Here is a 113,177-nt window from a genome sequence, read left to right on the forward strand (position 1 = left end):
TCTCTCCATTCAGTCTGTCGTTCTGTTCTTCTGACATATGAGCTTCCAGGTGTGTGTGTGTTTATGTGACTGTTAGATATGTGACAAAGAAGATGTGAACTCCATCTTTGTGCCCTAGATAGGGCCTTATCCCCCATGCAGGCAACTCCCCATGGAGCGTGTGTGTGTGTGTGAGTGTGTGCGTGTGTGTGTTTGTGTGTGTGTGTCACACACCGGTAATGGAGAGAAATGATACCGTCATAGCAGTATTTCACCCCCCCTCGTCATTGTCTTAGTAGGGCAAGACTTAAAGTGTGTGTGTGGGCAAAATGGCGTGTGTCTGTGTGTGTATGGGAGTGTGTGCGTGTATGTGTGTTGTGTGTGTATATGTGTGCCAGTCAGGTATGTGTGTCTCTCAATGCCGCGTCATCACTCTCGCCAGCGACCTACAGAGAGAACAGAGACGGCACAATCAACCATGGTCACACACGTAAACACACTCACAAACTGTATCTTGCTCTCTCTCTCTCTCTCTCTCTCGCTCTCTCTCTCTCACGCACACACGCCATATTGTCACATTACACAATTAACAAGCCCAAATTATCACTCTCCAGTTTTCATACAGAGATTTTTACTTCCAGGCAGCCCACCCAGCGATCTAAACCAACTATATGCAGTGGAGGTCTCTCTCTCTCTCTCTCTCTGTCTGTCTCTCTCTCGCACGCACACACACACACACACACACACACACACACACACACACACACACACACACACACACACACACACACACACACACACACACACACACACACACACACACACACACACACACACACACACACACACACACACTCGGGCTCCCATCATGCCGCAGGAGATTTTAATAAGGTGGCATACCTGCGACTGCCTTAATATCACAAAGCATATATATATATATATTTACTTTTAGAAACGCGGTATTGGTTGCCTCAGACCTCGATGACCGTCCTCTGTGTCTCACTTCATTATTTCTACAGTTTTGTTAATGAATAAATAGCGGCAGTGTGGAGGTTTCCATCACAAAGAGCGGCGGCAGCAGCAGAGTCCTGTGCGCTGCGGCGGATGACTCAAACCGCCTCGCTTTATCGAATTAACAGCTTCACAGCTCGATTCAAACAGTCGGGCACATTTCACAACACAACACACACTGCCTGCAAATGTACACACTCCTCTGGGCTCCACGTAGTTTCTCCTCCAAGTCTTTGAAAGGACGAAAAGCGGCGACATCACAGTTATTGATAGACGGGGTGAATGAATGCGGTTGAAATATCGATTGTCGATTTGCGGCCATACCTCCTCTCCATCTTTCCCCTCCTAGTCACCCGTTACTTGTCGACACCGGAGGGCTGAGTCTCATCACCATAAGCACACTTAGTGTTAACTACCGGTAACACGGTAATTACTTTTCTCAATTTACCTTTTATAAAACACGCTTTGCACAGAAAAAAATGCTTTAACCCATTACGCACTGGATCAATACGCGCGCTATTATTAAGCCAGTACCATGCCGTCATTTAATAAACCTTTTTTTTTTTCTGATTATGCATCGAGATCTGCGGGTGAGAAAAAAAAAAAACGTGAGTTTCGGCAACGCAAGACGCGTCCAGGTCTGAAGCAAAAAAGCGCGCAAGGCGCCAGAAATGGATGCGCGTAAAATGTCGCCCCAGGTCCTGGTGGGTTAATTGGCATTACACCTGTAACGGTTATGTGGCAACCTCGCCCTAATGCGCGAAAAGAAAACAGCCCGACCGTGTGTTTTTCCTCGACGTAGGCACATATGAGGCGAGAAAACCAAACGTACCTCACGCACATCCCGTGGTTCCGTGGCAACAGTGCCGTGCGCGCCTCATCGATTTGTCTTCCCATTTGAGGAGAATCTCAAATCCGCGAAAGAAGAGAGCGCAGCCGATAGAGGCAGATAGAGCCGGTCTACCGGGCAGGGACAAAACTATCACAGGCTGGTGCCTCTGTCTGACTCAATGTCTCTCTCTCTCTCTCTCTTCTCTCTCTCTCCGCTCTCCTGAGGAGGAAAGGTGCAGTCTGATTCTCTCTGCGAGACTCGGCAGAGGGAGCGTCACGTGGTCTTGGAGAGAGAAAGAGTGTGAATGTGTGTGAGAGAGAAATGGAGAGAAAGAGAGGAGAGAGAGAGAGAGGGAGGGAAGAGTGGAGAGCTCGAGAGCTCGGATGGGCGGGGCCGAGCGCTGCTGCAGCAGCACCTTGGACAGCGCACAGTCGCCGCCAGCACGAAACACAAAACGCTATTACCGGAGGCAGAAAATGAGGCGAGAACCGGGGTAGATCCGACTGATTAAATCCGTGAGTGACAGTGACGGTGGCCTTTACTTCTCTGGCGCTACAGGAGCGAGTGTAAGCAAGACGGTGGTCCAGTGAACAGTAGGGTGGGGGGAGATGGAGGATGAAAAGGAAACAGGCCGTCTCAATTTACAAATTTCTCCCAGTCTGTTTGTTTCTCTTCTTGCAAGAAGAACACATCAACCATCTGAACATAAAGGTTTTTGCAAATGCATGCCACTGCACATCACAGCAGCAAATAGACTACGTATTAGTAGGCTCATTAAATCAACAGTGTGGCTATCCATGGATATATTATGGTGATAAGAATGCCATCCCAAACTGGTGAGATATTATCTACGAGGTTCAACGTAAAAGGAATAACTGGTTTATGTGTTGGTGTGCAAAAATGTGGTAACTGGACAAGCTTCATATGCTGGTGACTTGCAGAAACAGAAACACAGAATTAGCTTCTTTGGGACATCAAAGGTGGTTTCAAATGTTGACAGAGGATATCTTCAACACCATTGTACAAAAATGGCTTGTACCATCCATCCAGGATCTTTCGTTCAAGCTTTATCCGATTCAATGTTGCAGGGGACCTGGTCCCAGCAGACTGCAGGCAAATACAGGGTACACCCTGGATAATTCGCTGGTCCATCGCAGACCTAACACAGAGAGACAGACAGTCACACACAGTGACATTCACACCAGCAGGGAATTTAGGGTCCCCAATCAACTTCAAATGATTTGGAATTGGGAAAGAAAACTAGGAAAACATCGGGAGAGACTGCACATTCCAAACAGAAAGGCCCCACCTTGTACTGAATCAACCACCTGGCTTTTTGGATTCTCTTCTCTCTTTTCAAAGATCAAAATTAACTCATTTTGGTATGAAAGCTATCAGTACCACCAAAGTACTTAAAAAAATGCTCCTCACATTGGCAACTGTGGATCCATTCCTGCTTCCACAGATTACTGTACAATACAATAATGTATAACACCCAACTCTGTGGTGTGAGGTAGCCATTAACGCCCTATATTAAATTTGCTTGATCGCTCACAGTAGGAGAGGTATAGAAAACTGTAACTACTTGACATCATCCAACTTCCACTATTCCACTGACAGTCCTCTGTAGAGCTAATGTGTTTCAGGGATGTGCTTTCACAACGGGTCAAACCACCATTGGGCACATGTGGGCATATACATCTATTATTAGCAGAAATGCTTTTAGGGCATTTCATTTTTTTTTATTTAAAGTTATACGGTATCTGTTGTAGAGCTATGCTTTCTGCTGACTGCTGTGTGTACACAAGAGCTCTGTGTATTTTAACCATGAGCTGATGTGGCTAATGAAGCATTTCAAAAAGCATTTTCATTTGGTTCATATTCATAGATTTGGAATGAGAGAATGAGAGTTGCTGACTGTCTACATATATTTGGTGATCCTCCGTGAGATTTCCTGCAGGTTTACATGTGATTTCTATATGTGCAGAGAGCAATTTATATGGTAATGTATGCTGATTGGTCCAACCATATTTAATTCCCGTGAGGAACACTGAATGAATACATCCATACTCAAAATATTAATTTTGATTCACGTTCACATATACACTTGCTCAGTCGTAAGCACACATGCCCATACACATACACACAGTTTTGCTTTCCGGCATGTCCCAGGGAGAGACTCCAGCTGCGTTGAGCCAGCTCTGAGGTGCTCTCCCTGGGCTCCCTGGGCCAGCTGCTGCTTCTGCTCGTTTTCTATCCCTTTCACTAGAATGGTATGTGTCAGTCTCTGACTAGCTAGAACATCTGCCTTGCTTTTTTTCTTTCTTTTTTTTTATATTAAGCTTTCTCCTACTTTATCAAACCAACACTATGACTACAGGAGAGTTGTAAGAGCTGGGAAACTGATAGCTGCCTGTGAAAAGAACAATCCTGACCTTACGAGCTGCTGATTCAAGACACACTTTAAAGAAACAACGAACGAAGCCCATCTACCGACACACTTGCGTGTTCTTAATCTCAGCTTTTGTCCCCGAATCTATCATCTGTTTGAGGAGGATTGCATATATTGTAGAAAAACAGCTGTTTGGGTCTATGAGATATTTGCTTATGTACATATTTACAGCGGCGAGGCAGCTTCATGGCTGAGCCACAGTATATCAGTGACCACACAACTGGAAAATGGAAGCTTGAATTGATTTGAAAGACAGATCTTAAAGCAAAAGGGCTTGGCCACAGAAACCAGCCCTCTGATAAAGAGGGTCGGTCTGAGCATTCGGTTGTGCACATGTTTTTGTGTGTCTTCTCATGTGTGATGGGAGTGTTAGCAGAGAAGAGGAGAGAACGAGACAGGAAGGAGGAGGAGGAGGAGTTACTATGGAAACTATCTCAACATCAGCACCTGGTTTCCCATTGGACTGACCAACCACCAACACCACCCCGCCACAACTCTCTCATACTCCACCCCCCCCACCCCCCACCCCCACCCCCCCTCCCCCATGCCTGTGCCAAACTGACCTTTTGGACCAAATGACATTATCAAATAATAACATTCTTGCATGTCTTTCTGGTGCAATGAGAAACACCTCAGCAAATCCAAGGAGGAGAACATTTTCCGTGCAGAAAAGGGATGCACAAAGAAATATGAAATTTGCATGCAGTCTGTGATTGCTTTGGCAAAATCAAAGTGGATATGAAACAGAATATTGATCAAACTTTCCACGTCTCATATAGTGAGGTGTTTATTCTGCACTGACATATCTGTTTCTATTGAATCAGTAATGTGTTGTTTACTTGAGACACAAGGGTGAGGCTACAAATCAATTTTTAAGAATTTTATGTCAGACTGAAGCTTATTAGCACACCAGAATCGAGGCATGATTCTGGAAAATAAATAAAACAAACATTTATTTGAGATCAGTTTGACTTGAGATATCATATTAAGATAAGTGTAAAAGCAAACATGCAGTCAGATATTCAAAGTCCATCTATCTCCTATGCTGCATTATCCACCACAGGGTCATGGTGGTCAGGAACCAATCCCAGCTGACGATGTTCACCCTGGACAGGTCACCAGTCTGTTGAATTAGAAATTTTGAGTCAGAGGCGGAACATGCAAACTGCCCACAGGATCTGAACTATCGTGATTTCAGCACTCTGAAGCAAGAGTATTAACCACCACACAACTGTGCAGCCTAATATAGTAGAAATCCATTCTGTGGGTACCAAAGGGCAGCTCAGTGACAGATAGCCATTACTTTTGCTCGACGAAGTCGCAACAGAGGATATAATTATCTGCTATGTTTTCCGGGAGGTTAAACAGTGAACTTTCGGTAACTTTTGTTTTCATAAATGAATTTTGGATTTGAACTCTTCTTCTGGCCGATTGAGATAAAAGGAACAAAATGCTCAGACATAATGGAGGCTCGACTCAACATACTGCAGATCAGGTTATCTGTTTCTACAAGAGCCATCAAGGCGTGATGCGATGCATCATCAGTCTGTAAGAGGCACAGGGAAATGCATTATACCATGAGCATTTTAAATTGCTGCGACTCTATCAGCCAACATTAACCGTGACAGATACGGGCGGCCTGTGATTGCATTAGTCTTTATTGAATGATGAGGTGGAGGAGCGCCATTCTGTACGTTCCTCCGATCATATTTTCTCTTCCTCTTCCTCTTCCCACTTCCCCTCTCGCTTCCTCCCTCTGACAGGCTGACAGCAGGCAGTGACCCCTGACTCTTTGCCTACTCAGCAGAGAGAAGGTCACAGTATATATGTGTGAGCGTGCGCGCGCGTGTGTGTGTATACATATTTTCTGTATATATGTGTGCGTGTGTGCAGGAGCACTTGTGCACGGGTAATATGTGTCTGAACTGCCAGCAGTGAGGATATACAGCCAAAAATAAAAACTCATCTGTCAGCATCCAGTGTGTGTGTGTGTGTGTGTGTGTGTGTGTGTGTGTGTGTGTGTGTGTGTGTGTGTGTGTGTGTGTGTGTGTGTGTGTGTGTGTGTGTGTGTGCGCGCAGTCATATTTTGTGCTTCCGTTTATGTCAGTTTGTGCTACAAACTGTCTGGAGCTCAGCTTGAAATGAATGGTGAGGTTTACCTTGTCTGTGGAAACAAACAGCATGTTTAGAACTATTATTTTTTTAATGGTGATATTCTTTAGAATACTTTTGTGCCATTTAAACACTCACCATCACACTGGTGAGAGAATGTGATTCCAAAGGGTATCATTTCAAAAAGACATATTGCTGTTGTGCTTAAAGGGCGGTCTTTGTGTAAGTACAAGTGTGTTCCTGTGCATGCACAGAAGTGAGTTTGTGTGTGTGTGAGAGTGTGTTTGACAGGCAACCACCCTTTTCTAAATGAGATTAAATGGGAGGTTTGTCTCTAATCGCGTTGTAATGAGTTTCTGTGTAGCTCATACATTTACTAATTCCACTTGCCAATAGTGCAAACAGCCACGTGTGTGCATGTGTGTGTGTATGCGATGTGTCTCAGTGTGTGAGGTAGGAGAGGTCACCTCCCTGCAATCTTACTCTCATTTATAACAATAGTACTGACTTGTCCTCATCAAAGGATTGCAATTTCTAAACACAAATAACATTAGCTCATGTGCGCAAACATGCACGCATGGGCGCCCACACTCTCGGCACAAGCACGCACGCACGCACGCATGCACGCACACACAAGCGCAAACGTGCAGTCCATCTGTGTATGGATCGGTGTGTCATTAGAACTCTCAGCAGGCATTAGCATTGATCATCTGACCAGCAGATGGAGAGTGACCGACAAGGAGCAAATAAAGCTAGTCTGACGCGGTGTATAGTCTGTATGTGTCGAAATGGACGAAGAGGTTGAATGAGAAGAGTGTATGTGTGTGTGTATATGTATATATATACTCTTCTTATTCATATTTGTGTGTGTGTGTGTGTGTGTGTGTGTGTGTGTGTGTGTGTGTGTGTGTGTGTGTGTGTGTGTGTGTGTGTGTGTGTGTGTGTGTGTGTGTGTGTGTGTGTGTGTGTGGTCAACGTGTAGACATTCATGTGTGTCTGTGAGCGTCAAAATGACCATAAATCTTGACCCGAGTGCTGCTCCCGGTTGTCATGGCGATGTAGTTCCTGTCTGCCTGCGGCGCTTCATGCCCTACAGTTAGGGGTCAAGGGTCAGAGCAGTGTTGTGCAGTGGAGCAGACTCTCAGAGTGGATAATGAACAGGGGGGACCAGTAACAAGGAACACATTGTCACCTTTAACATTTGCTTCTTTACCTTTTACTTTGTGGCCTCTAAAATATCCTACGAGCTGCACTGCGCTCATGATGGACACTCATAGTTGAAGCGAAATGATACACGCACACACATGCAAGCAAACATGGACATACGCAATTAGTGGCTCAATTTCCATTTCTTCTGTGTGGACTGAATAAATCTCAATGGCCATCACACTGGTGTGTAATTATGTTTGTAAATGGGTGAATGTGATTAATCATGTAAAGCATCTAGAGACTGCTGAAGTGGTAAGTATGACCTATTTTGACCCTATATAATGACTTTTTTACACAAGGTATTGGATGGAAAAACATTACAGAAAATTTAAACATGAATTCTGTTTGAACTCATCTTTATCTGCTTTGTGATTGACAGCCACTCTTTCCTGGTGCATTGACATACTTGAATGGAAGTATTGAATATTGAAAGTGGTGCTAGTGTAGCCATAAGTAGCATTAGCCTCAAGGGAACCTGTTGGGTTAAAACACTATTTTACATTTCACATCATTACCAAAACAGTGTGAAAAAGGTAATATTATTGCTTTACACAAAATTAGTTAGTGGCAAGAAAAGATTGCCTTTACGAAGCACCACTCCGATTTCTGATTTCTCCAAAACATTACAAGGAATGGCAAATCCTGGTCAACACACAAACACAACTTCTGTTTCACAGTTCTGCTCTAGTTTCTCACAACCGTTTTATTATGGTTTTCTTTGACATGTGAAAATTTGATTTAGACAATGTCAGAGCAGGCCAAGCAGCCCACGAGTCGTTCATAGTTCTCCAGTTGGGAACCAGTGAAACTGAAGTTAGACGAATGCCTCTGAAACGTACCCAAACTAAAAATTACCCATTTAAAGAACAATTCTACTATCGGATCACGACAAGCGTCCGCCACATGGCCAATCATACACATTTGTGAATGTAATCTATGTAAATGATTTTATTCAGACTCTGTGTTGAGCAATATCCAAGATCAAGTTTTTCTCTTATTTTTTTAATCCTTTTTTTTTTACTAATTTGACTTCTCTCATACATGACGTTCACTCAGGGAGACTCAAAGGGATCATGTTTTCTGTGCGGCTGACTTCAGTCTTAATGATGGTAGAAAACTCAATCATGTGCAAAAATCAACAATTATCCGAGAAATGCTTGTGGTAATAGTCCTCAGAAAATGTGCATTCATGCAACTACAAGAGTGTTATACAGTAGAAGCAGTGTGTGAGCTGTGTGTGGTGAAATATGGTTCACAGTTGATGTTTCAGTTGTTAGACCTGGCAGACATCATCCGGTGCAAACCTGCCAAGTTCCTTCACACCAGTATTCCAAACAGGGCATTTTTGATTTTGACTTGTTAGTGATTACTTCCACCTGTTTTAGCAAAAAGGAAAAAAAAAGAAAAAGCCTTCAGGAAACTTGCCACTGAGCCGGAATGACTCGTCACATCATTCAACATCATTGCATGCTGTAGCACTAACCAGAGGTCCGCAACCTTTAGGATCAAGAGAGCCTGTTTTTACTGTCCTCCCACCAGAAGTAATGAGTCCCAGCGGGTGCAAAGCAAATGTAACCTTCAAAACAAATGCAACACAGATTATAACACCTATATCACTCCCTCGGTGGCTCATTGGGTTACATCTTGAGTGCGAGGGCCACAAGTTTGAATCCCCGGTTATGACAGGAATGGCATCCAGTTTAAAAATGGTCTACGTTTATGTTGCAAGTGTGAACAATCTTTTAAAAAACAGCCAATTAAACTGTCTCTCCTATAAAGTTTTACATCTGCCAAAAGTGTTGTTTCCATTTGTGAAATTAAAGACAAAAAGTGCATGTTCTGTGACTGTCGTTTGGAAACCAGTCCACATAGAGCAAATCCTTGCATGTACAGGGAAAACATGCTGACTTTGCACAAAACGGTCCCAAAGCCTGGATTGTAACTGTCCCATTTGTCACCTGAAACTGCAAGGTAAGAGTCTTGCAAAGATCTCTGACACAAAATTAAGAATAAAAATAAAAATAACTGTTTATTTACATGTAATTTTGTAAAAGCCAGATGACGCGAGGACAGCAAGGCTGAGACACTGCATACGTCTCCACAGCTTTGGGCTGCATGAGGCTTTACCTTCGTGAAAGAAAAAAGAAAAGAAAAACAAAACTGTCCAAACCAGAGGCACGCAAAATTTACTTTGTATTGATTATACACATGAATTGGCCCACTGGGGGTCTCTGTGCACAGAAGCGTGCAGGTGCGAGAGGGAACACTGGGGACTCAGCAGAGAGGGGTAGCATGAATTGGGAAGTGAGAGGAGGGAGAAGAGGGTTACTATGACAACAGGGGAGAATGTTCCAGGTGACAGTGAGATCGTTGAGATGCTAATTGTCCATTTTCAATCCTCCATAAAGTTTAACAGCCACTCTGCCTCCACATGTTATTCTAACTCAGTCACAGAGTATACCTCTGGGATGTACAGCTATTTCTCCCTCCCGCCCTCTCTCCTTCCCTCCCTCCTTCCTTCCCTCCTTCCTTCCCTCCCTTCCTCCCCTCCCTTCCTCCCTCCTTTCTTCCTTCTTTTTTCATTCCTAATTACATCCCATCCTTCCTTTCACACCCCTTCAAACCTTCCCCCTTTCCCCTGCCATTACAAGCAGAGAGAGAGATGGAGAGAGAGAGAGAGAGAAAGAGAGAGAGAGAGAGAGAGAGAGAGAGAGAGAGAGAGAGCGAGAGAGAGAGAGAGAGAGAGAGAGAGAGAGAGAGAGAGACGCTATGGAAACATCATGGAAGATCCGGAGCATATGTGTGCATCCCTCATGAGGCCAACCAACACCTGATCATCAGACTCTCTCTCATCCATCTCTGTTTCGCTCTTGTTTCGTTCTCTTCGTCCTTGCTCTTCCTCCTTTCCCTCATTTCCTACTGTCCAAATTCATCTCCCTCCAAATTTCAAGGTTTCAGGGTTCATTTTGCCCATTAGTACACAAAGCTGCAACTATTCTTCCTGGTTCCTCAGACATCACTCCTACATGATTGGTCATCACACCAAATCCACAAAACTGCTTTTTTAATCTGTATTAAAATATTCTTTTTTCCTTTAAGTTTCTTTTGAAAGCTCAAACTGACACTAAATGTTCATTTTGTACCAATGCATACATCTTCAAATGACTGAGATCACCATTGTGTGTTGGCACACACCTTTAATAACCATATAAATGTCTTTAAAGACAAGAGATCCACATCAAGACCAGTACGACAGGCAGGCCCAGGCAGGGCCAGGCACATGGAGCTCATCAGAACTGCACCCCAGCCCCTGACTAATGCATCCAGCACCATACACACTTATTCGTACACATGGATGGAAAGTCAAATACTAACATTCACAACCCAGCAAATTTGTCTCTCCACCCCCAACCCCCCCCCCCCCCTCCCCGCGCCTCCTCCTCACGCTGTTTATCTCTACCACCGCTCTTCCCCAACGCACTGCGTTTAACCACTTTGTTCCCCTTTAAGATAAAGATAATTAAATCAGCAGCTAAATGAGAAAGACTGTGCTGCTGGCGTCACCATGCTAGCACTTTGATGTTCTATTCCAGCGCGATAGTATCAACATCAACTCCTCAGTCCCAAACTCTTGTTGCACACGTGTGCACACAATCACGCACATGTGTGCAATTCATACATTCACACCTCGCGTTCCACTTCCATGCAAACCACATCCTCCCACTCTTACTGTACGCACAAAGATGGATTTGACATGCTAAGCTCCACTGTCTTAGGTCTTATTTCTTGTCATCCAACCACAGCATTCTTTACTGTTGATCTCACCCACTTCTCTTCCTTCTTTCCTTCCCTCTCCAGACCTCTCCATGTCTCTCATTTCTAATCTTGTGCCGCTCTTGCTCTCTTTCTCTTTCTCCCTCTCTCCCGCCTCCTTCCTCCTGATCAGCAGGTTGCTAGGCAACTGTGCTCCATTGATCTAGGAGAGCACGATGACAAGCTCCCATAACTGTCATGAAAACACACACACACACACACACACACACACACACACACACACACACACACACACACACACACACACACACACACACACACACACACACACACACACACACACACACACACACACACACACACACAGTTACTAGAGATGTCTAGTAGCACCTTCAGAATGAAGGTGTCCGTTTATCTGATAAGGACAAGGAACAGGAGGAGAAAAGGAGGGACAGAATGATACAAATGACGGAAGAGGAGGAAGAGGAGGAGAAAATGGCTCTTTCCTTTGCTTACCTACTATCCCTTCGCTGTTCTCATTCTCATTCCTCCTTTCTTCCTTTAGCTTTCCCCATGTAACCCTTGCCATTCCTGGAAAACAATTACCTTCTGCGGTGGCCCGGCTAAATTCCCAATCTGACCCATCACACAGCCCAAGGCCACCTCATCATAGCCAGCTACAAACTGGCTTCATTCCATTTGTGCCTCCACTTCAGCACTCATTACTCGTACTGTCACAATAAAATGAAAAGGAGGGGAAGATCTCAGTGTAAAGAAAGCCAAGCAGCAGCAGCAGCAGCAGCTGCTGCATCTGGTGCTGTGGTTGAAGTATGTGTTGGAGAGAAATGGATGGTTTTCCATTAACACCAATTCAAATGTCAATATGAGCCAAAAACACTGGACACGAGGCTGAAAGCATGCATGAAAATGTTTCTACAGCAATGCATACTGAAAACCAACATTTAGTTATAGAATGAAAATACTCAATGGAACACTTGGAATTCACGCAGTATTTGTTTTTTCCTGACAAATCAATAAATTAATGCAACGACCAGCTGTGCCTGTGTTTTCCTGTAAAGCAATGTTTGTCTTGCCGCCTCACTGAAAATAATCTAACTGTAATGTGTTAATTAGTAAACATTACAGGTGCTAAAAGGCTGTTTTGATAACTTTTGAAACTCAGCTTTTATTTTAAATTTGTATTGTTATTTAACCTTATTTTCTGCTAAACCAATCATGCTCAGCAACATGATAAACATTTACAAATAAGACTTTTGGTAACCGCTCTTTCTCAGATATAGAAATGAATACGCTTCAGAATGCCAAACCTTTTTTTAATGGTCTTTTATTAATAATTAGTCATCTGTTGTCAATAGAACACAATCATTAAACAGTATTAAACAAGATCAGTGAAAGAGGAATTTGTTAATCTCTATCACTTGATTTCTTTTAGAAAGATCATACATCAGACACACTCATTTAAAACGTAGGCAGACTCTCTCTCTCAGGGAATCAAGGATCTGTATGAAATACAAACTGTGAGTGTCATTCTATGTGGACTTTGCATTCATTTTTTTTTTTCTTCTGATTTCCTCCCACTGTAAAATCTTGTGTGTAAGATTGTTTATCTCTCAGCTGGGATTGGCACCAGCTCATTCTGGAATGGAATTGTGGTATAAAGCATAGATAAATGATGTAGATCATCTTAAAAAAACAATTTTAAGCTGCACGATGACAAATCCTACCAACACTATTCACAAAATAATGCTTTTGTAAAGCTATAACACTATAGGAAACAAGACTGCAGCAGCCTTTATAGTGAACTATTGGTGTCCCCAATGGCTGTTGAGAATTGGGGAAATAACAAAATTTCCACCCTTGATGTTGTTTTCTTCAATAACTCATGTTAGGGAAAACAGCTGACTGTTAGAGCATTATATCATAACTGGTTTTAAAAATTTTTTTGGCTACATCGTCACAAATATTGGTACAGATCTGCAAAGAAGCAATTTACTATTGCAGTTTTATATCACAGAAGGCAAGCATGAATACGGCTGTCAAGCTTGATGTCACATAGTAAATAAGGCACAGTCGCCAATGGCAATCTTTTCTGGACTTGTAAGATATACAAGCAGAATGCAGAGTGCTGGGCTCATCAAAGCTGTCTAGTTATCAATCAATCCTACAGTCTGATCATAGAAAGAAAGAACTTTGAATGAGATTCCTTACAAGGCAACAGCAGAAAGAGCTCACGAAAGTAAAGACCTTGAGATAAATCTGTGAGAAAACTGAGAGCAGACTGAAGATAAATGGAAAAAACACCTTGTTGCTATGAACTAAAATGAAGTCAGACGTAAATGACGTGAATGTCCTTCTCAGACTATCAATAAGCACCGCTAAGACAGGTGAATCAGCAAGGCCAAGCTGAAAAGAAGTCGCTGTTGTACCGAGTGAATGTAAAAGGTAAATTTGTACTCCACAGCTCAAAAAAGAAGTCAAGCCACTGGGATCCATCCCCTGGGAATGATTTCAAAGTTTTATGGTGATCCCTCCATTTGTCCTCTGGAGGATCACAGGGGGCTGGAGCCGATCCCAGGGCACATGGACAGATTGCCACTACATCACAGGGCAAACAAAAGGAGCCTGGCCGTCGCACACACCCATGACTCCATACCAACGTGCAATTTAGAGTTGCCAGTTAAAGCTCGAACCAGTTTCCGGTCAGTTTTACTCACTGTGAAAGATAAACCAGAGAAAACTCGTCCATACCAAGGGAGAACATGCAAAACTCTACAACGTCCCCCAAGCTTAGAATCAAACCCCTCACCGTGGTATCTAAACTAAGAATAATTGTAACTGGATTGGTAAACTTTCAAATTTGCCTTTTGTGAGATGAATAAATGTTAAATAAAGTCCAAAATGTGGATTCTTGTCTGGAGGTGGGAGAAAAACCACCGAGGAGTGTTTTTAAAAAAAAACGTTGTTCTGGTCACTTTGTGGATTAACAGCTGAGGAAAATATCAATGAGAGAGCTGAGAAATTGATGTTTTTTAAATCAGCTACAGAGGAAAGGAACATTTTAATTAAAAAGTGGGGGGAAGGGAAAAGGATGTACTTTGAAGAGGGCAAGAAACAAATCTGCCATTCTGTCTTCGAGTGACTGATTTAATTTGCAAATGATTTCATTTGCTCTAATGAATAATTTGGTTCTGAGAAACCTATACAGATTTTCTGGGCAAAAAAATATTGAATAAATGGCTGATTTGATTTCTAGCTTCCCTAATGCTTTAATCGTCTAAGGTCATGATATAAGCCTCCTGATAACAGTATTCACATGAAAATCAGACAATGTCTTTTTTTGTATGCGGCTGCCAGCCGCGAGTCTGTCAAATGTCCAGAGCAAAACATTCTGTCTCCAGCCAGAGTGACAGACTCCCTTTCATCATATCAAGTCAGTCCTCTTCACCTGCCAAGCTCAACATATTCATTGACAGGGCAATTTTTCTTTGTCAGCTTCACACTGTTATACGCCTCTGAAATCAACACATAGTTAAGATCAGAAAAGGGATGAAATAAGAGGAGAAAAACGCTTCACAAGTCCTTCGTTTCTTACACCTCTTTGTCAGTTCTCCTCCCCCACTCCAGTTCTTTCTCTGACTTCAGTAAAGACTCCGGCAGCTTTATGCTGGCTCTCCTCCAGCAATTATCTGGTTGGTTCCACTCTGACGCAACTCAGACTCTACTCATCTTCCTCTTCGTCATCAGCTCCTGCTTCCTCAGTAAACGCGAGACTCCCTCTCTGACATCAACTCCCACTCATCTCCAAAATGGGCATCAGCTCTATCTTTGCTCTTTTTTCTTTTTTTTCCCCTCCTTCTTTTCTTTTCTGGTGTGCACTAAATCTCATCTCCATCTCCTCTGTGGCTCTTCAGCCAGATTGACACCGGCACTGCCTCTATTCTGATGTGGCTATAACTCCACTCCGGCCCTCTCGCCAGGCCAGCCGTCTGCCAGCTCTGGTTTCGACTCATCTCTGCTCTTAAACCTCAGACCCTCTTGCCAATCGTAAAATGTTGCCAGCACAGTCGTAATACTCTTTTGCTTTCCCCACCCAAAGTTCCTCCTGAGCAGCCAATTTGAAGCCCTGTTGCTTTTTCAATGGAGAAAATTATGTCTATAATTATATAATGGGTAGTCATATTTCGAAAACATTTTTGGCCAATTTTGACTGATTTCCTATAATTTCACACACCGCTTGTCCCCGATGTAATAACGACTGTTTTAAAATTTGGCATTAATATCCACAATATCTTAATATTGCACCAGAAGAGTGATTAACGTCACATCCACTGCACAAACTGGAGCACTGATGTATGACGAGGATGGCGGGGTTATGCAGTGGTTGGCCCTGCTTCCTCACTGCAGAAATACCATGGTTGATGAACAGTTTGTATTTACGCCAAGCTCTCTCTCAGAATACGCCTGCAGGAAATATTTGTATTGCTGTTTGAACTGCTCCAAATACAGTTTTATGATGTGGATATCACGCTTTTTAGGAAAATAGACATGGATTGATTTTAGAACAATAACCTTTAAATGCTTACATATTTTCCCTCTTCCAAAATGTTTTTCACCTCGAATCAGTTTTTCCCAGTCATCATTTCCCATAAGATCTATATTATACGTTATACCTCACCCATGCAGTTTATTATAACTTTTTTTTTTAATGAATACATTTATATATTTGTATCCCACACATCCCACGGGTCACTACAAACTGTCTGGCACATAGTTTGGTGTTCCCAAGATGAAGTTAATTTTAAACTGGACAATCTGGCACCCGGAGAAATCCAAAGAGTATCCCTTCTGATCAGCCTCCTCTAATACTTCACGGTTCTCATGCAAATATAGTGTTGATAAGGTTGTAGCTTTGAGAGGAGAAGCGCTCAAGGAAGCTTTAGAGTATTAGTTCCCAATGCTTTGACTGGACTTAAGCCTGATTTATTGGGGTAAATATCTAAAATCCCTGAAGCAATGTCAGTGGAGGGCATGGACTGTGTATTTTTGTAGAGTTGGGAATGTTTTCAGGTGAACATTTTTGACATTTTTATATTCTATAAGTCTAAGTTATTATTAAATGAAGCAAAACAGTTTTTTGGGGGGGGTTATGAGGCAATAATATACAGTAGCTTTTTTCAACAACATAAAATACACAGACATTGACAATAAGTTATACATTAACAAAAAAAACCCACAAAAACCCCAGAAAAGTGAGAAAGATTTGTGCCACAACTTTAGTGTTATATGACTTTTTAATGTATGGGCAAAAGCAACTTCAGTATTCACGTGGGCTCATATGTTTGGCTTTTGTTAGCGATAAGACAAATGAGAACACAGCATTGGCTATCTATAAAAGTCTTCTTGTTTTTATCTTTATTTTTATTCTAACGTCAACAGTGTTTGAAGGAGTAGGAAGAAAATCAGTCATGCCCATGTTAGCGCAACTCTCCCCCTTCATTATTCTAATTAGTCGATGCTTGTGCTGGGCCAACATTTTTCACAAATTAGGTTTTTGAGGTCTCACTTCAAACAGATAATATTGACTGGACCATAACGACTTTCTTATCTTACTGTCCTTCATATCGTTGTTAGTTGTCATATCCAGATTTTCTTTTTTCTTTTTTGCCATGTACAACAGTGCTGATAGACATGCCTGTGTTCAGCGAGCTTGTACTATATAAGCCTGCGAGGGAAATCTCGGGAGTCATATGAGCAGTTCAACATCAAATAGTTTGCGGCTTCACAGCCCAAAATGGTCCACTCAACTCTGCTCTCTACATATAGTGAACTTTTATGGCTCAACCAGCCAATTCTTCACTATGGCTGCTGCGATGGAGTCAGAGGTTCAAGAGCTCTTTACTTCTTCTTCTTCTTTTTTCTCTCAATGTGAAATCACTACAGCCAGAGTGAGTCAATATAGAGGAGACCTTTGAATGGGTTTTGTGGACCTCAATTGCCGCGAGAGAGCAACTAAATATTGGAAGTTAGTCAGATGACGCTGAAGGTGGATGGTGGAAAGAAAAAGTTCCAACTAGCTCCCTTCAATCCTGAGACGCAGTGGAAAGAGCTGTTTAAGGAGTATTATGACAGGGTAAAACGCAGCGGCAGCATTGCATGTTTGCTCACTACGAACAATAACAAGAAATATTGACTATAAATTGATTAGGCCGGCCTTTGTGAAACAGAGTTTCTCTCATAGCCTTCCACCTTTGGCTGGAAAACACAAACACAAAAGAAGCTTTGAATGCTGAAAGCTCCATTTAGCAAAGCACACAGTAACTGGGTTAAAGAGAATAAAGCCTTGGCACAGAACACAAAGAACTAAGAGGGGAACAGACACATTTTCCCAGATTTTTGCTCTCAACAAGGAAACCCACTCAGAGTAGGAGACAGTACAAGAAAACAGACGGTGGGGAGTGTGTAACTCTTTTTAAAGGAGCACTCCTGTGATTTAGTATTGTAGTTTTATGAAGCTGGGGGACTTGGAAGTCACACATTTTTCTTCTTTTTTTTTTTTTTTAAGATTGGTCGAATACAACAAAGCAGAGGCTTTTTCATCCTGGCTTTCAGTCCCAACTATGAGTCATGTTCTGAATATATTGAGATCTTACATTTCAAAAAAACACAATTGAATGTTGACTTTGGCCACACACTCACTGTGGCGGTAGGTTTCTCTTGCATTGTCAGGAGGGATAGGATTTACCTGCCAGTGACTAGGACTTTAATAAGGTTGCATAGAAGACGAATGGGTCACACACTCGGTGACTTCTAAATATTTAATGTGGCACTTTTGGGATGGCTCTGAATCCATTGGTGGGTCATCTTCCAATGGTTCCCATGGCTGATGTCTTGATCCTCCATGTCCCATTCTCCATGTGTTAAAGTGTCCTTGGGCTATGTGGACTTCCAACGCCTACTGCTCCCAATGGAGTCTGAGATGATATAATAAACCCGGAGGCAAGGTCAAGGGCAGCAGTGATTGTCAGTAGTCTGTTTTGCTCTTCCATTCGCCTGGATCCGTCCTCAGGTGGGTCTATAAAAGCCCAACCTGATGACTTCCTCTGGGTCCGCTGAATTAAATGTCCCCACCTTGTGACAATGTTTGATTTTTTCCCAGAAAAGAGAGAACTGTATTCACAGGGATTGAAGTGCTTGTCACAGAAACCAACTGTGACATGTGGAATTTGTGGAGCGACTCGAAATGCAAAAACACCACACAAAAAAACACGCATCAAATGACATGTAGTTGAGTCAAGTGCAACTTTCCTAGACAAAAGTGAGCTTGTAAAACTGAGCAAAAACACAGAGAAGAAGAAGGGAAAAAAAAGGAAAATCTATCTTGGCCACCTCCCTAATGAATAAACAGAAGACTGTGCAGGAGGAGAACAGGAGGGTTTAGGAGCAGCTCTGCATTTGGAGAAAGAACACAAAGAGAGGAGGAGCACAGGGGAAAGAGTCTGGAACTGAGAGGATATGCTTGTCAGGAAAGAAGAAGGCCTGTGAAAGCAAAGTGAAGTTAATTTAACATGACCAAAGAAAAGGAGAAAAACAGTCATGATGAGCGATACTTTAGCCACCTACATACCAGCCCTGGTGAACCGTTTCACAATAATGACTTATTTGATTTATTATGATTATCATGTTGACACAGTGATGCTTTTGATTAAATCTGGACTAAAAGATGGATTACATGAGATTTAATTGGGATTTTAGATGTTTTCCAATACTTATGGTTTGTGTCAGAACTGAAAGCTTCATCAGTGTGTTTGAAAGAAAAGAAATGGAAACAAGGGCATAGAAATTTTAAAATAAATTCCTTTTGAGTTGTCTTCACAGCTAAACCAACATCTTTGTTTACATCTGTCGAATGAGAGAGAACAAATCTGCCAAACTCACCTGCTGATGCCACATACAGCATGTTTTCTTCAGCAGAACAAATAAAACCTATCCCCGATAATGAAAAGTGCCTCTTCTCTTAGGAAACAAACATGATGCAGAACAGCCTGTTTAGATTTCCCTAAATGGTTGCGCTGTTTGTCATTATGTGACAACGCTCACAAACAAAAGGCAGGGAAACGCACAATTTAATATCTTCTAAGAAATGTGTCCCTGTCAAAGACAAAAATTGCAAAAAGACTCTCGTGGGAGAACTATTTGAGCTGATGGTAAAATTTAATGTAGCATGAGGAGGGTTTTTTTTTCCTGTGGAGGTTTAAATCATGGCGTATTGCAGATTACAGATATTTAAATTCCGCAGTGTTATAGATACTTTTACTCCAAGCAATCCACTTTGCTATTTCAAAAGTTCCTATGTTCTATAAGTTCACTGACAGTTTCATTGAATGTTTAAACATTTTTATCACTATTTTTGTAGCTTTTTATCTATATTTTTTTACAAAACAAATGTATATAATTGTGATAAGTGTGTCATCACTGAAACTATAGCTGCTGCAGTCATAAATAACCAGCTTTAAAGCACATAGGAAACACAAGAGGGTGATGTAAAGTCAATGACACATGTTCCCAGTGAAGCAAATATAATTCTTTTCATTTTCATGCATACTTAATCCTTCCAGATTTGAACAATTCCTGCCACCGAGCTGACCTTTGATGTGTCGCCATTAGCAGTGGCCAGCTTGACTGCAGCAGGTTTGGCTTTTGGTGCTTTCAAGAATGCACACTTGGCAGATGTTCTCATCTGGAACATTTCCCAGCTCTGCTGTGGATTCCAACCATGAATATACCTCTCTTAACTGGAGCCTGGTACATTACATAAAAGCTTGACTGACTAGCCTCTCTGAGGCAGAGGAATGAGCGTGGCTGCTGTTCATGCGGCTGACATTACAGGCCAGACTGTAGCTGTCTACTTTATTTGGTTCTGAATCAGTGCTCACATGCATACACGAAGAGCAATTTTATTTGGGAGAGTGCAGTACACTGATGGAAATAGAAACTCAGCACCCCCTGGTGTTGGGATGTAAATCTTGTAGCATCTGTAAACTCCATGATATCAATCCATCCATCCATCCATCCATCCATCCATCCATCCATCCATCCATCCATCCATCCATGTCAGGTTACACCTTAGACAGGTCCCCAGTCCATCACAGGGCCAACTGAGAGAGATAGAGAGATAGATAGTATCTCTCTCTCTCTCTCTCTATCGCGCACACACACACACACACACACACACACACACACACACACACACACACACACACACACACACACACACACACACACACACACACACACACACACACACACACACACACACACACACACACACACACACACACACACACACACACACACAAAGAACATACAAACTCCACACAGAAAGGCCTCAAAAGCATAGTGGAACACTGAAATAATACTCAAGCATGCACAGGGGAACATATAAACTCCACACAGAAGTGCCTCCCAGCCCATCCCAGACTCAATCCTGGGTAAATCTTGCTGTGAGGTGAGAGCGCCAACCTCTACACAATGTACAGGCCATATGCAACATTGATAGACAACAGATCAGGTAATACCCAAAATGGAGTAAAATACCTTTTGATGGGTGGTTATTTACAAATATACAGAATGTATGTCATGCTCTAAGTTTTCGAAATCAATTTTTCATTAGTTTTGTGCCAAATATAATTATGCGTGAAGTATCAGGGGTGTCAAATATAAGGCCTGAGGGCCAAAAGCAGCCCAGAAGAGGTTCCAATCCGGCTCAAGAAATCGTTTTTTTTTTTTTTTTTTTTTTAAGAATATATTTCTTAAGAGTAGCCACAGACAGACACAAGACAACACTGAGACCTCAGCTCTAGAAGTAATCTTTGTATTTTGCTACAGAAAGTGTAATTTTTTTGCTTCATGTTGAGCATTTGTGAAAATATAGACATTTTCATCACAAGAAAAAAAAAGGTTCAAATTTAAGTGTCATCATGCCAGTATTTTATGTTTCTGGCTGCTGTTCTATAGTTTCTCAACTCAATGGTGGAGGTGCTATGTGTAACTTTGAAATTATCATGTTACTGTATTTTACTTCCTGAAGATCCTGTTATGATTGCACACATGGAAGATCAGTCTATCAATGTTTTGCTCTCTGATTGCCTTTTGCCCCGAAATAAAACAATACGATGAAACTGCCACATACATCCGCTTTGCTTTTTCAGATTAAAAGAAACACGCCGTAGCGGAGCGAATTAAAATAGTCCACAGTGAATATTCGTGAAAACACCACGGGGATGTTATATAGTTTTATTTCATGACTTTCTGGTATTATTATTATGATTAATATTGTAAGAAATTAGAAACGTGTTTTAGCACAACATTTATCTTGAAAGGGATTAAGCGGACTTTGCGACGTTTGCTTGTGCATGGTTATGTAATAGAGTTTGACTTAACATGTGACTTATCAGATAATTTCCTTCACAGCGGCACTCTCGTAAAAATAAATATCACTTTATATGTTAGACATACTTTCATGAGCTCTTTGATGAGTCGTAGTTTGTAGAAACAACCTGTGTCCTGCTCGTCCAGCTCGAACCGTCCCAGCTGTCGTCTCGTCCGGTTAGCTTGGCCCGTCATCATGTGGGTTTTCGGTTACGGCTCCCTGATATGGAAAGTAGATTTTCCTTACGAGGAGAAGAGAGTTGGTTATATAAAAGGCTTCAGCCGGAGGTTTTGGCAAGGCAGCACCGACCACCGTGGAGTCCCTGGCAAGGTGAGTTTATCATACAGGCTGTGGCAGCCTCGTTAGACTTCACAAAAACCTTAACTGTCATAATAATGCGTCGTTTCTGTGTCGTTTCAAGCCAGGGCTGGCTTGAAACGACACTGAGGGCTGGCTTGACACCAGTTTTCTGTTTCTGTTGGTAAGGATTCTTATTATTATTATTTTTAAGCCAATTCGAGTCTCAGTGTCAATATAATATACCGTTTCCAAGAATATATTATCTCAAATATGTCTGATTTGACCAAAACAAGCAGGTCTGTCACAATCCATAATGCAATATCTCCCCAATAGTGTGAGCATATATTTGATCCATTATGTTAAATAAAGCTGTATTTCTTGAATAGCCATCTAAACTAATATTCAGTCATTGATACTCTTCAACACTCAATCCTTCACAATTGTATTACATTATTAGGAAGTTATTGGCTTCATTACATTCAGAATGACCAAAAATTGCTTAAATTATTTTGGATAATCAAACATTTTTGGTGTATTAATAATCATTGCAAAATTACATTATACTCATTGTCTTATTGGATTTTAATAGCTTCCATTAATTGGATGTGTTGAATTGTCTTTGACTGCTATAAAAAAAAAAAGTTTTGGATAACAGTTTTTATATTGGCCGTTTCAGACTGGTATTGTTCCACATTGTCAAATGATTCATACAACAGGTCATGAAGTCAAATAAAGAAGAGCTATTTAAACCACACATCCTCCAGTGATGGCCAAGCAGGAAACACTGACCTGGATTTGTGATTAAAAGCTTCTGACTTGCAGGACAGGATGTTGGGAAGCACCAGCTCCCTCCCACTGTGATGACAATATGTTGTTGTAGGGGTACTTTTGCCCACTTCACTTAAGTAACAAGACTTTTAGTAACTATGTGAATGTACCTGCAGTGCAGTGGCTCCACACTTGTCATGTTCATGCATTTTAAATGCATCGTTTACCTTTCCAAAGTGTCTAACCGTCGTCCTGTGCCCTTTCACAGCCTGGACGGGTCGTCACGTTGGTGGAGGATCCTGAGGTGAGTTTCACAGTTTTCTTTTCACGTTCGATTTTACTGGACAGAATTTCGTGTATCGAACCAAATAAATATGCTTGATTCATGCCATCAAGTCCATTGTTACTCTATAACAAGAACATTGTTTTATAACTTGGATAAAATGGTCAAGTTATTCTTTGGCCATTGTCATTTTCTGCCATGAAACTCTCGTTTATTCCAGCTGTAAATTTGCAGACACATTTTCTACAGTGGCAGATTTCAGCTCTTTGTGAAGGTTTTCAATTTGATTTAGGTCAGGGCTCATTTTGGGTCATTTTAAAACAGTCCATCTTTTTTTTTTTTTTTTTTTCCTTTTTCCAATTCTCTGTGCTGCTGGATGTGGGTTTTGGGTTATTATCCTGCTGAAAGACCCCCGGACCTTTCCCTGAAACCTCTTTTCCTGACACCGGATAACACATTTCTCTCTCAACGTTTCTCGGTAGTCTTCAGATTTCCTCGTTTCTTTGATTCAGTCAAAGCGTCCAGTACCAAAGGCAGTGAATGCAGCTGCAACAGCATTGTAGAATCTCTACTTTCCTTTAAAGGAAGTCGGCTGTACTTTTTCTTAATATGATTATTTCAACAACACAGAGCTCTGCTTTGTTTTGGAAACATCCGTTTGCCACTTGATCCAACTCAGCGTCATGAGGTGCGGCAGCCAATGCCAACCGACTGACGGTGAAGGGAGAGTCCACACCGGACAGAGGCAGATCAACACTCACAGATTTATTTTTGCTTGGAAAGTATTAATACCAGTATTTCTTTATTAATGGATTATCAAACTCGATGCTATGACATCTGACTTTTGATAATTGCACCAATCAAGCCAGCGACTTCTAATAATTTGACATAGATTCACAGTTTATTCAGTTTTCATAGCTAATTGCTAATACAATCCCGTTTTAATCACACAGTGGTAATATTTTAGGACTAGCTGAACAGTTCACCCACTGCTACATCATCTCTGATAATTAAGAGCTCGTGTGAGACGGGCCAACGACTAACAGTACCACCGAATGAGGCAAGAATGTGAAATCTATCTGAACAGAGAGTTCTCGTGTTATGTTCACCTTATATACTGACTCCACAAGCTGCCGGGAAAAAAAAGAAGTTTCTTGTAAACAGGCCGCGGTATCACATAAAGACGATTACAAGGTCAACAGGCGCTACTCGGAAGATGAGATGAGGCCTCCGCCGCTATAGTGAGGCGAGGCAGCTACACAAGTGTGTACTCAGAGGTGCATGGGAAGAATGCCTGCAAGTATTTATAACCGGTTTCGAGTAATTGCTTCAGCACGAGCGCCATACGTAATAGAGAAGAGTTCAGTAGTCCAGCTGAGAATACAGTTGATTGAGCCGTCTTCGATTAATGGAGCACGTTATTTATGAAAAGAGAAAATATTGAAATAAGTTTAATTTAAGATGATGTTGGCACTTTTTTTTTTTCTTTCTTTCATTTCATTGGAAAGAGAAGGAAAGCTTTATATCTTGGAGTGATTAAGAGCGACTGCATTTTGTGATTATTTATTAACTAAAGTGTGAAATTGATTTGCTTTCTTTTTTGTTTTTTTTTTAAATGTATGAAATGCCTCCATAAATTTCCCCAAATCCCGCAGTCTAAAGGGCGCAAGTTGTACTTCTGTACGAGCTCAATGCATCTGATTCATGTCGCATTTCATTCCGTTCCCGTCGTTGAAGCGAGTCAGGCTTCGCAGCTCTCAGACGAAACGTCTCTCCCTTCTCCGTCAGGGTTGTGTTTGGGGCGTGGCCTACAAGCTGCCGACCGGCCGAGAGCAGGAGGTCAAGCGCTACCTCGACTACAGAGAGAAGGGCGGCTACCAGGTCATCACGGTCACCTTTCACCCCCGTCCATTGCTCGGCCCCTCACCCAGCCAGACTCTGCTCTACATCGGCTCGCACGGCAATCCCGACTACCTCGGACCCGCCCCCCTGGAGGAGATCGCCAACCAGATCGTCAGCTCCACCGGGCCGAGCGGGGAAAACACGGAGTACCTGTTTGAGCTGGCCGATGCCGTGAGGACTATCCTGCCCGAGGACTCCGACTCGCACCTGTTCTCTCTGGAGACGTTAGTCAGAGAGCAGCTTCAGAACGGATTGAAACACTCGTACCGGGTCCATTCTGATGAATGAGTGCAAGCTGGTAGATTATTTATACAATAGGCTGATTTCTATCTCAGGGTTAGACGATGAAGACGATATGTTGACCTTGTGTCGCCAGAACAAACACGTCACGGATCAAATGCGTGTCTTTTTTTTGAGTCGTTCATAACAAGAAGAAACAACACGCCTGTGGAACACAAAGCGTGCTTTCAATAAAGCAACACAGACGGAGAAGGTTTTTAATGAATGTGTGTTTTTTTCTTTTAAATGTATCATTGAGGTCGCAATTTTTATCAATATACTCAAAAACTGCACTCACCTGCTTCATAAAAGTGAGATACACGTGATACAAAACAGCATTTAAATTCAACTGACCCTACTGTTTTATCTCCAACTTGCATTAACTGGTGAAGTTCAGTTTTGGACCAAATACTTGGACAAATAACGACTTTACCTCCACGGCTGTAATTTGTCTTAAAGACTAATTAGCAGGTGTTCGGCATGGTTAAGCATTAATGATGACGGACATTGTAAATATTTCAGCCGATAAACATCGGCGCGTCAACATCACCATTGTGAGCATGTCAGCATGTTAATGCTAGTGTTCAGCTCAGAGCACCGCTGTGACAAATTGCAGCCTTTCAGAGCAGCGAGCGTGGCAGGAGCTTTCACTCCCCTCCCTGTCTTACTTTGCTTGGCCTTATTTTTGCCACGCAATCTACCACGCAGTTAAAAAAAACAACACATTACCATTAACATAATGGTAGCTCCATTATATTGCCTTTTTGTGGGACTAATGTGCAATAGAATGATTAAAAAAAAAAAAAAAAAAAAGACAATGTTTCCAAGAAAGTTGTAATTCACTCTCTTAATCTCTCAAACTGAGCTGGAATATTAAGTTTGGAAACATAATGATTCACACTTAAGCACCTTTTGTCGAACATGTCCAAGGTTACTCATCGAAACTAATAATCCTAGTCCACTTAATACCGAGTGTAGTTCTCTCAAATATAAAGAGCAAAAAAAAATGCAGTTTTCACCATCGCACTCGCACGCAAACACACCTTGTTTAATCTTTTCTCCGTGTCCCCGTCTGTACCCAGCGGCCCAGCGGCAGCAGCAGCTACGAGCTTATTCTCATTCAGCCCGCACACCCCTCGGCACATATCAAACCATATCAAACGCCACCGCATCAGGAAGAAGCATGTACAATAGAAATGGTGACGGCTCTGTCTGTGATCGCGGCCCTCGTTCACACACCCAACAGTTACCACTGTTTATTGGCTCGTGTGGCATCTGTGCCACATTTTCTGGACACGGAACTAAAAAAAAAAAAAACACTCCCCCATGCAAGAAGAAGCCTTTAACGTTTGAAGCTCCGCACAGGGACTAATGTGCAGCAATGGTATGCAGATGCACACAGATAAAGATTTTTCTTTTTTCTTTTTTCCAAGGTCAGTCAGTTCTGCAGCACATCACACTCATTCAAAGGAAATGCACCTCGCTTTAAGAATGATGCAATGGATTTATTTAACAGGAAACGGTACATTTCCAGTGCTGAGCTATTAAACAATATATTTTGCTGTACAGCAAGGGTTCTCATCGGGTGGAAGAACGACCCCCCCCCCCCACACCCTTACAGAGCTTTGTCACACCAAGGAGGAGTTTCAATTGTTGAGATCCACAGGCAGCCCAGCGCATAATTCTTCTCATGTTTTTATTAAAATATCAAGTCGTCGTACAGCCATGATAACCGTTACAAGGTTTTGTGTTAAAGCAATTTTTTTTTTTTAACAATTTCAATCTATCTGTTAAAAGTATTATAAATTCAGTCTGAATATTGTTAATAATTTCTTCTCCAAGATGGATGGAAACAGCAATTAAACCTGCTCCCCCAGATTTATCCTGTCCCTGTAGCTCTTTAGCGCCCCCTGAGGGAGCGCCCTCCCACGTTTTGGAAACCCACTGCTGCGTAGGAATAATAACTTTTTACAACATATACACGTTAGTACCTATTGTAGGTATATATATTATCTTTAATATACAATTTATATCAATATTACATACTGTACAATGACGCCTTTCTTTCAAGATAATGATGAGATTACAATTTTGCTGTATCTAGTGCTATTGCTTTCAGTTTTTCTGTTTTAAATCTTCACGAGGTTCTTTTTTTGCATTTAATAAATGCATGGATTCTCAAAGGAACATAAATTATTCATTAAATGAAAATACAACAGAGTGAAATACTGCGAAACCAGCTGAATTGAGGTATGTGGCAGATGTGGGCAAATCAGTCGTTGAATGTGTTCCACAAGAACAACAGGGAACTAAACGCAGACCTTCATGTCTAAAGTGGCCACCTTTGGGGCTGCTGAGCTGCTTGGCGAGACAAAACAAACAAGCCAAGTTAGTTAAATATTTGAAACCATTTTGCCCAGATCTGCTTTCCCTGCAGGGTTTACCGAAGGCCAATAGTGGCACATTGAGGTTCCAGAGGGAGAGCTCCCGGCCAAGACTATCAGACATTATTTTAACGGGCTGCGCAGAGGCCTGGAGTCCCCAGCAACACTAAAAGGTGTAATTATTTTTCCTGTTGTAGTGGTCAGTCAGTCTGCGGAGGAACCTGGGAAGGCAGATGGCCATCTAGGCGTAGTAGCAGGGTGACACCAGCAGGTCTGTGAGCACGAGCAGCTGGTCATCGGTGAAACTCTGTCGGTGCTCCTGCCAGTTGTCGTGGTGGGTACGCCTGAACTCCGAGAGGGTCTTCTTCACAGTCTTCTGAGGGGGTAAAGTGGGAATTAGTATGCATGTGTCAGTCTCTCTCCCAGAAGGTAATGTCCGATAGAGAATGCAAGCGCGTATGTTCTCAAACGACGCTGACTACACCACAGCGGACATGTGCTCACATACTGCACCCGTCACATTATGGAGATATATTACCTATCTCAAAGATAAAAAAATAAAAAAAATAATGCTGCTCTAAATATTAAAGCATAAAGTAATTAGGATAAATACACATGTACAATACAAGCCAAGGTAGTGTCGTGCTAATGCCTCATTTCGGAATCGAGAACAGACCCCAAAAAAACACCCATTTCTTTTATTTTGAATGCTTTTGCCTTGACAATCTGTGGGGTGTAGCAGATGGGTGGTGATGTAAGTTTTCCAGGTGGCACAGAGGTGTCACCAAGACTAGTGGGTATTGTGAGAAGATCACGCTTTCAAATCTCAGCTGGATTGTTCTGTGTGGAGTTTGCATTTTCTCCCCATGGGGGAAATCTGGCTGCGTTTCCAGGGTTTGCAGTCTCCGGCCCACTGCCCCTCGTACTGTATGGGTACGTTAGTTGATGTTTACTATGAATAGGATGAGTTAAACACAGAGATTTCCCAAAGGCGATCAATAAAAAACACATTGTTTCGTCTTTCTTTTGCACAAGAAATCCGAACATCTCAGGCCATTAACGTTTAACAGGTAGTCACATTTTTAATAGTCCGTCTTTCATATTTCAGGGCTTTACGAAGTTTTAATAGTGCGTTAACACAATCTGGTAACCTCAATGCCAGAGGACCAATATTTGTCGAGCCAAAGGAATCTGGCTCATATATAAACAAGACGTAATGTGTTATTCAAAGCCAAACTTGTAGACTAATATACATCAGCCCAGAGGGATGTGCTTACTTCTTTGTATTAGAACATTCCCATTAAACTCTGTATTAAACTCCTGCCATAAAGAAGATGTTGATAGCAGCTCTTTCTCTTGCTTCATTTGTTTTGGGCATTGAAAAAAGTAAAAAACACTCACCCACTATTATCTATTCTTACGATAAAATCTACACTTAGGTTTTATAGAGGAAACTAGAACAATGCTGAATATGACTTGCAAAGTGAAGAGTCCCAGCATTTGAGTGGTAAACAAAGCCCCGCTCCCTCGTGATAATCCGGATATGCACAAAATACTGTAAAATGCAGAGCACAATCCAACAGCTTCAGACGGTCTTTGTCGCATTGGTCTAATTTGTTTACACAAATTAAAAACTAATGAGCAAACAGTTACTTATTAATGTTAAAATGCCGGATATAGCGGTTTAAATATGCAAAGAAGGAATTATTCAGAGTAAAACAAGCTTGGAGTGAGTGGTTCGATGGGGTAACAAGGACGGAAAAACAAGGAAAGAACTGATGATCACTATAACTAAAGATGTATTCATGACTTAAACATTGTGAACATTTGTGTTACACTAACATCTTGAAAACAACAATCATGTTAGATTTTAAATAAAGAAATAACCCAAAGTAATCATATAACAGATTATTTAGATCCCTTGAAGAAAACAAGATATGTTTCCTGTTACTATTCTGCATGAAATGTACTATTTTTATACACTGGAATTTGCACACATTATTCTTTATAAATCATCCAGTTACAAATATTTATGCACATGCATTTTTTTTCCAAACGTATGTTATTGTATTTTCTTTGTCATCCTTTTCACTTTGCAACAGTCGAAGCACTAAATTATCATCATTATTGGCGCCCCAACACGGTAATGCTTTATTCACACTCTGCTCTACGGATTACATTGTATGTCTTCTTCATGCCTCAAGTAAGGCCAAAGACACAATTTTCTCCTCAATTGGACAATGAAATTGTATTCTTTCGGCTCGCACTGTTTTCCGTGCTGAGTGTTTACACACGGCGCTGCGAGTGTGCCTCTGTGTGTGCGGACCTCTATAGGCTGGGGGTCGTTGAGATGGTCACCCAGGTCCATCAGTATCTGAGGCATCCAGTCTGGAACGTCGTAGGGGCTTGACAGGATGCATGCGCTGAGGCCGAGCACTCCGGCATGGCGCCGCACTAAATCTGCACACACACACACACACGCACACAAAAGAGAGAGTTTTAATGGCCCATGGAATTCCAAGGTTCACAATTCCCCTAGGATAAGAAAGGGTAATAGGGCAACTATTACTGTGATTGCCTCACTGTGTGACTGGGACGTGCACGGAAATGTGTGTTTGTGTACCTGTGGAGGCCAGCTCTCCCCTGGCCTTGGGGAGGCGGGTCTGACTCAGCGTCTGGAGCTGTGTCTGCAGACTGGAGTCCAGAGGGAAGAACTGGCACTGCAGTAAACCACTGAGGGTGGTGCATGCCATGTCCCTCACCTACAGGGATAGGGAGAATGGATGGAGGGGGGGAGGGAAGGACAGCGGAGGGATAAAAGAAGAAAAAAAAACATAAATCAGGAGAGATAAGGAATATCAGACGCTTGAAAAATCACAACTGACAAAAGAGGAAGGCAGCGGAGAGCACGGGGCGGCTTTTTGGGGAAGAAACGGATACACAATTCATTAAAAGAAACGAGTGCAAGAAGATCAGGGGCAAACGAGGCACACGGGACAGAGATGAGCAGAGAGGGAGGAGGAGGAGGAGGATGATGAGGAAGATGATGAGGAGGAGAAGGAGGAGGGATAGAGGCTGAGTTGAACTGAGGTAAAATTCACTTGCAGAACTGCCTTCCTGCATCACTTTGCATAAATTATGAATAAGTGCTGAGTGATGTCTGATGCATTGAAACAGACAATGATACAACGGCTGAACATTCACCTGCGGTACACTCACGCACAGTTAACAAAATATTATGGGAAGTAACTGTGTTTGTAATTTAGACAACATGGTTTAAGCACAGTGGTTATCGATTTCCACCTGTGCTGTGTATCCAGATCAATGGAGGCAGACAGTTTAAAGGCTTAAAAGCCAGACCAGTGGGACATGGATTGTACAAAAGCTGACGTAACTTAGTATGAGCACAGCCTATATATCCTGTACTGCAGCAGTAAAGTCCACTTTATTGCATTCAATGCATAGACATTGATACGTAATTTGGAGGATTAACAGTCTAAATAAATCAACACATTTTTGGGACTTCAGTTTGATTTACGATGCTATTTTTAGATCACTTAAATTACCGCCGACAAAGGAGTGCTCGACAGCCATGGTGCTCCATCAACATCCCTGTAACTACAGTGAGGAATGAGGTAGACCGTTATTTTTAAGCAACACCAGTGAACAGAGGAGAAGGATTAAGATTCAGAGAGGAAGAGACGAGGGAACAATAAGAGGCCCTTTATAATCTTCTGACAATTACACCTAACGGAGGTGCATTGGCTGCATAAAACCTGCATTTGCTGCTTTTTTCTTTTTGTAAGTGCATCACCTCGAGCTGTTCATCAAGCAGCAGCTGCATCACCAGCGTTTGGATGCGCAGGATCTCAGCAGGCACACTGAGCAACGTAAACAAGTTGTAGAAAACCATGATCTGGAGGTAGGTCAACACAGAGAAGCGTGCGTGCCATGATCTACTGCCCGCCATCTACAGAGAAGGGAAGAGATCACAGGAAGGACATAATGAGAGAAACGGAGACGCACACAGAGGATCAGAAGATGATATCTTCTGCAAACGAAATCTGCTGTGGACACAAGCTATTATGTGTGTGTACACAGGGTCTATATGTTATGTGCACAAGTTATTAGCTTCTGTGAGGATGTTCATTTTGTATCGGTTTGTGAGTCTCTGCCATGTAATTAAATTGCACTTTCATTTCCAGTGCAACAAGAAAACCCTTCAGATGCAACAATCCTTTAGAAAATGTGTGAATGTGTTGACACAATTGAAATATTTTAATCTGAACCTGCCTTTCACATAGCCGAGCATGACAGAAAACAGCCCTGTCGGTCAAGCTTGACGCACTTTAATTTTAATGGACAACAGGGAGAAGTGATGGGGAAAACTTCTCACATTTACATTGCATGTATTAGTACACAGGCCTGCAGACCATTAAGGACTCCCGGTGATTCACAGTATAGGCTTCAGAGCGCTCAGTACACAGATGGCAACGACTTCACAGCAGACAGGGTTTCTTGAAAACAGCAAATTACATCTGGCATGCCGGACTCACATGAAAACCTTTTGGTGTGGGCACCTATTGATGGCTTCTTACAGAAAATCATTTTCCTACTAAATAAGTAGACAGTTTCCAGGGGGGTGGGGTCTCTACAGAAAGAAAACCTCCAGGTAGCTGTTTCCAACTTCAGTGCAGGTTAGCACTGATAGTTAGGCACTTTTTTTGTAAACAAAATTCACCTGCTTGCAGAGGAAAAGACTGCACCAATGGCACTCTGAGGGCTTTAAAGCTTCCCTAAAAAACCAAGACTGGAGCCAGCAGATGGCTGAAAATGTCACGGTTAACTAATTTCTCTGTAGTCATTATGTGCATTCATTAAGATAACTTTGTTGTGTTTTTGCTCCACCATAAAGATGGGAGAGAAACTATATGATTTTTTTTTTCTTAAATTACATTAAATCTCTCCAGTTTCAGCTAAATCAACTCTATTGACTGAAACATTTTTGTTACTTTCTAAATTGTTAACTACTATATTTCCACCATGGACTTTAAACAAAACCACATTTTCATTCGATTCCTTTAAATTAAAAAAGAAGTGCAGCATGGAAACGGAACAACAGGTTGCAACCATATTCAAAACAATGAAGACATTTCACAATAATATGAAATCGAAAAATAAGAGGAGAGAAAAAAACGTTTTTAAAGTGGTTTGGTAGTGGTAAGGTGGCCACATTTTGTGGAAATCACTGATCTTGTTACGTGGTGAGTATGTTAACTTTCCTACCTCAAACAGGCAGCGTCTAATTTGGCAGCAGGACTTTAAAGCAGTCGACCTTTTTTCCCCATTAAGAGAATATTCTCTGTAACTTTAACAAGCTTCTAATCAGATTGGCCCTGGGAAGTTACCACACTTCAGGATCTGGTTTGTGTTTCCCTAATTTTCTTTTCTGAAGTTTCATGATTCCTTTATGCTTTTGGCCCAATTATTACATTTTTCATTTCTTTTTTGTTTGTTTTTCTAGTTTGCCAGGACTGTTTCCAGTTTGTTCCTCATGTCAGTTCCTTCAGGTTTTCTGTTCCAGTCTGATTTCTCTTGTCACCCCTGTCTCAGTGTGGGTATGTGGTTCTCCTTTTGATTTTCCCAGCCTCTGATTGTGCCTGCTGTGCATGATTTCCCTCCCCTTGTATGTGTGTATTAATACTCTGCTGTTGGTTTGTCTGTTTAACTCATGTGGTTCAGTTCCTGGGTTCTCTGCTGTAATCTTTTGAAGATGTAATTTGTTTTTCTCTGTGGGTGGGTTTTCTCCCACAGTCCTAAAAACATGTGTTTAAGGCTAATTGGTGATTGTGAAAATGCCTGTAGGAGTGGATGTAAGATTGATTGTTTTCCTTGTGATGGACTGGTGATCTGTCCAGGGTGTAGCCCGTCTTCACCCATCGTCAGCTGCCTTTAATATGCACAGACTGTATGAGAATTGCTTTCATTTAATTGTATGACTCACTACAGGAAAGTGAGCAATGAAACAATTTGATCAAAAGCATGCGCAGCATAATCTATCCTGCCTTACAGCCTGGGTGGAGGTAACCAAAACATGTCACCGCAATGCTTTTTCCATTTCATCTACCATCAAATATGAAACTTGAAACACGATGGGAAGTTTTTCGAAATGGATTTACGATTGAAATTTGCAACAGGGGTGCTATTCACATAGAAATCTACCTGCTAAAATACTGCAAGCAGTACAAAGAAAGCAAATTGAATTAGCGTAGGCTGTTTTAGTTGAACACAACACCTTGGGCAGCATTAGGGTTGGAAAGCTGACAGTAGGCAGGTGGGGCAGTGTGTGTGTGTGTGTGTGTGTGTGTGTGTGTGTGGGGGGGGGGGGGGGGGGTGGAATCTGTGAGTTGTTATAAGTATCTTTGTGTATATATGTGTGTGTGCATATTACCTCTTCGAGTGCTGCCAGAACCAGAGGGATGTGCTCAGGATACAGCAGGCCCTGGGACATGAGAGAGAGACACGTGCGCGCATCCTGCTTCATCTCATCATAGCTCTCATCAATCTCCACCGGGGCAATCTGCAGGGAGAGAGAAACAGCAAGAGAGAGAGAGAGAGAGAGAGAGAGAGAGAGAGGGAGGAAGATGGAGAGAGGTAGGAAGACACACAGCAACACACCATTTTGAGTAAATGAAGAGAGAAATTGAGTTTAATGGGCAAGTAAGATTGAGTGGGTAATAATGCTGTGCTGGGACCTGTGTGTGTGTGTGTGTGTGTGTGTGTGTGTGTGTGTGTGTGTGTGTGTGTGTGTGTGTGTGTGTGTGTGTGTGTGTGTGTGTGTGTGTGTGTGTGTGTGTGTGTGTGTGTGTGTGTGTGTGTGTGTGTGCTCTCTTACCTTGAAGAGTAGAGGCAGGAGTTGAAGCTGCTGCTGAACAGGAGTGGTGAAAGTTCGCCCTGCACTCGCCATCAACCATTTTAACACTGCAAACAGCACACACACACACAAAACACGTACATGCAGGAGTGATTCTGGGTTCCTGCCAAATAATAAGAAAGAGAGACTTGCTGCTGTGACCTTACTGCATTGCTCCGGTAATAAAACACAATCTATCATGATTTAGTATCTAATGACTTGTATAATTCCATAACCAGATATTTGTCCGTGTAATAGAGATTAGAGTAATGACAGAAACTGAAAGATCAACAATGTGAAAATATTAGCATGAAAAAATGAGATCTAAATTCAGTTGTTGGTGAACAAGAGCATGCATACATGAAAGCAGCTGTGAAATGTCCTCCAAGGGAATTAGGGAATAAAGAATTTCACATTTATGTTTTTGGGATTATATATGAGGAGGATAAAGCCTGGCTTTGGAAAAAAAAAACAGGACTGAAGGGATGAGAGTGGAGATAAAGTTCAAGAGTGCCAGAGTTCAGAGCTTGTGTGTATTGTTTTGTGTCAGGTAAAGTGAAAATACATTGCAGAGTCAACAATATATGTCAACACAAGTTGTATCGAGTTTCTTCTAAAGGCGATGATTTGTCTTTAATTTAGACAGTCTTGATTAGTCTTGTCCAGAATTGTGAACACAGTTGTATTATTATAGTATTGCTGCGACACATGAGCATTTCCTGAAAGAAAATAGATCTATGTGCTTCTGACAATGGTAACAAAACAGCTAAGATATAATAGCAACATGCAGACCTCAGCAAACAGCTCTTTTCAAAGGCAAGTTTACATTTACTTAGGGTCTTGAATGCATCACACGTACTGAGGTTAATGTTAATGTTGCTGGTTCGGGATTATTGAGCTGTGCCTATAAACTGCAGCTCTGTAGCTCTACAACTGTCTACAACCTTGCTTAAAGTTGCAGCTGAGTTGCTTATGACTGACAGTATATTTACTTTAATAATGATTAAGCACTAACTTATTACTTGTCTGTGTATGGTGAAGAATATCTGGTAAATTAGAGCAAATGTGGTGTTCAGGAGGAGAGTGATGATTGATGTGAGGCGTCCTGAGACACCACGGCAACAAGGAGTTGCTGTGGTCCTAATATGACATAACACAGGTGAAGGGACTATTTCAACAATAATCTCTCAATCTGGCTTTGTTGTTACAGTTAATAGTGAGTAAAATTACATTTTGAATGCGTACGAGCCAGTGGGTCATTTGAGTTCAGCCCATAACGATTGTAGCATTCTGTGTGTATCTAATGATCATGTGATATTGGAGAACCAGATTAATATACAACTAATTTGTCAAAGTGAGTAGTGTTTATTTTCAAAGAACCAACCCCTGAGCTGTGTATATCATCTTAGAAAGAATTAAACAAAACAGAGGAAAAAAGAAAACAAAGCGATAACAATGTGGAAAAACTGCTATCAGCCTGACCAGCCAGAAACTGAGAGAAAAGTGAAATCAATGATAAACTTTGGTTCAAAGCACCGACCTGTGGGGCCTGTACAAATTATATATTCTTTTAGAGGCAGCCTCCCAAATATTGAATTTAAACTCTTTTCCATAACTTCGTTTTGAAATGCTTAAACAGACATCCTCGAAGTTCGCCTTCGATCGACACGTCACTGCGCTTAGAAGTATACTTGAAAGGTGAGCTCAAGAGGGAGTCACATCATGTTTAAGCTGCCTTCGGTATTGTCGGTCTACTTCAACAAGCTGTCACGGTATATATGCGGGGTATATGTTCTCATCCCCGGCCTTCACCACATCCATCCAGCACACACTGCACATGCTCGCATCCACATTCTGACCCGTCTTGAGCAGTTTGACAGCCTGGGTGCGCTTGTCCGTCTCCTGGGTGTTCTCCTCGTGGACGTGGTTGTGGATTTCCGGCTCCGATGTGAGGGGCTTGAGCCGTTCAAGGACCCGGGTGACGAATTCTGCCACGTGGGGGGAGGAGGTGGGCCGAGTGTGGGGCAGGGCCACGTCGATCATGAAGATATAGGTCAGGACACTAGAGAGAGATGAAGAGAGAGCGAGAGAGAGAGAGAGAGGGAGAGAGTGGCAGAGGGAGAGCAGGCAAGGGTGGAGGGACAACAGAAACAATGGAAGGACTTATCAATAAAGAGAAGCAGACACACAGGTGGACTCGCACACAATTATATTTAAATCCGATCAAGTAATCCAAGGAAGATGAGGAGATTTGATACCTGCCGATGCGCTCCCGGACGTTTTTATACACCTGGGTGAGCTTGGGCTCCAGGTAAGCAAGTAGCCTGTGAAGCAGTTCAGAAACTCTCCACTGCTGCTGGGCCAGACCTCCCTGAAGCACATACAGAAAACTGACAGAGACAAAGAGGGAGGGAAGGGGGGGAAAAGGGTGGAGGGGGGGGCTGTTGTGTTACTGCGGCACATAGGCTCAGAGCTTGTCAGCTCGGGTTACCGCCGCAGCCTGAAATCAGAAACCTCAGAAATATTGGAGACGACGTAAACACATGCTGCGCACACATGAAGACGACCATGCACACGGACACACACCCGACGTACCTGGCATCTCTGAATGAGCCGCCCTCTCCGCTCAGGGGGCTCTCCATCAGCAGCTCCAACAGCCAGTGGAGCTTTCTGGGGTCCCTGCCCTCCTGTCGGATAACATCCAGCACAAAATACTTTAAGGAAAACTATTTCAGGAAGGCAATTTGCTCTTATATACTGAGGATATACGTGGATATACTTCCGCTCATCCCTTTACCCCTGAAGGAAGGAGAGGAGTCCCTGGTTCAAAATAACACTGGGAAAATATCCTCTTTAAAAATAAGAGAAAAGCTAAAAGTATTATGTGTTTTCTAGTTGAAAAAAGTATATATTCAAGATGAATGTGGGCTTGTATCTGTTTTAGACACAAATTAATTATAGAAAATGGATTGCAATATGTTTTGAAAAAGTAAATAACAATAATCCAGAGTGAACACAGCATTCTTGTTGAAAGTAGTTCTAAATGGTTACTAATATTGCCAACATGTATAGATTTAGTAGATGTACAAACTATGTACAAAGCTCAGCAGGAGAAATATAATTAGTTGAGCAAGTAATGGACAGTATAAATCAGGACTACCAACCTTTAACTTCAGCCTCAGAGGTGGATTTATTACTTCTTGTAATTGTACATTCATAAAAATCAAAGAATCCATGATTGAAATGTTATGTTGATCATTGAAAAGGGTACAGCCGTATAAAAGAATATTTTCCTTCCAATCTGTTCACCGGATTGATGAATTTAACATAAAAATATTACAATCTGTGAAAAACAAATGAAACAAGTGTATGTTCTCAAAAAAATGCCCAGTGCTTCTTGTAAGTCATATTTCGGGTTTCTTTCCAAATAATACATCATATAATAGAGCAGTGTATCCTTAACTATTTAAGCTATAATTAGTCAAATGTGTTATTTTTGAAGGCACAAAAATGTATTTTACACTGTAAATATCTTTAGATAACAATCCGGGATGTGGTATTTCAATGACTACTTTAAAAAGAGTTTCGTAAACATCAATTTTAGGGCTGTTTGCATGCGCCCTCAGGAAAAAGATGACGAGATGCTTCAAATAAATCACACACGTATAGGAGAAACATACTAATATTTCATAACGTGTCGTGCTTAATTTACTTTTGGGAAGAAATCAAATAGTAAATAAGTTTTAAATGCCGGATAGAAGTATTACAAAGTTTTTAATAAAGCAATAAATATCAGATCAATATCATTTCATGAACTGTTTCACTTCAGGATTAGCCTGAAATCAATGGTGTGGGAGTTTAGGGTTTAGGGTCTTTATGTATTAGAAATCATTATATTGGCGCTTTTTAAAAAAATTATTGTGTTTTTGCTTCTCACAATAAGAGATTTACTCAGACTTCCCTTTAATAAGCCCTAAGCTGTACTTTGTGTGGTGTATTTGTATGCGTATGAGCAACTCACACAAGCAGTCGCGATGCAGGTGCCCCAGTCTGTGTAGGTTTCCACTGTGATGTTGGTTAATGCTGTCCTGATCAAGGGGCACAAAAGCTGCCAGAGCCGGTCCACCTGAGCATGCACGCACACAAACACACGCACAATAATGAAAGTTGTGGTTTTTTTTTATTATTAATATTGACTTTTCTTATCGAAAAGCGGCACAGTGTGTATGTTTGCGGCTGTGTGAGTGTCTCCCGCACCTTGCTGAAACTCCAGAGTTTGCTGCCTCTGATTAGTCCGGCAGTAATCTCACACACGCAGCGCTGCGAGCTCTCATGGGGGTCACCGGCGAGCTGCTCGAGGTGAGGCCATAGTAACGGCAGGAACACGTCACCATAGTTACGAAATAGCCCCTGTCGATCAAACGTGAAATGCGGGTGTTTTCGGTGTGGAAGAAACAAAGACATTTTCTTTTGGCTGGCCAGAAAAAAAAAAAAAAAGGACAGATTACAGTCATTTGTTTGATGGAAGTAACCTGAAGCCATGAATCACAAACATTGATGACAGAAATTGCAGCTCTGCGGGGTTCAAATCAGCCCCGGCCACCGGTGTTACGTTGTATCACTCTGTTGTAAAAGGTCTGCCAGATCGATCTGGGATGAGAATTTAAATTGCACCTTGAAGAGACAGAAGCGTCGAGGGTTGAAGCTGTCTTTTCCTTTCCGGTCCTCAAGAGAGAGAAACTCCATCAGCTGGTCAATAAACTCTGGGTCCGAGAAATACTCAAAGATGATCTTTTCACTCTGAGTGATACAAACACAAAACGCATGCAAGAATATGCATTAGTAGTAGTAGTAGTAGTAGTAGTAGTAGTAACACTGAGGCATAATTGTGAGAACGCACCTCACTCATCTCCTCATATGGCAAGTCATCTTTTGGCTTTTCAGAAGCTGCATAGATCATCATTTCTCTGAAAGGAGAGGCAGACAAAGAGGAGGCTGCCGTGATTTATAGATAACAACACAAGGAAAAAAGAAAATCCAGATAGACACGTACTGTCATCAAATAAGCAGCAAGGATAAATGAATGATTATAAAGTCAGTTAGTCAGCAAGCCGTCCGCACACTGAGCCAGCCATCCAACCCTCCACCTATACATCAATTCTTCTATCTAGGCCAAGCACCGAGTTGTTCAGTCAGCCTTATCTGGGCCAGACCATGACAGGAAGTCAGTTCGACACTCTGCTAGCCATCCAGCCCCCTCAGATCAGTCAGACACAAAGCCACAAAGACGGCCATCAAATTAACCAGGCAGTTAAGTCAATCAGCTGCTCATTCCAAGCAAGCCGTTAATCAGCCTCCCAGTTTCTAAATCCACTTCCTCGACTCACAGTCGTTTTTTGTGTGTTTTTTTTTTTTTTTTTTACCTCGGCCATGAGTAGTAGCCCCAGTGTGTCTTCTCCACAAAGGGCTGCGTGTCCCACTGTTCGTCAGTCAGAGGCAGGTTGTTGCTGTCGTACTGCAGCCACTGGTTGCCCTCATGATCACCGACACACAGCCCCTCTGGATCTTCAACACCACCTACAAACACGACGCAAATGTATTAAACAGGGGGAGCACATCACGATTTAAGCACCTCTGGAAAGAGAAAATTCTGTTACATACAGTGTGGATCTACATCATCACGGTTACATTGCATCATACTTAAGTTATATATAAAGCGGCTTTTCTCTCACCTTTATAGATTTTTCTCAGCCCACCTTACTCTCTTCCTCGGCTCTCTTAGCATAAGTCTTGTAAAATCCCAGTCCTATGGCTAAACCCAAACAACTCCCACCAATGAGATCTGGCCAATTAGAGCCTGGTCAGATTTGCTGAGTACCAGTGCAGAAAGAAACACAGTCAGTTGTCAATGTGAAATTAATTTCTCAGCAAACTCAGTGATATATTGGTTCCAGCTGTGAGTCTGGAACTGTTCATGGCTGATAACATAAAACATCCAGGATACAGCTGAGCTGCTTAAATTGGTGATTAATTACTAGTTATAAGTCACCAGAAGTTAGTTTTTGACTTAGCATATAATTATACAATTACAGACCGCTGAAGTCTAAAATATGGAATGGGATGACTTCATAATGTGTAGACAGTTGCCTGTAGGGATTTTCTCATTGTATTTCATCCATTCTGCACATTTATGCTTCTTTATAGTTTTCTCACGTGCCTTTAGCAATTACATTAAATAACATGTTCTCAAAAGAGGAAGTTCACTGTTCAGATCAGGTGACGTCTCATCTGTTCATTCGCAGGAAGACACTTAGCCCTTGAGAGGTGGGTATTAATGAGAAGAAGCAGCAGCAACAACATCAAAACAACTGAGCGAAAGTGCAAACAATATGACAGCTCCTATAAAGGGAAGCCAACATTTATTTAATGCTGCTAACTCATTCCAGGTACAGCTGGATGTTCATGATGCTTACAGTCGAACATTAGTGAGTCTCTCCTCCTCTAATGCACATACGTAGTTTAACGTAAGAGTAACCCAAAAACAACAGCTTTGTAACATAAAATCTAGAGGAAATAGCTGACTGTCGTGAGACAGCGTAGCTGTAGAACTACATTAGTTTACAACAGTAACACATAATAAACTTACTAAGACTTCAGTGATTCTAACAGCATTACTAATGCCAATAATGTAATCAAAAACAGTAATGGTGATACTCAAACATGATAACATGTAATTCCCAGCACTGCAAATGGGTGTGTTTTTCACTTGAGTACACGCTTAACATTTCTGCATTCACTCAATTGACATTTTAACAGGCAAACTCAGATGTCATTATAGGCAGATGATTCATTGAGAACTAAATTCCCACGATTAGCCTGCGTATTATAATATATTGTTTCATGACAATTTGGAGTGAAATCTTCCCCCATCCTCCAAAAACTAAATGTGAGGACTTGTACGTCCTGTGCTTGTGTTGATGGTGTGCTGGAGTGTATAAACTCACTGATCTCTGACGGCTTCACAGCCACTTTCTTTGCTGGTCTTTTCAGCTGTTTCAGGATACCAGCCAGTGCTGAGATTGCAACCTAAAGCAGAGAGAAGGATTACACCGAACAATAGTAAAGCAGGGTATAGTGGTGGAGCAGTGTTGTTTGTGCTCAGCTCGCAGGGGGAGAAATGTGTGGCAACGGTTCACAGGAGCGGTGTCAGAGCCAGACTAATTGGCGCGGCACATAAACAAAAACTCCTCGAGATGTGGAGGCACACGCAGATGCGGACCTTGCGAATGCTGATGGAGTCGTGAACGAGGCCCTGGGTGAAGTAGAGGACGGCGTCGGGAGGAAGCGGGTGATCTTCTCTGAGCTGGAGAGACAACAAGTCTGTGGCCATATGCTCAAACTTCCAGGGCCTGAAACACGAGCAAACAACCAGGTGCTTTTAAAGACAAAAGAGTTTGAATCGGCGTGCGCTGTGAGTGTTTCCACACGCTATCATCAGCTTGCTGTTTGAAAAGACATGGAGGCGTGAGGCGGGCGGAGCAAACAATGATGTAATAATGGCCAATAACGTTGTAACTTGGCAATAATGTAGTAAATTAATAAAAGATTTTTTTGCAACTACAATTGAGAGTACTGCATAGAATGTATCCTCAATACATTAATATGACAACTGGGACATCCACTATACCTATTTTTTTTCAGTCTTATTTATGTATTATTCCATTTAAAAAAAAATTCTTTATTCAATGCTGTTTCAGTAGAGCTTTTTTATATACCGTTATGATAATGGATCAAATATCCTTTTGGCTGAAACCTCTTAATTCATCCATCATTTAGACTGTGTTTTGATCCAACTGAGGACAAGACAACATGCAAACTTACTACATCAGTCTGCAATCGATGAAATGTTTTGTATATCAATTGACCTTTCAATCTGCTCTAAAGGAAAACGAAATGATTAAAAAGACACTGGAGACTAAACATGATAGATTCCCTGCAGGCTCTTACTTCCCACTGTTAACTGTCAGCAAGTTATTTTTATTTATTTCCTTATCCAGTTTTGCATGTAGATTTTGTATTGAACATCTCCCTACTAGTTGTGAATACATAACATATATAGGTGCAAAAAAAAAACTTACAAGTCTCTGTCCTCAAGGCAGTCCAAGAGGTCATTGACAAGTTTCTCATATTTCCTGTGAAACAACAACAGCGGTCTGTGAGGGGTATTATTCCACCACTATTCCAATAAACAAATCAATACAAACTAAATTATTATAACTTTTTTCAAGTTATACTTTTTGAATGAAAAGTCTTTCTATTCCTACCGTGCAGCAACCACATTTCTGATTCGCTGACGTTGAACACTCTCCTTTAACTCCTCCACAGATGGCGCCCCGAAACACGGTGAGGGGTTTTCAGATTTTGCGATTTGATTGGCGACCTCCAAACATCCTTCAGACACCTGCAGGTTAAACACCATTACAAAGATGAAAGCTATAATGGAGTGTTGAACATTGGCCGGTTGATGGTCTTGAGCCTCACAATGAAGTAGATCCCGATGGTGTCGTGCTGGCGATGGATCCTGTCAGTGACGTCATCGAGCAGTCGACCAATGGACGGTTTCTCCAGTGTCATGGATTGGGACAAGCCGCAGCGGACCAGAGCGGGCCACACCTCCCCGACACAGTCCCAGTCCCGTGCACTGGCCAGACAGAAACCACTGTGCGCACCCAGGAGGCAGTACAAGGCTCCCTGACACATGCACGCGCGCACACACACACACACACACACACACACACACACACACACACACACACACACACACACACACACACACACACACGCATATTAGAAAAACCTGCAAATGAACACTTTTTATGCCTGGTTTCAGTTCGGAGGCGGTATTTCTTCCAGCCAGTGCGTCAGAAGGAGCTGGCAGGGTCCATCTCATTTTAAAGGGGCTTGTAAAAGTCTCAGAGAAATGTGGCCTTTTCGCTGACTCGAAAGGAGAGGAATCTTCAGAGCAAGAAAAATCTCAAAGTCAAGAAATGTCATGTGATCACACTTTATTGAGAAGATGTTCGTGTTCAGACTGTTGTCAGTCCCCTTCATCCATAACTTTTTTTTTTTTTTTTTTTGGCAAATAAAATGCCAGAGCAGGCTGGATAAAAGAAACCAGGTAGGCATGGACTTCATCCACCTTGATATATGTGTATTGTATTCTGGTCGAATGTTAAAGAAAAGATGACAGGTAAGTTCTTCATTTCTTCTAGACTTTTAGAACATTTGGGGTGACATGGTGGTGCAGTGGTGTAAGCTTGGCGGTCGTTCTGTGTTACATACATCTGGGAGTATGAGGGTTTTTTTTCTGTAGTATTTTGAAGCTCCTGCGACAAAATATTTTTCACAAATATAAGAAACTTGGATGTACCCTGAACAGGCCGCTAGTCCATCACAGGGCACGGGGTCACCAATTAACCTTGAATGTGTAATTTTAGACTGTGTAAGGAAACCAGAGGACCTGGAGAAAAGCCATATACTCACAGAGAGAACATGCAAACTGCACATAATTGCTGAAATATGCATGTTAATTTTTGCAAGTCAGATCCTGATTTATGGAAGTAAAATTAGTTTACACACATATTTACATTATACCAGGGCTGCACGGGCTCAGCCTGACACACAGAAACATTACCAGGTCATGTTTTCTGCTCACATTATGACTGCCAAGGCTTTTTGTGTGTGACTATTTAGTTCTCCTTTCAGCAGTTTTGCAGCAATGTTGCAGAGAGGTAATACGGCACTGTGTACCATATCAGTAATGACCCTTATGGTTTATAAACAATGCATTCAAAAGATGATGCAAAACATTGTACGTTATCCAAAGAAACTGATTTCTAATTAGGAGAAGGAAGAGAAGCCATTAAAAGAAAGAAAAAAAAAATTCAGTATCAGAGTTTGCCAGCATGTGTGCCCTGACACTAAAATGCCCTCTCACCCTCTGTCTGCCTTGCCCCGGGAGTAGTCAGCAAAAACTGGTCAGCAAACTTCAGGCTGCAAACGGCAGGCAAAGACGAGAAAGGAGAAAGTATGTAGGATAGGGCAAGACCTACTTGCTTATAGCATTAAAACTTGTGCTGAAGGCTGCATACAACCAGTGCAGGAAGCCAAAAAGTCATGAAATGCATAATGAAGACACAACCTTCGAGTTTCAGCACCACGGAGAGAGACCAGTGGGCGTGTGCTATATCTGCATGTGTGTTTATTTGTATGTCCGTGCATGTTCAGGTGTGATGCTAAACATGTGTTTATCTTAAATGTATGTTTATGTGTGCACGTGTGCATACCTTGAACTGCTGCTCTGTGCCGGTGGTGTGTTGTGGTGATATGAGTTGTGAGATTCGAGGAATCAGGTCTTTGTATGAGAAGCTGTAGGTGCCCATTGCAGTCATCAGCACATTCTGTGCCTTGCTGCGTACCTGCAAGGTCACAAACACACGCTCAGATGTGGGTTGATATTTTTGGAATTGATCTGAACGTCACCGGAGATGCTCATGTTTATGCCATCAGGTGTGCCGATTAAAATTTAGTGAACACACATAGGTTCTCAGTTTTTTTTTTCTTGTTTTGTTTTTTTTATTACCTGACTGTACGTGCTGGTCGAAAGCAGCAGCAGATCACAGAGCAGCTCTTGATGAACCACTTTATATTCACTGCCCTCCACCACCAGCTTCCTCATCTATTCACGCAAAAACACAATTTTCAACACATAACTTCAATATATTCGGGTGTGTGAGCCAGACAGTGAAAAGTGCCATTTTGGGTCAAATTAAGATTTATAGAAGATGTATTTAAAGTCAGAAAAAGTGGTGAAAGTGCTGACTAGTTTATCTCAGAGCCTGAAATAAAGCCTGAAATGCCTTTTTTTCCCCTTGATCAAGCATCCAAATACATATTAAAAATATATATATTCAAGAAAAGCTAGATATTTTTAGTGAGCTGATAAACGGTTACATCTCAAAACTAGAATGTAATACCTCTTATTATACCTTGTAATATCACTTAGTAGTTTTGAAACACATGAAATAACATTTGATGTGAATTTGCAGTCTGAAAGTGACATAAATAAACCTCATGTTGCAGCAAGACGCGGTCAATGAGCAGCGCTCTGATGTGCTGCTTCTTCCCGTGGAGCTGCGGAGAGAAAGGCGACATGTATAAAACCCGTCCCGTAAAAGACTCATTCAAAGTGACAACAAACGGCAGCCTGGTGCGCTTTTCCAACTCACCCTGTTTTCCATGGACTTCTTGACGAGAGTGAAGCTTTTCCAGCGCGAGTCGAAATCCTTCTTGTGAGTGCCACGGAAAAACATGAGGTCACTGATGATCTTTAGTCAAACAGACACACAAAGGGCGCAGTGAGACCTTCGTTGGCCTACCGCTCGACGGGAAAATCACATTTCAAACATGAATAATGGAAGCATCACAAGCGGAAGACACCTTAATGATGACAAACAGTGACTTTGTATCATCCTCTGAGTGCTCCAAAATGTGTTCTGGATTGGGAAAAGAGCACGCAGAAAGACTGTGCGTTACGATCGCATTTCAACAAGGGGAGAAAAAGTTAAGAGACGAGTGAAGGTAAAGTCTTTGCTCACTTAGCAGCAGTCTCATGATCTGGCAGATGGACTGTCTGTAGTTCTCTCTTGAATCATCTGGCGGGCAGGAGACACACAGACGTCCCGTATCATGGACACAGAATGCAGGATGAGCTTCATCAACCACTCACATGGACGACTTGCGCATCTTGTGCCTCTGTGGCTGTGTTTCTTACCGTAGCTTACACCCATGTGCACCTTCATCTCACCCAGGCTCACCGTGGAGTGCACCCTGAAAGGAAGCGAAATGTAAGGCGTGAGAAACGTGACAGGCCTGATTGAAAATGTGCATTTCAGTAAATGCATGTGGCCTCACAGGTCAGACACGTGCGGTCCATCCAGAGGGGGCAGCATGCTTCCAGCCCCGAGGAGGCAGTGCTGCACAATGGCAAGACTCTGCAATAACTCCTCCCTGGGAACCAAACATCAAATTACAGCCATTCTGTAAGAGTAGACGTGTGTTTATCTGTGATATAAATTTGCTTGGCAGGCCTGCGGTAACATTTCAACACTCTGAGTAGTTAAATTCACCCTTCCTCCCTCTGTGGTTCTTGATTAGACATGGTTAAAAAAACAAAAAAACACGGCGAAATCCAGATATTTGAAACAGATGTTCAGGTCAGTTCAGGATGCAGTCAAACCTCAGTTCAGTTTTATTTGTTTTGCGAGATTGCGCCTGATTACGTCTGAAAATGTAAACGAGCACACCTGCTCATTGGCTGATCTCCAGAGATGTGGCCCTTGATTCGCTGGAGCTCGGGTTGCAGGAGGCGGGACAACAGCTGGAAAACAAAATCCTCCTCCTCCTGGCCAGGTACGTGCCAACACACACCCAGAGCGGCCACATCTCCAGCTCTGCCCCAGTCCTGAATCAAGAAACAGAGGGTCTTCTCAGAAAAAAAGCTATTGGGGGGCTGGTGCCAGTTTTTCCACTGGAACAACTGGCAGGCAAAGCAGCGAGACCTCCAAACCGCAGATCTGTGTTGTCCACTGGTGCTTAAGTATGTCAAACACATTTAAACGATAAAAACACCACTCATCGGGAAGAGGGAAACAAATTGCGGAGCCAAAAGGACCGGCTATTAATTAATTGACTCGAAAGTAAATACACATGCAACTATGAATTTACTGTCTTACTCCCATCCAGTCACCAAACACAGGACTTGCACATGTACTTCTCATGAAACCTAAAAATGTCACAATCTGCATGACAGCAGAGAAATGCAGCATTGTGCCCATAAACTAAAGAACTTCGAGGTTCTTAGAGCTTAAAGTCACTGTGAAAGAAGGGCAGAAATGCACACTCATTTTACAAGTTTTGACAATTTAACGCCCATAAAATGAAAATGAATCAAGTCAATTTAATGGTAAACACTTAAATGAGGCATATGAATACATCTGCAACTATACGGCATCAACGTTGCTTGTATTCCTGGAATCATAAAGTACGACTCATTTAATCAAAAGTGTTGCATTTGAGCTCAATCGCACAGCCTTGAAGAGAAGCATTGGAATAAAAACATAATATCCAACTTCCAGGCAAAATAATGGATTTTTCTCCAGTATAATACTAGTTGTCGTTGCAGCCTCTCTTTATTATCTCTTAATTTTGGGCAACTTGTATCAAGTAAATTTAAGAAACAATAGTTGTTTTTTTTAACAGAGATATTTGGTGTCCAGCAGTGTGTTTGTATTGTACTGCAAAAACCAAAATCCTGAGCAGATAATTATAAAACAAACACCTGAGACTTTGAACTGCAGCTGAGTAGGTGTATCTCGGGAGGAACTCTCACTGAACTGCAGTGAACAGCACAAATATACCACCACGAGCAGTAGATCAAAATCCAATGCAATACTGCCACAAATGATTAAGCTGACTGTATTTAAGCTGTTTGTTTGTATCTTTTTGCTTGGTAAGAAACTGCTTCAAATGTATTAACAAGTCAATCAATAAGACTAAACATATTACAATAATGAATTCAGAAGGATTTTGATGGCCGTAATAGACTCTCTCCATCACTACATTATGAGTGCTCAATATTATTTGCAACAAAGTTACTCCAACCATTTTCTATATGGCTTTGTGAGCTGTGGGAGGACTTGGGAGAAAATATTTATGCAGTTCTTAGGAGAAGAACTGAAGAGTTTCCAAGCTCACATAATTCAATGTCAATGCTGGAAATCACTGTTTCATATGACTTAAAGACATTTTTACATCTTTACTCTGCAGTTACTGTCAAACATGTCAAGCCCTCATGAATATTTCTTTTTCCTATATTATACTGTACACCCCCGTTTACCTCTTTATGTGGTGACATGAATAAAGTTAAATCTAATGTAAAGAAATCAGCTTTACATGGTTGTTTAATCTGAATCTTACATTTACATTGCCACTTGCCAAACCTTGGATTTGTGATTTTTTTTTTCCCCATTGTAAATGAGAGGAAAAAGAGCCAGCTCATTTGTGAGAAAGTTGTCAAAAACTTTTCTCCACTTGCTCTTAAGGGATCGTGTACAATAATAAACAGTATTTGATGAATTTTAGCGCCGTTAGTCTGAGGCTAATTTCAAAGTTTGGTCTCCTGGCAGGTTGGAATGGAAACATCCGCTCAGCAACAGAGCAACTTTAAACAAACCAGACAAACAAAGTAGGAAACACAGCGCAAGGTGAGCTGAGCAAGTGAAAAAACAAAACAAGAATGATGAAGCACCAAAGGAAAGGAAAACAATGCAATGTCAAGGCTCGGGTAAAACTGTGCAGAGGAATGGGAATTCAGCTTTAGCAGCCACGAAACATGTTAAACTATTATGCTTATTGTTTTGTCACTTAACCTTTTATAAGGTCCTCATTAAACGACGTGGATGATACAATTTCAAAGTCTTCATGTTTTTGGTGACAAAGAAAAAACAAAAATAACAAAATAAAACAAACTATTGAAGTCATTTGTATGCAATAAAAGCTTCTGGAAAGTTTTGAAATCAGATGCCACACATATATTTCAATATGTTTTAAAAGAAAATAAATATCTCTGTGAATTTTTATAACAGGTAAGAAACACCTAAATTCTGAATATTGTTTCACATCAAATGCCCTGACTGGCAGTAGGACATGCTTTACCAAAACTGTGTTTATATTTTTATGAAATCCATGTGTTTTCATACATTTTACAGTATTTCACTATGTAATCATGTATTTCAGTGAAGGACTACAGATATCAATATGACCAAAGAACAAAATTTCCACTGATTTAAGAGAATTATAGCAACGAATGCCCGTGTCTGATATATTCAGATATCACAGCTGGTTTGGCTGAAAAGTGGAATTTATGAAATATTGTCACGATTAGGGTTCTTTCTCAATGTCATAGCAGTAGATTAAATGGCTGCGTTTGCGCACGGATGTGTTTACCCGTATGGGGAGGGCCGTATCGAAGCCCCCAGAGGTGCTGCGATACTCGGTGGGATAGATGAGGGACAGCGATCGGAGTGTGTGCTCCAGCAGACTGCAGGCCAGCGCGTACGCCCGCTTACACACCAGACGCACGCACACGCACAGGATCCGCTCCAGGTCCCCTCGGTATTTTAACAGCTGTTCACCATCCACACGTGTCACCTAAAAACAGCACACACACACACACACACAAAGTATGAACACACACAGGCGTTTCAGAGGAGAGATGCGTGTTAAATAATGAGGGTCTCCGGTAAATCACAGCGTCTGGCCCGCTCCCCCTCGCATTAGGCTCGCAGGAGTAATAAAACAAAACGGAAAGAGTATCAATATGTTCTGTTTGACGACAAAGCCCTGATATTTATGATGGCGCACGGTGCACGCTGCAAAAAGTGTCTTTTGCTCATAATATTTTCTTGTACACTGGCTTGACTGCAGGTTTCAAAAACAAATGAAAGTGTGTACCCGTTCATCAAATAGCAAGCGTTTCCACTGAAGAATGAAGCAGTAACAGTCAATTTGGATTTTACTTTAATACTGTAGACTTGGCTAGTTTTTGATGGAGGGATGCTTTTCCTGTGAGTGGGATTCAAACCCGGGTTCCTCCCACACCAACAGAGCTGCAACAGTACCAAGTAACCCGCTGACAGAGTTTAAGTTGAAGAGAGAGTGGAGGCAAAATAAGTTATAAGATTGATTTCATTTTTTTTTTTTTTAAAGAGTATGCTGAGTCCTCCGGGGGTCTTCACTCACCTCAGACAACAGCTGCAGATTCCACAGCAGCTCCTTATCCGGCTCGTCTTCACTCTGCTGCTCCTCATCTACACACACACGCACGCACGCACGCACGCACGCACGCACGCACACACGCACACACACACACACACACACACACACACACACACACACACACACACACACACACACACACACACACACACACACACACACACACAATAAAGCTGAATTACAAAATGTATTGCTCCCATGGAAGAGTGAGCTGTTTTTATTGAATTCTGAGGTCATATCAGGTTTTAGTTCACCTAGAAATACTTCTGTACCTTCAGTTTATAGGCTAATTGAGACAAATCTCAGTATTGAAACCTAAACTGGATTGTCCACGGTATAGAGCTATAGAAGTCATACAGGCAGCTCACTGATTCATATGCTAATGTTCTTCAACTCTACTTCATGTGGACTCTAATGTGTTAACCAACTGTGAAAATACCAGGAGGAAAAGATTACCAAATGCTTGATTTTTTTTGTTCTTCTTTTGTTCGACTGCTAATACTTCTCACTTGAGACTTCACACTGTGCCTTTTAAAACCTTGCATTTGTTCTAAGATTGCTGTGGCCGGTTAAACTGTGAAAGAACCTGAAAAATGAATCCCCCTTGTGCAAACTGCAGGGTTTCGCTCAGCAGTTAATAATGAATAACTGAATGAACTTGCTGAGAGCGTGTTGATATAGGAGGCCTTGGACGGCCTTTGTGTGCCTACTACATTTATATCTACTCTCACACTCACAAACAGGACTGCTCTACATACACACGGGCCGTTACTGACTGTCGGTAAAGTGGAGGATGACGCTGCAGCAGTGAGGAACGAACAGACGGAGAGACTCAGCGGGATGACACTGCAAACAAAGGCACACACACGCACACACACACACACACACACACACACACACACACACACACACACACACACACACACACACACACACACACACACACACACACACACACACACACACACACACACACACACACACAGCATGCACAAGCACAGAGCCAAACATGCAGAACATTAGCAAACCATCAAAATGAGTATATCATACTTTTTGTTTGAAGAGCTGGTGACCGAGTCACTAAAATACACATGATACTGGAGACAAAGCTGATGAAAAGCTGTATTATATACGGCTGTGCAGTTTTGTTTCATATTTACTTCCAGTATTGGAGTTCACTTGAGTCTCACAGAGAAGCCAAATACAACCAGTCAACCGTTCAGCTCATTTCCCCTGTTTGAAAAATGTCTGTATTCAATATAATCTGCACTGTAGAATAGTGGTTAGCTCGTTGCTGCACAGTTAGAAAATCTTGATTTCGATTCTGGGGCTTGGGGCCTTAATATGAGGCGTTTGCATCTTCTCCGTGGAGGTTTTTTTTCTCGGGGTACTTTTAATTCTTAAAATCAGTATGAAAGCAAGTGACAAAAGATTTCAAATGGTGATACGGAAGTGTTGATATTTTTATGACTCGTTTGTTGTGTTTCTTGGTATTAATGTCCAGAAAATGTTTTGATTAATGCAAAATGTCAATATATGGCTTAACAACAGCATCAAAAGCTACAATTTTCAATGTATTCTTACCAGAACTTTTTTTTAATCAAATCAAAAAAACAACTTGATAATCAACATGCCATTTCTCAACTTTCAGTGTGAACTGTACATCTTTATGACATTATCAACCTGACAAATGATTCATAGCAATTTCTCAAAGTATGCAATTCACTAGGATAGACACTTTTTTTTTTTAAATAGATCTTAAATCACAATATGGAAAAATTCAATATCACATAGACGAATTTTGAGGGGCACCACCAAAAAAATCACACGCACACGCACACACACCTTGGCAGCAGCTCTGCACATGTCAGCCACCATCCTGCCAGACACACACGTCTCAAAGATGTTGGAAGTGGCAAAGCTGAACACTTTCTGCAACGCAACCTGAAATGAATGCAACACAGAAAAAGCCCCATGAGAGCGCTGTTCATAATATAACTGAAGTGTATAACAACAGGTTTTCTTGATTGTGTTTCGCAGTTGATCAAAATTAGGTACACTTGATGCCGTCCTGTTCACAATCGAAAATCATGATCATTGTTTTGATAAGTAACATTATTGGAAAAGTGCTACTTAAAATGCTCACAGTGCATCATGGGAATGGTGCTGCTCCCTCCTTGAGTGCATTAATGTGTGAATGGAGGTATTCAGTCTACTGCAATCATCGCCACACTGCCTGTTTCAGACATTTTCCATTTGTGCTGAGAAAAGTAGTCGTTCTGCTTTACTATGTTGGCTTTTTCTGCACTGATCATGAATGAAAAATATTCAGTAACACAATTTAAATACTTTTAGTTTTTCTTTGTTGTTTGCATTGTATTGCATGTAGTCATCACACATGCTATGACAAATACAAAACATTTATGATATAGTGACTGAATGGGCTCAGGCAGATGCAGACATCTTACACCTATTCCTAACCTACCTCCTTATCAGAGCGATAGAAGTCAACACTCACTTCATATTAGTTTTATAAACTCAACCATTATAGCTTCAACTGAGCTGTGTTCCACATAAATCATTAACTTAGTGGCCAAAAGATCTTTCTTTTAAAATAAGATGTGATAACTGCTGTTTGATGTGGTTAATGTGAACAGTTCTGCGTTAAAATCAGCCTAATAATTGGTCTTGTAAACATTTATAACAGTAATCTAAATTACAAAACCAGGCAGTGTGGTTGCAAACCTTAAATAATCCAGCACTACAGCTTATGAATCAACAAATTAATTTACTGTACACATATACATGTGATGTGTTTCAATTATTTCATTTTATTCTGCCGTTTCAAATGTGCATTGGTCCATATTTTCAAACTATGATTGCATTTTAATTAATCCGATGAAGAGAGCAGATAAAACAATCACACAGAAGTCGTTTATTAAAAAGAGATAGCAATGTGAGCATGCGCTGAATCTGACTGCTTATAGTGAGACGCGTATTAAGAAAATTGTCATTTGGTCTTTTAAGATTATCAATCCGAATTAGGACTGATAAAGACATTAGAGGTTAACTAGGGTCAGAGTACAGAGAGAAGCTCAGGATTAGAGGATTAATGACTTCAACTACAGACTGAGTTGTTACCTTTAATCTATCTATCTATCTATCTATCTATCTATCTATCTATCTATCTATCTATCTATCTATCTATCTATCTGTCTGTCTGTCTGTCTGTCTGTCTGTCTGTCTGCCTGTCTGCCTGCATGTGCTGCATATCACATTTACATGTCTGTTTACAGAAATGTGCCAATAAATAAATAAAGGGCACACTTGTATCCAAATTTGTCAAGATAAGATCATTTGAAAAGCACAAAAGTGACCAGAATCAAGCAGATTGCACAATTTCCTGCTTAAAAGCCTATAATTTTGACAAAATCCTCCCTGGATTTCTGTAAAATATTGGTTACCTGCGGTTGATTTCCACTATAAAATCTGCTATTTCCACAAGAAAGTATTCTATACATGACTTACTGAATCCTGGCATATATAGTGTATGTGGTTGAACAGGACTGCAATAACAAATCAGCAGCAGAACTTATCTCAGTGTTTAGCTACAATTTGCTCATGTATATTTAAAGGGAACAAGAGGAAATGCAAATGTGATGACTTGAGGGTTTATGTACTACCTTGTATATTTGTATGGAGCACTGAGTCAGGATGGTGCTGACGGTGGAGGACAGGCCGAGCTCCACCAGGCTCTCTAAATGAGTCTGAGTATCCGTCTCCATCTCGCCTCGTGTCTGTTCCAGGGTGCTGCTGTCTATCAGAGCAAAACATCTGCACATAGGAACACAGCGACACACACACACACAAACAGTCAATCACACACTTGAAACACTTGTCACTCATGAAAATGTCAACAGAGTTACGGTAGGAAAGCAAGGAAAAACAACTACTAAAAACTAAACAAAAAGGCAGTTTTACGTGCGTTCTAGTGAGAGTGGTGCATTTCAAACTGAGAGACACATTCGTATTCAGACGCAGACAACAAAGCTTCACTAAGTGACAGTCTGACTTGCTAATTTATCTCTACCTGTCCAAGAACTGCAGAACGAAGTCTTCAAACTCAGCCGAAGCAAAGCACAGATCTTTTTCAATCTGCAAGGCAGACATCAACATAATTAGTCAGGCTGTTTGTATTACACTAATACGCTCCTCTGTATATGAGCTGCTATTGTTTGAAAACATACAGGTTGACATTTTGGGACACTTGCAGAGAAATGTCTCGCACAGAACTGGAAGCAGGCACAAAGAGACGGATAAAAACCGGATTCATCTGGTGCTGGTCGCCTCCAAGCTACGACAGGACTCCAGGAAAATTGGCAACATGTTGTTTTTACACTTTGATTTTCGCACACATTAAAAACAACCCAGAATGTGCACATTAGTGAGCTTTTGCCATTCTGGCAGGCAGATTTTGTTGTTGTTGCTAGGGTTACAGAGCCGGGCAAGCTGTTCCCAGTCTTTTATGCTTAACTAACATCTGCATATTTACTTTGCAGACATGAAAGGGACATCAGTCTTCTCATCGACTGGCAGGCAAGGAAGCAAATAAGTGCATTTCCCTCAATGTCAAATTATTCCTTTCAAGAAAAGAGGAAAGTTTTTCCACTTTCAGACTTTGCATAAAATTTCATGATTAGGGAGTTGAAATAAACTGGGACCTCTCAATTGTGTACAAGAATGGGAAAATCTTATTTAAATTCCTGTTTTAATTTGTATTAATGTGACAATGTATTTCCTAGGTTGAAAACAGCACAGCTTTATTCTGCATTACAACTAGTGCAAGTTGAATATTTACAAGTTACTTCATTAAACAATCGCACTGTGATTAAAAAATATGAGATACTTAGAAGTAAAAAGAGGTGACTCACCCCGGCCTTCAGTAACTAAAAGATGCCTAATAAAATTAGGATAATCAAAGTATGCCCCCTCCATATGGTTATGTAAGAAATAATAATATACATCTCTCAATAACAATGTAGGCTTCTCGCAGGTTACCCAACATGCTTTATTTATGCTTAAAATGATCTCAAAAATCCATGGAATGAATTCAAAATGGAAATGATGCCTCCTCTTTTTATAAAATTCAAATAAACAACAAAGTTACAATTATTTATTTTCAGATCTTACAGAATAAATAAATATAAAATCTGAAATCGTGGTTTGATGAACTGTTGAACAACTGAATACAGCTCACTATTGTGTGGACGTGTGCTGCTATGAAATGTGTAGTTCATCTTCTGTGTGACTCCACGGTGCGTTTGTGTGTCTGCGTACCTCTGTGAGATCGGCGTGTTGAGAAGGAGCAGACGAACAATCCACTAAAGGCACCAGAGTGGTGAACGTGGTGATGAACTGGAACGTTATCTGGACGGAGAGATCAGAGCACGGCTCCATTTACATGGTCTGACGTGATCACGGCTCTCCGAGCTCAGAAACTTACCAGATGTCAGCGGCATAACTTTCTCAAATGGTTTCATTTATTCAGGTGTGATGGATCAAGATAACCTCGCTATAATGAGCGCACAAGACCAAGTGCTCGATCCATTTTACAGTTCAGACAGAAACTAAAGACTGAGACACATTAATTGCAAGTTCTCCAAACTGAGATGTTCATTCCCCTTTCTGGGATTATTAATAGGATAGACCGGAGTATACAAGAAGGGAATTTAATCACCAAGGGCCGTATTGTCTACTTGTCAAGCAATTCCTCTTCATTACTCATCAACACATCCATTACTTTCCATTACTTACCATGCACTTGCTGAAGTCGTTGGGGTCCACCCCCGGCAGAGCACCCATAAGCAGAGGGAGCACGTGCGCACGGCCCTCTGGGTAATGGTTGTTAGGGGAAACCAGGCTGCGGGCCATGCCAATCATGCAAGTGAGGGTGGCGGTGAGCGTGTGCGGTTCAGTCAGAGTCTCCATCGCTGCATAGGTCCTGTGATACATAAGACATGTGACAGTAAATAATAAAACGAGATGGGACGTGTTTGTTCTCAGAACAACTGTTGTTTAAGTATTTAAGTCTGGTGGCTCAACAAAACTGTCAACATCTGCAGCACTCATGCGGTTCATGGAGGGAACTGATATCACAGAGGTTGTAGTGCTTATTGCTACGCCTTTGCATCAGAACCCAAACTTTTTCTCCGAGAAACAACTGCGTACACAGCCAAGATACACACTGAGTGTTTCTAAATTGCGAGGAGTCATCTCGGATAGGCAGCACTTTGAGGAGGCTTTGCTGTCACATTCCGGCTCAAATGTCGAGAATCTAAGAGTGTTTCCTCCAACAAAAGGAAAAATCAAAGCTGCATCAAGTGGATGCTCGACACCTTCAAAACATCCACAATCAACCACAAACCAATGTGAGACATTTCGAATGTGGAGTACAAGGAAAGAGCAGCAAAAGCAGTCATTTCTACAGATCATCTGAGAAATAGATGTGGACTACATCTGAACATTTGTTCCTTTTATTTTCTGTTCTCATAGCTTCACATATGAAATTTGGCTAATATTTCAGAACCGACTATTAATCATAGATTTCCATGTGAAAATAATAGGGTAATCCATTTTTCAGATGTCCGAATATTTACATTGTTTATTGATTTGCAAGTAGAATTTTAGTAGCTCATGTATTTCATTTTCAGATATCGTACCATGTTTTTAAAGGCTCGGGGCCTTTCATTGTCAGGTTTGAATGTTCTCCCTGTGGGCGCTTGATGCACCTCCAGGCACAAGTGGAAAATACAAACTCGACAGAGAATAGATATGGTTAAATCTGGTGTAGTGTGAAAATTGGTAAGAAATTAATAATGGTCACTCCCGTGTATTTATGTGTTGACCGAAAAGACTGTCGCATCATTTCAAAGACTTACTTCTCCAGTACGGGTGGTATGGCGAGCTCTGGTGTGAGGAGGGCAAGGTTCTGAAGCGCGTAGGCTGCATCTGTGGAGCCGGTTTTACTGGAAATCACCAGGAGAGGGCAAGTGATCACACAGCGACATGCAGCACAGTGTCAACCACAACAACAACACTCTTAGACGGCTAATCTGGTATGACCCGTCTTTGTCCAGATTAGGCTCATCATGACGGAGGCCTCCGTGCTGAAGCCAAGTCTGTGCAGTGACCGCACTCTCAAATGAGTCACAGCAGTTAGGTAACTTAATGGCAATAATTCAGACGGATGTTTACTTGGTTATAAGCCAGCAAGCGTTGAATTAGTGACTTGTGACTCTGAGTCACCTCAGTTGTGTTTGAATCATACCCGTATGCATCTCAAATGTCAAAAGCTACTTACACAGCGCAGTTTTTGTTTTTAATTTTCTTCAAACTTTGAGGGAGAAACACTAACTTGGTGGTTTCTGCATTTTGAGGGTTTTGGTTACTGTAATATTTGCTCGAAAATAGACATTATTGTTAAGATAAAAGTGATGGCTGGAAGGTGGAAAACCAAACACACATTCACACTCTATTTGTGAACTTGAGTTCTGGCTCTGAGGATGGAGAAGTCTGGAGAAATTCTGGCCATTAAACGTCGGCTAACAGGACCACTAATTGGCTCAGGCGATGCAACAGCATGCTCACACCTACACCCACAGTGACACCTATGGTTTCTATTTCTACATGAGTAAAAAAGAATTATTAGCGGCCTTCCCACATTAGGTCGGTTCACACTGCCGTTGCTTTGAAATGTCATCTTTTTAAAGAATGGTCTTACTTAACAACTACAACAGTCACCAAAATTATCACTGATATGTAACATTTCTTTTCACTTACTATAACTTATTTGTTTATTCTATTACAATGTAATGTCTTTACCTTACGACAAATTGATTCCTTACAAATTAGTTGTGTCGTCTTGCTTTTAAATGATCTTTTGTTGCTTTGCTATGTTGTGTTGGCAGAATATTGTTATTAGAGAGATCCAACTGCTGCTATCCAATGTTTGTTTTATGTATATATTCATGTAGACACATGACTAGACATGCATTTTATTCCTTGCAATAATAAAAGATTTGTATTCATAGAAAAAGCTTCAAAGAAAAAAAAAATTTGCTATCACAGCATGCAGTACCTAAACATGGCCAGCAGGGCAGCTCCAGTGAGGCTGCGGGTGAACTCCTGTATGTCTGCGTCAGTCAGCCTTTGACACTCGGGGACCAGCGTGATCCAGCTCGGCGCGCCGTGTCGCTCCCGGTGCACGCGGCGCACGACGCTCGCCGGGAGTCGCTGAAGCAGCCTCATCAGTCGAGACTGCAGGCGCACATTCACACAGGGTGGCGTGAACGGGCCTGTGCTATTGTTCATTTCTGCTGCACTTATTGCTTTGCTGTTGCTGCAAATAGAGGCAGCCAACTCCAGAATGACAGGCCATAAATCAAAGTGGTACGACAGCAAGCGGCTGAAGATTTAGTCACAACTTATTCTCAGCATGTGCGAAGGAGAAGAAGAGACTTACCTGCCAGCGGCCATGATTGGAGGGGTGGTAAAAGGAGGCGATGCTGTTGAAGAGGCAGGTCAGCTCTTTTTGCCCCGGGTTTCCTGGTCCACCCTACAGAAATACAAATCATCGAGGTAATTGAGTAGCTACAATGGAATATAAATATTTTGCATGCCACGGCAATGTGACAGCCATTGTGAGGCGGTTTTCCATTTTCATTTCATCTGTTTCATTGTTAATGCTGCAAAACCTTCAGGATAACTCCAATAACTTTAATGAAATTCTGAAAAAAAAAAAATTTTTAATTGGTTGACCAAAGATCAAGAATCAAAGTCAGTGTGACCTCATGTATATTTTCATTGCAAATCTTGCAAAACTCAGAAAGAACGCCTCCATATCAACAAGTATTCACAAGTCTGTTTTTGTCATAGTTACTGTGGAAAATCCTTTTTATTTTACACACGTTTCCAATGCTTCAACTTTAGCTATTTTATAAAAAATTTTCATAGGTCAGTGACACAATGACCTCAAAATACTTTGTCAGATTTTTCAACGGTCATGTTCAGAATAAACAATAATCTCAGTAGAAGTAGATTAAAACTATGAGAAGGAACCAATTATATTACATTTTCTGGCTTCTTTCTATATATGTTGGAGTGGAAAAGAATATTGATTTGTGTGTACCAGAAGTGCAGTAATCCACAGCACCAAGTGTCCGATGTCATAGGAGTTGGTAAGATACCGTGGTGACACCATCTGACTGACCCCAACTGGAAGGTTCAGACTTCGCAGGATCTTGGTGAAGATCTACACACAGACGCACACAAAACAGAGTATTTCCTTGTTACTTTACACACTCTGGCAGTGCCCAGTAAAATACCTTAACAGATGTATTTGTATGTCCGCATGATGCAGGAAATGACTCACTGTGGGAATATAAGGGGTCCAGTCCACGTAGCCGATGTTATCGTTGGCAAGGCGAGCAAACAGGTTCACTAGGTACTGCGAGACACGATAGAGCAAACAATCGCTGTGAATACAAAGAGCTTCCCCTGCAGTGAAGTTTGTCAGACCAGGAATTAAATATAGTCACTCATAATAACAGCAAAAAAAGATGAAGTGTGCACAGCCAGCTTGCTGTGGGCCAGACGTCTGGTTGAAAAAGGTTGTATGAATGGAAAATCTTATCGGCGTGCCGTGTGGAAACCGAAAATCCTCACTGCTGTGAGGGCGGGCTATAAAGTGTGTCATGTGAAATGATCCATTTTCAGAAAAAGATCAAAATTTAATTTCTGATCAAAACCAATGGGCCTAAAACATTGAGCTGAAACGCTGTGAGTGTTTATGTGTGTCTCACCCCTTCCCAACTTGGCTGATTTTGCACTGACATCCAAAGACTCATTAATTCCTCAAACCACAACCTGAAATCAGAGGAAAAAAAAGAAAAAAGAAAAAAGAAAAACGGCCATTACATTCACTTGTATAGATGCGCACACACATACACCTGATGCTCCCCTCATCTATCTCCGATACTCCAAAATATGAACTCTCTACTTTCCCTGTATTTTGTGGAAAGAACTGAACAAAACTGAAATGGAAAAATAGAGCATTAAAGGTGATTTATTGTGGAAACTGTGCAAAAAGTGCTTATGAATCCAAAAATAAATCCAGACAAATAGCTTGCAAGGGAGTGAATATGCTAAAGAATGCACTGAAAGCTGCAAAGAGCCTCAGTTGCTGGAAGGCAACCATAAAAACTACAGAGACAGAGGAGCAAATATATCTGAAGATCGCAACACATTAGCAATACAAAGGGAGGGGAAGCCTGGCTGCTGATGTAAAAGCAAAATTTGCTGAAGGTCACAGGTACAGAGGTGCAAATGCATGAGAAGCCATCAAATGTGTTTCAGGGACTTCAGAGGCTCTTTGTTTTGAATGAACTTTACAGGATACAACTGAATCACTTCATACAAATATCAGGATTTCCTAACAGGTTAAAAAGTAGACTTCACAACACTGCCACATATCTTATCTACTGTATTTCTGCTGGCAGACCCCAGTGCTTTTGGTAAACTTTCTAAACCTTTGTTGCAAGCTCTGGCTCTGACAAACTACACTTGGCGCCCTCCATTATTTCTAAACACAGCCATTCAAGTTGGCCCACTTACCGAAAGCTCTGGCCGTGTTCCTCTGGGGGCATGATGGTGGGCAGAAACAGCTCCATATTGCTGATGGCCTTTTGCATGGCCACGTCAAAAACACACAAGAGGGGGCGCCACTCAGCTAGCATCTCTTTGGTGGTAGATGCCGGGAAATACCTGAGAAACAACCCACGTGCATGCGCACAGAGCACAGATAGACATGAACACAAACAGATGCAGACAAGCGAAGACAGCTGAAGACACAAATACACACGCTGATCTCTGGTACACAGCTCAACTCAAGATCAAAGCAACACATTATCTGCTACAGAAATGACATGATCACAGAGGATGAGACTTACAGTCTGCAGCTTTTGATCAAAGCCTTCAGAATATGGTCCACGGCGCTGCAAACGAGCAAGGAAAGGAGAGGAGGTGCATGAGAGCGTGAGTTGGCATCTCCTATTCTGGGAGGTCCATGGATGGATGGATGGATGGATGGATGGATGGATGGATGGATGGATGGATGGATGGATGGATGGATGAATGGGACTTTTAGGTCTATTTGGTGCATCATCACCTCAATGCAAGACACCAACGACAGCCAATGGAGAGATGCATCTGAATATTGCTTTCTCTCATGACAGGTAAGACAGAATCACCCTGCTGGCGGTAGTTATGGGAGCTGAGAGGTCAATCTGAGTTTTCCTGCCCTGAACGCTGCAGTATCAGGACACTGGACGTCGTCAGCAATCCCTCACACCCTCTCCAGAAGCTCTTTGAAGACCGTTCCGAAGTATTAAAGGACCGCTGAATAACTGTTGACCTATCCTCACCTGTTACTTATCTTATTTATTATGTATCATGTTACAGTCAGTGCCAAGTATCTCTTCTGTACATCTTCTTAACTATCATTTTTATAGGAACCCAGGGAGAAACACGGCCTCATTCTGCCCGCACTGCAGTTGTAAGCGCAGCTTAATGACAATAAAGCTTGATTTAATTTCAATTTGATTTGATAAAGTGAATGCAGCAGTTGGACAAGTAGCCAACTGGAAAACAAGCTTGCCTGGCTTAACTCAAAGTAACAAACCTGCCAAACCCTTGAAAGCTGATATAATATCCTGTTTGTTCCAGATAATCATGTCAGAAACAGTTGCCTGGATAGTTCCTGATCCTTGCCAAGACGTGGTCCAGTGCAAGGCCTGTAAAGGATCTGCCGAGAGCCCTGCAGGTACTGATAGGTGAATCCCAGAACTTGGATAAGAGTTTCCTGTCATTGATGGTTTTATTGCTCGTCATAAGGGACAGGTATCAAGCTAATGTTTAATATTAAAGAAGGTTGAAAACTTTGGGGGGGGGGGGGGGGGGCTGATGATATGTTAGAAATGTTTTGAGAAAAACTATCATAATAAAAAAATTGATATGTAGAGGTGGATTTATTATTATATTTATTCAAACACACATTTTAGAAAATACTGAATATAAAAAAACAAATTAGAATGACAACATAGAAAACACAATTTGAACAATAAATTGCTATTTGGCATTGGACTGCATAAGTTGTGAAATATTTGAGTTTCACCCTCACCCAGTAATAAACCTTTAAAATACACATATTTTGTGTTTTTTGTCTTGTGTGTTGTTGAAATAGCTGTAAGATACAGATATATTTTATTCCCTTTCAGTGATGCAAAGCATTTTGCCGAGGTAGGATCCAAAAATGAGATTAAGAATCCTTTTTCTTATACAGCCTTTACCGATAAACGACTTATGGGAATGACGTTGTGTTTGGTATAACTAAAGCTGTATGGAAAAGTTAAACCACATACTTGGGGAACCAGATGAGTCCGAGGTGCTCCGTTTTAGAGTAGGTAACTCTCTCATACAAGTCATAGAGCGGTCGCCACGGCAACTGCAGGTCATCCCTCGACAGCAGCTCCTTCTTCCTATAAAAAAAAAAAAAAAAAAAAAAAAAAAAAAGAAAGGTTATCAGCTACATGGCCAGTGTGTAGAGCTTCTGCAGGACTTCAGGCAAGTTCTTAGATGTTCTGCCCTTTGAAGACCCCCTGGTGGTAATAATGTTATACTGAGGTGAGAAACTGCGGGATGTCTGAAAGAGTCTGTAATAGTGGGAAAATGAGTCACTCCCTCGCAGGCTGCTCTCAACATGACGGCTGCCAACTTACCGACATGTCTGCAAACACAATGCCATAACTCCTCGTATTCAATAAAGCCGAACTGGACTGACAGCTGCAGACATTAGTAATTTGTAGGTGGTGACTCAGCTGGAGAAACAGATTGTCAATGCAGCCTGCCTATAAGGCATTCCATTGAGAAAAAAGAAAAGAATCAGGTCTCGGATCTAAAACCAGACAAGTTTGGCTTTCTGCAAGCGAAGCACGCCATGACAGTGCCTTTTCCATGATTTGTGGTTCTTCAAATGATGCACTCAACTTTCAGGCTGCACAGTGAAAGGTGTCTCACTGACAAGCACTTCATAAGCTTTAAATGGAGCAGGTTTTATCAAATCCTCCCGAGAACCTTCACAACCCTGCCTTTGTAAAAATCACAAATTTTATGGGATTAAACCTCACAGAGAGGTTCAGCAGCCCTGCACTGGAGAATACAAACAATTTCCACCACCTCAGATTCCTCTCGTCTCCTCCTCTCTCATCCATCTAACAGTTTTGGAACAGAATCTCACTGGGGACGTTTGAAAAATGAAAGAGAGAGGAGACAATTGGGGAAAAGGACGGTGAAATGCAAAGGAAAGAGGAAATCTATGGAGACCCCACGCTTGATGTTGAGTGTTTTCATCAAATCCGTCTCCCCTCTTGGCTGTGCGACTTGGCACAACCCCACGGTTTGCACAGATCTTTCTCCTTACATCTCATGGAAAGCACTCAAGACAAATTACATCCACATTACGATGTGGTTTGGTGAGAGATCCGAAAACTGTGGAAACATCATGGAGACAAATAGGAAGTGATGAATGTGACCATCTTGGAGAACACCCCATTGTTGTTGGAAGAGTGATGGATCTGATCTGAGAGACAAAATGGGTCAAGGCTTAAAGAATGATGAATGTGCTACCGAATCAACATGCTTCACAAGTGTGTGTGTGTGTGTGTGTGTGTGTGTGTGTGTGTGTGTGTGTGTGTGTGTGTGTGTGTGTGTGCGTGTGTGCGTGTGTGCGTGCGTGCGTGCGTGCGTGCGTGCGTGCGTGCGTGCGTGCGTGCGTGCGTGCGTGCGTGTGTGCGTGTGTGTGTGTGTGCGTGTGCGTGTGTGTGTATTTTCTGTGCAATTTGTATTCTTCCAATACATTTCAAATGTGGTAAATGTCAGATAGAAAGATGTTTAGTTTTATTATCAGAATGAAATATCTTTATAGAATTTATTGAAATGCCCATTTGAGACTCAATGAGCTACAATTTTCCAGTGTATTAACCACAAAAAGCAGCAACGCTTGCTCATTAATCGTCTCATGAGCTGTGAGATTTATCCTGTGACTCCCTGCATGAGGGCCGGACCCTGGACCATGACGCGGACCAACCTATCTAATGATGAAATAATAAGCGGCTCCCTGACTGCTACTGCAATAATTCTTACAAGAAAATATACATTTAGATTGTCGTTTGTATATTTAAACACTATCAAGTGAAGCTCCGAGTATTTTACCCACTCCATCGTGCATGAAGAAAAGATATATTAGAGAAATCCAATGGAAAGAGGTGGAATCTTATAAATCCAGAGCTAAACATATTTTAAAATGTCAGACTGATCCTGGTGCATGAGCTCATTGTAGCCTTTAAATAGTAGTTATTGCTATATTTTTTTTTAATGTAAAACTAGTATCAGTATTCTAACAAAATGTGACTCTTTTAACAAAAAGTCTATTTCAATTTCATTTTCTTCTGTCAATTGTTTTATTTCTAACTGTGCTGCTGTTTTGAACTGGTGATCAAAATGCTCTCGTCATGGAGTGATCTTCTTTATGAGCATGACCTCTGTAACTCTAATGTATATCTTGTCTCACTCAATTCTGCACGTTTTATACAAAAGGCTTTATCCAGACAACAGAGGGGAAGTTTAAAAATAACATCCACTTTAACAAGTCATGCGATTTGACATCATTGTGCCACTTGTACCATGCTCAGGTTTACCAAGCAGGCTGATCTCATTATACAGAGCAAAAGGGCAAGAAACACTCATGCTGGGCCGGTCGCTCCTTCTTATTACCCTGTTACTGTGAATCTAAGTCTTTGTGTTGTGTTTCACCAGTGAAACTCGTCCCCAGCCAACTCTTCCAGCTCCTCCTGGGGGATCCTGCGCACTTCCAGATATGTAATCCTTTCAACAATGCTCTGGGTCTGCCCAAGGGTCCACCAGGAGGAACCGTAATAAGACCCCAGCTGTCTTCTCAGATTAATGTGAAGAGTTCTAATTTGCCAAGCGCCATTCCTACGTCGAGCATCATAACCTTGAACAGCTACAGTATATATATTACACCTTGAGCATGTGTGCGTGTTTCTTTTGTGTCACACCCACTTCAGAAGCTGAATGAGGAGTCTGGCATAGCTCTGCATCATGTGCGGCTCCAGGTTTGGCAACGTGACCAACTCATAGAGCAGCTTGATGAAGAGAATGTGGTCTTCTTTGCTGAACCTGCGGCCATAGAGCTTGAGAAACCTGCAGGAGAGAGGTGACAGTCAGTGAGCGTCTTCCTGCGGCTGACCCACATCATTATAAATACACAGCTTGAGTGACCCACTGCCTCAATGGGAAATCTTCACTAATCTTACTGAATCGGAGGTGATGACAAGTTGATTTTAAGTATAACATTAATGTAAGTTAAACGGTGGCACACAGGTGAATAACATTATTTCTGCACTGAACTTCAAACCCCTATTTGTTTGGATGATGATGGAGTTACTGTATATTTTTGATACCGTTTGCTTCAGATTTCACAATGTTAATATGATAGATAATAACTTTATAATACTTTAGAAGCTGTTATTCCCAAATGGATACTGAAAAGATACTAATCTGCTGCAAGGATGCATTTCATGCATCTTATACCTGGATGGCAGGCTTCATTCAACACTTACGAGAAAAGTTTTCTGCACCAGAAAGCGACTCCGGGCCACAGCTCTCGGAGGAGCACAGCTCTGCACAGATTCCCTTTGATTTCCGCCAACAGCTCCGTGGCCTCCTGGTCCAACCGCTCGGAGTAAGGGAGCAGGCCGTTGTATACGATCTCCTTCTGGGGGACAAACGCAGCCATGTCTCCGTCCGCAGGCATACTCCACTGGCACTTTTCTGCTGTGTCCGTGCGTAAAAAGCGCAAGGAAGGCCGTTGCTCTTTGTCCACGACGCGCTGTGCAGTGTGCTGTCGAAGTTAGCGGGCATAATCCTCTGCGTACAGCCGCCGAGCGGAAGGCAGGCGATCATAGGAGGGAAAGTATGTCACGCTAATTGAGCTGAGCAAAGCCCTGCGCGCAGAGGAAGGCCGGTTCCGCTCTGACCTCGCTGCGTCACCTCTCGCAGTTTGCGCCTCGGGCCGACGGAGCGCAGGCTGCGCGCAGGCTGAAGGGGTCTCGAGGTCCGCGCGCCAACCGTGACGCACTCCAGGAATGACAGGTGAAAATGGGCTGCCTGAAGGCTCCTGCAAAATACTGCAATGCCCATAGCACAACTGTTATGTATCAGCATCACTGGCTATAATAACACTGCAGCTTTAATGCTGAAGAAGAAGAAAAAATAATAATAGGGGTGTGAATGGTATGGATAAATATGTCAGTTGTGCGACAAACTCCAGGCGTGAGGGAAACTAATCTGCTGACTATTTGGGATGATCTGATAAATGGATTAATGCTCCTCTCCTGGAGGACTCTGGCTGTGAATCAGCATCTATCTATCTATCTATCTATCTATCTATCTATCTATCTATCTATCTATCTATCTATCTATCTATCTATCTATCTATCTATCTATCTATCTATCTATCTATCTATCTATCTATCTATCTATCTATCTATCTATCTATCTATCTATCTATCTATCTATTAAAATCCTGTCTGCATGTCACATTTACATGTGTGTTTACAGACATGTGCCAATAAATAACTAAAGGGCAGTCCTTAACAACATGTGCTGTCCATGTTTCACCAACTCTTACTTATAACAAGTCTGTCCCCGATCTTTTCCAGTCTCACTTTACTCTCCACCGTCCAATGTAAATCCTTTAACCTTAAGCTCATGTAAGTCTCTCACCACTCCATGCTAAGAGCGGTGTGGCAATTGCAGGACATTGTCTGGTTGTGCTGGCGGTGAAGGCTTAGAATATAATGCAAAAGCTCTTTGAGTTCGCTGGTTACTGAGAAATGGAGCAATTGTTGAACCTCTGTCTGAGCCTTTCTTAAGCTGCCTGACTGCATAAAGTACCCTGTTTCTACCTTGCAACAATCTCCTTAGAGGTCATTTTGTTTCTTTTGTGGTTCCCTGATAGCCCCAGCAACCTTCAATCAGTTTCACCTTTCTGAGACAGTGATGCGAGTGCCCTCTTTAAAACTATTTCCTCTCTATAAACACAGTGAAAGACAGAGTCTCTGGACTTTGAGACAGATCCCAGAACACACTGTGCCTTCTACACAGCATATCAGTCCAATAGTGTCACGCAAGACTTTTCCAAGTATTCTCGCTCAAGTCTTTACCTTTTATTTCACCTCAGATGTCATTACTTTTGGGCTTTTCCTGTGACAACACCTGTTTTCACTGTCTCCACCACTGACCTACTTCCAGGATGGAACATGGTCCCGGTCCCGAATAGTTCTCGCCTGTGATGTTTCTAGGTATTTTGAAATAGTTGGGATTTTGTGTGTTTGTATGGGACCAGGCACTTGTATCTGCATGCATCCATGTCCCCCACACATCTGTGAGATTCATTATTCCACAAGTGAAGTGTACAGATGGAAAATATGATTCAGGGTGATGATGCCTCTTTGACTCAGCAGGGAGAAGACTGAGAAGACCAAATTGAGAGAGGAGGATGGAGAGAAAGAGGGAGAGAGAGAGAGAGAGAGAGAGAGAGAGAGAGAGTGAGAGATGAGGGGGGAATCATAAGAGAAGCTTTAAGTTTCCTCAGTTTGCTCATGCTGAGCCAAAAATCCTCTCCAAACAGCAAGGATGTCAATTGCAGAATTTCGCATATGGCTTTTGGATGAAAATGCAAAAACTCTAATGAAGCATTTTATTTTTGCACAAGTTCAATAGTGATACCAGCTTCTCAAATATTGGAAAACTTAAGCAGCCAATGAGAGTGTGCATTTCTGTCCGTGAGCGCATGTTTGGGCGTGTGTCTCAGTTAGAGAATTAGGAGTCTAAATGATGTGTCTGGGAAACCTGCGATGAGACGTCAACACAAACAGACACAGTTTCTTCCATCCAGCTGGGGTTCTCGCTGGGAGATATGCAGCACAGTTCATCGCCAGACATTTCAGGTAAAATATGGCCCCTGCTCCTCACACACACACACACACACACACACACACACACACACACACACACACACACACACACACACACACACACACACACACACACACACACACACACACACACACACACACACACACACACACACACACACACACACACACACACACAAATACATGGCCACATTGGAGATTCCTGCAGAACTAACAGAATGTTCTTCACTCACATTTTTCTGTAACCCACCTCTTTCCAGGTTTTTTTTTTCCCTCTTTTTTTTTTGAAGTTGCAATGACTAATTACTGAGGAAACGGCGCTAGCAATCTGTGATCGAAATGCCAAGTTGAGAGGAAAATAAGGACACGGAAATACGAGAGACATACATTCTATCACAAGCTCTGTGGAGCTGCAGCAGGGACGATCCTACCAGCCATGGTTTCTAATCGTGGTGAGAGGCAGAGCAGCAAGGATCACATAGGTATGCAAGTTTAATTCCCTCTTTATCTTACTCTTTTTCTTTTATCGCCACAGCAGCAGACCTACTTGTATTCTGAAGTGATGCAGCAGTAAGCTTGCTATATCTCACAGTGACTGCATATGTGATTTATGTGTGAACAGGGATGACTCCTTTGAGAGGTTACCCCTGGCTTTTGACTTTCCTCTATGCAGTAGCTGTACGTGCAGGTATGCCACACATGTGCATTTGCTTATGGGCACATAGCACGCTTGCATTCATAGACATGCTCCACTGCAGCATGTCCACTTCCTTCGTCATCAGCATCATTAATGCAGACTGCAATCTTAATCTTGCATAGACTTACACATACAGGCGCCTCTTCTATAGGTGTGGACGGCACAAAGGTCAACGTGTCGTCACAAACCTGTCGTCATCCATGCGAGGAGCTGGTGGGCTTGCTCACTGAGATTCATGGCTTGCGTATTGTGACCACTAATCTACTTGAAGACCTGGATAAAGTGGTAAGATACACACATATTATCAGATTTGTTGATGCTGCTGCTGTTAATGTGTTTCATAAGAATTTTCAGATTTAACATGAAAGAGAAAATCGCTGCATTTGGTCAGCTTTTAATACCAGTAAACATTTAAAATTAATTCTCACAATTGCTTTTTGATTATAATAATACATGAGACCATTTTTATGCTGTGTTTAACCAAGTTTAAATGAATACAGGGACATTTGTTTGACAAAACCAACACAGATTTTCCAGCACTATTAGCACAAGAGGAAGTTGACACTGACAGGAAGTATTGTGGTTTGTGGCAAATATCTTGGTAATACTGGGGGAAAATAGGCAAAGAATAGCATCATCTGTGTTAACACTCATCACCTCTGAAATGATTTTTCCTGCAGTAGTTCGGTAAGTCTAAGGATTGTAGCTATTGGGCAAATTTTCATTCAACATAACCTTTATAGTAATATTTTGAGAAGTCGCATGTACATTTTTGTGTTTCCAGTCCAAGGAAAATGAGGATATGCGGATATCTTTGGACGAACTAAGTAACAGGAGCAGCAGTAGCGGAGATGGAGGTGGAGGTGGAGTCGGAGGTGGAGGTGGAGGTGGAGGTGGAGGTGGAGGTGGAGGTGGAGTCGGAGGTGGAGGTGGAGGTGGAGATGGAGGTGGTGGCTACGACCTTGACAGAGACAAGGACGGGGAGGAGTGGTGCATGCAGGATGGACGGATATACGAGCAAGGGGAGGATTGGGAGGTTGACAGTTGCACTTCCTGCACTTGCCAGGTCAGTGTTGAACAATCTTTATGTACCTTCAACTCAATACAGTAAATTAGCAATAAGGAGTTTCCCTGGAAAAAAAAAAAAAACTCCCATACAAGTGTTCAAGCAAACGGTGTCATAGATGTTCAGCTGATCTTACCATAGCTTGAGTTTGCTGTGATGTCTTCTGCTCTGTTTATTAGCAATTATTTTTTTCTATATCATTACTGCAAGTGATTGATTTGATAAAGTTTGTGTGTGTGTGTGTGTGTGTGTGTGGGTGGGTGGGTACATGGCTGCTAGAAGGCTAAAGTTATAAAACTTGTGACCCCCTCAATAAAAAATGGATTATCAATGCAGAAAGTAGCTTTTTTTTACTGAAGCTGACACATCCAAGATCTTATTCGCTGAACCTAAAGTAGAGTTGGCGTGTTCAAAGGTTTAAAGTTGAATCACCAGCGTCAAACAAAACAAACGATAGTTGTCATATATAGTCAAGCTTGTCAACCTATTAAATATCATGTAGCAAAATGCTTTTTATTACAAGATATGTTCACATAAATCAGAATTGATGTCAGTTTATGGCTCAGACCTCCAAAGTCGCCATCAATTTGTGTGTGGAGCTTGAAAATCCTGTGCTTATCTAGCTGTCACCGTATGTAGTTTTTTCTGTAATAGACTGATAGGAACGTAGAATTGATATTCTCATCTCACATGAATAAATCAAACACTTATATTTTCTGAAGTGTCAGACTTGCCCTTTTAAATCTGTGCATCTACTTGGAAAAATTCACTTGAGTCTTTTTTTTTTCTTTTTTCAAAGCCTCTAGCTGCATTTCATGCATGTGCCGTCCTTCTCTCAGAGTCTGTTTTTCTTCATAAAATATCATTTTGTCAATGATGGTTTGAGGGAGTAGCCAGACTTATTATGAGTCATAAGAGCATATTGTTCTCATAGAAGAATTGGCAGTTAACAATACATCTGGATCAGATAACATGACATTGTTGCAAAACATGAATCCACTTGTTCTGTCCTGTCCAGGAGGGGAAGGCTGTGTGTCAGCAGGCGTCATGCCCGACTGTATCCTGCATCAATCCATCCTTCATTGATGGAAGTTGTTGTCCCATATGTGTCAGTGAGTTAAATTTTTCTACATTTAAATTTGTGCAAAATGTCTAAAATTTTTTGGACGTGATGATAACCATGCATTTGTGTGTCCGACCAATCAAGGTGATGAGGACGGCTGGTCCCCGTGGTCGGAGTGGACTCACTGTTCAGCCACCTGTGGACGTGGAGGCCAGCAACGAGGTCGATCCTGCGATGGAATCAAGTCACTCTGCGGCGGCCCATCAGTCCAAACCCGCAGCTGCATGTTGCTGAAGTGTGACCGCAAGGGTCAGGCTTCCCTCCTCCCTATATATGATCTGTCACATTTGTTTAATTCAGGATAATTTTTTTTGAATGATAGCAGTTCAAATGAGTGAATTCAATAGTTTCCCAAAAATAGACAAGTAAACAGGATGTGACAAGACAAATACATTTTTGCCATCATAGCTATCGTCCCAGCTGCACAGAAGTGGTTTTCACTCTTGCCTCAAAGCGAGAATGTTGTATGTTCAAGTCCTGGTTGGGCTTGTTGGCCCTTCACTGTTGAGTTTGCATTTTCTCCCAGTGCATGCATGGGGGTTTCCTCCCACTGGCCAAAACTTATGTGCAAGGTTTATTGATTGTTTATTGTGAGTTGGTATGTCTTTCGCCCCGTGATGGATTGGCGGCCGGTCCCCGGTGTACCCTGACTCTACCCATTAGAAGAGATTGGCTCCAGTTCTCCGTGACCCTGACCTGAATGAAGTCTTGTAGAATATGGATTGATGGTTATTCTGAAATTATTGCTGTGAACATGAAAGTGCGTGTTATTTGAACTGTGAAGGACAGACGACCTGTCCAGGGGGTTTCCTGCATTCACCTATACAGTCGACTGGGATCGCCTCCAGCACATCACAACCCTGAGATTATCAATTGGTATAAAAGATTGTTGGATGGTTTATAATTGTACACATACTGTTTTTATTTCTTAAAGTATACACTGGGGTCTGGTCCAGGTTTTCTCAAATGCAACACGAAGCCATAACTGTCAGATGCAATCAAAGACTTTAACAAGCAATAACAGCTCTACCTGGGTGTGTCTCTGTGTAGATATATAAATATGCAATAAATATCACTTTTTTTGTGACACTTTTTGTTTATATAGATTATTATAAATATTCTATTCTATTCTATTCTATTCTATTCTATTCTATTCTATTCTATTCTATTCTTTATTTTTGACATTTTAAAAAATGTTATATGCTTGTCTTATATCCAGTGCGTACTGATGGGAACTGGGGCCTTTGGTCTCCTTGGTCTGCTTGTACAACTACATGTGGAGATGGCAACATGACCAGGGTCCGCCTGTGCAACAATCCTCCACCGCACAAGGGAGGCAGAGAATGCACAGGCATCAGCAGAGACACACAGCCTTGCAACAACACACTTTGCCCAGGTGACTACACAAGCATGCCTGCAAACTCGACCACGGTGCTTCACTGGCCTACAAATAATAAATAATTTGTGGCCGTGTTTAGTTGCTGGAGGCTGGACGGCCTGGAGCGGATGGTCACTGTGCTCGGTGTCATGTGGTGGAGGTCTCGTGACACGCGAGCGAGAGTGTTTGAATCCCGCACCTCAGAACGGTGGGAAACCTTGTGCTGGAGATCCGGTGGACTATGAAGCATGTAACAAACAGCCATGTCCGATAGGTAAAACTTAATGATTCTTCAAAGTATAACAGATACAAGAAGCTGGCTGAGGCTCAGATTATTGTATTGAAGTGTTCCTTCAATACTTTTTGTATAAATCCACACATATAAAAACATGCACCTGTTGTTTAAAAATATGTGTTTTGTACAAAAGGATAATCACCCTAAACACACATTTGTTTGTATTTCAGATAAGTGCTTGCTGTCAAATCCATGTTTTCCTGGAGTAAAATGCACATCCAAAAGGGATGGATCATGGGAGTGTGGACATTGTCCACTGGGATTACAAGGAAATGGCACTCACTGCGAAGATGAGAATGAGGTAAAAAGGAAAGGACTGCATGAAAACAGCTCAGCATGAACATATTGTGGCTTATATGTAGTGTATTTAGTCCTTGAAAATAGCTGAAGGACTATTGTATGTATCCTTTTGTGAAATTCAGCATTTTCCTCCTATTGCAGAACTACGTGATATGTAGTCCACGTGTGGCTCTTTAACTGTCCTTGAACAGGCAGTGGTCCTATGAAATCAATAACCAAATGAAAGTAAATCTGCATAATGCATGCAAGAAAACCGGTTTGCTTTCACATTGAAAGTGGCAGGTTTGCAGCATTATTTTTCAGCCATAATTGTTGGTGCCTTTTACTACGTTGTAATTTTACAATTTGATTAACCATCAGTCAAAACATGCAGAGAAAATACATGAATTTGATTGAAGTAGACATAATAGAGTTCATATTGTTGCCGTTTTCATGATTCCTACCACAAGGAATACATTATATTGTTCAGTTCTACTTCTTTTTGAAATATTTCGGTGAAATATTGAAACACTTGAAACTGAATGTTGGTGCTTAGTCCACGATTCACTATGCTATGATCACTCACATACCGTGTTCGTCTTTTTCTCTCTGCCGTTGAGTGATGATGACACCTTGAATTGGTTGTTGACATTCAGTTTTCCCCTCGACCTGCTGCATTTTATCAAGGCCCGGAGGCTATGGTGGGTCATAGTTCAGTGTCTGGCTTGTAATGGGACTGTAATCAAGTAACCATTTCAGAAGACATAAATGTCCTGCCGAAGTTCATGTACACAACACTTGTAACACCTTTGTACACACAGGCAATACTAATGAAACCTTCTGCCCTGCTCCTCCAGTGTGAAGTGAAGGGTGTGTGTGTTACGGAGTGCATAAACACAGACCCTGGATTCTACTGTCTGCCGTGTCCTACTCGCTATAAAGGCACCCAGCCGTATGGCCTTGGACTGCAGGAAGCCCTGAAAACCAGGCAGGCATGTGTTTTTTTTTTCCGAGTTTCAATAAACATTTTACAGCCTGCTCACTTTGCTTTGAACTACATGACCCACAGAGATTTTGGGGTTTTCAAAGAGCTGCTCTGATTGTAGGTGTGTGAACCGTACAACCCTTGCAAGGACGGCACACACACCTGCCACAAGTATGCTGAATGTGTGTACCTCGGTCTGTCATCTGAGGTCTTGTACAAGTGTGTGTGTGCCGTCGGGTTTGCTGGTGATGGCTTTCTGTGCGCTGAAGACTCCGATCTGGATGGCTGGCCCAACAACAAACTGCCCTGCAAAAGGAACACCACCTATCACTGTCAAAAGGTACAAAAATGCGATTTTCTCGAATATATGGGCCCCGGCGAGATGAGAATATGCTTTGCTGAAGTGAATGTGGGTCTAAATCAATCTGATGCTCTGACAGAAGCTTGAGCTGTGTTCTGGTGGGGTGTGATTCAATTAAAATGCGTTGTGATTGGCTGCAGGATAATTGCCCCATGCTGCCAAACTCTGGGCAGGAAGACTTGGATAAGGACGGGCAAGGAGACGCCTGCGATAGTGATGATGACAACGATGACATCTTTGATGAGAGGGTGAGACTAACTCTGCCATTACCTTATATTCACAGCATTTGTGTGTTTGCATGCACGTGAAGGGTGTTCGCTCTGCACAGGACAACTGCCCGCTGATGTACAACCCTCGGCAGTTTGACTCGGACAGGGACGGGATCGGGGACCGCTGTGACAACTGTCCATTCGAAAGCAACCCGCTGCAGACAGATACTGACGACAACGGCGAAGGAGACGCCTGCAGCATTGACGTGGATGGAGATGGTAGGAGCCGCTCAGTGTAGCAGCCCTGAAAAAAACAACAACAAAGAAACAGCAGATATCCAACAACCTATTAAAACTACATCACAGCTGCATGATGAATAAAACAGATCAAATTTGAAGTGCAATACAACAAAACCTATTAAAATGTTGCTCCTCAGCCATTAATTATGTCCACTACACCAACTCCTGTACTGCTCCCTCTCTTTCCCTTTACTCTTCTCTCATTCTCCCCCACTTTCTCCTTCCTATCCTTCCACTCACCCATTATCCCTTTTTTCAAATATTTTCTTATTCTTCCCCTCCTCTCATCCTACGCTAACCCTAACCCTACCACCCCCCTACTCTCTGCCTAGCCTATCCATTCTCCCATCCTCCTTCTTCCTACTATCTCCCAACCCCCTGCCAGTTCTCCCCATACTTTCCTCCTATTCTCTCTTCCTCTTCTCTTACCTTCCTCCTACTCTTCCCCCACTTTCTCCACAGTCTCTCCCCACCTTGCCCTATTCTTTTCCTTCCCTTTCTCTTCCTCTACTCCACTAGTATCAGTCCAGCATGGAAATTATGCGGGGATGTGCTCGTCTCAGTGTGCCTGCAGTGGTCACAAGATAATCAGACTCTCTCATGTGTTATGGTGGCTTGTGTGGCTGCAGGCTGCATGTTGTTTACCTGTAAAACCTCTGCAAAATGCTTGTGGCAGTGAGATTTCACCTGCTTAATAAACATCTCACTCAGATTTAACATTTCTCACTATTAGTGACATTTGAATCCCCTATTTGTGATGTTTTGCATTTATGTGAAACACAGAGGTTTTTCATTCAAGACACTCAATTTTACCTTCTTGATGAATTCACAAGCTGATAACTATAAGGGCATTTAGAAGAAATACTTTTTTTTTTTAACAGTTTTAATATCCGCTCTGACTAACAGCAACCTTACTCTTGTCAGATGTTTGTTTCCATTTATTATAGAAAACAGTGACTGAAACAGCAACCTGAATGTATCACCAACAAAAAGCTTTGATCAATGTGGAGTGATAATCCTAAGAAAAATGCCCAACTTCCTTGTATTTACTAAGATATTTTGTATATAAGATGTTGTGATTGGCTTTTTCAATCCATAAATAAGTAAAAACATCAGTATAAGAGTTTTGCTTTGAAATTCAATTTAAGTTTCCTGAACATTTGAATTTGTTTGGATTATAATCGTCTTTACGATTAAAACAAATATGCAGACAAAAGAAGGCATGCTGGAACAAGCTGCAGCCATGCACCAAAAATGACTGCCTTTATGTTGACCGACTTGACGTTACTACAAACAGTACAACATTTGTCAAATGATATTTCTTCATGTACAAAATAAATAGCAGTGGTCCTAATGCCGAACCTCAAAGCATACCTTTATAGGCCATCTGGAGATTTGCTGTGAAGCCATCTGCAACAACAGTTTGAACTCTTCCTGAGATATGATGAAATATGGACCATCTGCAAGGAAAAGAAAACAGGGGAAGGCAGCTTAAATGTCATCCAGAACAGCAGTGGCAGGATTTAAATGTATTGGTAAACACTACAAACTGGAATCAGGATCAATAGTGTAATAAACTGCATGCAAATGCGATATGCTAACTAAAAATGTGTCATTCTTGAAATATTGATTAATTTCACTAATGCAGGCAATCTTGATGTATGAACGTTGGAAGCTATGTCACCAGGAAAAAAACAAACACTTTACTCAATCTATCTCTATGTGTATGTGTTTCCATTTACTTTTAGAGGTCCTGAATGAATATGACAATTGTCCTCTTGTCTACAACTCTGACCAGAGAGACACGGACCTCGATGGCGTCGGAGACCAGTGTGACAACTGTCCCTTGCTTCACAACCCACTGCAGGTTCGGCAACGAAATAACACCAAGACTTAAAGGCAATACACTTTAGCCAGTGCTGTATTGCAATAGTATTTTGTATGTGTGTTTTTGGCAGCTGGACTCCGACAATGACCTTGTGGGCGACATGTGCGACGACAACATGGACATCGATGAGGACGGCCACCAAAACTCTCTGGACAACTGTCCTTACATCCCAAATAGCAACCAGGCCGACCATGACGATGATGGCAGAGGAGATGTTTGTGACCATGATGATGACAATGATGGCGTCCCTGACGACCGCGACAACTGCAGACTGGTGCCCAACAGGGACCAGTTGGATTCTGATGGTCAGTGACGTCTTTTCAAGTTTTACTACCACCAGAAATCCATACCTAGTGCTTTTGCACATCTGCGAATAAACTGCAAGGATTTAATGGATTTGCAGTCATCCAGTAAAACGTCATGTTTGCTTTGTAATTATGAGGTTGGACATAAAACAACCAGGTTATTGCTCTCTGAAGAATGATTATTCAAACATAAAAAAAAAAAAAGTTGAATGCGTTTACCATCGTGCTGGACCTTCTTGGTACATTACACTTTATGTCCAGTCTTCTTATGTCCATTTTTGGCAAAAGATGATGCAGAAAAGTGTCGTTACACCTGCTGTTTTTTTCCCTTCTCTCTCAGGTGATGGCAGTGGAGACGCATGCTTTAATGATTTTGACAATGACAGCATTCCAGATGCACTGGATCCCTGTCCACTGAACCAGGATATAGGCTCGACAGATTTCAGGAAGTTTCAGGTTGTTTTGTTGGACCCTAAAGGCACCACACAGTCTGATCCCCTTTGGGTGATCCGGAGCGAAGGTACAGAGCTGCTACAGACTGCAAACTCAGACCCTGGGATCGCTTTAGGTACGGCTTAAACACTAAAAAGGTGTAAAAATGATCACGATGGATCCATAACCCTAACATTCCTCTGTCTGATCAGGCTATGACAGGTTCAGTGCAGTGGACTTCAGTGTGACATTTTATGTAAACACAAACAGAGATGACGACTATGCCGGCATCGTGTTCGCCTACCAGTCCAGTCGACGCTTCTATGTTGTCATGTGGAAACAGGTGAGGCTTTAAAGGTGATATTAAGGCTGATAACCCCCAGCGGTGCAGGATACTCACCTAATTTCCAAGTTTGTCATATATGAAAACAAAGTTGCAGAGCTGCTGTCTCTTAAAGCAAAATAACTCAACAAACAGCACGAACCGTAAAATTATTTACATTAATCTTTTTCAACAGTACTTGTGATGTATTAGCACGAGCATAATAGATGCTGCCATCCACATCTTAGTACTTCTGTTTTGTTGCTGTTTCGTCTTCTAATTATAATTAGTTCAGAAATCCCTTTCTTTCACAAACTGCTTACTTCACGATTGTGGAGCATGTGCTTCTAATGAACTGTCGCCAGCTGGACTTGTGTGAGTGAATCAGTCATTAGACTGAACCCACACCTATAATACAGCTCCTGCATGTACACGCTGATTATTGCAGAAATTACTTTTACTGTGAAATAACCTGAAGTAACCATTATTTCGACTGATTCATTTGAGCTACCTCTTTCTTGTATATGGTGTCCTGTTTGTATGTACATTACTTGATAATCATTTCATATTCAATTTGTTTTACTGCACTTATTCACCTTTTCATGCCCCTACTACAAGATAAAGTATATTTTCGCTTATCTTAAAATACAAATCCATATTGAGGACTTAGCTGTAATTGATTACTGTTTTCTAGTACCTTGCACAACAATGTTTACAGTACTTTGTCAAAGATTACATTACAAAGAAAGTTTGAATATTGATGCTTCTTTTTGTCAGCTGATACTGAAAACATGCACTTGTTTACATACTTCAAGTTAACTCTGTGTTGCCTGTTTCTCCCTCTGTGAGAGCAGGTGTCTCAAGCCTATTGGGAGAAAAGGCCCTTCAAGGCTTATGCCAATGCTGGAGTCTCGATCAAACTGGTCAACTCCACTACAGGACCGGGGGAGTACCTACGCAATGCCCTGTGGCACACCGGGAACAGCAGAAACCAGGCATGATGGACCAACCTTGCATATATCTGCCGATTCTTATTCTATTTACAGGACAAAAATCTGTTGCTTCAAAATATGAAGCTTTTCCAAAATGACCTTTAACAAACCATGATTTATGACAACGGCACTGTAAAGATCAGGTAGCTTTATGGTCTTCTCTGCTTCGTGCCGTGTGTGTGTGTGTGTGTGTGTGTGTGTGTGTGTGTGTGTGTGTGTGTGTGTGTGTGTGTGTGTGTGTGTGTGTGTGTGTGTGTGTGTGTGTGTGTGTGTGTGTGTGTGTGTGTGTGTGTGTGTGTGTGTGTGTGTGTGTGTGTGTGTCTGTTTCAGGTCAGAACATTGTGGCATGACCCCAATAAAATTGGATGGAAGGACTACACAGCTTACCGAATGCACCTTATCCACCGACCCAAGACCGGGTTCATCAGGTACTCGTATAACTTCAAAGCCTCAATAAACTGAGCGGGATGAGCTCATAGTGTTCAGATTTATTATAGGAAATTGATTTTTCAATGAAACCAGTCCAAGAATATCATGCACAAAGAAAAAGAAAATGACTGAAGAACATTTGTTTGTGGTCATTTCTACAGTCAACAATATTACCATCAAATTGGATCTGTAAATGGATACGAACATTGAGTTATGAACAAGCATGGCTAAAATATATCATTAGAAAATCTATAGTGTGTTTAGTAGAATTAAATTTAAATAATTATCCCACTGCAATGAAAATTGTAGAATACTGCTGACCAGTTTTAGTTTCTCTGCACAATGCTGAAATCTTGCAGGGAGTGACTTAAAACTTGCTTTTTTGTGCACTGTGAAGATCTAAAATAAATGTATCTTGAGCAAAATTGATCTCGAAAACAATCTAAAACCTGTGGGCAGGTTCTTCTAAATCAAATGTTTGTGGCTCAGTCAGCACCATCTTAGTTCACATAGCGGAGCAACAATCTGCTGAATAACCTCTTAAGTCTGCAAAAATCACATCCAGTGCCAGGCTCAGATGTTCTTACAGTCGAGGATATCATCAATCTCTACGAGTTATTTTATGATAACAGTGTAATTCACTTTCTTTGATGGACCCAGTTCTCCTTAATCTGACACATGTACTTCCCGTTCTCACTAACAGCTTTAAAAAAACAAACAAAAAAGAAACATTCCCTGCACAAGGATTCTTGCTGTGCTATTTATGTGAGAAATGGAAAGAACAACATGAGAACCACAGAAGGATTTTTCAACATGGGAAAAAGTGAGGACATAGAGCTCGAGCTTCTTTGTGCGAATTCTGTTTGTTCAAGTGCTAAAATCCCCACTGCTTTTTGTACTTTAGGCACTGAATGATTGGAGTGGAGGATGACTGTATGTCTATTAGCTGTGAAGCTGAAAAGATTCTGGGTATCGTGAAGGACAAGCATGCATTTATATTTTTGCTTCATTGTAACTGCGTCAAATATATCTCCATTTGACGTCATGTGCTCTACACAGGAATAAATTGAGAAATATGGAACGAATTGTAAAAAAAAACCTTCAATGAATTATAAAGCCAAATCACAAAGCTGAGCTTGAAGGGCTGTGTGCTATTGTATATTGACTTGAGCATTCAAAGCAACAATAGGTTGTATGTTATTTTACAACTGAAAACAATATAATGACATTTTTTCATCCATGTTTTCTCGAATTTGGTGCCGTGCTGCACTGGAGCCAGTCCTGGCGGACTACGGTTGAAGGGGCAGGGTACATCCTGTACAGTCGCGTCTACATTAACTTTAAAGTCACCAGATACCTTCAGAAACCCAATGGAAACTAAGGGGAAACATGCAAACTCCACACAGAAAGGCCTCCAAGCCCAAATGTTCTCACTACGACATGAGAGTACTAACCACGACACCAACGTCCATTCATTTAAAAGACAATTGTTACAAAATATAGTGGAGCAAAGCTGTACAAAACCTGAGATATCTCGAAGGTGTGCTAATTTACAGCTTTTAAGTCAATGCATTGAGTTCCTTTCTAAAAAATAGATCCTTAAAAGAGTTCCGTGCTATAGTTTCCCTGTCTATAATGGTGCTTTGGCACATTTTCTCTGCAGGGTGGTGGTGTATGAGGGCAGGGAGATATTGTGTGACTCTGGGGCCGTGTATGACCACAACCTGGCTGGAGGCAGACTCGGCCTGTTTGCCTTCTCACAAGAACACGTTCTCTTCTCAGACCTCCGACACGAGTGCAGAGGTAAGAAGCCCTGTCAGGGAAAGTAGGAGTGAACATTTTATTTCCCAAACAAAATGAAGAGAAGGTATCAAAAGTATATCCATCAACCAGAATCTTCAGATTACATAACTGATAAAGTGTCGATTCCCTTTTTTGCTGCCCTGACATGTGAAGTTGGAACTTCATCAGACTCTGAAAGTGTGTTGTGGTATCTGCCACCAACATGTTAGCTTGATCCCTTAAGACTATTTAATCCTGCTAATTGTGAGGTGTGGCCCCAATGGATCAGACTTATCTATCCAGCACACCCTATAGATACTTGATTGGATTGAGAGCTGGAAAATTCAGACCACAAACTCGCCCTTGTGCTCCTTCAGCCCTTCCTGAGTCTTTTTTTTTTTTTTTTTTGGCCTTGCAGAAGGCCGATTTGAGCAGAAAGAGGCCAGTGCCATCAGGGACTCTGTGTCCATTAAAGCAAAAAATTTGATAAGTTTGTTTGAATAGCTGTTTTAATAAACCCTTGTCACCTCCAGGGATACAAGTTTATCTGGAAAGTAACAATAGGCTACATCCTGACTGGTGCTCTATGCTTTTCGTCTGTCTTATGTAGCCTTTAAAACATCAGTTCATCTCTTAAATAAATGTAGCATATAGGAAATTAGCTGTTTAAAGTCAATCAATTTTGTCATTTATCCTCTTCCCTTAGATAACTGAATTGTCTTGCTGGGATATTCCAAAAACCTGCCTCACCTCCATCCAACCATGAGCCCCTCATTCACGTCAGAAAACCTTCATGCGGCTGCGAGAGAGGGTGAAGGGGAAGGTGCACCTGGTCCGACTCTTTATCCAGCCAAGACTATCAATTAGTGACCGTCATCTATCAGCTTTTTATGCAACCGTATTGATTCCAGGCTGCCTCATTCGTTGTATATTACTGCTGTGACAGCCTCTCTAATGACAGTAACTTCTTGTTGCCTTTCATCTGTGCCTTCCTAATGGTTGTAAATAATTATTTATTGCCAGACGCCAGATATGAGCGCGATGGGGGGAGGATGGATTGATGATGGAGATAGGTGAGCAGATGTCTGGTGGTAACTTATCAATAAATGCTTTTTTTTTTTTTTTTAATCAACCGCTTTTGTTTTTTTTACTCCTTTCTGTTTTGATGACGCCTCTGGTTATATTAAGCATGCGCGTGCACGCTCTTTCTGTCTCCCCCTCTCTTTGCACACACACGCACACGCACACACACACACACACACACACACACACACACACACACACACACACACACACACACACACACACACACACACACACACACACACACACACACACACACACACACACACACACACACACACACACTGCTGTGGTCTCTAGCGCCTTCAAGTGGTGAAAAAATATAAACGCCAAAGGGAGAGCATGAGACAAAGTCTGATGGAAGTAATTATTTAGATAGATAGATAGATAGATAAATACTTTAATAATCTCCAAGAGAAATTCACAGTTCCAGCAGCAGCAATATGGAAAGACAGGGGCATGCAGGGTTAAAAAAAAAAAAAAAAAAAAAGCAATAGGTAAGATAGAAGAATATACCTTCAGTATAAACAATAATTATACAATAATCATCAAAGTTTCAGAGAAAATGAGAAAACGTTTTACACACACGCACAGGGCCGCCCCTGGCCAAGTGGGGGCCCTAAGCAGGATTTTATTTTGGGGGCCCCCTTCCAATAACACTATAATAAGAATTATTATTATTATTACTATTATTATTGTATTGACGTTTGGAAGCCATCTCTCTCTCTCTCTACTCTCTACCTGTAAACAACTGCCTGCCGGCCCATCTGACCGCTGATTGGTCAGATGGTGATGCTTCGCGCTTTCGTCTCTTTTTTTTTTCTCTCTCCTGCCTCAGGCTGACTTGGTGGCGGTGCCCTACGCGCCTCTCGGCAAAATGCACGCGCATCGTTTGCGCATTTGCAGATTATGATGATACTTTATTGATCCCGAGGGAAATTCAATTCACTTGCGCAAAATGGGGCCCCCCATGGATCGCGGGGCCCTACGCACAGCGCGTGTTCTGCGTGTAGGGAGGGGCGGGCCTGCACACACACACACACACACACACACACACATGCACACACACACATGCACACACACACGCACGCACTCAAACACGGTATCATCAGTGAATTATACACAGAGGACTCACCATACAATATTTGAATAATATTAATACATATTTGAATAATGTGGTTATACATTATGTTTTCACTTCTCTACTATGTGATCTTTCTTCCGGTGTTCCTCCCACAGTCCCCAGTGTAAAATATCCACGGTTAATAATAACAAGAACATATACATAATCATAGAAGTGTAATGAACCAGGATGGGATATCATATTGACAGATACTTCGATAGAAAGTGCACCATTACTTCCAACAATATTTTTTGGAGGAAAAAGGAAAAAGTTGACTTGAAGAAAAACGCTTTTGTTTTGGGTGAAACGGAGAAACCTGTTGAACAAGTTCCGCTGGAAGAAAAAGGTTTGGCTCCAAGACGCGCTCAGGTACACTGCACCTGTTTCGACGTCATCGCCGCTAACAAGAGGAAGAATGAGGAAGAAGAGTTGCTCCACAACAAGCTCTCCTCGGAGTTGAAGGAAACTGTCCCCAAAGCGCCGGGGAAACCTCTGGAGCTGGCAGGATGGTGCGCAGCTGCAGCTGGTGCGCTCGGTTAGTGGATCAGCACCGGTCGACGCTGAATTTCGTGCTGCTGGTGTTCGGTTACATCCTCTACGTCGTGATCGGTGCGGGCATCTTCTCCGCCATCGAGCTGCCCTACGAGTCCGGGCTCCGGCAGGAGCTGAAGGCGGCCCGGGACGACTTCCTGAGCGAGAACACCTGCGTGTCCGACGCGCGCCTGGAGGAGTTGCTGGGGCGCGCGCTGGAAGCGAGCAACTATGGAGTGTCCATATTAAATAACGTCACTCTCCGCAACTGGGACTTCGTGTCCTCCCTGTTCTTCACCAGCACCGTGCTGACCACCACAGGTGAGGCCGGAGGCGCAGGTGGAGAACTTGTCCACCAAAACAACAAACACCACAACGACAAGAGTTTGTTTGCTCTACTGTGTAACCACTTATCTGTGTAAATTTACCTTCCAAAACGGTTTCCGCTCTCTATTTACACAATGGTTGGAAGATATGTGTACAATATAACGAGCGTAGACCATTTTAATGTATTTTAACCTATACAGGAGGCTTTTTTTTTTTATCAAATAAAAGCAAATACCTTCTAAAGCGCTACAATGTCACCAGATCCAGTTGGTGTTTCCTGGAAGTAATCATAGTGTCACACTTATTATAGATTATACACATTATAGTGAGCAAAAATATTCCATAGGCAATATACCTTAATTATATAGATAGTAGTGATTATTATTATTATCACATATTAGAATTGTTGTTCTTTAAACCAGATGTTAATGTTGATGTCTCTACTGTTCTTCTAGTCACATGATCCTGATGTGAATCTTTCAAATTCCTCTCCTGGAGACAGTTAATACATTGGATAGCTGAAGTAGACTTTAGACTGAATTTCCAAGCTGTTCCAATAATGTCTCCATATTTCCAACAAAATTAATCAAAAATAAATAAACTAAATGCTTCTATAATAAAAAAGCAAAAGACAATAATATACAATGTCAGAACACAGTGAATTGACAACAGCATGAAGAAACCAGGCAAACAAGTTTAGAACAGTAACAGAAAATGAAATATGAAGCAGCGGTGGCTGACAGAGTAAACTGAAATTAAATAGAATTCTACAGTAAAGAGCACATCAAGGCAAGTGTAGAACAATAAAACCACAGTAATATTGAAGCAGGGGAAACAAAGATCTAAATACAATACAATACAATTCTGAAATATCCCAAATAAACACAGCAAAAACAAAAGAGAGTAACAGAATATGAAATGCCTTGAGTGTAGGGAGTTTGTATGTTTTCCTGGTGTCTGGCTTTTACTCCAATTTCCTCTCACAGTCCAGAATTCTGTGTTTGAAGTTAACTGGTGACTCTTTCAAACAGCAGCCACAGTTTTTCACTTGTGACATTTAAACTGAAGAAAAGTTGTTGTTTTTTTCCGCAAATTGCAAATGTTGCTCAAGTGTGACATTTGTAAAACAACTTCAATTCCTTCAGTGTTTTTTTTTTTTTTTTCCTCCCAGTTTCAGTTTAAAGACAAAAGAAGCCCTGATGTTTTGGAGAACCTTTGGGATGTAGAATTATCGGAAAGGAAAAGGGAGCCCATACAGCCAAATTTTATCTTCCCTTGTGGGACCCAGTAAAGTGATAAACTCGCAATGTTTCCATTAACTTTAGTGCATAGAAGTACAAGTACATTTGAAAATTATTCTCGTCGAATGCATTTTTTTTCTCCAACCTGAGATGTCTTTTAAAAACTTTCACTGTGAAATACTTCCTGCTTTAGTGTTCGTTTTTTTTTTTCCTTCCCTGAATGATGTGGGCAAAAGCCTGCTGCTTCCCAAGGTACAAGATTCCTGCAGCCTTTAGTAGCAGCCTCTTTCACAAACTCCCCCTTATAGAGTAGTTTTGATGAAAGAGCAGCTTCATTTATTGCAACAGCCCAGTGCGATGGACTCTTCAGCTCAGGGTCTCAGTGTTGTGCTATGTCTGCTAATCTTACTGAAACACACACACACACACACGCACGCACACACACAGACGTGGAACTGCAGGTATTTGTTAGGGAGGAAAACTCTGTTGATGTCTTCTTTGTAATTGTTGCTTGATGCCATTTATTTGAGAAGTGGCTTTAGAGATGTATGTGGGACGTTACTATGCATTTTATTGGGAAAGTGAGTTCCCTGAAGGTGTGTAGCAAGTGCTTTTATCGTCAATTTTTGTGAAAAGAGGTGCAGCTACACCTACAAAAGAGTACAGCTTCTGTTTGGTTTCTTTCTCCTTTCTAATGGTGGAAGTGTAAAACTTAACAGCTGGCTTCTGAAGAATGTAAATATACCCCTGTAATTGTAATTGACCCCATGCTGCCTGTTTTGCTGTGTTTTCAGGTTATGGCCATGCTGTTCCACTGTCCGATGAAGGGAAGGCCTTCTGCATCTGCTACACTCTTCTTGGCGTCCCTGCCACCCTCTTCTTCCTCTCCGTTGTCGTACAAAGACTCATGGTTGTTGTGAGCCGGCGTCCAGTGTCGTACTTCCACAGGCGATGGGCCATGTCCAAGCCGAACCTGGCGGCGATTCATGCTACCTGCCTCGCTCTCGTCATGGTCCTGGGCTTCCTCATTATCCCTGCATGGATCTTTATCAGCGTGGAGAGAGACTGGAACTTTCTGGACTCCCTGTATTTCTGTTTCATCTCTCTGACAACCATTGGCCTTGGGGATTACGTCCCTGGAGAGACTCACAGCACAGAAGACAACCCACACCCACAGCTGTACAGGCTGGCCATTACAAGTGAGTCGGCTCATAAATATGTCGCATATGTTTCCAAAAAGTCAAGCTATGTTATGTACATGGCTCTACACTTGTTTAGAAAGAGTTTAATGAGGCGTACGGACAGTGACTGCATTTTAAAATATACTTGTACGATGGTTGCTGTTTTGGTTCACATGTTTTCTGTGTTATCTGGCAACCGAAAAGGCAACTAAATACTATAATTCAGTGCAATTATCCTTTAAAAGTTCTGGCAAATATCCAGCAATATCTAAGATACCACTGTGTGGGGGGATTTAAGGTCAAATGAGGCTCATGAAATTGTGGTGTTGTTGTTTTAAACCTTGTCACATATATTTAATGCTCTCCAAAGTATTGTAGGGAGCACCAGTATTCCCATTTGGGACACACTGTGCATAGTTTAGTATGCTGAGGCAGATGGGAATGTTGTTTGCTCTGCAGGTATTTGGCCACAAAGCAAAGTGTACAAGCCTCATCTGGAACTTGCATATTGGAAATTGCCTTTACGCACATCGAAAAGTTATGCAGGATGTCGTTGTCATGTTTTTGGCCTCGCTGATGAATCACTTCTACCATTGTAATGAACTCCGAAGAAGAATATCTGGCTCTCGGGCAGCTAAACACTTGGCTGTGTTCACCTGCGAAGTTGCTAACAGTGCCCTACTTGGAAATGGGTTTTCGGTCTTGCGGACTGGCTGTGTCCAAGAATGAGCAAAACAGCTGTTTTTGTTAGGGACCAGACAGAAAAAACACAGAGTTGAAACATGCCATAAATCTCAATCAAGCCAAGGGGAAGAGCAGTTTCACGTGATTATTCTCCTTTCAGCTCAACGTTTCGAGCTGCCCTCTTTCACTTTGTTTTCCTTTTTTCATTTTTACACTTTCAGGTAAAACAACTTTGAAGTTGTGAAAATTTCAACTGATGTGAGAAAAATTTACAAAAGTATTTAAAAAAACCGTGAAATATGTTCAATAGTTCTGTCATGCTCTCATTGTGTGTTTCTCTCTTGTGTTCCCAGTCTACTTGTTGTTGGGCTTGGTGTGTGTCCTGGTGGTGATGGAGACATGTTACGAACTTCCCCAGATGAGACGCTTCAGACAGCGGTTCTACGAGGAAAACGTTCGCGAGCTGGACTCGGAGACCACCAACATCATCGACCAGGAACAAATGAGCGACGAGCTGCATGAGCCGGCCGATCGGGGGACAACTCAACCCCCGGCCATCTCCTCCGTGCTGGAACAGGCAGCATCGATGCGGGAGGGGAGCAATTCGGCTCCATACACCCAAGCGTCGGGCTCTACTGCAAACCAGAAAGACAGATGACAGATTGTATGGGCTTCCAGGGGAAGCGCATGTACATTTTATTCATAAAGATGATGATCTGTGAACCTTTACTTTACACATTACTGCTCAGGACATTGAAGCTCTGACCTCTATTTGAGTCTAACCCCTGTGGATATGTTTCATTATTTAATGGGTGTTTGCTGTCCACAATTGCCAACACCAACACACATTGGTGGTGTAAAAGCAGGAACCACCCACATATTATCGGCATGGCCCTCTTTATCAGCATGGCGTTGTTTTCCCTCCAGTTCCTCCGTTCCTGACGGATATAAATCTCTGACTGGGGAAGGGATGGGCCCCCCCAAACGAAAGGAAAACACACAAGTTTCCACATCCTGCCAAAGTCTCACTGCTATAATCCCAAAGGGCCTCTGTTTGCCCGAGAGGATTTCACACAGATTCTTCACACACAGTATAATCAAAGGTATTTGCATAAACAATATGCCTTCGCGGAAGTCAGGGATCCCAAGAAGGAAGTTAGTGAAAGAAAATATACATCTTCCGTGCTGCTTTTGTTTTGAAGTCATAAAGAAATATTTCATTATGATGAAAAGTTGAATAATCTATGAGGGCAGCACAGTGGTGTTGTCATCCAGGTGGAACCCTCAAATTCATGTTTTTGGAGTTTGTGTGCGTTCAAAGCTTTCCTTGCAGTAATAGTGCAGGGCACGTGTTTGACCACGAGATGGCAGCACGTTCATGTCACAGTTCGACTCACATCAAGATGCTATTGTTAATTTATTCCTCGTGCTGTAAATGTGTGTGTTTCACGAGACATTGCCAATTATTATGTTTCGGTGGAGGGTTGTTGAAGAAAACATGCAATACAAAGTACATTTGCTACCCATGATTTTGTCATCTGAGTTGTCGCCGTCCTAAAACATATTGGAATATTTTCATTATTTTGTCTTTTAAAGTAGATCAAAGTCACTACCTTCTCTTCTTATCTTGCTCCTGTTTTCATTGTCATTATTCTGGTTTATGGGTTTTAATGAAAGGAGCAAGAACACTGTCAAACGGAATATTTAATGAAATCCAGGCAGCTTTGTGGATAAGATGTAAATAATAATAATAATTTTAAAAAAAATACAACATTAAATAATTGGTTACGTTATACATGTATACAAGTGACAATCAAATTGAATATTTTATATAAATGTAGGTTACTTTATTTATACAGTTGTAGATATATATATATATATATTCACATTATATTTCAAGACATACATGCAGACTGATGTGACTTCACGCACACATTCAGACATACATTCGGATTCACACCTCTCACACAGGCACGAATGCACACACACGCACACACACACACACACACACACACACAAACACACACACACACGGTGAATTGCAGAAGATGTCCTTCAACCAGGGAAGCAGAGCTTCCTCCCAGTCTGCTAAAACATCTGTCCTTCTGAGAGAAAAAAATCCTTGAATCCATGTCAGCTCCAGGAGTGTTTTATGCAACATGTGCTGACCTTTGATCTTCCTCCAAAAATGGGTAAAACATCCCACGTCATCACACGTATACACACACACACACAGACCGTGGCCAACGCTCCTTCACTGAGTTTGCCACCCGTACATATAAATGACAGTGTGTTGTTTATACGATTTCCGGCTGCTTGGAGCAGCGAGGCCAGAGAGGGCGCAGGCTGAGGATGAAGAGGACGAAGAGCAATATTCCCATGATGGTGACTACGGAGACATACCCGGCATGGGGCAGGAGGGGTGAATCGGGAGCTTCAGCAGGGATCATGTTGGTCAGATTCAACATGTAGCCCAGTGTCCACCCTGCATCGCTGCCTTTTATCTGGAAACAAGATAGAAACTACATGAAAACCCCTCGTAAGTATTTTAATTCACACGTCATTTCAGGACATTGACCGCTCAAGTTACTTATCCCTATAAAATGTGCATGTCTTGTCTTGTCTTTCAAAGACTATCGACGTTACTTGACTAGTATTGTTTTAATAATCTAAAGACAAAGTAGCGATTTTTGTGTTGGAATGTGGGCACTAAAAGTAAATATATTTGAATTTGTCACTGCAGTTCTGTAAAAAAGTGTTAACTTCTCTGACATGGTCCATCGCATGTGGGTCCTTCAGACAGGAAGTTATTTGATGCTCCCTCCTGCAGACTTTTTTTTTTTTTTTTGGAATCTCTCTCTTACTGGGTTTTATTTTATTTTGATTTGTTTCCTTCTAGGACTCTGATAACAACAATTAGGGAAGCAGCTGGTTTCCTTTTGGATTGCTCATCCTCATCGAGATACATGGTTGCCTGTATCTTACCTGGTTGGTAAGTTTAGCAACCTGCTTCTCTGCTCATTTTTTGTTTATTGTGTATATTATTTGGTTGAATTATCAGTTGAACAATTATAGTTAAATCTTTAAAACTCTTCTCCTGATTTAGCGTTTTTCATATTTCCCTCACTTGTGTCTTTGTTGTATATGGTTTTTGTCAATAGTTTTGAAAAATACTATAGAAATCATTGTTACTATTGGTATATCTTTCACTGGTTCCTGCTTTTTTATGCAGATTTAGCTAAAGCACCGCCAACATCAGACTGATCTGGAAGGAAATCATACTGATCTATGCTGGTTTTAACAGCATGGATATCAGAGTTTAAAGCTCTAATGATCATAGCAACAAAGTGTAATCATGGAACATGTGGCCTGGAGGGATTTTAGGAAGTAAAATGTCCTTAATGTTCTCTAATGTTCAACTGGCGCATTTGTAACAAGAGTCCATCAGTTTTATTGTTTTTAAGGAATCATGTCCTTTCAGCTCCTGATTATCAAGCAGGAAATGGTTAACTGTTTTTGCTGGCTCGTCGTTGTGGCAGTATCTCCTTCACTTTTCAGATTTCTAAGTGTTTTCTGTGTGTATGGACACAGACAAAGCACATCAAGGTTTATTGTCAATGGGATGTGACCTCAATCAGATGGGGTTGGAGCTTTGGAGTGTGTGGAACATGAACCACATCAAGATCTACTGACCTTCCTGATGAATTTTATGTCGGAGTAGGTCTCTGAGGTAAAGTTGTATCCTTCTGTCAGCAGGGTGAGGATGTACGTGCCAGAAAAGCAGTACTCAGCCAGATATTTCACTTTTACTTCTGGATGTTGCTGCATTATCTGTTCAATTCAAATGCCGTGATATCATCAGCGTACAATATAGGCAGGCTGGAGGACACAGATAAGACGTGGAGAAAAAAAAAAGGATGAATATGGCAGTGCAGTTATTTTCTGAGATGAACGAGCTCTGACCTGATCCCATGAGGTAGCACAGTGTTGTCGTAGCTTTTCCTTCGCTGCTTCCAGAGGGATGGATGTATCAGTCAGATTCAGGAAATTCATCACAAAATAGTATGCAGAAAATGCCTTTAGAAAAAGAGAGAGGAGAGGAGGGGATGAAGGCAATAAAAGAATGAAACCTGCTCTGATATTAGAAGAATATTAAGCCAATGTAGTAACCAGTTCATACATATTGAATTGCTATTGTGTGACAGATAGGACAGGCCCCACTGGCTCATACTTTATTACTCTTCACTTTGCAAGTTGATGTGAGGCCAAGATATTTATGGATGAACATAGCCATGGGACAAAACTACATTGTGGGTGTTAATTAATAGTCTCGAAATCATTTCCTTGATCATTTAACGTCTTGTTTTATTTATAGAATCTTATCGATAGGGGAACAAACATCAAGTTAGCGCAATCTGAAAGAACTTCCTGTTTTTAGATCTGTGCTTCTCTATTTATGTGCCAATGGTGAACGTCTTCTCACATTGTGATTGCATTTCCCCCAGAGATGATGTGCATTGGTTTTAAGCAGGGATATCTGTGTGTTTATTTTTAAATGAAGTTATCAAAAGACATTCAATTTCATGATGTCAGCATGAGTTATAGCAAAGATACGCATATTATTCTCACTTGAACTGTGAAACCCAGCAATGATGAAAAATCATGCTTGTGAAGGAACTGTCAGAGAAGTTGCCATTCATTTTATTCAGCCATAAACAAAAGTATAGCAGTTTGACGAATGTTTACTCGCTTTGTCAGTCGTAACAGAATTATCATTCTTTGTATTTCTATTGGTAGAAACGTTTTTATAAAATGTCTCTTGATTCTGACAGTGAAGAAAGACTGCCGAATGGTTTGTTTGTAATTGATGGAATAGAAACATTTTCTCTGAGATTTGTGTGGTGACTTTTAAGCGACTGAGACTGGGGGTGATCTAGGTGTCCAATCGGTGATTAACACAATCATCAGTGTTTATCACCTAAAAGCACTGGTGATTGTGTAATATTATGCTGTATTCATGATTTAAAGCACAATTCATTGACTAAGGAATGATGAACGGCTCAAATGTACAGGAAGAGTTCAAAATTACCTTATCAGGATATATAATGAGTTTAAATACACCCAATGTAGGACTCAATGAATCTCAGTCATAATCAAAGCCCTCGTTAAAGTTAAAAAAACAAGAAATAACCGATAACGAATGATGAGCTTTACAGGTAATATAAATATCACTCCTCTGGTGCCAGTTAGAGGATTTTAATTAGAATTCTGGTTTGTTTTTATACATAGACTTGTGTTTTACACTAAAGCTTATTTAAATGTTTAAATCCATTATACTTGCAACAAATTCAGTAATAAAAAACAAAATATTTTCTTTCCTACTTTCTTTTTATTAAGATTTCTTCTAAAAAAAAGAAATATAAAACAAAAGCCTCACACATGTTTATGGAAGCACTACACTAGCTCTTGTCTGCATCCTGCATTTTGCTGTTTAAACAGAAAAGACAAATTGCAAGAGACGACAACACAAGTTGCAATGACTGTACTGCAAATAAATGTTAAGTGGCCTTATCATTTTCAAACTCTGTAGGTCCAGATTGGAGATGAATTTAGTGTCTTTGGACAAAGACAATATCTCAAACAGTCTTCAGATTTTGTTTATGTAATGCATAATTCATGTTCAAATTCAAACATGGCCCATGGGCAAAAACTGCCCCAACAAAGGGGAAATCAAACATTTTGGAAGCATTACTTTAAAATTTGAAATACAGTTGGAGGAAATAAAGTAACAGCTATTCACACCTGAACAAAAATGAGTTCGAGACCACTAATGTGTTGCTTATGAATTAGTTGCTTACATTTATTTTGTGTGTTTTAGCTTTTACCAGTCAGCAACTGTCGACTTACAAAGGCCTAAAGTTATTTCATACTTAATTACTTGCTGCAACTTGTTAAAGTGCAATGCTGTCGTGTTCAGACTCTAAACATATGTCTGCATCTGCTTTATATTCTGGAATAGTTTAAACAAACCCACTTTAAAGCAAATGAACCCACAAAGTTATTTGAGGCGGCAACCTTACCCCGAATGACCCCTGCAAATGTGGCTGGAAGACCCCGTTGAAGGAGCACTGCCTGTATTTGCAGGAAGTGAAGTCGAAGACGGTTCTGACCACTTCCTGGCATTGTTGGAAGTTGCCGTTCCCCCTGTGAGTAAAGGCTTCAGGGGCTCCCGGTGGCTTCCTGTCTGACACACAGGGGCTGTCGTAGAGTTCAGAGTAGTACTTTGTCACATTGTAGCCTGGATGGAAACAGGGATCTAATATTGATGTTGGACCTGACTAGGAGAGAGAGTGAGATAAAGAGGCGTGACACAGACAGAGCGAGGAAGATAATTAAATCTTAAGTGTTACTGCATGTCTCAGCACATAATGTCTCGCACAAATGATTACGTCTCTAATTATCCAGGATTTGATTGGATTCAAACAGTCCATTAACGTGGCATAAAAACTTTGATTCAGAAGTTTACCTGAGTCTGGTGCGCCAGCGACATTCGTAGGACTTGGTCTTTCCCGTAACACAGGAAGCTATGAGTGTAAAGGTTGTAATCATTTCCATAGAGCCGGAAAGTGACGGAGTTGCTGGGCGACTCAGATCCGTCATAACTATCTGATACAAAGCTAATCTGAGTTGAAGCCCCGCCAAGGTCAAGAGCGCCTGTGGTTTCTAAGCCCTGCAGTGGAGACAAAAAGGCATTGACGTCAGAGCACAGCAGGACGAGCCCGATACACACAAAATACATCTAAAAGTAGACAAGCGTGCACGGGCCTGTTTGTAGATCTAAACCTGTGAACCTGTTTGAGGCGATCGTCCAGGTAGTTGACTGTGACCCAGCCGAAGGATCCCTCCTCCTGTCCGCTGAGTATCCGCGCGCCTTCATAGGAGAAGGGGAACCTCTGCAGGGCTCGCTCTACAGCCTGAAACACCTTGTCTGACGCCGAGCTGTTCTCCATGCTGCGTTTATACAAAGGACACATTTATTACAGCGAGTCACATCCATAATTCAGATCGATACGGCAGCACATAAATAATAAATAGACTCTATTGCATATAATGGATGTGACAGTAACGTATTCACTTCCCCGGCAGGAAGGTTCATGTGGAAATAAATCACAAAGTTTGTGAATGCGAAAGGCTACAGAGAGCAATACATTAGCAGAGGGTGCAAATAGAGTTTTGAAGGCTTAAACTTGGGGTGAAATCACATAATTGCTGGAGAGTAAGGGGATTTTATGATTGATTAGCTTTATGGATTTCTTTTATGGCGTGGTAGAAATGTGTGTATAAATGCACCATACTTGAGCAGTCTCATTCCTGCTGTCGCTCCCAGATAGAGAGGAGTCTCGTGGTGCCTCATACTGGGGACCCACTGCTCGGCCTCCTGCATGCACAACGTCAGGGACTCTCCCGCTTTCCACGGTTCAGACGCATAACTTGAAATACCTTTACCTGCGAGAGCAACGAAATGTCAAGAGAAGTGTGAAGCTGTTCCGTCTAATTCCCGCGGGAATAACACATAATACGAGGCATGTGTCTAAAGAGCCAGCCTTCTTAGAAACTGAAGGTCATCGAGAAAAAAAGAATCAAATAACTTCAGAGAGAAGTCTTTGAAGAGACAGAAGAGTTGTCTGCTTCACTGTAAGTATGACTGATGTACAATCCCTTAAGCAAGTCTCTAATCCTGAAATTGCAGCTGGGGGGGTGTTCCTCATTATTTTTGTTTCACAAAACGCATGTCATCATAGCGCTGATTCATTTCATCCTACTTTCAGTAGCACAAGTAGTTTAACAGCTGGGAAAACAATAGACTGTTCAGGTTTTTTTGGGGGGGTTGAAAGACTATTTGATGACTTGCTAGAATCCTCGTGATCTAATTTTTGATAATTATCCTATGTTTTAAGAGCAGATCGACAATATGTGAAACAATGCAAATGTTCCTGATAAATTAAAACAGAAAAATAATGCCATTTTATTATTTTGTGTCACTGTTATCTAGTGCTTTTCTTGGTTTAGGACATCTTGCTCTGCTTTGTACAACAATATGTTCACTTCAAAGGACTGAATCAGACACAGATGTACAGAAAAGGACCTTTTCTCTACATAACGCAGTGTGAGGATCAAACTAACGTAGATGGATTCAGAAGAAAAATGTGTCATGAGCCTCACTGACTGGTCAGCAGTTATTCACAGGGTAAACTATGTCTCATACCGAATATTTCTGATGCATCGCTGACTCCTTAGTGAAAAGGCTTTTTTAAACAATACCGTGCCTGATTCCGCTTTCCCCCAGGCTACTACAACACATAACATATCTAACTCTTCAGGCTTTATGAGAATGGTTTGAAAAGATTATTTTTCTTGTCTGCCACGTAATAGCAAATGTTTCACAAATATGTAATATCAGATAGTATATTCAGCCAGCACAACTTCTGTGCTAAGTCGATCAGTATTCAAGTTTCTTGCCACTGAACCATCTCTGAATCTTTATAATTGAATGATCAAAAATCATAATTGAATAATTATAAAGAGCAAATACATTTGATCTGAGACTCTTGATGTTTTAAGATAACATTTACAACTCCTAACTGAAATAAATGGTAATTAGTCCCTTCCATTACAACAATCCACCACATCTGAAGTTGTAAATTACTTTTTAATAGTTTCTGGCTGTAGATGCCCAACAGCTGTTTTAAACAACAGAAGAAGTTTAGAGCTTAAACAATTAGAGAGTTAGGTGATAATCAACAACATGAAAACGAGATATCATCTTGGACTTCTCCTTTATAATTTCATGAAATTAATCACCAGTTCTCCCAGATGAACTGTATAATTACCCAAGAATAAGAATGAAGTCTGCTTAACGAGCACAAAGTCCAACTAAAGATATTTTAGCCTGGAAAAAGCTATTTGTGTAAGTTAGCATGTACAATATTTCACATTAGCTTACATTATGTCAGAATGTAATAAGACATTGCAGAATGTGTTGCAGAATCAAAGTCTCCCCAACGTGGAATGTATTTCAGTTAAATATTAGTACGTGAATCTGAACACATGTGTAGAACATCTTGTCCAACGTGTAACTGTACCTTTGACCTTGCAGGAATGTGTCTGTTCAACTCTTCCTGTGTTGTTGTCCTTCTCTGCCGGCCACTCGTATATATAAAGGGCTGTGTGTGAAGACCCAGCGTCCAGTACGATGCCATACTGAAGTGAAGACAGAGCGGAGGGATTCAGTGTGTGTTAGGCCAGGATGACTCCCATCTAAACCTGTCCTTTTTAAGCTTTTCGTGTAATGATTGTATGACCTCCACACTAACTTCCCAGAACTATATCAGCAGTGTATTTTACTGGGTGAACAGGAAGACGTTCACTTAGTTAAAGTGCATCCATAATAATATAATCAATATTAACTGTGAAACACAAACTGGGTTTCTGAATATTGAAAACAACTGTGGTGATTTAACATCTTTGTTGAGATTCACCGGCCATATTTGGTGCTGGAGTTCTAAAACCAGTTGCACAGATTGAGGTCATATTGACAGGATACCATATTTAGCTTTTGCACACTGGACTGTGATCCCGACGTAACTCAGTGCGCTCCCACGGATGGGAGTATGCTAAAAGTGCTTCCATCCGACATACCTTGTACTTTTGGAGGAGAGGTTTGTTCTGCAAAACTGCTACCGTCACCAGGGCAACAATCGCTATGACACCAATCACAGTGATGATGATGGTGACAGGCGTGTGCCAGGGGTTCTTCTCTTTCATCTCTGAGAGCGGGGGCGGAAACACAGGCAGACGGACGGACAGACAGGAAGGGGAGGCCGCAGGGTGGCGAAATAGAAAAGGGAAGATGAGGATACATGTGTAAATAGAAAGAAGATGTGCATTAGTGGGTCTTGTGTCCAGATGTGCATTATGTCAGAGCATGTGTGTGCAGACTCACAGGGCAAGCAAGTATGGTAGTGTGTTGTGTGGTGTTGAGTTTTTAATTCTGTTTTGTAACCAAGGACTATACAGGCATTACTTGTTTGAAGTCTCTGAACTTAAGCCAGGTTTGTCATCGATACGAACAGACTTTGTTGTTTCAGCCATTGTGGGTTTTTTGTTTTAAAGGGAAGCCAGTCAGTTTTAGTAAATGATGAAAGATTAGCGACATTTCCATAATGGGCAAAGCTTAAAAGGACTTGATAAGTTTGACTGAGCTAATATGTTTATACAAACCAAGTGTGCATTGTGTTGGCTTCATGGAACAAAAGCGCTTGGTAATTAATTATACCCATATCCTGTTACAGGAATTGTTTTATACCTAAATATATCTGTCTCAAGCACTAGGTTCCACTCTTTGTTTCCCATAAATTTGACAGTACAGAGTCACGGTAAAAACTGGGATCTCAAACACACCTTCGAACACATGCGAGCTTAAGGATTCAAGTATACAAAGGAGGAGAAAAGGGTGCGACAGACTTTCAGAAGGTCACTTTTATAGGTCATGACAGATGCACAAAATACCCCATTGAAATCTAAGGTACACAGATTCTTTCATGAACCTTGCTTGTATGCACATGGATGTTTGATTATTACCAGAGTGAGAAAACTTGGATAAAGTCTTAAGAAGCATTGCTGAGTGGTGACATACATACACACACACACGCACACACACACACACACACACACACACACACACACACACACACACACACACACACACACACACACACACACACACACACACACACACACACACACACACACACACACACACACACACACACACACACACACACACACACGGTTGTTGACACGAACTAAAGTGTAAAAAGTAGTTTTTCTGCTCCACCAGACTGACAGTAAAACTGTCCTTTGCCTGCTGTAGGAAAACAGTGAGGCTGAAACTTATAACACATGAAACCGGCAAGCCAATGTTGAACACAGAGTAAACGAGAGCACTTACCTCTGTCGTCTATGTCAATGAACTTGCCACTGACAGGGGGGGGGGGACAGAGGGAGCATACAGAGAGAAAGAGAGAGAGAGAGAGAAAGAGAGGGAGAGAGATAGGAAAGACAACAGCAGGGGAGGGAAGGAGAGGCGGGGATTGTGAAAGCAAGTGGAAGAGAGAGGAAAATATGTGCAGAACAGAGGGAGGTAGCAGAGTGATAAGATGAGGAGAGGTTTTTCCGTCGTGTCCGGACAGAAGATTAGAATAGAGCTGCGTGCGTGTGAGCGTGTGCGTGTGTGTTTCTAGTGGAGGGGCTCTGAAGCACTGAGTTTGGCATTTCCTCCCCAAGCTGGGGCAGTGAGGCTGGTCTCTATGGAGACACAGCTAAAGCCTGTTTGTGCTCGTGTCGCTGTGCATGTGGACCCTTGGAAGGGACTCTCTCTCCCTCTCTGGAAACTAATGAGCGTCACTCTCTTCAGCACTACACTTTCCTCTTCCCTCTCTCTCCCTCTGTCCATTCTGTGGGATATGGAGGAGGGAGGGGAAGTGGGGACTCCTTGTTGTTATTGCTGGCAGGCTGTGATGTCATTCCAGTGACGGATCGGAATCCCCTCCAACAATTCTGTTTGTGTGTGTGTGTGTGTGTGTGTGTGTGTGTGTGTGTGTGTGTGTGTGTGTGTGTGTGTGTGTGTGTGTGTGTGTGTGTGTGTGTGTGTGTGCGTGCGTGTGCGTGTGTGTGTGCGTGCGTGTGTGTGTGTGACTCGCCTGCAAATTTGTAGATCCATTCACAAACCCATTGTTAGTTATCCACTTTCTTAGCTTAGCAGTAACATTAAATATATATAAAAAATATATATATACATAACTCATCTTTCAATTTTCATTTCAGATTAGCTGTAGTGTATGAGTAGTATTTGCCTTTTAATTAAAAAGCCTGTTTGACATAAATCTGTCTCCAAAAATCCTCGTGTTCGGCCACACAGTGTAGTTGTTTGCACTGTTTCCTCTCATGAAGGGAACCCCCCTCTTGGGAAATGCAGTTGGCCCCTAGTGCTTGCAGGGGTTTTCTCTCGTTTCCTCCCACAGTCCAAAGTATGTGAGTTCAATTGGTGATTGTAAGTCATAAGTGATTGTAGCCCATATCTGACACCACGTGTCATGCTTTGCTTTGCAGTACATGTTGTTCTCTGAAGTGAGTCATCTCGGCTCCATCCACTGTTTTCTACAAGAAGATTGCACATTTCATTGATCCTGATCAACCAGATGATCGTGGTGTACCTGGAGACTGAACAGACCCTTAAAGTGTCTTTTCCAGTATACAAATTTAGTCTGAAAGATAAATAGGTGAGCATCAATATGTCTTAGTGGTGTTATGGAGTTACAGTAACTAATACTTCTCCGAAAGTTAACAAAGCAGCACATTCTGTCAAAAACCAGTAGATTAACTTTGTAAAGACTTTTTTTTTGTTTTTTGCAATGATTACAGCTCAGTTGAACATGTCTTGTGATTGGAATATCTCAGGGATTATCTCTTAATACTGGGGACTGAGGTTGAAGAGCATAACACTCTCTGGTCTTGATCCTCCCATCCTGGCTTCGCACGCTTGCTTGGAGGAGTTTCCCCTCCACTTGCAGTAAGTGATGTCATATCATTCTCGTACTTGCTGACTCAGATTGCTTAATTTATCTTTCAGCTCGTAGAGCTCGAAATTGGAGCTTTTCTGTCATTGATTTTAAAGACAAAATTTCTTCTTTTTTCCCCAATCATAATTCCAGGTGTAGCTTTTCTTAAGCTCTTTAGGTGCATAAGCCCAGAATAGTTTGTTTTACATCTGAACTCCTATATTATTTTACAATCGAGTAGAGTAAGAAAAAGCATGTCTCTGACTTTCCTCTTAATACTTTCAGAACAGTTAAAATAGCATGGCTAATCTTTGGTAAATTAAAGACAAAAGGGTTTCGCTCATTTGGTTTCAGTAAAGCTTGAAATTAAAATCTGGTCAAAGACAAGTGCTGCTGATGGCAGTTTAAAAGATGTATGACGCCGCGACAGGAAATAGTACAACACCAAATAAATTTGTTGCAGGACGTTCTTTGGTTTTTTGATTGCTGGCAGGAGCTTTCATACAATCACTGTCTAAACTGCCAACTCAGCGCATTTGGTCATCATGCAGATGAGATGTGTAATGGTTTCATAGTGATGTGTCATTTTATAGAGTGTGCATGAACAGTTTAATGTGGAAGAAATAAAACCCACCACATTTTCCCAACAAAGAATTCTTCGTTCAGTTAACTCGATAACATTTTGAAATTTTATTGAGTTTATTTCATATTGATGATTATCATATTGAGATTTTCGGCCATAGTCTGAGGTGATGGGCTTCATCAAACCCCACTTGGATTAATGTTATTGGACATTGATCGATGTTCCAGTGATGTCACTTGAATAATGTTCGTGCCCCTTCATGTCGCTCCAACCACTAACCTCAACAATGTGAGCCACATGACCAACATCACGCTTCAGTGGGATAATAGGATTCGTCAGGTCTTTCCTTGAAAGCCTCAATGAAGCAAGACTGAAACATCTGTTTGCGAAATATGTCTCCCCATGATTCACAAAGCAATAATATCTCACATGTCTAAAATCTGAAACCCCTTGTCATGTGTCTGCTGACAAAGTAAATAACCAGGCATCGCATTAACGAGTACCGGTAACTCACTGGCAGCTGGCTCTAGTTTAGTAAAAAAAAAACAACAACCAAACAAATAAGAAAATAAAACTAAGCACTTTCCTTTTGTACAAATCATAAAAGTACGTCATGAAAAGGATCACAGGCGAGTGAAGATCAAACATGCTCTTTCTGACATTTACTGTCATGTCTTTGTGTTGGGCACCTCCAATGACAGTCTCTGTGCTCCAGATTGAAGTAGGAAAACACAGCGTAATCATCTGATGACGACACTGTTGAAATCTAGCTAAACAAATTCAAACACATACTCACAAACACAGTTGTTTAGACAGAAAACAGGGCGACACATGTTAAGAGCATGAGATCATTGAGGACTTCTACGAGGACGTCTGCAGACTTTCTGGACACAGCTTTCTATGTTTATACTTGTGAGGAAGTTTGATAATTAATTAAACTAGTATGTTATTGCAGTTCCTAGTTACTTCGTTAAAAAGTAGTGTAACTACTTTATGAGTAAGATTTAATTATGCAATATGCAACATGACCTGTGATAACTAAACAGATACTAAAATATATGTTGACATCTTTTTTCCTTGGAATTTGTATTCCAAATACCAATACTCGTTCTTTCTTTGAACTCATTTTTAATCAATTTTATTTCATTTTGATCACATACTCAGTTCCAACCAGCAGCTTTTCAATAGGGCAGCAGTTTGTGGACTTTGTAGCTTTTACTTCATTTGTGCTTTTGTATCTTCTGACCTGTTGCCACCAGTTATGATGTAATGTTGAAATAATAGATCTGTTATCAACACAGTTTAGTGCAGTAGGGTTTCATATGATCGGAAAAAATTGTCAACATCCAGAGCATGTCCGTTGCAATATTTGTATTAAAAATGTTGATATTGCAATGACAACAAATAAAGGTGCTAATGCAGGTACTGTCAATACCAGGTCATAACACACCTTTCATGTTGCCGCCAGTAAGACTGGTTTAGTTCAGGAATAAAGACATGAGATAATCCTGGTGGCAGCAGCTCTACAGCTGTTCATGTAAGGAACAACAAATGTGCTCACTAAAACTCCTGTAATTATAACTGTGCTTCTCGTGACACATTATTTTTGAACACACCCATCCTTATCCTGTAGCGCTTATCACATTCAGGGTTATGGTTTGCTGAATCTAATCCAAGTGTTGTGAGTTCATCAATGATACAAATACAACTCTACATAGAAGTACAGGTTGACCTGTAATCCATGTTTTTTGGGCTGTGGGAGTAAACTGGAGTATCTGGAGATGTTTCAGCTAAAGTGATTAAATCCATGTTTCTGCCCATGAAAGCCAAAGTCTAAAAAAAGAGGCAATTATTCAGATGAAGAGCAAATGATTGCCTCCTGAACAGAAGGTTACATTCGGAATGTTTTAACAAACAATCTTCATCTTAACCCACAAACGACCAGGCGCGAAATTGCCTTTACGTTTTTATCTTTATTTTTATCTTTCTAAGTTTTGTCAAATCACAAAATAGAGAGCAGATTGGAAAAAGAAGTCTGTATATCCTGTATGAGATGAAATCTACTGTACAAACAGCCATGCAATAAATGAGGCCCAACAATACATTTCCCCGTCTTCAAAGCAGGCAAATAGGCCAAGACATGAAGTCGCTTGTTTCCAGGAATACAAATTTGCAGACGCAACATTTCAAACACACAGACGTGCACCAGTTTATTTTTAATTTGTTAGCCTCAGTTAACAAAGTGTAGTGATAAGGTGAGACCAGGATGCCTCTAACTCCGTCATGAGGAAAGTTGTAGGAAAAAGAGAGCAGGAAGGGGAAGCATCTGCCATCGTTCACTCCAGATGCTCAAGCTGCAGGGTTTGTGTGATTGATTAAAACGTTTTAATCACATGCATGCAAGCTAAGTAGAACTTGAAGCAAATTTCACTCATCAGAACAAGAACTGCTGGATGGCTGTTTAAATGAGCCGGATCAAATGAGTTATCGAGAATAACATTTGTATCAGGTTTGACAGAAGAAGAAGAAAACAACAACTTTCAGGACTCTAATCCTTTGTTTGCTGCCCCCACACTTTCCTCTGCGTGATCACAACCTGTACACTTCAGCTTAGACATAATGTTAATAGTAAGTACCAGACTGCAAAGAAACTCATCACAAAACCAAGATCAGAAATTCAGTGTTTCCACAAGTTACAGGACATTTGATAAACACAGGTCCACCCAGGTGGAATAAACTTATCAGTCTATCAGTCCCAATCAGCTGAAGCAACATCCAGTTTTACATTTCTTTTCAATGACACAACAGAGTCTTCACCCTGATTGAAGTGAACCTTTAGGGCCATAGGTGTTGTGACATACAAATTCAGAGGAATTGTAATAGAGATGAGGGACGTTGTTTTCAATCAGTCCTTTCCTGTGAGGTGAGTCAATGGGTGACACATGTGGGGATGTACTGTGCGGTTTTGTAATGAGAGAAAGACCAGACAACAACTTCCACGCGAGGTAGGTCTCACATGTTGTTCTGCTCTGGTGGTAAGACGTTAAAAGCTTTTAGACCGGTGTGCTCTTGCAGTAAATACAAATTGCAAAACAAGCTACAGTGTAAAACTATGAACTCATAATATATTTCAGAGGGACATTTCAAACGAACACACCTCATCTAAAATGTATTAGCCATTAGATGACTTTGCAAAGAAGTGCAATGGTTTTTGAGGTGTTGTATGAAAATATGTAACCTGTGATAAATGACACTTTTTAAACCTGTAATCGAATTCAAAGTAAACATCTAAAATTTATTATTTGTGCCCAGAGGATCTCCAGGTTTTTCTTTGCTACGTTTGCACGTTCTCCCTGAGCATGCAGAGATTTTCTCCTGTTTCCCTGGGATTCTAAATTGCCCGTAGTTGTGGGTGTCGGCCTCTCTGACAAGCTCCCTGCAACCCTCAGTTTAATGAGGCCCTATAGGAGACGGATGTATAATGGTCGCTATAAATGTTTCACACAGTTCATTTGATACACTGCTTTTTTCTACCTGACGTACTGTCGGCCACATTGAACGAATTCCCTGACTCAGTATGGGAAACATGCATATGCACTCACAAAAATCAATGTAACTTGTCCTCCTCGCGGGTAAACAAATCTAGCATCCCCTCACACATGCCACAGGACTGGGCCTCAGCGTCCTTGAGTTGTTATTCAGCTTCTCTGCTTCGAGTTTCACTTAATCATGTTGGCCTTGCCTGTTGTGTCCACATTTGTCCCAAACGCCTCAGAGACAACATCCCTCACTTGGCAGTTCTTTGAACGCTCCAGTCACGGCAATTGTGAAACGACACTGTTGCATTCGGAGAAAAGGGAACTTCTGAAAGTGTCATGTGATGAATCAACTGAGGAAGCGTCTCCGCTTGCAACAGGGAAGTGGTCCACCCTGACCCTGCAAGACAGACTGGCACTGACCCTGAACTGGACTCTTCTCCTTTGACCTTATGCAGAGAATGAACAATCTGCCGTTGTTTTGGCTTGAAGCATGTAGTTAAATATGTCTTGTGCTTAAAGGTAAGGAAAAAGTTACCCAGAGAGTGACGTTTTACCTCACACCAGCTGTCTAATCCAAACATTCTGATAAGGTATCACCTCAAACATAAGCACATTTTGACTTTTGTGTACATTTTTGGGATTATTTCAACCCACGCCTCAATAATTAAACACTGATATGATGGCATGTTTTTGATGTGTAGAACAGCCAAATTGGAGATGCTATGCACTTTTTTTTTTTTTAGAGAGTTTTGATGTTTCACCTATGGTTTTATTACAGAGTTCAAAAATACACATATGAGGTAAACTGATGACGTAATCACATATTAAAAAAGCCAAAACATTTCTTTCATTGAATTTGAAGAGTAGAGAATTTACACTGTATTTATTTCTCAATCACAATACATTTTCAATATGTGATGCGATGTGATGACAGTCCAAAATATATTTGTGGTTTTCCCAGAATAGTATAACTACAATAAGAAGATGGACACTTCAAAGTATTTATTAGTTCAGTTTAACGGTCAGGATAGTCTATATAGAGAGCTATGTTATTTACTGTTGAGTTCAACATTGAACAGTTTAAATCAAAAAAAGGTTTATGTCAAATATTGTATGTGTGCATTAACAAGTGGAACTGTGTGGCGATAAAACAGACTGAATTTGTGACATTCACAAGAATAACGAAGATATTCAATAAAAAAAATTTATTAGAATTCTTCTCAGTTAACATGTCCTATTTGGGGCGGTGGGCTTGTCACTGTGAGTCTGCTCCACATGTAGATGTTGGTCACATTGTAAATTGCTGAAACGAGCTATCTCATTGCCCTGTAGAGCCATCAATCTAAATACTGAGTTACAACTTCAGATATATTGGCAATTAAACTTTAACCGACCCCCATTAGGTGAATTCATCTAATCAGTTAAGATTGTAGAGTTATCCTCGGCCACATGCAACTTTGCCTGGTGATAAACTGTGAACCTCACACAATCTCTCCGAATGCGATTATTTTCAGTCACGCAGTCACACACTGACGCTCAATATCTCACATGTACAACACACACATCATCACCTGGTTTTTGCCGTCCGGGCACATGCTATGGAAAAGTCACACAGCTGCCCCACACTCTACTATACAGCTGCTGCATGCAGGGAAACAGGTCACACACTCAGAACACAACACACTCACCTGATCCCTAACAATTACTGTACTGTGATGGAACACTGGATGCAGAGTATTTCCTGTTGCTGTGTGTGTGTGTGTGTGTGTGTGTGTGTGTGTGTGTGTGTGTGTGTGTGTGTGTGTGTGTGTGTGTGTGTGTGTGTGTGTGTGTGTGCTAGTCATAGCAGTACACCTACCTCTTTGTGCAGACATGGGTTCTTTCTCAGCAGGAACACAATGCTCTTCCTATTCTTTGCCCCCCTCTCTCTTTTCTCCTCTGTCTTCCCCTTCTCTCTCTCTCTCTCTCTCTCTCTCTCTCTCTCTCTCTCTCTCTCTCTCTCTCTCTCTCAACACAGCTCTCTGCTCAGCCCGACGTTTTTCAGCACCTCCTTTCACATACACTGGCTTTATTGGGAGAAGCACAGCCTACCTCCTGCTCAGCCCACTCCCCTTCTTCTTCCTTGTTGCTCTCTCTCTCTCTCTCTCTCTCTCTCTCTCTCTCTCTCTCTCTCTCTCTCTCTCTCTCTCTCTCTCTCTCTCTCACCACCTTTGTAATTCCCTTTGCCACTTTCACTCTTTTTACATGCCCCCTCCCCTGCCCCTTTTAATCTTCCATATATCTCCCGGTCTATTCCACTGGTGTCTTTTTTATCATTTTCATTCGGCCTCTTCTTCTGTGTCATTGTCTCTGTGTTGTACTGTATAAGTGGGTCAAACATGAAAGCAGTGTTAGATCTGGATGGGAGCTGAACCTGGAGGGTTATTAGAGAGAAAGCAGCTGGTGAACTCACTCCCCTCCTTAAATCCTTCATACCCGCCACTCTACATTTTACGGATGCAATCTCAATTTCTTAAAGACACAAAGAAAATCAGGTGTCTTAATGGATCGACTGAGGTACATAATCTCAAATGGACACTTCCAAATCAGCCTTATGCAAGATCTTCTTACACAGCTACATTTGTCCATGCTGAGTGACACAACGCTGCCGGTACAGGATGACAACAATACCAGGGTCATGACTTGGACATAGCTACCTGTGTGCTGTGTTTGTGTGAGTTTCGTACAAATGTTTAACAAGGTTGCCTTTGAGTCATGGTCACATGAGTTTCCATTGATATTCACACAACAGGAAACACTTTATCTACAACAATAAACTACCGGTCCTTAGCTCTGCAGCTTGTGTGAGAAAATCTGCTGCCCCCAGCAGAAAGACAGTCAATATATGAGTGTGATCAGCATGCATGCGAAAGTGGACAGCCTAATTAGTACAAGTGGTATGGGGAAATGGTTTTACATTTTTTTTCTTTTTTTACTTCCCCCATTTGGTGGAATTGCAGACGTTTTATTTTGTTTAGAGCTCTCCCAGGATATTGTGCAGTGATCGAAGAAAAAAAAAACACGTTATTATGACAACAGTAATCCTCATTTAATGACATTCTGAATGACAAGCTTTTATATTTCCTTCAAGATTGGAAGAAGTTTCTATTGTTCAGCTTGAATGTGTGAACGCTTCATCTGTCTGTCACTAAATATGAAAATCATCATTAGTAACAGTAAGTATCCATCCAGTGGTGTGCACAGTGAGAGGACTGCCTCTGCTGCTTATGCTCTCAAACCCCCTCAATCTAAATCCTCCTATGTGCACAACGTCGCCAGCTGCAGAGGGTTGTCTTCAGTCGTAGTGCCCCAAAACCAGACCTGACAAGCTTCATGTTTACACTTTCTGTGTGTAGTCCTCTCCGGGTTAAGTCTTAACCTGAACGGGAATGATCGCCAATGTAAACGACAGTGACTTGTTGAGGTGACCCATGTAACGGGGAGGAGCAGAAAGACACCATATGTGTGATTAATAGAATACCGTGTGGCTCTCGTCATTGAAGAAAAGTACAAGATCTCAACTATTGGTTGAAATGGAACGTTTTACAGTCACGAAAACAACTAGATTCAACAATGGAGACGGCAACATGCAGGCCTTAAAACTGAGTATATGTTTATGTGATGCATCTGTAAGATTTACAAGTTAATTTCTGTATTCACAATAATCTGTTTAAATCAATGTCCAGTATTTGTACAATTACTTTCATATTTGTATTCTAATATTTAATAACAGACCAGAAACACACAGCAGAAAAGAAGTGTCATAGTCAGAATTGTTTCCTCATTTTACAAGCAAAGCTGCATCATTTTCTCAGAACAAAAATAAAGCCACTTGATACTGGTATGGAGGCAAATAAGAGAGTCACTGTGCACACCTCATGTTGGACCAGAAATCCAGTCAGCAATCTCTGAAACGTAACGATAAATCAAGGTTTTAATTCTATGGCCTCTCCTACTGAGTGACGCCCAGAGTGCTGTTAGTGAGAGAGCAGCTTTTTAATCATACACAACCCAAGCAATAATATTTCACATCTAATGTCCGCTGTCTACATTTTACACATTTTAAACTAAACAAGGTCCCGTCATTCAGTTCTAATTTCTACAAGTTGTGTCATTGAAAAATGTTTGATTTACTGTGTTATTACTTTATATTGACTGAGGTTTTGTTGTTTAAAACTCATATTATGAAATCTTTCTTTGATACAACAAACAAGAGAGGTGTGCCTTTTAACTGTTGGGAATTCGTTCAAGTCAGTTTTATTAAGCAATTTGCATTTCATTTTGGAGAAAAAAAGTGCTGGTAGATTTTGGAACTGGAGCAGCACATCCTGACATTGTTTACTGAAGCTCATTGAAGGAGGAATGTGGTTTCATGGCGGCATGATTTTACTGGCCTACAAATGGGAAGCAGACGACAAGATCATTATTTTAAAAAGCACATCAAAGGTCCCTGTCTGCAGTGGCTTTAAAATGTCAGTGTCTTAACCTCTTGAGGACTCAAGGCTGTCCATAAAGACTCTTGGCTGTGCTCCCCTTTTCAAAAAAAAACAGGCATCAAAGACATTAGCAGACCTATTTATATTTACTCTAAGACCTCCAAGTGTCCCAGAATGGTAGAAATCTATGAGCAAGCACCTGCTGCCACTGCAAGAGCCTTACTTTAGCTATACTTTAAAAGAAGGCCTTTCCCCACAACATGGAAGAAGGCCTTCGTATCAGTAATCCCTAAAAAAGGAAAGGATAAACTGGACTGTAAAGGATCAAGACTATCAGTGTTACAACTCTTTACCACTGTTTAGATAAGTAGACTGGAGCTGCCATGACTTTTTAAATCGATTAACATCAAATTAATTTAAAACAGACAAAATCAAGGCGACATGAGAAGAACCTTGCATATAATTGTAATATATTTCTTTTGGGTGGAGCAGAATACAAAATTAGTTTGAATGCAGATGATACACTGGTCACGATTGGAGACCCAGATTCAAGCCTGCCATCAATCATGACATCATTTGAAACATATGAAGATATTGAGGGAATGTCCTCAACATACCCAGATAATGATTTTCATCTACACACCAACGCAGGAGGGTGCGACAAAATAAAATTAGAAGAATTCGGTTGAAATTCATCAAACATGAAATACCTTGGAATCAAGTAATTTAGAGAAGGGGATAAACACATCTCACAGTTCATTTGGTACAAAAGGGGCCTAATTGAAGTCCATACAGGTATCAGCAGCAGACACACCAATACAATTAGGCCATTGGGGGGAAAAACTATTGTGACAAGTCAGTTTATAAATCTGTCTTTGAGTGTGTGGTGGGAAGTAATCAAGCTTGTTAATGATGTAGAAATACTTGCAGATGGCCAGCGTATGACACGTCAATTCTCCCCTTAGGCCCAATGGGCCAATCTGCAGTCAATCTGACAACATTAAAGGATTTAGCAAGCTATACTATGGCCTCAGCTCTCTGAAGTCTCTCTCAAAATACTGGCTCTTGAAAACGTGTTCTGCTACAGCCCTTTGTCAACATTGTTAAGCAGCTGCATACTCAAATGACCTTCTGTATTAGACTCCAAAAAGACCTAGCAGAAAAACGATTGGAGAAAGTCATTTGTGTGTTTAGCCAATAACTACCACTGACATTGCAATACCACGTTATTGTGATGCACAGACTTGCAATTCATTCCAAGACCCCAAGTTAAAAAGAAAGGCCTCCAACTCTGCAGATTGAGTCCTCCACTTCTCAATTTGTATAAACCAAACCATTGTATGCCAGTGGCTTAAGAATAGATTGACTGGATTTATTTGGATTTTTGGCTCTAGAATTGTCATAAGATGTGTCATGTGCGTTCAGAGAAGCTCATGTTGTGAATATGTTTGGCTGGTGAGTCCTGGGTTCCACTGTAATGAGTGGAGTGGGTGTGCAAAACTCTGTTCCTCTGATTTTGGGGAATAAATAGTTTCAGACATCTTGTATTCTCATGAAAGGTGCACTGACTGAGATCTTCATTCATATACTGAAGTGTCCAACTGTAAAAGGTAAGAGTTATCTCTCAGCGTGTTTGCCAAAGGCAGCACAATAAAAAGTTTGCAGCTTCTTTTTGTTTGGGCTCTCAATGTGTAATGTAAGGCCTTCATAAAAACTGTTACTTCTACACATTTTTGAAGTTTACACATGCATACTTTCACATTATTCTTGGTATTACCTTAATATATGCAACATAATAATCCAAGCCTGCTCGTTTTAGTGAGCAGAGCCAGTAGAAATCCCATGAGGTACTCAAGCGCCATCGTGAAAGATCTTTGTCGGTTTTATTGGTGACGCTAAATCGCTGGTGAGTGTGCACGTGGGTGTGTGGGCGATTGTCTTTGTAAGCCCTGTGACTAACTGGTGACTTCTCCACGGTGCAGCTTGCATTTTGATCAATGTTCACTGCGACAGGCGCCTCTTACTCTTACTCTATGAATTAACAACGACCAAAAAGAGACACGGTGAACATTAGAATAACAAATTTAATGCATCGCAGTGTGGCAGCCGTATACAAATAGAACCTGACAACAGCAGCAAAGTTGTTTTTATGCCTTAAACATTTGAAATGTCGTCTTTCAGTCTGTGGACCAGATGAAGCTGTCTGTTATACCCCCCCCCCCCCCCCCCCCCCCCCCCCGACTTGGATTAGATTCTGTAGCATATTTCAGAGGTCTGTTGTTAATTTACCGGTATATGTTTTCCTCTTCTCTCTGTTTTTAATTACGATGCACTTTTGTCTTATAGTTTGTTTTCCAGGGGTTTCATAAAAGAGATCTTTCTATTAACAATGTTAACAAAGCAGTAATGCATCAAAGTCAACTAATCAGTAATTATCTGCCTAAAACTTAAAGCCCCTTTGACTGTAGGGGCTTAACAGTTTCAAAGCCAAAAGGATTCAACCAGTGCGTTGTCACTCAAACGACGTATGGAAGTGAGACTTGGACTCTTTGCTGCCATCATATTAAGCTTCTCAGAACTGTCCAACAACGCCATCTGCGATCCATACTGAAAATCAAACGGTACCACTTTATCATGAACAATGAAGTGTTGACTCGTGCATATTCCACAGACATTGAGACCATTCTTATTGGAACCGTTTACTTTGGCTAGGCCACGTAGCAGGCAATGCCATCTGGGCAACCAGTAAAGACAATCGTGTGGGTCATCCTTGATTCGTGGAGCCAGAAAGTGTAGAGAAGGACAGCATGGCAGGGATTATCAATGCATGTCTGATGGAAACTTGATGAGGACAGAAGCTGCAAACGTGGAGAAAAGAGAGACACGTCCCATAATAAAGGTGAAATAGAGAATGACAATGAACTTGGACGTATTTTCAGTCATTTTGCAATTCGCCATATTTAGCCCATGTCAGGCTAAAGGCTTATTTACATATGCCTAAAACTAACTCTTTTTTCCGGGTGGATGCTTTCCTCAAGCTGCTTTTCAGCTCTTGCAACTGAAGGTTTCCCAAATGGTAAGTAAAGGCAAACACAATCAGCTTGCCTAAACAGATCGATGATGCATGCATCTGCTTGTCATACCATCGTTGAGGGTATTATTGTGACTGATAAAAATTGGAATGCTTCCTATTTGCTAAACTCCACTAAATAAGACAGATACTTCACGTCTCCCCTTGCAACCTTGAAATGGAAACCAAGTGCAATGGCTCACCACTGGAAGAGGTTTTTAAAGACGTATACTTCCTGTGGTGGTAAGAAGTCTGTGGTATCGGGGCAGGTTTCAGTTCAGCTGCAGGCAGAGGGGCAGAGGGGCAGAGGGTCGGCTCAGGGGAGGATGCTGGAAAGCAAAGGGAGTATTTTTGCCACAGGTGTTTACTAATTGCTTTGTCTCCTGCCTGCTCGGCTGCATGTCCAGACAAAGTGACAAACAAGCTCCAAGAGGCTGACCTCAGCGCCGCTGGGAGCATCAGCGGCCCAAACCATGGCTATTAAGACCACACACTTGTCATCCAGCTTGTTGTTTTTGTGGTGTGTGTGTGTGTGTGTGTGTGTGTGTGTGTGTGTGTGTGTGTGTGTGTGTGTGTGTGTGTGTGTGTGTGTGTGTGTGTGTGTGTGTGTGTGTGTGTGTGTGTGTGTGTGTGTGTGTGTGTGTGTGCGTGTGTGTGGCCTCATACTTTCCACAAAGTATGAAGTGAAATCTCACACCTTTGCCACCAACTTTTTATAGAGCACTCATAAACAACCACAATACATGAAACTGAATACCAAATACGAAAGACATAAACCAAAGACATAAACACTTAATTTGACAAGAAAATTACTTAAAACTCATGAAATCATCTGTCTATGCAGCAGGTGAAATGTACTTGATAAAAAATATTTGTAAATAGATTTAAGATTATACTGTAAAACCAAGAACTAAGAATGAGTAAATAACTTTTAAAACAAGCCAAATTATCTATTCCGTAGAAGAAGATTTTAAATCTTGACAAGTGACAAATAACTTGCAGTCTAAAAATGTCATTGTGTGAGCCACAGTAAAAGTTTCATAACAGTTTGAAATCTGTCAGATCAATGTTGAATGTGTTTTAGTGTGAACTGACTTTTGCATCAAATTACTTGCACAAACACAATCATTCATACACAACAATGGAGAACCCACAGATGTAGAATGTATGTAGAATTTCTGGTGCAATAGTTTTCTAT

At 41.5% G+C, this 113,177-nt stretch overlaps 5 protein-coding genes across 6 annotated transcripts; 3 read left to right on the plus strand and 2 right to left on the minus strand.

Annotated features, from left to right (window-relative positions):
• Positions 1 to 22,014: 22,014 nt before the first annotated feature.
• On the plus strand, positions 22,015 to 25,527 carry chac2 (ChaC, cation transport regulator homolog 2 (E. coli); the record flags this gene model as incomplete). The annotated part of the gene is made up of 3 exons (XM_080516810.1): positions 22,015 to 22,149; positions 23,156 to 23,191; positions 24,959 to 25,527. 3 exons carry the CDS (start codon positions 22,015 to 22,017, stop codon positions 25,358 to 25,360), a joined length of 573 nt encoding a protein of 190 aa, XP_080372936.1. The 3' UTR covers positions 25,361 to 25,527.
• Positions 25,528 to 27,976: 2,449 nt separating this feature from the next.
• On the minus strand, positions 27,977 to 66,476 carry psme4b (proteasome activator subunit 4b; the record flags this gene model as incomplete). Its single annotated transcript, XM_080517802.1, has 47 exons — positions 27,977 to 28,111; positions 30,062 to 30,195; positions 30,359 to 30,497; positions 31,550 to 31,705; positions 34,187 to 34,315; positions 34,631 to 34,716; positions 36,508 to 36,710; positions 36,907 to 37,038; positions 37,244 to 37,335; positions 38,670 to 38,774; positions 38,906 to 39,058; positions 39,323 to 39,448; positions 39,549 to 39,615; positions 40,072 to 40,225; positions 41,653 to 41,734; positions 41,928 to 42,057; positions 42,787 to 42,840; positions 42,973 to 43,109; positions 43,190 to 43,399; positions 44,995 to 45,126; positions 45,291 to 45,386; positions 45,779 to 45,841; positions 45,937 to 46,035; positions 46,148 to 46,203; positions 46,306 to 46,362; positions 46,482 to 46,537; positions 46,622 to 46,717; positions 47,014 to 47,171; positions 49,715 to 49,918; positions 50,510 to 50,577; positions 51,322 to 51,391; positions 52,391 to 52,489; positions 54,229 to 54,379; positions 54,636 to 54,700; positions 55,883 to 55,972; positions 56,360 to 56,546; positions 57,484 to 57,570; positions 58,683 to 58,861; positions 59,067 to 59,159; positions 59,733 to 59,855; positions 59,976 to 60,050; positions 60,406 to 60,469; positions 61,217 to 61,366; positions 61,552 to 61,596; positions 63,022 to 63,138; positions 65,741 to 65,881; positions 66,301 to 66,476. The coding sequence occupies 47 exons, from the start codon at positions 66,474 to 66,476 to the stop codon at positions 27,977 to 27,979; spliced, it is 5,421 nt and encodes a 1,806-aa protein (XP_080373928.1).
• A 2,148-nt stretch (positions 66,477 to 68,624) lies between these two features.
• On the plus strand, positions 68,625 to 82,495 carry LOC308145331 (thrombospondin-2-like). Its single transcript, XM_080516722.1, has 23 exons — positions 68,625 to 68,691; positions 68,940 to 69,161; positions 69,302 to 69,367; positions 69,528 to 69,661; positions 70,161 to 70,218; positions 70,306 to 70,442; positions 71,461 to 71,554; positions 71,650 to 71,814; positions 72,785 to 72,961; positions 73,044 to 73,217; positions 73,409 to 73,539; positions 74,375 to 74,509; positions 74,624 to 74,842; positions 75,004 to 75,111; positions 75,192 to 75,351; positions 77,121 to 77,239; positions 77,331 to 77,565; positions 77,906 to 78,133; positions 78,210 to 78,340; positions 79,174 to 79,314; positions 79,642 to 79,739; positions 81,404 to 81,543; positions 82,229 to 82,495. The coding sequence occupies exons 2-23, from the start codon at positions 69,116 to 69,118 to the stop codon at positions 82,234 to 82,236; spliced, it is 2,904 nt and encodes a 967-aa protein (XP_080372848.1). The 5' UTR covers positions 68,625 to 68,691; positions 68,940 to 69,115; the 3' UTR covers positions 82,237 to 82,495.
• A 1,674-nt stretch (positions 82,496 to 84,169) lies between these two features.
• LOC308145718 (potassium channel subfamily K member 1-like) lies at positions 84,170 to 89,207 on the plus strand. Its single transcript, XM_080517241.1, has 3 exons — positions 84,170 to 84,580; positions 86,622 to 87,026; positions 88,046 to 89,207. The coding sequence occupies exons 1-3, from the start codon at positions 84,235 to 84,237 to the stop codon at positions 88,348 to 88,350; spliced, it is 1,056 nt and encodes a 351-aa protein (XP_080373367.1). The 5' UTR covers positions 84,170 to 84,234; the 3' UTR covers positions 88,351 to 89,207.
• Positions 89,208 to 89,378: 171 nt separating this feature from the next.
• On the minus strand, positions 89,379 to 106,458 carry entpd1 (ectonucleoside triphosphate diphosphohydrolase 1). 2 transcript variants are annotated; one of them, XM_080516773.1, is made up of 10 exons: positions 106,293 to 106,458; positions 97,392 to 97,519; positions 96,836 to 96,953; positions 95,048 to 95,198; positions 94,544 to 94,703; positions 94,219 to 94,422; positions 93,773 to 94,030; positions 91,656 to 91,769; positions 91,386 to 91,523; positions 89,379 to 90,196 (listed from the first exon to the last, which is right to left on the minus strand). In XM_080516773.1, exons 1-10 carry the CDS (start codon positions 106,306 to 106,308, stop codon positions 89,990 to 89,992), a joined length of 1,494 nt encoding a protein of 497 aa, XP_080372899.1. In that variant the 5' UTR covers positions 106,309 to 106,458; the 3' UTR covers positions 89,379 to 89,989. The 2 variants fall into 2 exon arrangements, with proteins under 2 accessions (XP_080372899.1, XP_080372900.1); XM_080516774.1 differs by lacking the exon at positions 106,293 to 106,458 and adding an exon at positions 98,704 to 98,742.
• Positions 106,459 to 113,177: the final 6,719 nt, after the last annotated feature.

Source organism: Blennius ocellaris, assembly GCF_963422515.1.
Source record: "Blennius ocellaris genome assembly, chromosome: 21".
Taxonomy (NCBI): Eukaryota; Metazoa; Chordata; class Actinopteri; order Blenniiformes; family Blenniidae; genus Blennius; species Blennius ocellaris.

What these genes read in the sequence shown, in the direction of transcription:
- LOC308145331 (XM_080516722.1), top strand. Translation starts at nt 69,116, where the DNA reads ATGGTTTCTAATCGTGGTGAGAGGCAGAGCAGCAAGGATCACATAG. An exon ending in TTGTTGTCCCATATGTGTCA is followed by an intron (nt 71,555 to 71,649) that starts GTGAGTTAAATT and finishes CGACCAATCAAG; the next exon opens with GTGATGAGGACGGCTGGTCC. An exon ending in AGACCCTGGGATCGCTTTAG is followed by an intron (nt 78,134 to 78,209) that starts GTACGGCTTAAA and finishes CTGTCTGATCAG; the next exon opens with GCTATGACAGGTTCAGTGCA.
- LOC308145718 (XM_080517241.1), top strand. Translation starts at nt 84,235, where the DNA reads ATGGTGCGCAGCTGCAGCTGGTGCGCTCGGTTAGTGGATCAGCACCGG. An exon ending in CACCGTGCTGACCACCACAG is followed by an intron (nt 84,581 to 86,621) that starts GTGAGGCCGGAG and finishes CTGTGTTTTCAG; the next exon opens with GTTATGGCCATGCTGTTCCA. An exon ending in GTACAGGCTGGCCATTACAA is followed by an intron (nt 87,027 to 88,045) that starts GTGAGTCGGCTC and finishes TTGTGTTCCCAG; the next exon opens with TCTACTTGTTGTTGGGCTTG.
- entpd1 (XM_080516773.1), bottom strand. An exon ending in GCAGGAATGAGACTGCTCAA is followed by an intron (nt 94,704 to 95,047) that starts GTATGGTGCATT and finishes GTATAAACGCAG; the next exon opens with CATGGAGAACAGCTCGGCGT. An exon ending in TGGACGATCGCCTCAAACAG is followed by an intron (nt 94,423 to 94,543) that starts GTTCACAGGTTT and finishes TCTCCACTGCAG; the next exon opens with GGCTTAGAAACCACAGGCGC.